At 35.2% G+C, this 143,811-nt stretch overlaps 12 protein-coding genes and 1 long non-coding RNA gene across 25 annotated transcripts; 4 read left to right on the top strand and 9 right to left on the bottom strand.

The window, feature by feature from the left end:
- Nucleotides 1-8,649: 8,649 nt before the first annotated feature.
- Nucleotides 8,650-21,333, bottom strand: LOC141720410 (regulator of telomere elongation helicase 1 homolog). Of its 3 annotated transcripts, XM_074522808.1 has the most exons (23): nt 21,089-21,333; nt 19,435-19,670; nt 17,792-17,940; nt 17,122-17,203; nt 16,883-17,030; nt 16,532-16,688; nt 16,088-16,264; nt 15,823-15,950; nt 15,693-15,738; nt 14,753-14,894; nt 14,524-14,678; nt 14,252-14,343; nt 14,060-14,164; nt 13,890-13,958; nt 13,727-13,813; nt 13,475-13,540; nt 13,249-13,364; nt 12,696-12,753; nt 12,507-12,624; nt 11,771-11,874; nt 11,126-11,674; nt 10,111-10,256; nt 8,650-9,073 (listed from the first exon to the last, which is right to left on the bottom strand). In XM_074522808.1, exons 1-23 carry the CDS (start codon nt 21,188-21,190, stop codon nt 9,016-9,018), a joined length of 3,090 nt encoding a protein of 1,029 aa, XP_074378909.1. In that variant the 5' UTR covers nt 21,191-21,333; the 3' UTR covers nt 8,650-9,015. The 3 variants fall into 3 exon arrangements, with proteins under 3 accessions (XP_074378909.1, XP_074378910.1, XP_074378911.1); XM_074522809.1 differs by lacking the exons at nt 19,435-19,670; nt 21,089-21,333 and having other exon boundaries at nt 17,117-17,203; nt 17,792-17,827; XM_074522810.1 differs by lacking the exons at nt 8,650-9,073; nt 10,111-10,256; nt 11,126-11,674 and adding an exon at nt 12,152-12,221.
- Nucleotides 21,334-29,228: 7,895 nt separating this feature from the next.
- Nucleotides 29,229-29,681, top strand: LOC141719117 (uncharacterized). The gene has a single exon (XM_074521500.1). The coding sequence runs from the start codon at nt 29,229-29,231 to the stop codon at nt 29,679-29,681; it is 453 nt and encodes a 150-aa protein (XP_074377601.1).
- A 26,100-nt stretch (nt 29,682-55,781) lies between these two features.
- On the top strand, nt 55,782-67,524 carry LOC141720408 (coatomer subunit beta'-2). Of its 3 annotated transcripts, none has more exons than XM_074522806.1 (26): nt 55,782-55,968; nt 56,074-56,094; nt 56,200-56,261; nt 57,906-57,960; nt 58,158-58,194; nt 58,302-58,627; nt 58,725-58,856; nt 58,932-59,080; nt 59,659-59,727; nt 60,311-60,461; nt 60,573-60,638; nt 60,969-61,157; nt 61,320-61,460; nt 61,567-61,641; nt 61,762-61,938; nt 62,032-62,123; nt 62,214-62,330; nt 62,777-62,891; nt 63,343-63,414; nt 63,802-63,998; nt 64,072-64,165; nt 65,029-65,135; nt 65,321-65,450; nt 66,251-66,425; nt 66,627-66,688; nt 67,071-67,524. In XM_074522806.1, exons 1-24 carry the CDS (start codon nt 55,966-55,968, stop codon nt 66,410-66,412), a joined length of 2,739 nt encoding a protein of 912 aa, XP_074378907.1. In that variant the 5' UTR covers nt 55,782-55,965; the 3' UTR covers nt 66,413-66,425; nt 66,627-66,688; nt 67,071-67,524. The 3 variants fall into 3 exon arrangements, with proteins under 3 accessions (XP_074378907.1, XP_074378906.1, XP_074378908.1); XM_074522805.1 differs by having other exon boundaries at nt 66,251-66,457; XM_074522807.1 differs by lacking the exons at nt 55,782-55,968; nt 56,074-56,094; nt 56,200-56,261; nt 57,906-57,960 and having other exon boundaries at nt 58,177-58,194; nt 58,302-58,359; nt 58,476-58,627; nt 66,251-66,457.
- An 836-nt stretch (nt 67,525-68,360) lies between these two features.
- Nucleotides 68,361-69,392, bottom strand: LOC141719116 (thionin-like protein 2). Its single transcript, XM_074521499.1, has 2 exons — nt 69,000-69,392; nt 68,361-68,603 (listed from the first exon to the last, which is right to left on the bottom strand). Exons 1-2 carry the CDS (start codon nt 69,313-69,315, stop codon nt 68,521-68,523), a joined length of 399 nt encoding a protein of 132 aa, XP_074377600.1. The 5' UTR covers nt 69,316-69,392; the 3' UTR covers nt 68,361-68,520.
- Nucleotides 69,393-70,226: 834 nt separating this feature from the next.
- On the bottom strand, nt 70,227-71,066 carry LOC141716944 (uncharacterized). The gene is made up of 2 exons (XR_012573452.1): nt 70,718-71,066; nt 70,227-70,541 (listed from the first exon to the last, which is right to left on the bottom strand). It is a non-coding gene; the product is annotated as an uncharacterized LOC141716944 (long non-coding RNA).
- Nucleotides 71,067-72,532: 1,466 nt separating this feature from the next.
- LOC141720407 (protein MLN51 homolog) lies at nt 72,533-80,689 on the top strand. 2 transcript variants are annotated; one of them, XM_074522803.1, is made up of 11 exons: nt 72,533-73,192; nt 74,716-74,818; nt 74,912-75,180; nt 75,274-76,076; nt 76,258-76,366; nt 76,707-76,832; nt 79,130-79,185; nt 79,271-79,316; nt 79,421-79,617; nt 80,172-80,257; nt 80,340-80,689. In XM_074522803.1, exons 1-9 carry the CDS (start codon nt 72,672-72,674, stop codon nt 79,446-79,448), a joined length of 2,061 nt encoding a protein of 686 aa, XP_074378904.1. In that variant the 5' UTR covers nt 72,533-72,671; the 3' UTR covers nt 79,449-79,617; nt 80,172-80,257; nt 80,340-80,689. The 2 variants fall into 2 exon arrangements, with proteins under 2 accessions (XP_074378904.1, XP_074378905.1); XM_074522804.1 differs by lacking the exon at nt 80,172-80,257.
- Nucleotides 80,690-81,204: 515 nt separating this feature from the next.
- LOC141720406 (uncharacterized) lies at nt 81,205-87,166 on the bottom strand. Of its 5 annotated transcripts, none has more exons than XM_074522801.1 (5): nt 87,040-87,166; nt 85,012-85,956; nt 83,643-84,406; nt 82,415-82,471; nt 81,205-81,826 (listed from the first exon to the last, which is right to left on the bottom strand). In XM_074522801.1, exons 2-5 carry the CDS (start codon nt 85,946-85,948, stop codon nt 81,581-81,583), a joined length of 2,004 nt encoding a protein of 667 aa, XP_074378902.1. In that variant the 5' UTR covers nt 85,949-85,956; nt 87,040-87,166; the 3' UTR covers nt 81,205-81,580. The 5 variants fall into 5 exon arrangements, with proteins under 5 accessions (XP_074378902.1, XP_074378900.1, XP_074378901.1 ...); XM_074522799.1 differs by having other exon boundaries at nt 86,842-87,121; XM_074522800.1 differs by having other exon boundaries at nt 86,875-87,121.
- Nucleotides 87,167-91,364: 4,198 nt separating this feature from the next.
- LOC141716943 (uncharacterized) lies at nt 91,365-94,452 on the top strand. The gene is made up of 5 exons (XM_074519094.1): nt 91,365-91,824; nt 92,162-92,866; nt 92,970-93,029; nt 93,605-93,696; nt 94,118-94,452. The coding sequence occupies exons 1-5, from the start codon at nt 91,461-91,463 to the stop codon at nt 94,133-94,135; spliced, it is 1,239 nt and encodes a 412-aa protein (XP_074375195.1). The 5' UTR covers nt 91,365-91,460; the 3' UTR covers nt 94,136-94,452.
- Nucleotides 94,453-95,748: 1,296 nt separating this feature from the next.
- Nucleotides 95,749-98,463, bottom strand: LOC141716942 (uncharacterized). The gene is made up of 3 exons (XM_074519093.1): nt 98,326-98,463; nt 97,453-97,566; nt 95,749-96,626 (listed from the first exon to the last, which is right to left on the bottom strand). The coding sequence occupies exons 1-3, from the start codon at nt 98,333-98,335 to the stop codon at nt 95,917-95,919; spliced, it is 834 nt and encodes a 277-aa protein (XP_074375194.1). The 5' UTR covers nt 98,336-98,463; the 3' UTR covers nt 95,749-95,916.
- Nucleotides 98,464-109,388: 10,925 nt separating this feature from the next.
- LOC141719115 (uncharacterized) lies at nt 109,389-110,039 on the bottom strand. The gene has a single exon (XM_074521498.1). The coding sequence runs from the start codon at nt 110,037-110,039 to the stop codon at nt 109,389-109,391; it is 651 nt and encodes a 216-aa protein (XP_074377599.1).
- Nucleotides 110,040-110,043: 4 nt separating this feature from the next.
- Nucleotides 110,044-111,955, bottom strand: LOC141719114 (uncharacterized). The gene is made up of 5 exons (XM_074521497.1): nt 111,675-111,955; nt 111,157-111,488; nt 110,860-111,044; nt 110,398-110,763; nt 110,044-110,319 (listed from the first exon to the last, which is right to left on the bottom strand). Exons 1-5 carry the CDS (start codon nt 111,953-111,955, stop codon nt 110,044-110,046), a joined length of 1,440 nt encoding a protein of 479 aa, XP_074377598.1.
- A 2,123-nt stretch (nt 111,956-114,078) lies between these two features.
- Nucleotides 114,079-117,528, bottom strand: LOC141716941 (uncharacterized). Its single transcript, XM_074519092.1, has 5 exons — nt 117,161-117,528; nt 115,839-116,540; nt 115,655-115,711; nt 114,659-114,750; nt 114,079-114,373 (listed from the first exon to the last, which is right to left on the bottom strand). The coding sequence occupies exons 1-5, from the start codon at nt 117,522-117,524 to the stop codon at nt 114,356-114,358; spliced, it is 1,233 nt and encodes a 410-aa protein (XP_074375193.1). The 5' UTR covers nt 117,525-117,528; the 3' UTR covers nt 114,079-114,355.
- Nucleotides 117,529-119,947: 2,419 nt separating this feature from the next.
- LOC141720405 (uncharacterized) lies at nt 119,948-123,408 on the bottom strand. 4 transcript variants are annotated; one of them, XM_074522797.1, is made up of 4 exons: nt 122,475-123,402; nt 121,955-122,085; nt 121,568-121,634; nt 119,950-121,476 (listed from the first exon to the last, which is right to left on the bottom strand). In XM_074522797.1, exons 2-4 carry the CDS (start codon nt 121,982-121,984, stop codon nt 120,167-120,169), a joined length of 1,407 nt encoding a protein of 468 aa, XP_074378898.1. In that variant the 5' UTR covers nt 121,985-122,085; nt 122,475-123,402; the 3' UTR covers nt 119,950-120,166. The 4 variants fall into 4 exon arrangements, with proteins under 4 accessions (XP_074378895.1, XP_074378896.1, XP_074378897.1 ...); XM_074522795.1 differs by having other exon boundaries at nt 119,949-121,476; nt 121,568-121,699; nt 121,955-123,406; XM_074522796.1 differs by having other exon boundaries at nt 119,949-121,476; nt 121,568-121,669; nt 121,955-123,405.
- Between the last annotated feature and the right edge of the window lie 20,403 nt (nt 123,409-143,811).

The raw sequence follows: 143,811 nt of genomic DNA, 5'->3' as shown, positions 1-143,811 counted from the left end.
CAGAACAAGGTTCATCTACAGACTTGAGGAGTTAATTCACTGGAAGAAGTTCAAGAAGTTGATCATGCCTCAGTGATATAAATCAAGATCGTGGATTTAATCAAGTGACAGAGATCTCGTCAGAGTATCATTAATTACAAGGATTTAATCTGAAGAAAATCAAAGCGTCAAAGTCAAGACATGAAGAAACATCACGAAATTTAGTCACTCATGAACCAGACAGTACATCGAGTGTCAACATTGAAGTGGTGGAATTGATTCATAATTTTCAGTGATTTTCAGAAGATCTGCAGAAGGATGGGTGCTGTTGAAGACTAGAATTAATTCTCTATTAATTAATTAAGTCATCTAATTTAATTAAGAAAATAAATTATATCTGCGAAGAATAATTTATTTATTAATTGAATTAATTGATTAATTAATTCTGAATTAATTTTAGGAATTTTCAGAATTTAAATTGGATTAAAATATGCATTAAATCAACAAGACAATTGAAAATGAACTAGCATGACAATCAGGATTGTCATACCGATTGTCATGCTAGGCCATTTTCAATAGTCTCACCGAAAGTTACACTAGGAGGATGATTGTCTTGCTAGTTCATTCTGATTGTCATGCTAGTTCATTCTGATTGTCATGCTAGTTCATTCAGATTGTCTTGCTAGTTCAATCCATTGTCCTACCGAAAGTCTTGCCAACTATAGGATTGTCATGCCAATTCAATTCTATTCGGTTGTTGATTAAAAAGAAGCAGAGAAGCAGCAACTCAATCCATCCAGAGAAAAGAAGTCAAGAACATACAGAGAGAAAAAGCAGCCAAATATTTCATCTTATCTGCTAATTCAAAGATCAAATTTCTAGCTTGTAAAGTTAAATCCAATCAACTAGAAATCATTCTCTTGTTCTTGTTTAACAATCTAGCGGATCAAAATCCCTAGAACTTAATCTCAAATCGCGTTTAGCATTTGATTCTAATTATTGCAAAAATAGAAAAAGTTCATGTCGAATTTATTCTAGATTTGTGATAATTGATTTGAGATTAATACCTTGTAATCGATACAGTTGTTGTAACACCTTTCAAGTTTAATAATATTTTTATTTAACTTGAATTTTGTTTCACATTTTTTATTCCGCATTTAATTCGATTATTCGGTGTTGTTTGTATTCAACCCCCCCTTTCTACAAACACATTGGGACCTAATAATTGTGGTGTCAGGCACCTGCTGCACATTACACTTGGAATTGTACTCTAGTAAGATGTGTACAAGTGTACTCCTGGTTGGTGAGTCAAAAGAGGAAGTCAATGCACCACAGTTCATGGACTTTGCAGCTGCAGATCTATTGGACTATGCAATCTCTTCTTCACAATCTCACTTCAGGTTGGTATGAACTAGTATACTGCTCAAGCAATCGTCAAGGACATGGTATGAGACTCTAACAGAAGTTGTAATTTTATATGAACTAGTAGAGTCGTCATAATTATGCAACATAACAATTAGTATCTAAAGTACTTGACAAGTATCGGTCAATGATATGTTGTTAACATTATGTTGCAGATATTTGTAAGTTTTTGACATGAATGAGAATTACTTAGACTTTACCCTAAGTGATCAATGTTTTATCAAAAACTCATTCATATTGAAAAACAAAATCAAACTTCTTTCTACATTAGTGATTTCTTATTTCATGTAAAATCTTTTGAAATCACTATTGTAAATCATTTTCTCTCTATTACCATATATTCTGTGTTACAGGTTCAGTCTCCAATGACTTTCTTTCATTGACAGTCATGAGGTTGAAAACCCACAACGTCTATCCCAGACTGTAAAGACAAACACAAAAACAGAACCAACCAACACTCTCTTACCACAAAATGTAGTATGAATGAGCGTGAGGGAGATAGTGCCTAGTGCACCACACAAGGAAGGTTCTGTAGTCAACCCAGTAGCTCTGTCTCCTACATAGATGAGTAGTATTTAAACTGAGACAACTGCTAGCCCCCATACATCTTCTCAAAAAGATGTAATGGCTGAAAAGGCACAAAAACAGTTACTAGATTCATTCTCTCAAAAGGGTGCGTCTATTGAAATTTGCCTGTCGGCCAAGGTATCCGATGTAGTGTCACCACTTCAAACATAAACAATTCTTGATGCACAAGGATAGGTTACACACACAAAGGATGAGTTGACGGAAACAAGAGTTTCAACCTTTAAGGTCAGATTCGATTGTTCAAGGTTCGTTAGTGGACCAATTGCCTTTACAGGTGTTAGGAGAGGATACTGATCCAAAAGCTATATGTCAGTGGTCAGTGTCTACCTCCCCAGGCTTAAATCCCCTGGATGCATCTGCGGATAGTGGATCTGACATAGGCGCAGATCGGCAACTTGTTGACAATGATTCAGATATTACCTGATGAGTCACAAGGAAATGTCTTCACAGGCATTAGAAGGGAACTTTGATCTTTATGCTAAATTCTTTGGATCATTGTTTACCTTCCCAGAATTCAAATCTGGAACCCTAAAAGGGAAACTAGCAACTTGTAAATTATGACTCAGATTCATCTGACGAGTTTAACAAGGATGGGGATTTGCGAACTCCCATTGCACCACCTGTGACCTCCTTAAGGATGGCTAAGGTGATTTTCCTTGCAGGTACAGCTGGATTATGGAGCTATGAGAGAAGAGTGATACACTTGTGAGAATGAGTGTAAACACGAGTGGAGAGAAAAGTGAAACACATGTGAGGTACACTAAACAGAATCACACACTCACAGTGAGGAAGAAAGAGAAACTACTTGTTATTTCTTTTCCAACCAAGTGAAATATGAGAACTCCTTCAGACGACGGCATACATTCCTTCTTTAAGGGGGAGATAAAAGCTTAAGTAATAGTTTGAAGGATTCCTCAACTAAGGGGGAGAAATAGCAGGGAGTAAGAAAAAGATCCTACTTGTACAGTACACCACACCATTGTTGTTTGTAACTACGGATCCTATTGTACGGGAGAGGTGGTAAACACAAGGTGATTTTCTAAGTAAGGGGAGGAGCTGTTTTCAAAAGGGGAGTACCATTGGCTTTTATCTGCGGATCCTATTGTACGGGAGAGGTGGTAAACGAAGGTGATCTTCTTTAATCAGTTGATTCTCATAGGGGGGGAAGCAAGAGAGATATGGGCTTCTCAACAGGAAATGTGGTTGTACAAATGAAGATGGAACTACTTGAAGATATGTTCAGTCTAGAGGAACATCTACTTAGAATCTGGAAAATGTTAAATCTCATCCAGAACTTTTCTGCTATTTACTTTGCATGTATGTTTATATCTTTTTCTTATTTGTTAGTTGAGTTATCCTCTAGGTATTTGTGTGTTATTGTCTAACAAACAAATAGGGGGAGATTGTAAGTCATATGTCATAGCCTATTTGTATATTCGAGGATTCAACTCAACTCAAATAAGAATGTAATAAGTAAATAGTGGATCGACCGTCAGAGAGATCTCGCAAAGTAATATCTGTCAAAGGATTCAGAACAAGGTTCATCTACAGACTTGAGGAGTTAATTCACTGGAAGAAGTTCAAGAAGTTGATCATGCCTCAGTGATATAAATCAAGATCGTGGATTTAATCAAGTGACAGAGATCTCGTCAGAGTATCATTAATTACAAGGATTTAATCTGAAGAAAATCAAAGCGTCAAAGTCAAGACATGAAGAAACGTCACGGAAGTTAGTCACTCATGAACCAGACAGTACATCGAGTGTCAACATTGAAGTGGTGGAATTGATTCATAATTTTCAGTGATTTTCAGAAGATCTGCAGAAGGATGGGTGCTGTTGAAGACTAGAATTAATTCTCTATTAATTAATTAAGTCATCTAATTTAATTAAGAAAATAAATTATATCTGCGAAGAATAATTTATTTATTAATTGAATTAATTGATTAATTAATTCTGAATTAATTTTAGGAATTTTCAGAATTTAAATTGGATTAAAATCTGCATTAAATCAACAAGACAATTGAAAATGAACTAGCATGACAATCAGGATTGTCATACCGATTGTCATGCTAGGTCATTTTCAATAGTCTCACCGAAAGTTACACTAGGAGGAGGATTGTCTTGCTAGTTCATTCTGATTGTCATGCTAGTTCATTCTGATTGTCATGCTAGTTCATTCAGATTGTCTTGCTAGTTCAATCCATTGTCCTACCGAAAGTCTTGCCAACTATAGGATTGTCATGCCAATTCAATTCTATTCGGTTGTTGATTAAAAAGAAGCAGAGAAGCAGCAACTCAATCCATCCAGAGAAAAGAAGTCAAGAACATACAGAGAGAAAAAGCAGCCAAATATTTCATCTTATCTGCTAATTCAAAGATCAAATTTCTAGCTTGTAAAGTTAAATCCAATCAACTAGAAATCATTCTCTTGTTCTTGTTTAACAATCTAGCGGATCAAAATCCCTAGAACTTAATCTCAAATCGCGTTTAGCATTTGATTCTAATTATTGCAAAAATAGAAAAAGTTCATGTCGAATTTATTCTAGATTTGTGATAATTGATTTGAGATTAATACCTTGTAATCGATACAGTTGTTGTAACACCTTTCAAGTTTAATAATATTTTTATTTAACTTGAATTTTGTTTCACATTTTTTATTCCGCATTTAATTCGATTATTCGGTGCTGTTTGTATTCAACCCCCCCTTTCTACAAACACATTGGGACCTAACAATTGTGGTGTCAGGCACCTGCTGCACATTACACTTGGAATTGTACTCTAGTAAGATGTGTACAAGTGTACTCCTGGTTGGTGAGTCAAAAGAGGAAGTCAATGCACCACAGTTCATGGACTTTGCAGCTGCAGATCTATTGGACTATGCAATCTCTTTATCACAATCTCACTTTAGGTTGGTATGAACTAGTATACTGCTCAAGCAATCGTCAAGGACATGGTATGACACTCTAACAGAAGTTGTAATTTTATATGAACTAGTAGAGTCGTCATAATTATGCAACATAACAATTAGTATCTAAAGTACTTGACAAGTATCGGTCAATGATATGTTGTTAACATTATGTTGCAGATATTTGTAAGCTTTTGACATGAATGAGAATTACTTAGACTTTACCCTAAGTGATCAATGTTTTATCAAAAACTCATTCATATTGAAAAACAAAATCAAACTTCTTTCTACATTAGTGATTTCTTATTTCATGTAAAATCTTTTGAAATCACTATTGTAAATCATTTTCTCTCTATTACCATATATTCTACAGGTTCAGTCTCCAATGACTTTCTTTCATTGACACGGTCCCAACTAGAGTTGGCCAGTTGGGCGGTCCGTGAGGGCCGGGCCGGGTTAAACACGGGTTGAGTTCGTGAAGCATGAACACTGAACCGGCACATAGAATTTACGAACCGGGCCGGGCCGGGCTCGAATAAAGAAAATAAGACTTATAAGCACTGAACTTCGCAAGCTCGCGTGCTTGTGCGAGTCGTGCGGGCCGAATTTGGCTCGCAGCTTTTAACGAATTATGCGGGCTTGAACCGGCCCGGTTCGGGCCGAATAATTCCAGGTTTCCGTACGAGCCGGTCCCGAACGGGCGGTTCAAACCCGCACAATTGCCGGCTCTACTCCCAACTGGAATGTACTCATTATAACTTAACTCCTCCAAAATATTTCTACTGGGGATATTCAAGGGAACTGCAGCAACTCTCGTGCAATCCTAAAATCATCATTCCCTGCAGTGTTGCGCACGAGAGTCATTCTTTTAAGTGAGGGGGAAGATGCAAGCAAGACCTTTGTTATAATAAGCTCAGCCCTCCAACCCAAAAAATTACGAAAGATTACATCTTGAAGTTGGTTAAGAGTTACGTCCTTCATATATTGCTCAGCTGTTAACGTTAAGTGCTGTCCATTGGCCAAGTTTTTGAGGTTACCACAATATAATTTACTCTTATTGCATTATCAATCAGGTTTTTATTCAAGCAAGTTAGGCCAGCTCAAAGCCTTAACAATTCTGGGCAACAAAACCACGTAGAAATCAACTGCCGGAGCATCGTTTCTGTAAAAATGAACGATAACAATTCCGGTCTTACAGGAAACCAAAATTAAAAATTAAAAGAAGAGAGTTACAAAATGTAAACAAATTGTAGTCGAGTATTGATCGGTACAAAAAATATATCTAAGATATCAGAGGCTCTAAAAACTCCGACAAGTATTAACAACCAGCATCAGAAAAAGTGCAAACTTCATTAAGATGCGAAAATAAAAGCAGCTGAAAGGAAAACTTTTGGATACTGCAAACTAAAGTGAGCACAAGGAAGAACTAGTTGCACCAACATATGAAACAAAGTTTCAGCTATTACTATTACTGCTCTCGCTTCTCTTACAGAATGTCGATATAAATCTTGTCAGTGTTAAAATATCCAAAAAATTACTCACTATAGCTTAACTCCAAAATATTTCTACCGGGGATTTTCTAGGGAACTGCAACAACTCTCGCCAACACTAAAATCTCTTTTAGGATCATCCACTCCAGTTTTGCTCACTAAAGTCATTCTTTTAAGTGAAGGGGAAGATGCGAGCAAAAGCTTTGTTAAAAGGAGCTCAGCCTTAGAACCCGAAAAATCATGAATGATTACATTTTGAAGTTGGTTTAGAGTTATGTCCGCACAACCTGGTGATTCCATGTATTGCTCAGCTGTTAACTTTATGTCGATGTAAGGACCCTGCGTAAAAAGAAATTAACATATACATAGCATCATAAGATGAAACCAAGAAAAATTTATCAGTTGGTGCCTCATCTAAGTTCCGGCAAAATATTAAAAATTATTAAGCAATTTAGTACTAACTCTCACCACTTCTATCTCAAGGCGTTCCAAAATGGGCATACTTCTGAGCAAGCAAAAGGCATTTGAAATCACATTTGAATCGTTAAATGTAACATGATATAGTTTCAGTGTTTTTAAGTTCTCCATTATTGAGGTGAGATGATTGTGTAAAGTTAAGCCTGGATCCAAGAACTATATATAAATAAGTTAGAATGCGAGAGACTTAAATGAATTGAAAGAAGCCAAGAAATCTAATTTGGTAAACTTTCACTTTACCGCAAGGCTGAGGGCTTCAACTCCAAATGTTTCCATGCTAGGCATATTGCCAAGAAGCCTCCGTAGGTTGAAGCTTTTCCTTATGTTGTTCCATGGGTTGTAATCCAGAGCATAACAGTTCTCCATCTTCGCACTTCTTTTAATATGGAAGTATTTGATATTTTTACCGTGATTTGTAAGTTGGCTGTCCAGATGTTCGATTCCAGCACAATAATACAATATAAAGTACTGTACTTGAGTCCCAAATGACATATCGGTAGTGAAAACGACATGCTGAAGGAAAATTGCTGTAAGATTACTAAATCCTCTAAATTGAAGGGGTGGATTCAGTTTCCAGTTGAGGAGAACTAAATAAGCTAAATCCGAACAAGAAAAAAAATAAGAGGGCAAATCCTCGACCTCATTCTAAGCTGAATTACGAAGCTCTAAAATCTTAACCCTTTTCTCGGGCAATTGCTTGATCCACAAACAGGGATAGGGAGTGTCACCAAGATGCACATCAGCCGGAATGTACAAAGAAAATTCCAAGATAGGGCCAACATGAGCTAAGAGGATCGAATTGACAACTCCAAGATATCGAGTTTGGGCTGCTTTTTCATTCTTCATAGAGGATGTCAATTGATTCATAAACTGCTCTACGAGAAGTATATTCGGATAGGTTTCCCATATATTCTTCCAAGTTTTCGACAGTATACATGTTCTTGCAGCATCTCTTATTAGCATGCAATCTAGTATATCATCTATTAAGTGTCTCGGCAAATTGCTGATCCTATCCTCAGTACTTTGATTAGCACCAGGGATCATCTTCTCAACTAGATAATTAAACAGGTTATCAACAAGAGTAATAACTGGAACAAAAAATCGACTTTCAGTCCCTATCTTGATTGGTTGTTCACATAGCATAGCTTATGTATAAGCACACAAAATTATATACTCAAAGTCAGTCAGTCAATCAATCAACCGTATCCAGTAAATACCGTAATATTGGGAAGGCACCTGTTAGTAATGGAATAGGGAATTCAAGCAGAAGTTAAAGAGACTCCTGGTAGTCTGGGAAGTGCAGAGCCCCAGAGATTGATGAAGTGTAACTAAATACGGGTGCTATTTCTAGGTCAAAAGACTATTGTTTCATAAAAGTCAAACATCAGAATAGTCAACTATTATGGCCCCATCTCAAAATACATTGACCGCTTAGTAAAATTTTTAATTTTTAATTTTTTTTGTAAATAAAAATTTAAGTTACATATTTTTTTTCAGAAAAAAAAAATTTGAAAATTAAATTTAAACTATGCAGTCAAAACACTTAAAAATGAATGCAGAAAAATCAAGCGACTATTAAAAAGAAACCGATGGAGTAAGTATTTAAAAACGGGAGTCACCAGCTTGTTTGGTTTATCCAACTTTGTTTTAATAATACAGAAACTTTCTGCATAATTAAATACTAAAATTTATAATTTTGGTACATTTTGATTGGTGCGATTGTTGTTGTGCCCATGGGCACACCACAGACAAACCGTATATTTAAAAGTACAATTTCAATATCCGTGTAAAAGTTACAACAAATATTAATCAAACCAATTTTTTGCTCAAGCAGGTTAAACCAGCAAAGCCTCAAACAATTTTGGGCAGCAAAACCAAAATTAAAAAGAAAAAAAGCTGTTACAAACTGTGGTTTGAGTATTCTTTGACAAATAGATCTACGATAGAGGTTCTAAAAACGTCTACAACTACAAGTTACAAGTATATCATACAAAGGGTATGCAGTTAGTTTTCATTTGACAACAAGCCTCAGAAAAACTGCAAAGCTTTATCTAAATGCGAAAGCCATGCCAAAGGGACTTGCACTAGAGTAACCAAATTGAGAAAAATTGCCACCGCATATGTGAAATGTTCCTCCTTTACAATCTCGACATCTACTCGAGATACAGCTCGTACAAATGTTGATATTTTGCAGGGACATATTCCTTGAATCTGCAGTTATGATTAGATTTGAAAATTTAGAACCAATCAAGCTACATTCTCATACGCTCAAGTACTGAAAAGTAGAAACAAGACAATACATTCATAATAGGTAAAAGGGACAAAATAGATTATAAACTTCATGTGATTTTTTTCAGCTCCCAAGTTGGTCAGTCGCAAATAATAAACCCAATCAACTTCATAGCCATATATAATAAATATTTTGCAGTACATGTAAACATAAATAAAAATATAATTTCGAAAAAACAACTACAGTAACAAGGATCACACAAGAACAACAAATGATAAACTTGGGTGCGATGCACCATCTCAAGTAATTGAATGTTCCACTTCCTGCAAAAATTATTGCAGTGAAGGCAGAACAATCTATTGAAAAAGTAACTAATTCCCTATATGCTATATATAAACATATCTGCATGAAATTTTAATTGTTAAGAAATTTTAAATTTCAGCAACCCTTGTGAGTTAAAATTCCAACCATTTATCAGGATACTCCCAGTTATGATGCCTACTAATGTTATTTTTACAAATTGGGAAAAAGGCAATAGTTATTAGAGTAAAAAGTAAGAATAAATTTAGCAGGTATATAAATGACAGGATCCAAGTTTTAGGATGGGAAAGACTCGAGACATATCTATGACCTATACATCCAGGGAGTTACCTGGCTAGGTGGCCCAAATTTTGAAAAGATGGCCACAGAGTTCTTGTCACACAGTAGGCAACTTACTGCAAGATTAAGAGCCTGTCCGGTAACTTAATATTTAAGTTCAAATCAACTTGTTGGGTCAGTTTAAGCTATGACTTAAATGTTAAAACTCACTTACAAGGTGGTGGAAAAAACTTGTAACTTATACATTATCAATTGAGCTTTCCAAACAAATAATATTAAAAGTTATTTCAACTTCCAAGTTAGTAAAATTTGAAGTAAAAAACAATTTTTTTCAAGGCAGATAAGCCCTTATATATGCAAAAAATTACCGTATTTCATTTTTTTTGCATAGATGATGATGGACAACCAACATCCATACCTTTGAAGAAGTGGAAGTCTATCTGGTGCAGAGAATAATTTAGCAATTGATTGCAAACATTGGCTGGCCTTCTCTGCTTTAGACTTCAGTGCCCTCATAAAACCCACAAATTCTTTGTATTCTGTATCAGTAAGCTTCTCTTTGACCTGCAGAGTTTGTGGACTACTTGGCTCAGTTGATCATTCTTAGATTCAAAAAAGGGGCACTTACCTTGACTCTCCAAATATATTAATAGAAAAAAATAAGTTTATTAGATATTGACATATTGTAAACTTTTTATGGGCAAAAAGAAAAAAGATTGCTCAGAAAGATCTGCAAGTGTGCATATAACCAAAATAACACCTTGAAATGAATATGAATTTCACCCAGCGAAGAGAAAAAACATTCAACTCGGCAATAGGAATGTAACTGCGCAAATTGAACTATCAGGCTAGAGCTCCACTAAAAGGTCCAGGCTCTAGCTTAAACTCAAGTTAGAGTGTTAGACCGACCAATATATTTGAAGCTCGAAGCTCGGCTCGAAAAATGTTCGATTAGCTCGAGCTGGATCTGGATCCATTCCCCAGCCTTTTCAATTTTGCCCTCATACCAGTGTTGACGGATATGACATGGGTGTGGGTATTGGATTTGATTCGGATCCTTCATATGAAAGCCGGATACTTTAACTTCAAGCAATCTAGTTCAAAATAATATACAAGGTTTCACAACAACTTGTTTTGGGAGAGAGATGTCTATGAATTACTATGTCCATGTTCTTTTTATGATTTATGCTATAATTTGACATAAACAATTTTTTATATGTTTTTTCAATACGTAGAAGACACCTAATTTACAAATGTAAATACAAAAAAGTAGGCATAATTTCTTATGTGCCAAATCCCCACATCTTGTCCAATTTCGGATCCGTATCCACAAATCCTAAGTTTTTAGAGACCAGAAGCAGAAACACTAGAAGTACGTAGATGTAGAGTAAGTATCTTGTCAGCATTATTACTGATCTACTAAAGTAATTCACCTGGCTGAGAAAAGTAGATCCCTTTTTTTCCTCGTCATCACAAGGTTTAGATCTGGAAACAGCACCGTGGTTGTCGTGACTACTTATCTGCAAATTCCCTTTATTTGCAGTAACTGGTATTGATAAACCATCATGAGCATTATGCATAGTCTCGGAATTCTCCGACCTCTCTTGTTTAACCGAAAAATTGCGTTTTAATGAATAACTGACGGCAGACTGATTTTCCTGGAAGTTATTAGGCTGACAGAGATCCTCAGTTTTTACTAATTTGGTTTTCTTTAAAGAGCACGAAGATAATATTCCTTTCCCTCGTTTATCATTTTGAAATTCATCTTCGGACAAATCAACTACCATATGCTCGCTCTTATCCAAATTTCTCTTGCCAACAACTGAATTTTTTTTCTCAGTCTGCAAAAGATTACTCGAGTATCTCATGGTAGAGATAAAATCCCTGCAGCGATTAGCAGGGGGTATTACCCTGACCTGATCAGGCAAGTTTTGCATCTTCAAATCAGTCAAAGTAGATGACGGCTCAGAGCATGTTGAGCCCTGCAGAAACAATGTGCAAGCCAAGTGAAAATAACTGAAACGAACATAAAAATTGTCCAATTTTAAGAGTGATCAAAACAATTATTTTTTATTTACCATAGGTGCAAGAAAACTGTTGAGAAGTTTGTCCATTGACTTGATGCTATCCTGCCTTTTTATATTCTCTGCGGACTTGATGCTATCCTGCCTTTTTACATTCTCTGCGGAAAGTATAAATATAATTAAGATATAATGAGATACCAAATATTATTTTTTATTAAGTAATTTCTGATTTTCCAAATATTATTTTTTGAATTGGAAATTAAAATAAATATAATGAGATAGGTACTGGTCAGATATGCTTCCAAAATGGGCAAGGAAATATAAGCACAAAGGTACCCCCACACACACAAGAATTCTTCATTTTAAAATTAACAAGATTGGATAACTTTCCAACCCAAAAATTAAAAAAGAACTATGAAGGATCAGGGAATAGACCAGTGGTAGAAAATTGCTCCCTGACCCCGTGCAGCACATGTCAAGAGTTCCGTCTTCCTCATCTTCCAGCCTGCTTAATATCCCTCTCCCCATATAAATATAGTAAAATATAAAGACAGATTCAAATTACTCTTTGCATACCTCCCAATATGCATAAACATTAATATTATCCAGTTCTGGCCAGTAGCCTTTAAATATATCTACTGCAAGTCGGCCATCATTTTATTACTTAATAGTTTTAGCTATTCCTAAACATAAGAACAAAAAGATAACCCCATGATAATGATTATCAGGATCTACAAACATGTTTTTAATAAATATGAGTTTCATAAGAAATACATAACGGAATCAATACCATTAATGGATAGGTAATCTTCAGTATGCGACAGCTGCAACAGTGTAGATTTACGACTTTTGCCATCTCGGAAAAACCGAGTCAATGTGAAAACTACATCTCCAAACTTGGAATAACACTGCACAGATAAAGACACACATGAGCGGAGGCTTCGTTGCACATATCATAGAATAAAATCCAAATCCAAACCTTGATATGAGGCTGTATCCAGACTGATATTTGGGACTGACGATTTGAATGTGTGAACCTGCTTATGGCGCATGGTAAAATGATGAGATGAAAAAAAATAGTAAATGTTAAAGTTATTTAGAATCAAGTACCCACCCAGAATAAGTGCAAACAAAACCACACAGCACCAATAGGCGTTAAAATGTAAGCAACAATGTCTATATTCAATTACTTACAGCAAGCAAAATAACAATCACTGATTATATATGAAAACAGTTGAGGTATAATTTAATCATTTAGTAGAACATCGTATGGTAAGCTAACTCCGGCACTAAACAATATAACTATCAGTTCTTATTCAGCGCTGAAGCCTTAAACCCAGTAAAACTAGACATCTTATTGCACCATTAAGTAAATGATGCTCTAACTGAAAGATATACAAAAAAATGACCCCTATATGTCTTAAGAAACTCAGTAGAGCAATATATATAACTACAATGTAACTAGTTGTATAATCTAACCAACTTTAAGAAGTTGCAATTTCAATAGATATATGGAGTTTCGTATTAAAGACCTTTCATCACAAAAAATGATTGCTCCGTAATCATGGCGATGACGAATGACACGACCAACTGCCTGATTAATAGCACGTGATGCTTGTTGATTATACCATTCTTCTCCAGTCAAAAGCTGTAATTAATAGACATATACTTTCATAAAACATACAAATTTCAAAAGTAACCTATAACTGCTGAAAATCAGATATTATTTCAAAAGATATCAGACTATCTGAGTCCTACCTTACATCCTGTCCTCAGTGGCACTGCCAATGCCTTCTCATCCAAGAATTCACGTTTTAGACGAACCTGTCAAAAGTCATAAAGCTTATACTGTTAAGCAATGCCCCTGACAATATACTACAGCTCAAAATCATAAAGATTTGTCGAAAATGATATTTAATGCATCTCTTCCTAATTCCTATTACATAATAGATCAAATCTGTTGTATACACTGAATTCTTTAAAAATAAGGGGACAATTTCGGAAACGAACCTTAGGATCAGTTAGTGTTGCAAATGGCATACCAAGGACAACAACAGCTCTCCCAGCATGATCAGCAAAGTCCAAACCCTCACTAACCTATTAAATTATATATTATACATGTCAAAAGAATAAACAGTTAAATAAAGAAAGTGCGGTGTTACCAAAAACATACCTTACCACGGCAGACCGCAAAAAAAACTGAACCAGAACATGACGAATCTTTTAATTTAGCCATATAATCCTGCACAAAAAATAGTGTTGCTTAGGTTTAAAGTAAAAACAATGTTGAGATGGTAAGAAATTAATAGAGACTGTATCTCCAATTTACAATATGGTACTCACATCAATTGCTGTAGGAAACAATGAAGCTTGTCTAGGCTCAATAACAGGTAGCTTATGTTTGCAGATTCTTTCCCAGATAGTAGAGTTAGTAGAATTTGGATTATTCTGCAAGATATGGAGCATGATCTGTTACACACTGAAACTGAATGCGAACACATGCCAAAGCTTCGTCAGTTTTGTAAGGTAACTTACAGTATTCTTCCAATACGCAATCAATTTGTCCAAGAGGTAGTAAGACGGAAAGAATATTAGCAGGCCATCGGGCACAATTCGAGCAAAATTAACTGTGAAACGATTTTCAGAAGTCAGTGAAACCATCATCCCCACCAAATACACTACACTAGGTAAAAAAACTAAATATAAAGAGACTTTAAGTTTAAGGTGCCTCGGTTCAGATTAAAATATACTATTAATGATATACATATATGAGGATTACAGATCCTGTAATTAATCAAACTGCCTACCAATCGCATTGCCAAGTTCCAGCTTGTATTCTGGAGAATCACGATTACGATAAGAAGAATTAAACGAAAAACCAGATGGACCCGCAGGAACAACACCAGCCCAAATCTGACTGTCTGATATAACATGTGGGTTCTCCAAACGTATCGGAAAATCTCTACAAAAGGGTAAATAACTATAAGTTATAACGCGAAGTTAATATTAAGTATATCAATGTGTGCAGGTACTTACAACTTCAGTTCTTCAGCAAATGATTCCATAGGAGATAACGTGCCAGATGTCAAAATGATGGATCCCACGCCTAATTTTGAGAACTCTTCCATCGCAATACCCGGATTGAAGCACCACCAACTTAAGGTTCTAGATGGCTTGCCTGCAACACCAGAAACTATGAATATGTTAGTAAATCTTTAGTTTCAATTACACATACCAATCTCTTTAGGGGCTTTATCAGATAAAAGTAATAAAATTAAAATGTAAATCATCTGCAGTGTTTATGAAACAAAATCCGTGTATATTTAAATATAATTATCAATACCAGGTCTAGATAAGAGATGCATTAGTTCAGCATTGATCTAAAGAAAGTAAACTATTTACTCCACATAATAAGGACTTTGTTTGCTGTAAATCAAAAGTACTGGCAAGTTTTTACAGATGAGATATCTAAAATACATCTAAATAGTGGTTATCTAATCCTCTTGTTAAGTTTCAGGATGGAGTTATTTCCTGCAAAACTTTGGACTACAAAAAGAAACCCATCGCACTTGTTTGTTTATCTGGGTATGATATGGACAGCTCATGAAACTGTGATTATATGACAATCAGGTATTCTTTCACATTAGAAATTATCAAGGATAAGATATACACATATCTGAAATATACTATCCCCGTGATGGATATTGACATTATTACTTCAATCTTGCATTAAAATTAAAATAACTCCATGGCATTTGTATACTTGAGTTTGCCAGTGTTTAGTTCTTGACTTCTTGGTTTCAGTTCCACAAGTCACCAACTGCTGGTCAGCAGCATGCTTGAATTATGAATTAACTCCAAGGGCATTCCGCAAATAGTGCATATGGTATTTGTTACAACAGAAAGTAGAAATTGCCATATACTATGATAAAAAAAATTGAATATCATTCTTGTACCATAGGAAAAAAGATATTACCTCCAAAAGTTTCTGAAGCACTAGACTGCACTTCCTGAACATGAACCTGCTTACGCACGACGTTAGAAAAACCATTCTCAAGCAAATAACATGACACGAAGCATTTAACTAAACAATTTTCGAAACTTACACGGTAGTAGTTAGCATGAGCTGTTCCACCGTCTTTAAAGATCAATTTGAGAATGTTACCAATACTCTCTAGCCTACACACAGCTCCCTTTGTCTTGTTCTGGACTCCTTTATCAGTTGTACTTGCATCTGAAGCAAAGAGGGGCTAAAAATTTATTGAAAGCTTAGAAAATAACTTAGAGCACAAATGAAAAAACAAAAGAGCAAATCCACACTAATAACTGAACATGAATAAAATTAGTGAAAGAAAAGTACATAACAGGCACCTTCCTCAAGAAGCAGAGCCGCTTCCTCAATTATATCAACAAGCATGGAGGAAGTCTTATGTGTGACATTTAGATCAGCGAGTAGGTCATAAATATATGGTCCAGGCTTTGTGAACCCCGCTTCTTTGGAATTGATTTCAATTTCAGAAATCCGCTTTTCAAGCTTCAAAAGAAGTGCTGCAATCCATGATAAGGAGTAAAAATTACATTTACTAATGGAACATGAGTTTTTTCTTTAGTAATATAGTATCATGAAGAACCAATCATATATTCACATTCAATAAAGATTCATTGTGTGGAAACCCTCACTCATTCAATGTTATTGTGAAAATTATACTCGAACAAAAGGTAATTTCAAAGAGTAATAACAATAATCTTAGTGAATGCGCGGGATGAGTAAACTTGACAAATTATCTTTCTACTGTATGAAAAGATATTATTTACCTCTGAGAATAGCAAAATTATCTGGATTGCATGACTTGTCATTTGAATTATCCCTCCTCATAACAGAAAGGTCTACACAATTTTTTGCTTCAGAAATGCAAGCTGTCAGAAGCGTTGAAGACAAATCAAACGAGGCAGCATCTGCACATAAACTTTCCTGAAGTATTGTAGGACAAATGAACTAAATAAATAAAACATCAGAACGAAACCAGGTCATGAAACAAAATGCACGTATATCACACACCTAACTCCTACATATGATCTTCACTGTACATGGTAGAATAGTCGAAAAACACCAATTACATGATTTATTGTGGAGAGAAATTACAAATTACATGAATCTCTACTTACCAAGTTGTGAGCTTCATCAAATATGAGGATACTATTGTTCCACTCGATGGTTAAAGATCGTCTGTTTCCGGGATCAATAAGATAATTATAAGGTGCAAATAATATGTCAACAACCTTGTGAAGATCGCGAGACATGTAATACGGGCACCTGAATATCGGTACAAGATTAAAACCTACCGTAAGCACATCTTATGGATAAAATAGTAAATAAATACAAAAAGTAATAGGAAAAACCTTACGCTCCAGAGGTTTTTCCATAGTTGACCAAGTCCTCGATGTCAATAGGCTCTTCTCCCAAATCTGGATTATTTGTCATGAATTCTACAATGCAAAATGTGTAAGCAAAAAACTATATGCAACGAAAACTTTTCAAAAGTATATATATGCTTCTAGTTCCTCTATGCTTTAGTACTTTACTATGTCAAGCGCGAGCGCGCACACACGGCTTTATGCAATGCCAATGAGTAAAAGAACATTAAGTTTCTTTAAAAAAATGTTTGTATCCTTAATATTTAGTTATTACATTGATAATATGTGATAATTACTAAATACAAAGATGTTTAACTTGGCTTCAAAGATTGCCACTAATAAAAACAGAGCAGAAGAAGATGAGTATAATTGCACATAAAAGAATACCTAGATCTGTTGTATAAAATGCTTTCACAACATGTCAGGCTTTTAGTAATCATCTAAAATTTCCAAAGAAATGATAATTATTTATAAATAGCATTACATGTCATGAATTCGAGGAAATCAGGGTCAAAAATCGTGTAAGCTAGATGTCTTCCTTTTATGTAAAAGAAGCAAATAAAGTATAGTACACAGGCCTATTCTCCTACCAATCTATTTCTTACTGGTATCATAGTTAAGGTAAAAGACATCGTCTGCCCATCAACCTAACATATTTACCTGCAACGCGAGGAAAATGGGCACAATATCGTTTCTGACGCTTTTTACAAAGTGCATGGCAAGCATTTGTCTGTGCTCTTCCACGAAGTGAGCTAACTTCTTCATGAATACACAACTGCTCACGAGATCCCAGCACGACCATTTTTGGCCTGCAATTAACTTATTACATGTCACATTATTATACAAGAAATAAAGGAAATGATTCCCACTAAGCAATGACACGTGTTATACAATATCCCTTGTTACAGTCCACACACTTAAGTTGAACACTTACACCAAGTCACTATACTACAAAAATGTTTAATAAACCAAACCTTTCAACAAAAAACTGAGACAGCTACGGGGCCAACAAGTTCACCAAAATTATACATAGAATTTTGGCAAATCACAATGTAGTAGAAGTGAATAGATAGAAAAACAAATTACCGAGAGTAAAAGAAAAACCACAACACAAATCAACATACTGCAAAGGAGCAAGTAAACAAAGCACTGTACTATTAAGAACCTTTGCTAAATTCTTTAAACATCTATATTAGTTATGTTTTAAAATGTTAGAGAGAAAAATTAACACGTTCACAAAATTGGTAATCAAGTTAGTATCCTATGCTCCATATTAAAGCACCCACAGACATGCTGCTAGGACTTCGATACTACACACACACACACACATCTACGCGTAATATTTATTCATAAAGAGTAAAAGAAATTTAGATGTTAATGCAAGTCATGTAAGTAAGGCCCACAACCAAATAATTTAATTTTCTAATTACCCAAGAAGAAGATCTCAACTATAAAGGAAACAGATTACTATTTGTCTCTACAGTAGTATTTCTTTCCCTAGCCAAAACAAGGAAGATAGTGGTTAAAAAACTTGATCCCAAGTCTCTGCCATAGTTTTTCTTTGAACCAAACAAGCAAGATAGAGGTTGGAAAAATCTTGTTTAATATACGCACATGGACACGGAACAATGCACATAAGTAACTAAAAATCAATCACCTACAAAACTGATAACAGTAAGAAGATCAATATTTTACAGGAACTTTTCAGCAAATAACAATATGTAAATCTGGAAGTGAGAATTAGGTAAAATAGTCTACTTCACAAGTTTCCTTGCATTTTTGTAGTTGGAACTTGGAGCTTAGATGTATCTTATAGGAAGGTTTGGTATTTTTGTGGCACTAGATGATGGAAGAGACAAAAAGAAAAAAATAATAGATGGAAAGTAGAAGAGAAACTCAAGAAATCGAACACTAATGTAATCAAGCTTAGAAGATTCAGCAACAGTCTGTTAATAAGGACTGGTCACATTATAAATTATGTTTATGAAAGTTTTAAAAACGCGATTAATAATATATAAAGATTGTTTTAGTTAGGGAGAGGCAGCAAGGATTAGCATTCATACTTGTTTGTTTTATTCTCGTAAAATTTCAAAGTGATCCTCCTTTTACTTCTAGTATGTTAAAGTCAACCCCATTATGTAGAATATGACTTTGCTTATCACTAGTAGAATTTAATTTGAAAAATAGAAGTATCTAAAAGAACAAACAGTGTGTTATGATCTAAAACCTAGGGAACAGTTGTAATTATTAAAATAAGAACGAATGAGCCGATCAATTGAAAAGAATTTGTCAACAGCTCTCACCTGTAATTGCTTCTCTTTAATTCTTTGATCACCTGCCGAAGCTGGCTGTGTGTGCGTGAGGTGTATATTATTGTGGGTAGCTTTGGGGCATCAGACTGTGATGACATATCTTGACTTCTCCTCGAACTCTTACCCGTTGAAAATCCACCTAAACTTTTCCTCCACGCCAATGTAGCGCAAAGGAGGCACAAGGTTTTTCCAGTTCCAGTAGGACTCTCCAACAATGCATTACACCTCTGGATTGTCAAAAGCAAGTGCAGCCATTGTACATAAATATATTATAAACAACAAAAAATGATGAAGAAACAAAGCTTAATAACACGATTATTACTACAGATAACAACAGCAGACTAGTATAATTCAGTATTTATTAAGATTTATGTAGTTAAGTACATAAGACAGATTCAAAATGATTTTTACATACTAATTACAGAAATTGTGTAGAAATACGCACTCAGTATTAATACGCATACAAGACTTGTCTGCCCTACTCATTCTGCCTGCCACTATACATAGTCTTCCATTGTTTATTTACTAAATAAACAAATGCAGAGAGCATCAACATGTTTTATATAACAGACTTACAACGTTTTAGTTCCTAATTAAATCCCTAATTCCAATCACCTCGAGCATCACAAAACTAGCATATGTCTGCCTAATAACAAATTATAAACACGCGATGTCAGATATGTGTCACATATAGTCCTTCTCTATTAACTATTCGAGCTCAATCGCACAATTAAATTTACATATAAATAAAAATGTACATCAAAAGCCACAAAATTAGCATTTTCCTAAAAACAAATTATAAACACACAATGCGTGTGCCACATATACTCCCACTCGTGTTAACTATTCAACCTCAATCGCGCTACTAAACTTACAGAGTAATCAAAATGTACATCAAACACTGCAAAATAATATATCGAATTCGCTAATCCAATCCAAATCCAAGGAATTCCATTACTCAAAGCTACGGAATAATTTTATGAAACAACTTAATTGACTACCTCAACAAGTTAACTAATTACCAAAATGTAAATTACGATTTCAGGCTCCCAATCCGTGCCATTCCTTCGAAACTACGGTATATATTTACGAAACAGCTTAATTGGCTACCGAAACAAGTTCATTAGCTACCGGAACATAAATCACGAAACTAATCTATACTTCCTCTTTACTGACTTTTCAAGCTCAATCACGCTCCTAATTGACACGGTAATGAAAATGTACATCAAACACCGCAAAAAAAAACCGAAACCCCTAATCCAGTCCCAATCGTGCCATTCCTTCGAAACTACGGTACATATTCATGAAACAGCTTAATTTACTACCAAAACAAGTCATAAATCACGAAACTGATCTATACTTCCTATTTACTGACTTTTCAAGCTCAATCACGCTCCTAAATTGACACAGTAATCAAAATGTAAATCAAACACCGCAAAATAAAATCGAAACCGCTAATCCAGTCCCAATCCGTGACATCCCTCCGAAACTACGGTATATATTCACGAAACAGCTCAATTGACTACCGAAACAAGTTAATTGACATAAATTACGAAACTGATACATTTATTTACAGTAACAGAATGATTAAATTAATCGAAAACATCGAAACGAAGATAGGGAGCATATATACACATATACATACATTTTGAAGCGATTCGATGACTTTTTCCATGTAAATAAGCTGGCAATCGTAGGCTTGGAAAGGGAAATCAACATCTAAACCCCTAATTTTGTATGTCGGCATCTGTTTTTGTGTGTATATCTATCAATTTGTGTGTATTGACTTGAATTGAAGTGAACTGTTGTTTTGTTAGGAACAAACCCTAGAAATGGTGAGAAGTGTCTGCGACACGCTTTCGCTTCCCGCCATTTATCTTTCGTGTTCTGAATTTTACCACGTTTGGCTCTCTTGTGTTTTTTTAAATGTTTTTATATTTTCGTTAGAAAATATGTCGAGGCTAACTAACTCTAACTATATTTAGGGATTGGAATCGGGTCGGATCGGGTCGGTTATTGCAGAATCCGTATTCAAACCCGAAAATTTAATTTATATCCGAACTCGACCCGAACCCGAAAAATACCCGAAAATGAATACATGAACCCGATTTATCGGATTTCGGATCAAATTCGAGTATACACGAAACCCGAATTTTTTTTGAATTGGATATTCATACCCGAACCCGAAACTCGAACCCGAAATCTGAAAAATTGTATAATTATTGATATTGCAAGTGCTTGGGATGGAAAACGCGACTTGCGGAGAAGGAGTTTTAACGTGTCATATTCAACCACTCCACCATTATTATATGTATAACTAATATTTAAAAAATCAACTAAATTGATACCCAGTTTTTTAGATTTATTACTAAAAGATGTTTTGTTAACCTTATCACCCATTTAAATGATTGAATAATTATATTTCATTAAACTTTATGATTAGTTAATTTTTAACATAAATATAAAAATATATGTTCTAAAAATTATATAATAATATGTATAATGTATATTATATTATATATATAATATAATATTATAATGTGTAATATATAAAATTCTAATATTATATATATATAAATATAATTAATATATATAATAATTTGGGTTTTTTTTCAGATTCGGATAGAGTTTCGGATTTCCGATCGGGTTTCGGATCGGTATACCTAGTATGCAAATTCAAATTTAACCCGTAAGAGCATCTCCGGCTGTATTAATTATAATTGGTTGGTTAAATTGAACTTGTAGGACAATATGTAAAATTCGTTGAACCTGTAACACATTGTACTTTAGCTATATTTTAAAAATAGTATGTTATTAAAATTTTAAGTTGTTATAAATAGAATATATTACTTCAATATGGTAATAAGTGATTACATTTTTTTTTTACAAATTTGTTACAGGTCTCTAGTGGTTCAACAAATATAGCTAACATCAAGAAGTTGGTTATATTTATAGTATGTATTAATGATTTTTAGCTAAGGATTCAATGTGGTTAGAGATACTCTAATTAATTTTACTTTCAAGCATTTTGAAGGGGAGTAGTTATATCTCTTAGTAAATATAAAATATATATTATTTAAAATTTTCTAAACATATAAGAGATATTGTTTTGGTGGTATTAGCTATAATGATTAACTATATTTAAAAAAACAGCTTTTGTTGTTATTTTCAAATTTCAACTACTATCTTTTAATGAAAAGGATTGTGAATAAATTTCCTAATATAAAATGTATATTACAATAAAAGGTAATATTTTCCAAAATATTTTACTAAAGTTTTTATCATAATATTATGTTGGTATTTTTCTACATAAAATGTATATTACAATAACTATATAGGTAATTAATAAATTTAGTTAACAATGAATTTTTTTTACAATTTTTTATAGGATAAATTAACGTTAACATAACATAAAATTATATATATATAAGTATATTATTATTATTATTGAAAATACCAAATACATAAACACATGTTAGGCTAGGTTTCATTCTCACGTGTATTAAAAATTATAATCAACACCGCAAAAATGATTATTAAAATCATGCAGGCGGAAGAAGAAGAGCATGAAGCAAGAATCAAAATGAGTGATACTTACCTTCATCATCATCAACAACAAGGAGCTGATTCTAGTCCTCGTCATGGTGTTTCTACAATGAATCATCGTGTAATTGATCATAGTAGAGAAAAAGGTCTATATCTTGATTATTTATGTGATACACCTACTTTGACACCCTCCAAACCCGGGTCAGACATTTGGGGTTCACAACACACACACAATATATAAACATGTTTATGAACACAAGCCACAACTTTAATTTCATTACAACGTATCATATTCCAACTGGTTTAACTTACAACTAGATAATAAAACACTCTTACAAACTTTCAAAACTCAAAACTAAAGCATAAAGCTTCTGCTAGATCATCCCATCTCAACCTGGAATCCTAGCTCGCACACTGTTATGGGGATCCTCGCTACCAACAACTTCATTTTTACCTGGAAAAGAACATAAACATATCCGTAAGAGTGAGCTAACTAGTCCAGCAAGTCACAACGACAATACTGAGATTAAACAATGATCAAATGAAATAATTTAAAATGATAAAATTCTTGTTAAGCAATGATTAAAATTGGATATTTACTTTTAATTTTAAAAATTAAGGTTAGGTTGCTGATCAGTCACGCACTAACCCCGAGCAAGGTACACAACTCTGCTCTATATACTGTATCCAAGGCACATATTGGCCTAATATGACCACCAATCTGGGTTGACCAGGAATTTGGTCCACATTTTATAAAACCATCCGATTCTATAATAACAATATGATAAACAATGTAATTCAATACAACAAAATCATAAACAACATGGATAAGACATTTGTCACAAATCATATGTAATTCATGAGTACCATAAATGTATAACAAGGTGTGAAGAATGGCTTCGAGCCTGCAAAAGAATCAGGTAATAGAAGAACAAGGGTTTAATGGTTATACAAGGCACTACGCCATAGATTGCATGTTGCAACCCTTCACGGCGGGGTTGCAAAGAAAAGTGTAATAGTAGCCTTTTAAACAAATGTCTATCGCAACCCCTCCTTTTTGATGTTGCAGTATAGTTACAATGTGTTACCAAAATGACATATATATAACATATATATATATATGTATCAAAAATTATTTAATGGTTATACAAGGCACTACGCCATAGATTGCATGCTGCAACCCTTCATGACGGGGTTGCAAAGAAAAGTGTAATAGTATTCTTTTAAACAAATGTCTATCGCACCCCCTCCTTTTTTATATTGCAGTATAGTTACAATGTGTTACCAACATATATATAAATCAAAGATGATTTTATTTTAATTTAACTAATTAATAATTATTTACATATAAATGAGTTAATAATTGAAATATATATTTTATTTCATTTTTAAAGTTTAATATTAGTGGAGTGATTTATAATATATTGATCAATTGAAAGTTTTATAACTCAACAAGTCATTAGTGGAGTGATTTATAACATATATTGTTGAATTTATTTAGTTTTTTTATAATTAAGTGTTAAAAATAATATTTATTAAAAGAGAAAAAAATTTAATAATTTAAAGTTGAACAAAAAAAAGTGGGGCCGGGTGTTTATTTTGAATAAAACTTGGACCGAGATTTGAACAAAACTAGGTCATATATCTCTTTCTCTATCTCGCTCCTTCCCTCTTTGTATCTGTCTTTCACTTCTCCCTCCGCCTCTCTCTCTATATTTGCCATTGTCGGCCAAGCCATTCAACCTCGATAAAAAACGTAGCCATATTTGTGTTCCTTGGCCACGATTTCATCTATTTTAATCCTCAAATCATCTTTTCTAGTCCTAGATTGGAAAAATCACAAACCCTAGTTCTTTAATCGCTTCGATTCTAAATTAATTGATGATTTTTGGATCGATTGGCGTTTGTTTTATGTTGTAGATGATTTTGTATGTATCATATGTTAAAAGCCCTTTGATTTGAGCTTATTCCTTGAAACCCTAGATCCTAAAGTTCGATTCCAATCGATTTCTATAACAGATAAGCAGAGGTTGCAATAGAATATTTCCATAACAGATAAGCAGGGGTTGCAATAGCGTGTGACGGGGTTGCAAAAAAGTGCTTTCTCAACGGCTAAAATTGCAACCTCAAAAAACTGTTGCAATAACGTTTTTTTGGCCCGTAGCAACGGTTTTTTGGCCTTTAGTGACGGTTTCTCGGGGTTGCATAATCCAATATATGGTGTAGTGAGGATTGGTTTTACGAAGTTACAAGGTATTTTCAGAAAGTATGAGTGTTTGTACGTTAATCAAATCCATTTATGTGACTGGTATATAGTGTATACAGTAAAAACTCTATAAATTAATAATCTCGGGACCGGAGAAATTTATTAATTTAGAGAGTTATTAATTTATCGATAAATTAATAATTATTAATTTAAAGAGTTTTTAACCTATTATAATGTACATAACTCTTAGAATTAACGAACCTTGTGATTCAACGTAATTATCGGGTATTCAACGTAAAATGCATGCAATATTATCGGGTATTCTTTTTCTCAATCAATGTGGATATCAACAATCTAATGAACTACCCAGGTGAAAATGAAGCATGTTCTGAGGTTCAGAGTTTAGAAGATATTGTGGGTACTATCATCGAGGACAATACAAATGATGACGGCGAAGATGATACAGTGTCTTTGTAGCCTGTTACGAGAAAGGAAGCTCTTATGGCGTCGAATACTCTTCACAACTTTATGATACAATACAAAAATACAACACCTGAGTTATTGGATGCAATAAGAAAAGTTAGAGATGAGCTCCAAATAGACTTGAACTTTAAAATAAAATATATAACTATTGAATCATATTTCAATAAGGTGTAATATATTTTTTAGTTCCTATGAATTATTAATTTATGATTTTCTTGGGACTGAAAACTATAAAGGGATTTCCCGAAAAATTATTATCTTATTATTTTATCGAGTTTTTCAACTTTTTACATTGGCCCCAGTCGGGACCAGACAAATTTATTATTTTAGAGAGTTTATTAATTTAACGAGTATTAATTTAAAAAGTTTATACTGTATGTATTTGTGGAGTAGTATCGTATGTATGTGGTTCAGTATCTGAGAATCCAACAATCAATGGTTCACAACGAATAAGGCTTACAGATCAAGTAACAAATGATATGACCATGGTTTAGGGTTAAGCAATTCAAAGCACCTGCAATATAAAAAATGAACAATTCGGAATACTTAACGACATATCACAAGAAGGCTCATGAATATTTGTCTTATCTCGATTGACTTCCACTTTACTGGCACTTGTCTACCGATTCTATTCACTGACCACTTGCTTTCATATTCTACGCCTCGCTTCCTCTGCTAGACATCACAAGTATCTATCAATACTCATTCTCATCTTATTCTAATCGTCATATAGACGTTACAAACTTATATCTACCATTCGTTTCACCCAAATCCGACATACAGATTGAAAGTTATGACAAAAATCGTTAAACAATGAACACATAGGCATATTGTACTTCAATAAGATCACACATAACACGTAGCACATAAGGTATTCGATAAAAATAATTTTTTCAAAGAAAGTTTGGGATTAAAAATAATTTTTCTGGTATTTAATATGAATATGAATTTTTAAATGTTTTTAAAAATTAAAACGGGCAAAAGAATCATTTTATAATTAAAAAACAAGGTTCGAATACCCGAATTCAAATTTAAAATCATTTAATAATAATTATTGAGCCTTCAACATAATTTTAAAAAATATTTTAAAGTTCAAAACTATTTTTTATAATTTGTAAATCAAAAGAAAATAATTAAATCTAATTAAATAATCAATTAAAATTAATTAACAACTAATTGAATTAATTAATCAAATAATATTTAAATTAATTGACCAATTAAATAATTAATTATTAACTAAAATTAATTAATTAAATAATTCAAATTTATTTTTAAATTAAAAATGATTTTTGGAATTAAAATAAATATTTTTTGAATTTTTAAATATTAAAAACAATTTTCTGAAATTAAAATAAATAGAAAATACAATTTTTAAAAGATTTTAAAATAGGAATCCTAAATTTGTAAACTCTGGAAACCACAGGGACCAAACTGTTTCGTTTTCAAAACTATAGGTACTAAACTGTAATTTTACAGTTTCTTCGCCGAAAAAAGTAGGGGTTCGCCGGAGTTCTCAACTCTGGTACCCTGAGGCCACCACAAGCTCCAGATATTATCTACAATTCACCAGGACCCTATTCGTGCAATCAAATCCAACAAATAACCCCTAAGTTGGCCGGAATAACTCAAAGAAAACTCGCAGGCCGACGAGTTTTTCTTTTTTTATGTCAGCCCGATTCTGGTACTGTTTGTTCATCAAACCAACACCAATCGATTCCTTTTTACAAGATCTTTATAATGGTATCGGTCAATTTTACTAATAACCTCTAGATCAAAAACCCCCAAATTCAATTAAGAACATTCAAATCAAATATCAAGCCTAATTTTAATTTCAGAGAATGAAACTCAATTGAACATATTATCGTACTCCAAATCACTATTATGACATACCAAGATGATTAGGATTCAATTATCTATAACATGCAAGCATCAAATCACACAAACAATATCAAAATAAAAAATTCATAATTTAATCCAATTTAATTAGAAAATAAATAAATATATAGCAATTTACCGATTGATTCTGCAGGTGTATAGGTTATGGAACTTGATTTTATACTTCAAGACCTTCGTTTTGGTTACTCACACGCCAAAATTCGAGTTCGCTAACGTCTTCGATTCTTGTTTTTATTACGAAGAAAACTATGAATTTTACTATTTTCTCCAGATAATTATATAACTTTACTGATTAATTGTGTTTATCTGTACAAAATAAGATACTTTATTGGCTATTTATATTTATGGAATATTAGTACCACGTTGGTTCATATCGGATATAAAAATAGAATACTTAATCGTTAAGTATTAATAAAATAATCCAATTCGGTACCGGTTTTATGATAATTATCAAAACGTGATTTTTACAATACAGTCTTAATCTCAACGCTTTCGTTACACGAATTACGAGAAGATAATATAATAGTTTAATTAAAATATTTTATTTCTCGAAAAGACGGGTTCTATCGGTTTACCGAAACGAAAAGAGTATCGTAAAATTTCACCAGAGAATCGTATAGGTAAAACCGTACTCCGGATCGAAAAAGTCAAAACATGGAAAATTATCAAAATAATCAAATTAGGCAAGAAAGTAGTTTTTCTGAGACTTTCGGGTAGTAAAAACGTAAAATCGTTGAAGTTGAACGGTTCCCGATTATTCAAAATACTGAATATTTAGTTTGAAAAATAATTAATTATATATATGATTTATTTATTAAATTATATAAGACCGTATAAATTACTAGCAACAAATTAAAATAATCTATATTTTATTTTAGACATATAAAAATTAAAATTCACAAACTCTATCACATATAAACACCAAACACATATACCAATTAACACATAATTCCCCAAAAATTCATATACTAATCACATAATATTTATTTATTGACAAAAATAATTACACATTATATCTCGTATATTACACCTACATATACAGTAGCACGGTTATGTCGAAGAATTCAGATGCGTAGATCAATATTTTTACGCATTGAAGAAGCAATTACAGCTCACGATAATTATTTTACTTAAAGAACTGATGTTATGGGAGTTTGTGTACTGTCATCACTCCAAAAAGTCACAACTGCACTTAAGATGCTTGCATACGGAACGACAACCGACGTTGTGGATGATTACGTTCGAATTGGTGAGAGCACAGTAATAGATAATTTAAAATGATTTGTTAAAGCAATAGTTGAATTTTTTTTTAGCCGAATATTTAAGACGACCAAATGATGAAGATGTGGCTAGGTTGTTAGCATATACTGAACAAAGTGGCTTTCCCGAAATATCAGATAATATTGACTGTATACACTGAAAGTGAATGAATTGTCCAACTGCTTGGCAATGTATGCATACAGGTGATGTTCATGAACCAACTATTATATTATAATCAATAACTTCAAAAGACGTGCATATTTGACAGTCTTTTTTTGAATTACCAGGATCATTAAATGATATTAATGTACTAGATCGATCTCATCTATCTGAAGATTTGGCGGAAGGTCATGGACCTGAAGTTAGGTATACTGTCAATGGACATTAATATAACATGAGATATTATCTTGCTGATGGTATATATCCTTCTTGGCCAATCTTTGTCAAAACAATTTCAAAACCTTTGGGTAACAAAAAGAAATACTTTGCAAATGTACAAAAATCTGGTAGAAAAGACGTTAAGAGGACATTTGGAGTTTTGCAATTTCGATTTGCAATGATTCGTGGATCATCACAATTTTGGGATGTGAGCACAATAAAATATATTATGGCAGCCTGCATAATATTACATAACATGATCATTGAAGATGAAAGAGGAATAAATACGAAGAAAGAAAATTTTGATACAAATAGTGAACCGGCTGTTACCCGGATGCCGCGTCATCAAAGTACCCTTGCAGAATTTTTACAAATGCACCAGCAGGTTCGAGATAAACAAGCTCATGTTCAATTGCAAAATGGTCTTGTAGAGCATCTTTGGCAGATTCATGATGGTGGTATGAGTTAATTAATTGTTCTTACGTGATTTCCTTTTGTGATTGTTCGTACAATTTTCTTTCAGATTTGTATGTAATTTTATTTCGTGATTGTTAGCTACTTTCTTTTTAAAATTGTCTATGTAATTTACTTTAAAATGATAAAGAACATTGATTAATAAAATAAGCAAATTAACGTATACAATAGTAGCACATTGAAGTCAAATACATAAACAAAAATATTACGCATTTCTCAACATCCTAACTTTGAGAGCATCATAATATATAACTTATCCAGTAGCATCTTACTAGTGCCCATTGCCATGATGGATGCTTCATAAATCTGTCTTTCTCGCTCTTCTTTCTGCCTTTCTTGCTCCTCCTTTGCTAAACGGAGCTGCAACTCCTCCTTTTGTAACTCCATAATTTCCCTATGTAGTTGTAAGCTCATTTGAAGTGACACTTCTAGAAGAAGTAATAGCCACCACATCTTTTTGCATTGCTTTATAAACCCAACCCTTTCTCATCATCTGCTACCTTTGCAACTCTCCATAAATGCTGCATATCGAACATATAGTGTCATTTACGACATGTCTTTTGTACAAAAATTTCTTTAAACACGGGATTATGTCATATACAGCCATAAAAATATTTTAATTTTGATGATCCACCTATTTCCCAACATTTTTTATCGCACATCTTGTTTTACATCTCCCTAACATTTACTTAGTATCAAAATCCCTAACATTTACTTCAGATTCCTGTTTTGATATGCCCAAGACTTGTCATCCAAAAATAATTCAATAGTTTCTTTTGAAAATAATAATTTTTTTTCTTTGATAATCATCAAAATGAGTGAGTGTCTGGCCACTAACCCGATAAAGGAATTGATAAAATTTATGAAGTTTTTTGACAAAATAGATAGAGCCTGTTTTATCGGTTAACTGTTGCTTAAAATTAAAATCAACAAAATACATAACTCGGTAGTTTTATATTGCTATTAAGTGTTGAATATATTAGTCCAATATTTTTTTTATTTGAAATCATAACCTTTTTCCGCACATTTATATTGAAACCATTTTCAAATATGCAAATTGAACCATCTTCTAACAATAATTTCGTGCTTGTTATTCCCAGTGGACTAACAATGAGATTTACAGAAGGGGGGTTGAATGTAAATCTCAAAACTTTTTCAAGTTTTGAGCAATTTTAAAGGCTTTGTGTTCAAGATAAACAAGTGTGTGAATTGCTTTAAGCTAATACAGACAGATATATATTCAAGCACTAATGTAAAGAACACAACAGACCTTAAAAACTTTTCTGGTGGATTGTTGTTCCACCAGAGATGGTATTTCAGAAAATCTGTGATTCAAGATGTTGATCACAGCTGCATCCTAGTACAAACTAGATAATTTTTCTCTCAAGATTTTTCTAAACAGCACTGGAAATTTTTTTATCTAATTACTAGCTGCTACTTGGTTTATATATCACCAAGTGTACAAGTGAAGACAAAGATAAAAATACAATAATAAAATAAGTTCTCCACTTGTTTCTTCTCCATATCACTCAAGTACTTTGTTGACTATTGCCTCTTTGTACTAGAGTAGAACGGCTGCTTTTTCTGATGTTCCTGAAATTAGGCTTCCACATTTCAGTTATCTCTGTCAACCCATGTGCCTCTGTCTGCTGTTACAACTACCACTTATCAACTGCTATTTAACAGAACATCCGTTGAAGCCTTCATCCGTTGATGGCTTTATCTGTTGATGTGTTAGCAGTTGAAGCTCTATCCGTTGAAGCTTTAGAGACATCCGTTGAAGCTTTGTTTCTCATCCGTTGAAGGTCTTTAAGACATCCGTTGATACCACTTCATTTATACAAAATTACAAGGCATGAAATATTTACAATTGGCCTTCCTATTTGCATATCTTCTAGTAGTCAACATGACTTATATTTTCTCTCAACTTCTAAGAATTATATCTTAAATACAGAGACTGAAATGTGCTACAACACTAGACTTATTTCTAAGTAAAGCTGCACCATCAACGGATAGCCAAGGTGGTCTTATCCGTTGAGGCTGCAAACACTAAACTTCTACTTAAGTGTTTTGTTAAACATATCATCAAACTAATGCACATATATTCCTAACAATCTCCCCCTATTTATGTCTATAAGAATTGTAGACATAAATTCAGGGTTAACTTGATGATAACAAAACACTTAACAAATATATGAATTGAAACTAAGTAGAAATTTAAAAGTGCTGCAAAAGTGTATGTACTAGGAGGTAATTGAAGATTTACAGAATTTCCAAGGGTGCTCCTTTAGTCTGAGCAAATCATCTTTTTCTTCTTTGTTCCCTTGTTTTCTTTCCTAGCCCTTTGTCATTTTCCTCAATTTGGAGTTGGAGTTGTCTGTAGAATTCAGCTTCATCTTCATCACTGATATCCAACTTAGATTGCATTTCCTTGAGAGTTTCATTGCTGGCAATCTTGAGTTGGTCTTCAAGTCTGAAAAATCTTCTGACTCCTTTATCATCTCTAAATTCCATCAACCAATGAGGTGATTTGTGGATTGTAATTCCCCTTTCTTGAATGAGTAAAGTTCTGGGCAAAGTATTGGGCTCCCTCCAAGTTTTCCTTATGTTCGCAATCTTGTTGAGAATTTCAGTCTTGGCAGTCCTGGTAAAGCCAGAATCCTTTTGTATGACTGAAAAGACTCTGATCAAGGTAGAGTAGCCTTCATTCAGAATCCTGTAGAGAGGCCATGTTCTTTCCCCAGCTCCTTTGTATCTGAACACCAATCTCTCTGGTAGCTGTCTGTAGGCAGCTATTCCCCTTACATCCTCCAGCTCATCCAGATAGAGTTCAATGTCTGAAATATCTTTTATGTCACAGATGTGAACATAATCATCTTTAGAAATGGGTGGCTTAGGCTTAGGTTTTTGTTTTTAAGTGAATTTCTTAGAGGTTAGGGGAGGTGTAGATTTGGATTTTCTTTTCTGTTTCTTTGGTAGTGGAAGAGTGGTTAAAAAGGTAGGCAATTTGATGGTGTCCCAATCAATAGGTTCCTCTTTTTGGATGATTAGTTCACCATGTATGTTTATAGTGGGATCAGCAACACAAGGTTCAGGTATGGAAGGTAGTGGTTTAGATATTGATTTAGTTTCTTCAGTGTTATCTTCACTCCTTCTATGTGCCTTGGCCTTTCTTCTGTTTCCGTTCTGCCATTCCTCTCTTTCCTCCATACTCTCACCAAATATACTCCCAAAAACCTCATCTAGGTTTGCAATCTTGTCTTCACCCCTGACTTCAATTCCTTTCTCTCCTTCAACTTGACTTGACTTTAGCTGTTGTTCAAGCTTTGCTTGTGCTCTTTTGTCAGCCTTGAGTTTTTCAGCTTCTTTCTTCAACCTTTTGGTTTCTTCCCTCTTGGCCTTTGGAAATTTGGGATGTCCTTGCATCACACAGATACTCTTTCCCTCTCTAAAGATAATGGCCATTTTCATTCTTTCAACTATGTCCTTGATCTCCTTGTACTTTATGATGTTAGTACCCAAAACTTTGTCTTCATCAGGCTTTGGAAGAGGAAAGTCCACTTCTTTCATCTGAGCAAAGTCTAGGGGGTTCTTTGTGGAGTCCTTGCTGGATCTAGTGTTGGGCTTGAGAACCATAGGTTTTAGATTCTTGAAAGAAGTCTCTCCAACCTTATTCCTCCTTTCTGGCTTGTGCTCCATAATGATTGGTTCAATCTTTGTGCTATGTTTCACAGATATTGATTTATCTTGTGTTGAGCCAAACACTTGTTGCACCCTTTCATCAATTCTCCTCCTTTGCTCTTTCACTTGAATTTCAGCTGCTGCTAGCTGGATTAGGTCAATTCCATCAGGCTTTCCTTTGATTTGCATAATTGGAGAAGTAGTGATGGCAGGAACTAGCACTTTAGATATCTGGATTTTTGTAGATGGCTCTCCTTCCCCTTCCCTTTTTCTCTCCCCCTTTTTGTTATCATCAAGGAGAGGGGTCAAGCCTTGTGCCTTTGCCAGCTGCATAAGTAGACTTGTTTGAGATTGTTGGTTGTGAAGAATGCTGGCCACAGAATTTTCAATAACTTGGACTCTGTCTTCTAACTTAGCCAACCTCTTTTCAGTATTTGAATCCTTTTTCAATCTCAACAATAAGTCCTTCATTGTACCATAGGGCATGACTGAATCCAATTTTTCAGAATTGTAGGATTTCAAGTCAGCAATATCCTTCTTGAGTTCATCCACACTCAGATTCTGTCTTACTTGCTGCAACTTCATGAGATGCAGTGAGTCCAGGTGAGCTGTAAGGATTGCCTTGGTACCAGCATGTGAAGTTTTCTGAATGGCTTGTTGGATAGTACTGATTTGTTTGACTAAGGAGACATTGAATTGCCCTGATGTAGACTCCTTTGTCAAGGCCCATTCAGGTAAATTTGGAATAGAACTAGGGCCTTCATCTCCCCCTAAGTTCATGCTTCCATCAAAAGAAACAGAGTCATCATCATCAGAATTTACTCCAAATTCCTCAGATGACTCACCAGCTGTGGAAGGCATCTTGTTAATAGCAGCTTTATCCCTTTGAAGAGATTCTGTGGTATGTACTAGATGTAGTGTCTTTTCTGCCTCCTCATTGCCATGAGCAGCCAACAACTGATAGGCTGACACAGGATGAGTAAAAGTGTCAGCATCCAAGGAAATGTTATCAATTACAGCTTTGTAATGTTGCTGAAATTGTCTTTCCTTTTCAGCATCATCCACAATCATTGACTCACTAGCAATGGCTGGATCCACCCTTATATCTGTTGTACCTGCCTTTCTCTCTTTTTCTCTATATTTTTGCATCAGGGGCTCCCCCTGGCTCACACTCCTCACTTCCTCACCTTCACCTACTAAGGTGGTACTCCTCTCACTTACTTTTGCCATGCTGGAAGAAATAACATGCATATTTGAGCTCTCAATCTCTCCTTTTGCCTGGGTGAAACCCAGCCTCTCACTCAAATTGTCACTCCCTTCCCTCAGTCCTAAAAGTGATTGTACAGTAATCATGTCTTCTACACTTGGAATTGTTTCAGTTGAGTGTGTAGAGACTATCAACGGATATGGAATAGCCGTTGAAGGTGACACTGATGGTATCAACGGATAACTGCTGTTAAGCTTATCCATTGAAGAACAACCACTTGTCAACGAATGAGTGATATCCGTTGAAGAAGGAAAAGAAGTAGAAATTGAAAGTGATATAACTGTTGAATCTGTGTGGATTGATTTGAGTTTTGGTGACACAGATCCTTCAATTACATCTGAAAGAATTTGCGGGTGATCCAAAAAATCATCTAAAAGATGATGATCACCTGTATTTGAGTGGGGCTCCTCCCTGAGTTGTAAAGAGGGAGAATCAGGAATTGATGGGAATAACATATCCACATCCAGAGATGGTGATGAAGTGTGTGGTGATTGATGTGTGTGAATTGTGAGAGAATGGGGCTGTGACTCCACATTTGTTGGAGCCACATCAAACTGAGTTTGAGAAGGCATAGATACAGATGGATGTATCTGTGCAGTGTGTGCACCCTGTGTAGAAGATTGGGTTCTAGCCCTCTTTCTTCTAATAAAAGCTTTTGTTGGCGAGTGTTTGGCTTCAGTGTCCCTCCCTCGTTTGTTCTGTGTTCCTGGTTGGGAACTATTTTCAATAGTTACATCCTTTTGGGAGGATGCAGCTAGGGATATGCTAGAGACCTTTTCAACCACCACAGCTTTTTGAGAAACTGTGGCTTGGCTAGCTTGGGAAGCACTTATCTCTCCTTCCTTATCCTGGGGGTTTCTTTGATGTTCACCCCTCCCCTCACCACTCACACCCTGTTCACTCCCCTCAGGGTTAAGGGTAGGTGTTACAACTGTTGTCTTTTGAGAAACAACAGAGGTGGTTTTCTTTGTCTTTGATTTTGAAATTTTAGTTTTGGTGACCTTGGTAGGAATCTGTTGGGGCATTGTCACAGATTCCATGGGCACACTAGAAGATAAAGACATAGAGGGGTTGGAAGAAGTAGGAGTTGTAGAAACAATTACCTCATTTACCTGAGGTGCATCCATGATTGGTAAATATACCAATGGTACACTACTGTTGAGATCCATTCTCAATAAATCTGCAAGAACTCTTTTCTCTTGTGTCCAGCACTTGAGTTTATTATTCTCATTGGTTATGACCAAACCTTCAGCAACATGGTTAGCCAATAACATAAAGAATCTAGCATAATAGATGTTATTAGGTCTATTAGCTTTGTTACCTAATCTAGTACCCAATTCTAGCATAACATAATTGCTAAAGTTAAAATACCTATCAGAAACAAGCATATAGAGCATATTAACAAGAGATGAAGTTATGGCATCAAAATTACTAATTTTCCCAGAGAAAACCTTGATAAAGGCATCCCCAAGAAAACTCCATTCTTTCCTAAGGCCTTTTCTTTTAATACTCCCTAAACTAGCAGAGTTAAGAGAATAACCTATGGAATCTAACATGCTGGATACATCATTATCAGTGTGTGGTGTCATGGCATTGTTCTCAGGCAATTTAAAACATGCTAGTAAATCATCACAGTTAACACAATGATTTTTACCTTTGAGAGTGAAAGAGATGGTCATATCTATGGAGTTGAACTCAGCAGTTGTCCAAATCTCCTCAACTACTTCACAGTAAATCGTTGGGGCTTCCAGCATTGCATAGCTAAGTTTACAGTTTTTGATGAAGTCCATCATTTTGTGATAATCTGAGTGGTCTTCATTCTTTGCTACCAAAGCTATGAAATTGTTCTTCTCATAGATGAACCCAGATTGAGATATAATTTTTACTACAGGTGTCATTGTTGTAAGTAGAAGTTGCAGAGAATAACTTGAAGGATTTGCAGAGAGAAAATGGTAAAAGCTTTGAAATTTCAAGAAAGCGTAAAGTAAAAATGAAAAATCAGAAGGGCTTATATACTTTCTCAAATTAAAAGGTATAAATAAAAGATTAAACAATAAATATATGTTAGTGAATTTCAGCCGTTTAAGAATAAACTGTAAGTATTCTAAAAACTACCTTTAAAACAAATACATACAGCTGTATGTATGAGTATCAACGGTTAAGAAAATAGAATCAACGGCTGTGAAACACCTGAATCGACTGATGTGACATTTCAACGGATAAAGTAAATTGTCATCCGTTGAAAAGTACTACAGTTTTATCCGTTGACGGATAAAAATTCCAGAAATGTATATGTCTTTCAACGGATAATAAACATCCGTTGATGGAACAATTTTGACTTTCAACGGATAGGAGATATCCGTTGATGGAATAATCTGTGTTAAGAAGTCAAATTTGTTCTAGCAATTAATGCATTTCAGGCTTCAAATCAAATTGCAATTAGGACATAAATTTTATGAGTAATTAAGCATACCTAGCTCACTTACCAATCTTGTGAATGTTGATTCATCAAGTGGCTTGGTAAATATGTCTACAATTTGTTGTTCACTTGGAACAAAATGTAGTTCCACTGTACCATTCATGACATGCTCTCTGATGAAGTGGTACTTGATATCAATGTGCTTGGTCTTTGAGTGCTGCACAGGATTCTCTGTTATGGCTATGGCACTTGTGTTGTCACAAAAGATAGGAATTCTATCAACATGAAGTCCATAATCAAGGAGTTGATTCCTCATCCATAACACTTGAGAGCAGCAACTTCCAACAGCAATGTATTCAGCCTCAACTGTAGAAGTAGAGACTGAATTTTGCTTTTTGCTAAACCATGATACAAGCTTGTTTCCCAGGAATTGGCAGGAGTCTGTTGTACTTTTCCTGTCTATTTTGCAACCTGCATAGTCTGCATCTGAATAACCAATTAGATCAAAGCCAAATTCTCTAGGATACCAAATACCTAAATTTGGTGTACCCTTGAGATATCTGAAAATCCTCTTGATAGCAATTAAGTGAGACTCCCTAGGATCAGCTTGAAATCTAGCACACATACATGTAGCAAACATTATATCTGGTCTACTGGCAGTTAAATATAAAAGTGAACCAACCATGCCTCTATAACTTGTAATGTCCACAGACCTTTCAGTCTTATTCAACTCAAGTTTGGTGGCAGTGGTCATGGGAGTTTTTGCAGATGAACATTCCATTAAGTCAAACCTTTTTAGAAGATCATGAATATATTTAGTTTGACTAATGAAAATTCCATCACTAACTTGTTTAACTTGTAAACCAAGAAAATAGGTTAGTTCTCCCATCAGGCTCATTTCATACTTACTTTGCATTAGCTTAGCAAACTTTTTGCAAAGTTTATTATCTTTAGAACCAAATATTATGTCATCTACATAAATTTGAACAAGTATACTAGAGCCATTAACATTCCTAAAGAAGAGAGTTTTATCAACAGTACCTCTAGTGAAGTGATTCTCCAAAAGGAATTTTGATAGGGTTTCATACCAGGCTCTAGGTGCTTGCTTCAGTCCATAGAGTGCTTTCAACAGATAATACACATAGTCTGGAAAATTTGGATCTTCAAACCCTGGAGGTTGACTTACATAGACTTCTTCCTTCAATTTCCCATTTAGAAATGCACTCTTGACATCCATTTGATAGACTTTGAAATTGGCATGGGCTGCATAGGCTAGAAAAATTCTGATGGCTTCAAGTCTTGCAACAGGAGCATATGTTTCATCAAAATCTATTCCTTCTTGTTGAGAATAGCCTTTAGCAACCAATCTGGCTTTATTCCTTATGACAATGCCATTTTCATCCATCTTATTTCTGAATACCCATTTTGTGTCAATAGGACTCTTGTTCTTTGGTTTGGGTACCAGCTTCCAAACTTTATTTCTCTCAAATTGGTTCAGCTCTTCCTGCATAGCTAATATCCAATCTGGATCCAATAAAGCTTCTTCCACTTTCTTAGGTTCCTCCTGAGATAGAAAACTACTATACAGACATTCATCTTGAGTAGCTTTTCTTGTTTGCACTTTAGATGATGCATCACCAATGATCAGTTCAAAGGGATGATTCTTGGTCCATTTCCTTTGAGGTGGAAGATTTGCTCTAGATGAGGTGGCCTCAGTATTGTCATGATATGAGACAGAGTGTTGATTAGTTGAAACTCCCCCTGAGTTGTTGGTTCTTTGCAGGGAATTTGGAGTTCTATCAACTGATGATGTAAATCGATTATCCGTTGATGAACTATGATCAACGGATGCTTCATTTTGTACTTCAACGGATGATGCACTATGTCTTTCAACGGATACTGCATTGCCTCTATCAACGGATGCAGAATTTTGTGCATTATCCAAGGGCATATTTTGAATCCCTTTTGAAGTGTCATCTCCATCAATCTCCTCTTCATTATCATCACAATATATCTCAATGTTGTCAAATTCGAGTCTCTCATGGTGTCCCTCATCTGTTAGTCCATTAATCTTTTTATCATCAAACACAACATGCACAGATTCCGTAACAATGTTGGTTCTTAGATTGTAGACCCTATAAGATTTTCCAGCTGAGTAACCAACAAATATCCCTTCATCAGCCTTTGCATCAAACTTTCCTTTATGGTCAGATTGATTCCTCAGTATAAAGCATTTACATCCAAAGACATGAAGAAAGTTTAGAGTTGGTTTTCTTCTCTTGAACAACTGATAAGGAGTCATGCCTTTAGCTTGATTGATCAAAGAAATATTTTGAGTGTAGCAGGCACAATTAACAGCTTCAACCCAGAAATATGTGGGTAACTTTGATTCTTCAAGCATTGTTCTGGCAGCCTCAATCAAAGATCTGTTCTTTCTTTCAACTACCCCATTTTGCTGAGGTGTTCTTGGAGCTGAGAACTCATGCATGATTCCATTTTCTTCACAGAACAGCCTTATTGACAAATTCTTGAACTCGGTTCCATTGTCACTCCTGATATTCCTAACCTTCAAGTCAGGATGATTATTGACTTGCCTGATGTGATTGATAATGATTTCACTTGCTTCATCCTTTGATCCAAGAAAATAGACCCATGAAAACTTTGAGAAATCATCTACAATCACTAAGCAATATCTTTTTCTTGCAATTGACAATACATTGACTGGTCCAAACAAATCCATATGCAGCAGCTGTAATGGTTCATCAATTGTTGTTTCAAGCTTCTTTTGGAATGATGCTTTCCTTTGTTTGCCTTTCTGACAAGCATCACACAAACCATCTCTTGAGAATTCAACAAGAGGAATTCCTCTGACTAAGTCCTTTTTGACTAGATCATTCATTATCTTGAAATTCAAATGGGATAGCTTCTTGTGCCATAACCAACTTTCAACTGGACTCGCTTTGCTGAAGAGACAAGTAATAGATTCTGCATCTGTAGAGTTGAAGTCAGCTAAGTACACATTCCCTTTTCTAACTCCAGTTAGAACCACTTTGTTGTCTTTCTTGCCGGTGACAACACAGGCTTCTGAATTGAAGGAAATTGTATTCCCTCTATCACATAGTTGACTGATACTCAGTAAGTTGTGCTTGAGACCATCAACTAATGCAACTTCATCAATGATGACATTCCTTGTTGAAATCAAGCCATATCCCATAGTAAACCCTTTGTTGTCATCTCCAAAGGTTATGCTAGGGCCAGCTCTCTCCTTAAACTCAGTGAGCAGGGAGAAATCTCCTGTCATGTGTCTTGAACAGCCACTGTCCAAGTACCATAGATTTCTTCTTTTTCCCTGCACACCATAAAATCAATCAAGTTGATTTTGGTACCCAAGTTTCCTTGGGTCCATTCTTGTTAGCCTTTCTCCTAGACTTCATTCCTTCCTGCATCTTTAGACTTAGGTAACTTTGAGTCAAACTTGATCTTAGATGTAGTTGGTTGAGGTGTAGGGTTAGTCACAGAATCATTTAGCACATTTGGAATTTGATAAGACATGGATTGTGCAAGCATGTTATTCCATATTGGCATATTGTATGGCATTTGAGGTATACTAAATGCAGCAAGATAAGGATTGTTAAAATATGACATGTTTGCAAAATGTGCATAAGGATTCTGTTGAGACATAACAGGCATAGCATGCAGAGGTGATGCAGACATATTAGACATGGAAGAGGGTACAGGTATGGGAGTTTTCTTAATAGATTTGCAATTAGCAGATAGATGATTAACACTACTACAATGCACACAGCTTTTTCTAGGAGCATACTTGTCAGGTGTGTAATTGTTATGTTTGTTAACCCCTACCTTCCCATTTCTATTAGATTTTCTTTTAGTTTCCTTTTTATCCTCAACCACTTTGAGCCTATTCTTTAACTGTTCTAAGGTCATGTGTCATATATTCACCTTACTGAATTCTTTGGATGTGCTTGCTTCTCCTTTGACAAAGTTCTTGGAAGTTGAACCAAACTTTTTGTTGAGTTTCTTTAGATTTTCACTTTTAGAAACATCTGCCTGTTTTAATTGAGGAACCTTCAACGGATGCTCCTTTTCTTCCTTCAACAGATAACTTTCATCATCCGTTGATTCCACATCCGTTGACAGCCCATCAATTAATTCCAGTTTCTTTTTATTTTTATCCCAGGCAGTCTCAGAGAATGATTCAATTCCTTGGACCTTGGAAATTTGAGCACTAACATCCCTAGATGTCTTCCAGGCTTTAATCACCTCTTGCTCTCTCTCTAATTGATTGGAAAGTATTTCTACTTTCTTAACAGATTCAGCTAGTTCATTTTCAACAGATATACAATGTAGCTTAGTTTTCTCTAGATCAATCAACTTATCTTCTAACACAACATTTCTATTACTTAAAAACAGATTGTTCTCTTTAATCCTACTATTTTCTTTAGCAAGAGATTTAAGAGACACACGCAAATGATACAATTCAGTAGACATGTCATTAAAAGCATCATTGCACTCTTCTTTAGTAAGTTGTGTTAAATCAGTAGTGATTACCTGGTTGCTTGATGAACTAACTTCATTTTCCTCAGAATCAGCCATGAGAGCCAAGTTGACATATTCCACATCTTCATGCTCTTCTTCTCCATCAGCTGCCCAGTCTTTTTCTTGAGTAATGAAAGCCCTCTCCTTTTGCTTGAGTAGATCAAAATATTTCTTTTTGTAATCTACTTGGTCAAATTTCTTCTTTTCAGAAGTTGGCTTTCTGCACTCACTTGTAAAGTGTCCACTTATACCACAATTGAAACACTTGAACTTGGATTTGTCCACCATGTTCTTATGAGGTTTAGTGGCTCTAGTGTTTTTCCTAAATTTCATCTTTGCAAATCTCCTGGACAGAAATGCAAGATGCTCATCAATACCATCAGAGTCATCTTGGCTGGAGTTGTCTTCATTTTCAGCAACTTGCTCCTTACCCTTGCTTGATTCTGATTTGCTTGTGTCATCTTTGGAGTTTGATGTAGATCTCACAGTTTCTTGTCTGCATTCTTTCTCGTTTTCAGCTACCAAGGCAACTGAACCTCCTTTCTTTCTTCCCTTCTCCAATACCTCATCCTGTTCCAGCTCTAGTTCATAAGTCTTCAAGATTCCATATAATCTTTCAAGAGTGAAGTCCTTATAATCTTGAGAGTTTCTCAAGGAGACAGTCATGGGTTTCCATTCCTTTGGCAAGGATCTTAAAAATTTAAGATTTGAATCCTTCACCTGGTACACTCTACCATACAGCTTCAGTCCATTCAACAGCTTTTGGAATCTATTGAATGTGTCATTTAAAGATTCATTTTCTTCAAAATGAAAATACTCATACTGTTGAATGAGAAGCTGCATTTTGTTTTCTTTTACTTGTTCTGTACCTTCACACAGTAGCTGAACTGTGTCCCAAACCTCTTTGGCAGTTGTGCAATTTATCACATTATCAAATATATCCTTGTCAAGACCATTAAACAAAATGTTCATAGCCTTCTTATCCTTGTGGACTTCTTCTGTGTCTTCCATTGTCCATTCTGCTCTAGGTTTTGGAATGGATTGACCAACAGTAATTGTGGCCGTAGCAACTGTGGCTACTTTGTGGGGAATGTGAGGACCATTCTCAATGCAGTTTACATAACCTTCATCTTGGGAGAGTAGATGAAGGTGCATTTTCACCTTCCAATGGTGATAACTGTCTTTGTCAAGAACTGGGATTTTTACTCCAATATCCTTCTTACTCATCTTTGTTAGTTTCCAAGACCTTTAAACTCTTTGTGTGTCAAGAGCTTGCTCTGATACCAATTGTTATTCCTAGTGGACTAACAATGAGATTTACAGAAGGGGGGTTGAATGTAAATCTCAAAACTTTTTCAAGTTTTGAGCAGTTTTAAAGGCTTTGTGTTCAAGATAAACAAGTGTGTGAATTGCTTTAAGCTAATACAGACAGATATATATTCAAGCACTAATGTAAAGAACACAACAGACCTTAAAAACTTTTCTGGTGGATTGTTGTTCCACCAGAGATGGTATTTCAGAAAATCTGTGATTCAAGATGTTGATCACAGCTGCATCCTAGTACAAACTAGATAATTTTTCTCTCAAGATTTTTCTAAACAGCACTGGAAAAATTCTTATCTAATTACTAGCTGCTACTTGGTTTATATATCACCAAGTGTACAAGTGAAGACAAAGATAAAAATACAATAATAAAATAAGTTTTCCACTTGTTTCTTCTCCATATCACTCAAGTACTTTGTTGACTATTGCCTCTTTGTACTAGAGTAGAACGGCTGCTTTTTCTGATGTTCCTGAAATTAGGCTTCCACATTTCAGTTATCTCTGTCAACCCATGTGCCTCTGTCTGCTGTTACAACTACCACTTATGAACTGCTATTTAACAGAACATCCGTTGAAGCCTTCATCCGTTGATGGCTTTATCCATTGATGTGTTAGCAGTTGAAGCTCTATCCGTTGAAGCTTTAGAGACATCCGTTGAAGCTTTGTTTCTCATCCGTTGAAGGTCTTTAAGACATCCGTTGATACCACTTCATTTATACAAAATTACAAGGCATGAAATATTTATAATTGGCCTTCCTATTTGCATATCTTCTAGTAGTCAACATGACTTATATTTTCTCTCAACTTCTAAGAATTATATCTTAAATACAGAGACTGAAATGTGCTACAACACTAGACTTATTTCTAAGTAAAGCTGCACCATCAACGGATAGCCAAGGTGGTCTTATCCATTGAGGTTGCAAACACTAAACTTCTACTTAAGTGTTTTGTTAAACATATCATCAAACTAATGCACATATATTCCTAACAGTGCTCCACATATTCAGTTGAACAAATGGAATAAAACTAATTATACCCGGATAATAGGTTTATATATGAGCGGAATTGTTTTTAAATATTTTAAAAGGATTTATGAATATTTTAATACCTGTTTGATAGGGAAGAAAATAAGGCCTGGGTATGTAATTAATATTGCATTAATCGTATCAGAATTGGGCCAACAGCTAGGCCCTTTTGAGAAGGCCCAAAACCCTGAATATTAATTAATTTCGTAATTAATTAATAAGGGATAAATCAGCTGATAAGATGAGTCCTAATGGAGAAATAAATCCTTGTAGATTGACCTCCAAAGAGCCTAGTGGGATAAGGAATCAGCTTCCTACCTCTTAGGACTCCAAAGTCCATTCTAATTCTGAGACTTGCCCACCAAGTCTCCTAACCCAAGTCCAATTCAAGGACTCCCAACATCTATATAAGGGGCCTCACCCCACAGATCAGAACTACGTTTTATGACTTGATCAGTGGCAATCAGCAAGGTACGTAGGCATCTTGTTAAGGCAAATTGAGTCACGAAACACAGAAGCAGTCAAATCGAGTCTCGAAGCTCACGTTCCTTAGTAATAAATACAGCAATTATTAACCTTAGTTTTTAATCCATAATATTTGGCGCCGTCTGTGGGAAAGCACAACAACAACCATGGCGAGAACACGGAGAACAACCAGGGCCATTGAAGGAGGAACACCCACGGGGACAACCCAAATGATTTCCTCAACCATGGAGATACCTCCTCATTCAACCTATGCAACTACTCAAGAGGAAGCCCAGGTAGGGGCAACTGAACCTCAGCCACAAGGGACGAATTCCCAACTTCAACAGCTACATACACCTGTGAATTCTCGACCCGTCGGGTATGAGTATTCAACTATTGTGACTACTAACCCCCCATATGGGATGCCCCTTTACCCCGAGGTTGGAGGGAGTGGACATGCTGGACGGGGTGGAGCCCGAGGGCGATCACCTCCCTACATACGTGGATTGGATCCTATCCCCGAGGATCAGGAATTCTCTGGTCCTTACACTGAGAGAGACTCTGAGTCTTCCGAGGATGAAGTGGCCCCAAGAAGGAGGCGTGCTGGAAAAGAGCCGATGGTTGATAATAACCAACGTCCTAGGAGCACCCAAGGGATGAATCCCCAAGAAGTGCAGGAAAGGATCAGGGATCACGAGGGTGAAATTCAAAGGCTAAAGCATGACTTGGAGGCGCACTAGACCTCCAGACCCCACTACCCCAGAGGGGGAGGAATCTTCCTCCTATCATCGACCTGGATGGTCCAATACAGAGAAGGGCTATTGTCCCAAGAGCTGATCCAAGCAATCTTCTTCCCCTTGGAGATCCTGATGATCCTACTCCGCTTTTCACTGAAGAAATAATGAATGCCCATATCTCAAGGAAGTTCAAGATGTCAACCATCAAAGCCTATGATGCCACGGGAGATCCCGCTAATCATGTTAGGATATTCTCTAATGCACTGCTGTTGCAGCCCGTGAATAATGCTATTAAGTGTCGGCCCTTTCCTCAAACCCTGTCGGGTATGGCTCAAAGGTGGTATAGTCGTTTGCCCCCAAACTCTATTGGGTCCTTCAGAGAATTAAGTCAGGTTTTTATTAAGCAGTTCATCAGCGGGAGAGTACATGAGAAAAGTTCAGCATCCCTCATGAGCATTGTGCAGGGAGCAAAGGAATCCTTGAGAGACTACCTGAATCGTTTCACAAAGGAAGCTTTAAAAGTCTCGGACCTTGATGACAAGGTGGCCATGATAGCACTGCAACAGGGTACTAGGGATGAGTTCTTCAAGATGTTCTTGGCCAAACGCCCCCTGAAAGCATGTTGCAACTCCAAGATAGGGCAGGGAAGTATATTAATGTGGAAGAAAGCTTGAGGAAGACAGTAGTGAGCAACGAGCCCACTGGAGGCAAGAAGTGGAAAACTGATCTGGAATATATCGCTAAGGACAAGTATCCTAGAACTGAGCAAAACCCTGATTCAACCCCTAAGAAGGGAGGACCTGGGCAAAAGTTCACTGAATATGCTAAGCTGAATGCTCCTAGAAGCCAAATCCTGATGGAGATTGAGAAATATCAAGATATTCGTTGGCCTAAACCCTTGAAGGCTGATCCTGCCAAGCTAGATAAGAGCAAATATTGTAGATTTCATAAGGATGTCAGCCATGACACCTATGAGTGTAGGCAACTGAAAGATGAAATAGAATTCCTTATTCGAAAGGGGAGATTGAACAAGTACACTGGGGAAGGAAGAGATAGGAATAACAATGGAAGAAAGAACTTTGAAGATTGTATGAGGGACCAAGACGATCAGGGGCGAAATCCCCAACCTAGAGGACCGGTGATAAACACAATCTTTGGAGGACCAACTGCTGCTGGATTATCCCGGAACTCCAGAAAAGCATACACTAGAGAAGTTATGCACATCGTTGGAGAAGCCCCGAAGAGGACCAAGACAGGAGTAACAATGGCTTTTGATGATTCTGACCTAGAGGGTGTGAAATTTCCTCATGACGACCCGTTGGTCATAACACATGTGATGGGAAACAACCCGGTTAAGAGGGTCCTTGTGGATAACGGTACTTCAGTGGATATTTTGCTTCATGACACCTTTTTAAGGATGGGTTATAACGACTCTCAATTGACCCCAACCGACATGCCGATATACGGATTTGTGGGAGTAGAGTGCCCCGTGGAAGGGATAATCAAGTTGCCAACAACCATAGGTCAGGAACCAAGGCAAGCAACACAGATGTTGGACTTCGTGGTGGTAAAGGCTAGTTCAACTTACAACGCTATCATGGGAAGAACGGGGATACATGCCTTTAAGGAAGTTCCTTCTTCCTACCATTCAATAATGAAGTTTCCCACCCGAAATGGGATTGGAGAAGACAGAGGAGATCAAAAAATGGCTAGAAGTTGTTATGTGGCCTCGCTGAGGGCATATGGAGTTGGGGGGCAGGTTCTGCCTATTGAAGATCTGGATATCCGAGAGAATGATGAGAAAAGAGGAAAGGCAGCAGAAAACTTGGTTTCGATTCCTTTAGCCCCCGAGGATCCTGAGAAGGTGACTTTTATTGGAGCCACACTCGAAGAGCCCCTTAGAGGGAAGTTGGTGAAATTTTTGCAAGAAAATAGTGACGTGTTTGCATGGTCAGCAGTTGATATGCCAGGCTTAGACCCGGAACTGATTACTCACAAGCTGAATGTGGACCCAAATCGGAAGACAGTGAAGCAAAAGAAAAGAAGTTTTACTCCAGAGAAACAGGAAGCTATAAAACAGGAAGTAGAGAAGCTCTTAGAGGCTGGTTTCATTGAGGAGATTCAATTTCCGGAATGGTTAGCAAACCTTGTAATGGTGAAGAAGGTCAATGGAAAATGGAGGATGTGTGTAGACTTCACTGATCTAAATGATGCATGCCCTAAGGACTGTTTCCCGTTGCCAAGGATAGATACTTTGATAGATTCCACAGCTGGGCATGAGATGCTGAGCTTCATGGATGGATTTAGTGGATATAATCAGATCAAGATGCGTAAGGATGACATCCCAAAGGTATCATTCACCACTGGATTTGGTGTTTATTGTTATCTTGTTATGGCGTTTGGTCTTAAGAATGCAGGATCCACCTACCAGAGGTTGGTGAATAAGATTTTTAAGGATCTTATTGGTAAGACTATGGAAGTCTATGTTGATGGCATACTAGTCAAGAGTCTAGTAAATACTGATCATATACCCCATTTGAGGGAAGCTTTCGAGGTCCTGAGGTACCAAAAGATGATGTTAAATCCTACGAAGTGTGCTTTCGGAGTAGGGTCTGAAATTTTTTTGGGATTGATGGTCTCCAAGAGAGAAATCGAGGCCAATCTCGATAAAATAAAGGCAATCCTGGACATTGAGCCACCAAAAACTATTAAAGATGTTCAAAAGCTCACTGGAAGGGTTGCTGCGTTGGGACGATTCATCTCCAAGTCTGGAGACAAGTGTTTGTCATTCTTCAAGTCCTTAAAAAAGGTTGAGGATTTTGTGTGGAGTGAGGAAAGCCAGAAGGAATTTGAGGAATTAAAGAAATATATGGCTCATGCCCCGTTGCTGCCAAGCCAACTTTGAATGAAGTTTTATACTTATACCTGGCCGTTTCAGAAAGTTCCTGTTGGTTAAGGGGGAAGTGAAAATCCAGAAACCTGTATACTATGTCAGCAAAATTCTGCATGGAGTTGAGTTGAATTATTCAACTATTGAGAAGTTTGCTTTAGCCTTGGTAATGGCTTCAAGAAAACTGTGTCCTTACTTCCAGTCTCATAAGATTGAGGTGTTAACAAATCAGCCCCTGAGAAATATCATTCATAGTCCTAAAGCTAGTGGGAGGTTGATCAAGTGGGCAATAGAGCTGGGAGAATTCGACATTAAGTATAAGCCACGAACGACAATAAAAACCCAGGAATTGGCTGACTTCATGGTGGAAAGTACCATACCCAACCAAGAACTCGAGGGCAGGAGGATACCATACCTCAAGACAAGGAAAATGACGATAAGGAGAAAGAGTATTGGGTTCTCTATTTTGATGGAGCATCAAAAACAAATTCAAGTGGAGCAGGTTTGGTTTTACAAAGCCCTGATGGGTTCTTAATTGAGTATGTCATGAAGTTAGACTTCCCAACCACAAACAATGAGGCAGAATATGAAGCTCTGATAGCTGGTCTTGGCTTAGCAGGGACACTTAGAGTCAAGAACTTAAAAGTCCGTGGAGACTCGAAGCTGGTCATATCCCAGGTAAAGAGACAGTTTGAGGCAAGGGATGATACGATGGCTAAGTATGTCCGCCTAGTAAGGGCTGTGATGACCCAATTCGATGAATGCCATGTTGAGCAAATTCCAAGGGAAGAAAATGCTAAGGCAGATACATTATCAAAGTTTGCTTCATTTGAGATAGAATAAAGTTCTGGAAGTGTATACTTCCGTGTTTTGAAAATGCGGAGCATTGATGTTAAGCTTGTAGCTCCTATAGGCCTGGGGACGTCATGATTAAATCCCATTAAGGCTCACATTCAAACCGGTTGGTTGCCAAATGATGCTACTGAAACACGGAAGTTGGTTGTTCGAGCACTAAAGTACTCTTTGATAGATGGGATTCTGTATAAAAGATCTTTTGTGGTTCCTTACTTAAGGTGTCTCAGGCCCGATGAGGCACGCTTGGCTCTTGAACAAGTACATGAAGGTATATGTGGGAAACGCTTGGGGGGTAGAGCGATAGCTCATAAGATAACCCGTTTAGGCTTCTATTGGCCGGAAATGATGGTCGATGCCAAAGAGTATGTGAAGAAGTGTGATCGCTGCCAGAAGCATGCACCTTTCGTCAGACAACCCCCCGAGATGTTGACCTCCATCAACTCACCCATCCCTTTCGCTATGTGGGGGATGGATATACTTGGGCATTTCCCCATGGCCACGACACAAAGGAAGTTCCTGATTGTAGCCATTGATTATTTTACCAAGTGGATTGAAGCCAAGCCTTTGGCCACAATCACAACTAAGCAGGTGGCACAATTCCTGTGGGAAAATATCATGTGCCGATATGGAATTCCCCGCATCCTAGTTACCGACAATGGAACACAGTTCAACAATGAGGAATTCAAGAAGTATTGCGAGGATAATGAAATTGAGTTACGATTCACCTCTGTGGCTCACCCGCAATCCAATGGGCAAGCGGAAGTGGCGAATCGAATAATCCTGGATGGACTGAAGAAGAGGATCGAGAAGTCGAGGAATAACTTGGTGGATGAGATACTCCCAATACTATAGGCCTATAGAACTACCTGTAGAGTCACGACTGGAGCAACTCCCTTCATGTTAGCATATGGGGCAGAAGCAGTTGTTCCTGTAGAGATATCACATTCCTCCCCCGGGATTCAAGCTTTCAATGCTGAGGAAAATGAGGAAGGGCAAAGGTTAGCCCTGGATCTAATTGATGAAGTGCGAGATAAGGCCCATACGAAGATAGTGGAATACCAGAAAAAAACTTCGTTCTACTACAACCTAAGGGTTAAAGAAAGGTTCTTCAAAGAGGGTGACTTAGTCTTGAGGAAGGTGGAACCTTCTGGTGTAGGGCAGAAAGGGAAACTTGCCCCAAATTGGGAAGGGCCGTACAAGGTCAAGAGTGTTCAAGGTAGAGGAACCTACAAGCTTGAGACTATCGATGGTTTTGAAGTCCCGAGAACTTGGCATGCACAAAACCTGAAGGTTTACTATGTGTAAGGCGATTGAGTACGATTCTCACTTGTCAAGATGACAAGAAGGTTGAAAAGCACCTTGAAGCTTTGCTTGCTTAGGATTTATATGTTTTAGTTTAGTAAGACTTGTATAAGGGATGAATCCCAAACAATTTTTGAAGTTCGGAAAGTTTTCAAAATATGTTTAAGTTTTTGTGGCATGGCAAGTAAACTAAGTGCGTGAAATGCAAGCATAAAGTTCGATAAATAGAAAAGGATCAAATAAATAGTACAAAGTTTAATAAACAAAGTCTCGAAAATAAAATAAATAAGCCACGCAGGGCTGGAAAAGCTCTAAGGAGCAGTGGAACCATTGGAATCCACGTCATCATCGCCTCCGCTCTCACTAAGAGTCTCTGTCGTATCGTCCGCAGCTGGCCTCGAAGATGACTCGGGAGGAGGAAGAAGCGGGTCCTGAGGAGTACGATCTGAGACTACTACTCGGGTACGAAACCTCTGCAACAAAGCCTCGTCATCAGGGCAGACATAATCCGCCGGGTTAATATCAGGACATGCCTCGTCCACGGTCTCAAGGGCCGTGTCCTAGCCAGTCCTAAAAAACCCGGGGAACACTGAGTCGTCCCTCACTCTCATGGACTGGGTAAACTCCTCCGAGTCCAAACAGACATCAATCACTTTGTCCTTCTCCGCCCTTAACGTCACCAGCTCAACGTTGGACTCTCCGAGCTCTTCCTCCTTGCGCTTGAACCTCCTCTCTAGAGCAACATACTTCTTCTGCTGCCTCCTGAGGGCATTGTCGGCTTTGTCAGAAGCCCTCTTCCAGGATTCAGCTTGCCTCACAACGCCTTGGAAGTAGGCGTTAGACTGAAATGAAACAATAAACAAAGGTGTAAGGCAAGTGAATGCTACAAGTAAGAAAGAAAAATTTCAAGAAAAGGTCATACTGAGGCCAGAGACTGAGCTCCCATGAGCTTTATCCTCTCCGGGTCGGGGGTAGCCACCATATCAGTAAAGTCCTTAGAGGTTACGCCGTGGTAGGACCAATCCCAAGCATGCTTCGTGGATCCAACCACGGTATCCCATCGGCGAAATCCCCAGAGAAGTTGAAAAGCGCCCGTAGCAGCGGAGGCAGGAGCAACAACAATGATAGGGGCACTAGGGGCTTCAGCTCCCTCAGTTGGAACCTCCACCATGGGCTCTTTGTGCTTCCGTAGGAAGCTAGGCTCTGTAGCCTTTCCTCGAGTATCTAGGCCCGCAAGACGAGCCTTCTTCATCCTGGCAGTCTCCTCAACGAGGGACACGTTATCCTCATTGATCTCCTTAGCAGCTGCAAGACAGGAAAAAAAACAAGATAAGTGATGTTAATAATGCATGAAACAAGATAAAAATGAGAAGGGAAGAAAAATACCCTGTTGAGAAACAGTGGAAAGCCCCACTTGGATGAGGGAGAACTCCTCTAAAAGAGTTCAGCTAATAGTGGCACCATCGTCCCTTGTAAGCTCATCATAAATGATAGTTTCCTCGGGAGTTAGGTGAATGAATTTGAGGCTACCATCACTAACCTTCCCCGAAGGAAGATCTGAAAAGGGTGCCCCAATCGCCATTCTCCCACCTTAACCCGACAAAACTACTCCTCTAATTTTGGTTATTGTCGGGAATGAAGGCGCTGTTAAACATATGCTTACACTTGGGCATTTGTTTAACATAGACCCAACCACAAATACTGGAAGAGCTGTTATAACACTGAAAAATCTTCCTAAAAACAACTACAGATAGGGGAAAACCTCCCCGAAGATAACAAACCATAAAACATAAGATGTTCCTCCAAGCGTTGGAAGGAAGCTGACATGGTTTATTTGTAGATCAGCTAGAAGGTGAGGAATAAAGGGGTGAAAAGGAAACCTAAGCCCAACATCAAGGGCATCTGTGTAAACAAAAAGAGTATCGGGTTTCCAGTGGCAAGTACGGTCGCCACCAGAAACAGGAACTAACCTAAGGGGTGGATGAACATTATAACGAGCATTTAACTTATCATAATCTATGTTGTGCCAAGTGTTGCAATGATCAAAATAATCAAGATGTGCAGTGGAGGGATATTCGTCCCCCTAGTATTAATCATATCTATTAAAGACATGTAGGAAGAGCGGATTTCGACACCCTTACCTCGTTTTGAAGCCGAGGCTATCTTGGCCGCTCTCTCGGAATTCTTATCAGCCATTGATAGAGCTTGAAAGACCTTGAAAACTTGGGAAGAAGGCCGGAAAATCTCTAGAGAGAGAGGAGTTTTGAAGGCTGGAAATAGAAGGGTAGAAAGAAGGAAACTTTTGGAGAGAAGAGGTGAAAAATGTGAAAGTGAAGTATCAGACTTCACCTCACTTCCCCTCCCCTTTTATAGCCATTATTATCCTTTAAATGGGCCTGAAAAAAGCCCATTAGGCCCAAATTTGGAATATTCTAGAGAATCTAGAGAATTATGGAGAGGGAATATATATATAAAATGATATATAAAATGAATATAGAAGAATTAAGGGAACTCTAGAACATTCTGGAAAAACCCAGAAAAATCTGGATTTTGGGATGTAAAAGGAGGCCCAGCCCAAATCTTATTGGGCCTAGAAATAAAGCAAGCCCAGTTCACGACCCAAGCTTAAACTTTTAAGAGAAAATAAAAAAAGAAAGAGGGGTGGAAGAGAAGCCCAGTTAAAAGCAATGGGCCCAAGCTAAACCCCAATACAAGGTTCAATAAATCCAGCCCAGGTTTAGGGCAAAGATCAGCCCATTAAGAGGAAAGCCCAGAAAAGGGCCCAATTAATTGGAGAATAAGTGCCCAAATACAAAACCCAGATAAGCCCAGAAAAATGGGCCCAAGATATTGTTTATTTCAAAAATAAAAACATGAAAATCCTGATCCCATTCGATCAGAATTAAAATTCAATTTCTAGTCGAAAGGACAAGGTCAAAAATACCTTCGACCAGGACTTGAAAGAGGGTTAAATCGACCAGAATCAGGTCATATTCGACCAAAAACAATGTATAAATCCTGATCGAAGGACGTGAGGTCAAAATAATTTCGACCAGGGCTTAAAAGAATGGCGAATTCGGTCAAGACGAGGAATTCTGACCGAAAATCCTGATCGAAAATTTCCTACTCGAAAAAAAAATGTATATATATAAAAATCCTGGCCGAAATTCGACCAAGATTCCTGCTCGAAAGAATCCTCCTTGAAATCCTGTCGACCATAGCACAATAGAGGCTAATTCGACTAGGATCCTGGTCGAACCAAGTGTAAAAAAAAAGAAAAAGAAAAAAGAAAAAGAAGGAAAAAAAATCCAGAAAATTAAAGGAAATTCCTTAAAATATTTTCTGAAAAATGTAAATATTTTCAGAAAATAAGGAATAAATCCAGAATTAAAGGAAAAATTCCCTAAAATATTTTCTGAAAATGTAAATATTTTCAGAAAATAAGGAATAAACCCTGAAAATTAAGGAAAAATCCCAGAATTAAGGGAGAAATTCCTGGAAATTAAGGAAAAATCCCAGAATTAAGGGAAAAATTTCTGGAAATTAAGGAAAAATCCTATAATTAAGGGAAAAATTCCTGGAAATTAAGGAAAAATCCCATAATTAAGGGAAAATCCAGAAAATTAAGGAAAATCTCAGAATTAAGGGGAAAATTCCTGAAAATTATGATAATTCCTAAATAATAGGGATAAAAGTAAATGGTTGTAAAAGTATAGGTCGCTCCACACTTTACGCAAAAAACGATACCCTGTAAGGGAACAAATGAACTTAACTTCTGCGAAACCTAGTCACTGTTTTCCAACAGTTGGGGGGCAAATGATAGGGAAGAAAATAAGGTCTGGGTATGTAATTAATGTTGCATTAATCGTACAGAATTGGGCCAACAGCTAGGCCCATTTGAGAAGGCCCAAAATCCTGAATATTAATTAATTTCATAATTAATTAATAAGGGATAAGTCAGCTGATAAGATGAGTCCTAATGGAGAAATAAATCCTTGTAGATTGGCCTCCAAGAAACCTAGTGGGATAAAGAATCAGCTTCCTACCTCTTAGGACTCCAAAATCCATTCTAATTCTGAGACTTGTCCACCAAGTCTCCTAACCCAAGTCCAATTCAAAGACTCCCAACATCTGTATAAGGGGTCTCACCCCACATATCAGAACTACGTTTTTTGACTTGATCATTGACAATCAGTAAGGTACGTAGGCATCTTGTTAAGGCAGACCGAGTCACGAAACACAAGAGCAGTCAAATCGAGCCTCGAAACTCACGTTCCTTAGTAATAAATACAGCAATTATTAACCTTAATTTTTAATCCATAACACTGTTCTTCTTACCTTTTCCAATTTTTACAAATTTATAGTCGAAATTTTAATTTTTTTCTTTGTTTAGTTTAGTCTTCCAAAATCATTATATCGATTCATATTTAATCCCAGACACAATATCTTTTAAACCGAAGTTCGATTTTTTTTAAAAAAAATTGAATAAAATCTTATTCAAAAGATTACAAACGACAAAATATAAAACTGATAAATTTTCGGTGCAAAACAAATATTTAAAAATTAATCACTCGAACTCCATTTAAATTTTCAATATTTTTAGAGAATTGATAAATAAACCCCAAAAATTTATACTTAAATTGTAATTATCTTGTAAATCATACAACTACCCTTATTCAAGACAAATTCAATGACTTCTATTATTAAAAATTATGAATAAATGTGTAATGAAAATATTTATTTATTTTTAAATTAAATTGTAAAAAGACGAGTTTATTTATCAATTGAGGGAGATTTAGATTAATGAGTGAGAAATAGATATAGATCAATTGCCACATTTAAATTTATAATACAAATGACAAGATATAAAATTGATAAATTTTCGGTAAGAAACAAATTATTAAAGATTAATTACTTGAAGGTTAAAAAATCAAAATACCCCTAATTTGAGAGTCAAATGCTCAAAATACTTACTGACTAGAGATTCAGTCCAAAATGTCAACGGAACGCGCATCTGGATGATTAGATATTCGAATTTTTAAAAATTATTAAAGAGTACGCATGTCCAACATGAGCATTCACTTTTATTTTCTGGTGAATGCGCATGTTGAACATGCTTATTCCATTGGAAAACAAAAATGAATACGCATGTTCAACATGCGTATTCTTTTTTAATTTTTATAAACTCGAATACCATTCCTTAAATGGGTATTTTGTGAGTATTTTGGGCGATACTCGCGTATGTGGTATTGTGGGAGGTTGAAGTCCAAAAATGATATATTTTGTGTATTTTTTCTCAGTCGAACTTCATTAAATTTTCAAAATATTTGAGAGAAAAATACTCTTAAATATGTACTCAGGGATTTATATGATTGAAAAATAAATTTTTAGTAATACAATTTATTTTTTTAAATTTAAAACCTGTAATTACAATTCACATGCAAACTTAAAAATTTCTTTGTGGTACTTAGCATTAAGGCCAATTTTTAAATTGCAAAGAATAAAATTCCAAACAAATGAAAAATATAAGTACACAACCAAACAAGTGGCCCACACAACACACTAACACAGAAAACGTAAGACAGTCCGGTCGCTCTCGCACTTCACGTACAGTGTTATGTGTTCTGTTCCGCTCCTCTCTATGTAGCAGCGATACATACATAAATACATACATACATACATACATAAACTCTGAAAATTAAATTCGTGCTTTTAATTAGAATCTGCAACTTTAATCTCTCAACTCAGTGTCATCAAAATGGTCAGTTCATATTTTTTTAATTAACCAGTTCTCTTTTTTTTTTCTTGTTTACTATTTTATCATACTTCTAACTATATTTGTTTGTTGTTGGTTTTTTATTAACAGCCTCTCAGACTTGAAATTAAGGTATTTGAGTATGAATTTGATATATTAAAATTGTTTTTGATTATGGGAGAGTTTGTTTATTATTGTGAGCAATGATGTTGAGTTTTTGTTGTTGTGGTGATTCAGAGAAAGCTTGCTAATAGGTCAGACAGGGTTAAATCTGTCGATTTGCATCCGACTGAGCCATGGTTAGTAATTCACTACTTTTTCGTTTTCGTTGTAAATGCGTGTGGTTTTTACATTGTGATTGTTGGAATTTAGTTGTGTTTATGGAGTTATACGGGAAGGTTGGATATTAGTGGCAATGCCGGAATGTTTATGGGGGTAAATAGGGATGGGATCGAAGTTTTCGATGATGTTTGGTCGATGCAGGAATGATAATTACTTTACTAAAAAATACAAAACCTTGTGTCCATTAGTTAATTAAGAATTAAGATTTTTTAGTAGAAATGTAGATTATTAGTACAAATATTTTTTTTATGCAAATAATTATATACCGAACTTGATTAAGAATCTCAATGTTTAGTTTTAAATTTTAATTTATTAATTTTAATTATATAGTAGAAATGTAGATCGAAGGCAACCATTGTGTTGTATTAATAATTCTCACTGAACTTTTAACTGGGCATTGGCATGCGATAAGTAAAATTTTGTGAAACACACCACAAAACAAGACAACACGTTACATACCTTCGCATATGGATAATAAATCGATAAACAACCTAAATTGTAGTTCAAGAAGATGAGTTTATATATAAATATCATGGACAAACCCAGTTGCAAATTGCAACTGAAGAAATGAATCGCATATGTATACACATCCACATTACATGTGGTGACATAGGGAAAGTTAATTATCGGTGTTGAAATTTTGATGATAGGGATCGAGAAAGAATAAAATCTCAGATTGTGGCAAAAGGAAAAAGAGGGAGAGAGATGCAGTGAATGAAGTGACGGGACATATATATGAATCTCGGTGTTAAGTTGGGTTTCAGATAAACAGCAAGTTGGTATCAGATTCTTATTCCAAGTGTTTAAAAACTAATCTAAACACTAGTACTTGGTTAATGAATTCCCATTCCTGTCAACCCCTCTCAAATCATCCCAACAAAACGCCCTCATAGTCTTTAAGCTCTAGTTAAAGAAAAGAATTGAGAAATCGAGCAACTAGACCATGTTTTGAACTACTTTGGAACATAACACAATAAAGGAAAGAGTCTTCTTTTACTACTTTATATACACACCATAAGAATGCATAAGAAAAAAGGTAGGCGGGTCGCATCGGGTGCAGCAGCACATGTGAGTAAATCGACACCACCATGCTATGTACAAACACTCGTAAGAAAAATTCAGAGGCATGGGTTGTTACTCATCACATATATGTTTGCTATGTGTAGCACACCACGGAGATGTATGTTGCATGTTGCACATCATGGAGAAACATCTCACCTCGTGCCATTTACGAACTGCCCTAATATTTCACAAACTATATGCATCCTGAACATGCACATTAAAAGAAAAAGAAAATTATTTGAGGTATAGGTATTACAAATGTGTATTTAGTTATTATGCATTCTTTACATGAGTATCAGCAGAGTTTTATTTATTAGTTTTTTTCTGGGTAGGACTGTAGGAGTCCAATGTGTTAAAAGGGCCCACCTCTTTAAAAATGTGGTATTTTGGGCAAAGTTTTCTAGATTGCGGAAAAAGGGCCAATACCGAAACAATAACGACAGCTAGTTAAAGATGAGATATGTTTATGTAAAGAGTTAGAAAACAGCTAATGCTGTTTGGTTTACTTACATCCTGTGTGTTCACTGTTGGCGTAACAGGATCCTAACAAGTTTATACACGGGTACCGTTTGCATATGGAACTATCAATCTCAGGTATGGGGTGAATTATTTATGGTAGCTACCAAGAGTTTATGCCAAATATGGAGCAAACACGGTTTTTTTCTTCGAACTTTTTTTAGTTCAATGTCTTTCAGATGTTTGAACAGCAATTATATGTTGTGTATTTAAGTCCTTGCACATTAGTAGATTATTAGTGTTATAGAAAATAAACCCTCATTTTTCTGTTGCAGACATTGGCAAAATCTTTTGAAGTGACGGATTTACCAGGTGCATAATTTGCAAGTGCAATATATGACAATATCCGCATTCCTTCTCGATCTGCATTCCATCTCATATGACCAATGACAATAACAGCTACTCATTTATCTCTGCAGTTAGGTCGGCTAAATTCATACCACGCAAGCAATGGGTTGTTGCTGGAGCAGATGACATGTATATCCGTGTATACAATTATAATACCATGGATAAAGTTAAAGTCTTTGAGGCACACACAGATTACATCAGGTGTGTGGCTGTTCATCCTACTCTTCCTTGTGTACTTTCTTCAGCGGATGACATGCTTATAAAGCTGTGGGACTGGGAGAAGGGCTGGATTTGTACTCAAATTTTTGAGGGTCATTCCCATTATGTCATGCAAGTGACAATTAATCCGAAGGACACCAATACTTTTGCCAGTGCATCCCTTGATCGTACTATAAAGGTATTGTAATGACTTTATGTTATGACATTATCATTTACCAAATATAAATATCTTTGATAAGCTGACTTTCAAATGTCGATGATGTCTTCTTGCGTAGATATGGAATCTTGGTTCTCCTGATCCAAACTTCACATTAGATGCTCATCTGAAAGGTGTCAACTGTGTTGATTATTTCACTGGTGGTGATAAACCTTACCTTATCACTGGATCTGATGATCACACTGCCAAGGTTTTCTCCCACCCCTCTTTTTCCTATATTAAAGTGTGTAATGTGGAAGTTCGTGACTGAACTCCTATTAAACAGGTATGGGATTACCAGACCAAAAGTTGTGTCCAGACTCTAGAAGGCCACGCACACAATATTTCCGCAGTATGTTTTCATCCTGAACTTCCGATTATAATAACCGGTTCTGAGGATGGTACTGTCCGTATATGGCATTCAACAACATATAGGTAAGTGCATTCATAATAAATTTGTTATCATTTATCTGTCTGGGATTGAGATGAAACTTGGTTATGGGAGATAACATGGAAGTGTTTTCTGGACTTCATGTACTTTTGCGTTTTGATGCAGCTATGTATCATTCATATGCTCTCTGCAAAATAATAACGTGTGACTGATGAGCATGACAGACAATCCATGACAGACACCACACCGTGAGGAATAAAAAAAGAAGTTAAAATGTATAGGCACCTGCCATGTAATGTATTTTGACCAGTACTTTTGAGTATGCAAGGTTTTTTATGATATAAGTGCGCGCGCGTGTGTGTACTATGTTGTAATATGTATGTATATATTTTTAGTTCCCTGATTCTTTGGTTACAAGCATTAGAAATTAGAGTTGAACGATTTGAGCTTCACTATAGATATATTTTATTCACCTACTTGTTCTATAGTTATAGCGATGTCAACTTTCTAGTTTTTCCTACAACATGAAGGATGGTGTTCTCATCTCTATTTCGATTTTTCTGGCTAGAAGGTTTCTATAAGTAATATAATCATCCATTTATGATGAAATTCTCTCTTTCAGGCTTGAGAATACCCTAAACTATGGCCTTGAAAGAGTTTGGGCTATTGGATACATGAAAGGTTCTAGAAGGTCAGTAGAATTTCACACCTATATGCTCAGATATTTTACTGGTGTGTAGTATGAAGTAGTGGCTTCTATAATCCGGGTATCTAGCATATTTGTTAAAACACTATCATTTAGCTATACCAGTTCTTTATTTGGTAGCAGGTCATAGTGTTATATGTATAAGACCAACCGAGGCATTGGTAACCCCTAAAATATATTTCAGAAACTCTTAGAGGACCATTTACTGGCCAGGGCCATATAGGTCTATATCTCTACGTGATCCTGATGACAACATGGTTTTTTTTGAACCTATGTATGTTAAGAGAACTAAATAAGTGGGAGAATGTAGAATAATCTTACAATTGTGCATGATGTCTGTTGCACAGCTTTAAAATATGTGGGTGGAGACGTGGTAGCTAAAAATGTCGCAACTCCACAAAACCGTATAAGAAGCTTGTGACAGTATTTTCATTTTTAATAGTTTGTTCGAAGGGAACTTAAGTATTCTGTTGTTAAAGTAGTATGTTAGAATTTTAAGTATCTTGGTTTTTTAGCGACTTGGTGCTCATTCTCCTGCAAAATATTGTCTTTTTTGCTGTGCTTTCAGGGTTATAATTGGGTATGACGAAGGAACCATCATGGTTAAAATTGGCCGAGAGGAACCCGTTGCTAGTATGGACAACAGTGGAAAAGTAATATGGGCTAAGCATAATGAAATTCAAACTGTTAATATTAGAAATGTGGGAGCGGATTATGAGGTTTGCTTTGCTCGGCATCTTTTCTTCGTTTTATGGGTTCAACTCACAAAAAATGGTTATTTTAAATCAGCTTGTATTTAATATTTTTGTACTGTTTACTTGGTTTGTTAGGGTACTGATGGAGAAAGATTGCAGTTGGCAGTTAGAGAGTTGGGTACCTGTGATCTTTACCCACAAGTGAGTTAGCATTCATCTAATAGGATACTTTCTTTAAATTTTTAATTTGATTACCAAGTTGTTTTTTCCCTTGTATTTCTTTGAATACAATGTGTGGCTAAATGAACTGAGAACTTCTCAAGGCATCTAAAGAATGTCACTTTTAATTTTCCAGAGCTTCTTTTCAACTTAATTTGCTCAATGTCATTTCATATCGCAAATGGAAAGGGATGAATCTAATTTCTATCGTTAGTATAGCACATATATTGACAACATGACAAATGCTAATAGTATGTTCCAGTACCCTCAAATTGTGCTCCAATTCAATGACTTGAATCGTCTGTTACCCAGAGTTTGAAGCATAACCCCAGTGGAAGATTTGTTGTGGTTTGCGGAGATGGTGAATATATCATATATACAGCACTGGCCTGGCGAAACAGATCATTTGGTTCTGCCCTGGAGATTGTTTGGTCTACTGATGGAGAATATGCTGCCAGGGAAAGTACGACGAAAATTAAAATCTTCAGTAAAAATTTTCAGGTTTGCAATTTAGTCAATTTATTTACATTTTATCTTGAACTGTTTTGTTTTAAACTAGTGAATGATTTCGTCATTAAAAATCTATGATCGTGTATATGAAAGAGTTTTTCGTATATCACATAATTGTGAGATTGTAATTACGACGAGGTATATTTTTTTCAGGAAAGGAAGAGCATCCGTCCAACATTTTCTGCGGAGCATATATATGGGGGGGCCTTACTGGCAATGTGCTCAAATGATTTTATTTGCTTTTATGACTGGGCTGAATGCAGGTTGATACGACGTATCGATGTCACTGTCAAAGTAAGCAATGGCTACTTTTCAAACATCTCTGTTTTTTCATAGTGGTTATGATAATCAATCTGGGCTGCTCTGATTTATTTCCTGTTCTGAAATGAACCTTTGCAAGAATCTCTACTGGGCAGAAAGTGGGGACCTAGTGGCTATTTCCAGTGATGCATCATTCTACATTTTGAAGTACAACGTGAGGATCATCATTTATCTTCCTGCTAGTTTCAACTTGTATCAGATTTTGTCTACCCCTTCATTTTATCTTATCTTGTTACATAAGTATGATAGGTCTACTCTATTCTAAAATTTGCAGCGTGATGTAGTTTATGCACATCTAGAGAGTGGAAAATCAGCAGACGAACAAGGGGTAGAAGATGCATTTGAGCTTCTGTATGAGATAAATGAACGGGTCAGAACTGGAATTTGGGTTGGAGATTGTTTCATATACAATAACTCCTCGTGGAGGCTTAATTACTGTGTTGGTGGTGAGGTAGGGCATAAAATAAGCTTGAAATTTTACTGATTATATATCTCTTTTATGTAAAAAAATCATATGAAAACCCCATTGAAATTTAATTTACAGGTAACAACAATGTTTCATCTGGATCGACCCATGTACTTGTTAGGCTATCTTGCCAGTCAAAGCAGGGTGTATCTTATCGACAAAGAGTTCAAGTGAGTTTTGACAGCTATGCTGTAAGCATCGACTGCTATCTTTTTCTGTATAATATTTGCTAACCAGCCACTTTTCAAAAACCTATGCAGTGTGATCGGTTACACCTTGCTTCTCAGCTTGATTGAGTACAAGACACTTGTGATGCGTGATGACCTGGAACGAGCAAATCAGATTTTATCCTCTATCCCAAGGGATCAGCTTAATAGGTATATTTTGTGTGAACTTTTGAACAGTGTGATTAGAGTGTATATTTGTTGTAATAATAGACTGGACAAGTGTGCCTGCCCCGCTAAGAAGACATTTTTCCTCATAGAGTTGCATTTTCGAATTTGAAGTGAATCAAAGGTGCTAAATTTTGTATTCCCAGGAAGTACGAGAACAAATGATAATATTTGTTTGTTTGTGTGTAATAGTATCTGAATGGTATATATTTAGGGAGAGTTGAACTTCATGATTAAAACAACACAATGTACTCTTTTCTTTTATTCTGGTATCGTCAAAGTTAGATCTCCAACTCTTAGTTTTATTTTTCTTTTATTCTTTCCAACATGGTATTTCTGGTGTAACTGTTATTCACAAGTGGTTTGAGTGGACTTCTTTCTTTTTTCCTAAAGAATCACTTAAAGTTTATGAAATGCAATTTCCTGTTTAGCGTGGCTCGTTTCCTGGAATCACGTGGGATGATAGAAGATGCTCTAATTGTTGCCACAGACCCCGACTACAGGTTTGAGCTAGCTATACAGCTCGGAAAGCTAGAGATTGCTCAGGTAATGTTGTCAAGTGTAAGCTCAGAATTTATATACTACTAGCTAATAACCAGTGCAATGCACGAGTTTCTTTTAATATTTATAAATTTTCTTTATGTTATAATTATTTTATTGTATAATCGCCTTTCTTAATAATTATTTTAATTTTAATTTAATATAAGTTTCATTAGTGACATGTATTGTTTAGAATTAATAATATATATTCTTAATTTTGATATGTTGTTGACGGGATTCGAACCTTAGGTTTTTAATAGAGTAATAGAATATTCTCTAGAATTAGATCTAATGGTTCTCATTTATTTATTGAAAATCTAACGGTCATTATTCTTTTGATGGTTAACCAAAGTACCAAACAACAAACAACTATACCATATTTGCTTAATGAATTGGTCATGTTATGAACTTGTGTGAATACTTTTGATTACCAATTTATGTCGTCTGCACTCTGCAGGAAATTGCTGGTGTAGCACAGAGTGAGTCTAAGTGGAAGCAGTTGGGTGCATTAGCTATGTCCACTGGAATGGTATATCCTAATTTTTCAACTTGGGGGTGCTTTATTTTAGTTAAATTTTGGAGTGGATACTATGTATATCTAAGATGGAGTGCATTTGCTACTCTCAGTAGGTTGTTTATTTGTTTTCTCATTTTTTTTCATTCACTTGATTGAAAGTAACCAAGCCTCCTATATGGTCTTACGAGATCCTTACCTTGTTTTTTCTTGTTCTCAGAACCACCCTGCACAAGCGACTTCACTGTTATATGACCTTTTTCTTTTGTTATTTCTTTTGTTAATAACAAAAGAATGACGTCTAAAAATTTTCTGTTCAATTATAGATTTGTCTCACTAACTCTAGCTGTGTACTCTATCTATCATTCCATATATTGACACTTGCCATTTCAATTGCTACAGTTGGAGATGGCTGAGGAGTGTTTAAAGCATGCAAAGGACTTCAGTGGATTGTTACTACTGTACTCTTCTTTAGGAGATGCTGAGGAAATCTTAAAACTTGCATCACTTGCTAAAGAACACGGGAGAAACAATGTTGCGTTCCTTTGTCTATTTATGTTGGGTAAAGTTGAAGAGTGCCTGCAACTGTTAATTGACAGGTAGGCATAAATGATCCATGATATACATTGTGCTCTTGTGAGACTGCTCATCTTGGACGTATTCTCTTTGCAGCAACCGAATACCAGAGGCTGCTTTAATGGCAAGATCTTATTTACCAAGCAAGGTTTCAGAAATAGTTGCACTTTGGAGGAAAGATCTCAATAAGGTTTCTTTCCATATCTTGTCTATATCCATACTCACTTCTTGATCAAACTTTTTCCAGATCGATCATGGATGCAAGTGTTGCTCCATGAGCGAGTAAATAAGTGGTCTCTTTCTGAACCTATGTCTAGAGCTTTCGGGGAACTGGCTGATGTACCTGTATTGGTGTTTCGTGCCTGCCTGCATGCAGAGTGATAGATCTGAATTCTATATTTATTATATTTTTTTCACTATGCGCGTTTTGGTAAAAGTCCAAAAACAAGAAACAGAAGGGAAGTTTATACATGTGCTGCAGGAGTATCGTTAACAAAATTACCACTAGTCTGAACATATACCTTGCTGTATCACTTTTTACTTTGTATAGTATGGACCTAAATCAGTCTTCAATACTCCCTCTTAAAATTAAATGGTTGGTATTTGGTATGCGAAACTAGGCATGTGAAATAAGTATCTTGCACAATATTTTTGGTATACTTTTTCTCTTTTGTATAACAGACATATCCTCAAATGTTTATTAAAAGTGAAAACCAAAAACATTATATACAAAGTATTGCTGCAAGCCTAATGTTGCATACAAGCCTGATCCAAACACACCTGCATCATTCGCCTGGTAATGCTTTTAAAAAAAACTTGCATTGGCAAGATCTCTGTACTTTGTCTTGTTTGTGGGTGCTGCTCACATTAAAGCATGGGGTGCACCTAAATAAATATGCTTTTAATATAATTGGCAAAAATATCAAAATAATATATTTTTTTTGATATATTAAGCAGCATGTCTTGCAACGTCTATTTTTTGTATGCCCCTTGTATTTGAGTCTATGCTGCAAAAAGAATTGTGATTTTGACCTGCTAAGCTGTAAACATCAGGTTAACCAGAAAGCTGCAGAGTCTTTGGCTGATCCTGAGGAGTATCCCAACCTATTTGAGGACTGGCAAGTTGCACTTGGTGTTGAATCAAAAGTTGCAGAGACAAGGTATAGCCCATTCTCCCTTGCTTTATTGCTGATGATTGAAGTACCACCTCTTTCAATTTGTTATTGCTATATTTTTTACATGCTTCTCTGTTTGATAAATATATTAACAGTATTAAAAAGCCAAATATTTGTTATTATGACAATCGAATGAGGCATACATGTGCATTAACCTAATTGGTTTGCAGAAGTAATTATCCTCCAGCAGCAGAGTATTTGAATCTCAGCAACAGATCCAATGCCAATCTTGTGGAAGCTTTTAGAAACATGCAAATGGACGAAGAGCAATCACTTGAGAATGGAGGCTCGGATTATGAGGTATACTGAAGATGCACACTTATAATTATATCTTGTGTGTCTCTCATATCAGGGTCCAGGGAATGTTAATGTACCAAATCTCTCAATGCTGTGCATCTAGCTCATGTTTTGGACCTACTATGGTTGGTTTATATATATCCTTGGGCATGAAGTCTGGCCAAAACTTAGATTGCTTCATTCGTCCCCTTAGTCTCATATAGTTTAAGTGAATCATTTTCATACTTCATGTAAAAAAATGTTCAAACTGTCTAGGTGCTTGGCTGAAATTATAGAGACGCTAAGAGGGATCATGTACCACTGCTGTTGTGCCCCTTACTAGTGTTTCTCAGGCCCCAGTTGTGAATTTTAAAGGCCGGCTCAAGGTTGATTGTAACTATTAGGAAGAGATCAATGCTTTTATTGTTAATTATTATCAATATTTTGCTTTCATGTACTTTAGCTGTTCCCAGAAGATTTTGTTTACGAATTACTACTTAGAGCTTTGAATCATAAAATCTCACGTGGGAGCAGTAGGGTAGGAAAATCAACTGCTTTGAGTCTTGTTACAAATTCTTTTTCCATGTGTTGTATTGAAATTTAATTCAGAATGATAGGCCAAACTTGGAATGCCACGCCATTTGATGGTCCTTGATGAAGGATAAATTTAATTTTGGAACAAAATGGGGTGGAGAATGGTCTGTCATTTTCTCACGTTATACTTGAAACCAAGTAGCTTTCTTTGTTTCATTGTTTTTCATTTCGATTCCTGATAGTTTCTTCAGTTCAAGGTTATTACTGAAGCCTGTTTTTTTGCTTATAAGGTTGACCAGCTCACAGAACAGAACGGAAAGAGGCAAGAAGATATGCAAGAGGGTCAAGATGTGGCTGCTGTGGTGGATGCTGACTCTACAGATAGCACAGTACTTGTCAATGGTAATGAAGCTGATGAAGAGTGGGATACGACAGGAAATCCGTCATCCTAAAGCAATTTGTCAGGCTAGTGTGACAACCCTTTCTAGTTTTTGCTGGTAAACATTATGTCTCTTGGATCTTAACACTGACTGACATTTCTACATCCCATTGCTATAAGCAGCGTATTATCCATTACTTCCCTACCATTAAATGATAAAAAAACTTCGGTTGAGATGTTTCACTATTGTCTAACTCTGGTTTCTCTCGCTTATAACGGTTCCACAGTGCTTCTACCGCTAGCTTCAGTCAAGGCAGGTGGTTCCTGCTGTAGTACATATATTCACAAGGTGAGATTGTATTTCGTCAAAATAAGCTGATATTATCACCGACTCCCTGTACTTGCTCAGCAATATGAATAATATATTCCTTTATGTATTATCTGTATGAAATGACTTATGTTATAAGAACTTTTGGGGGTCCCATGAACCTTGTAATGAATATATTGGGTTAATATATCATATATATCTTCTGCTTCTCCACTGGATCTTTGGATACGGGTTAAGCTGTACTTGTTTTGTAATATCCGGCTTACCGTCAAACTTTGGTTTTAGGAATGTAGTCCTTGTTTTCTTCTTTACCAGTTTCTAGTAGTCTTGTAACATTTCTTAACTTGCCTTATGTTTCTTCAGTTATAAAGCTTAACCATCATCATGTATGTCATTTATACAGGTTTCTCCGAGTATAGCCAAAAATGCTGTGGGATGACTTGTTATTTTCAGTAGAGTGGTTTGCAGCACGTCGGATTTTGTCAGAGTAGCATATACTATAGAGTACTTTCAACACTAGTCATCAGTTAACTTGTATTATATAATGTAGAGTCAGTTTGTAGGAATGTGTTTTATCGCTGCTATCATCATCTTTGGATAGGTGAAGCACGCCTGTGGCCAGTATTACCTATAGGAATGTTAAAATTGCATTATATGCTAGTCGGTTGTTTGATTATATGTACCGAGGTAAGCAGAAAGTTGTGCTTTTCCTGTATTAATTTCTTTTGTTACATAGTGAAGATTGGAAATATTGTAGGTGTTTACACAATTTACGTCATTCAATGCTGAAAAGGAAACGGAATAGATTATGTTAAGAATCTTTGTTTATTTGCTATACATGCTCTTTTATCAATAAAGACTTTATTTCTAAAATTTGGTTCTTGCTTCATACTCTGAAAACAAAGTTTACTCATCTTCTACTTATGTGTCAGCTTAGGACCTTATCCCGATCATGCTGTCGGAATCTTGTACACTACTCTTTGGACAAACATGACAGTGAATGTTGCAATCTGGGTAAAATGGTTCAATGTTCGCAAACAGGATTACACTGTAATCTTCTCGTGAAGTTCTTGGGTCCATCTGGTTAACTGCAGGTGAGCATTTTCTCCCAGCTATCCATAAACTATAATTAGAGCGGGCAATTTGGCACACGACACGTGAACACGACACGAAAAATACGGATATGAGTTTTAATTTTTGGTACACGAAACACGAATGTACACGAACACGAAATTACACGATAGATTTAGTGTCGGATATGGATTTCAATTTAGGTACACGAAAGTACACGAAATTACACAAGATAAATATATTTATAAATTAATATATATAACACATCACATATGGGTACACGAAATCATTTCGGGTCGGATATGAGTTTCATGTTTACGTACACGAAATTACACGACACGAAAGTACACGACCCGATTGTCCGCTCTAACTATAATGCTGTTTTAATCTTTTAGCAATTCACGGGTGGTCGCATGGAGCTACAAAATTATTATTCTTTACTGTTATCACATTATTAGATTCTCTACTTTAATATTCAAAAGCAATAAAGAAGTGTTAAAGATATTCCCATCCTCATTCAATTGTTAATATTTTGATGGGGCCAGTAGTAGTAGTGAAAATACCCTATTTGGTACATTCAATTAGGAAAATGTTAACGATCTATTGAGACGGGGGAGTATACCAACCATTTGTTTGTTTGATCGATATAATTGATTACGGATAAATCTAAATCTGAGAGACATGAACATCACATAGACTAGATGAAACATTGAAGCGTAGAATAATGTGAATTGAATAGAGAACAAGTTCTAGTATAGAAGAGTGAAGCCCCCGGAAATAGATCAAGGAGATGATGCATTTGATGAGTAGGTGTTGTCGCACTTCTGAGAGCAAGATCCAACGCATTTTTCCATATTATCTCCATCTGATAACACATCAACATTCAAAACAAGTTATAGCATGTAATGAGGGCCTAGTTTTAGTAATATGCAGGCAGGGCAACTGCGCGGTGAACAAAAACAGGCGTTGAGAACACGAGGTTAGCCATTCCGATGAACAAAAACAGGCGTTGAGAACACGAGGTTAGCCATTCCGATGAACAAAAACAGGCGTTGAGAACACGAGGTTAACCATTCCGATATGCAAAAATAGCTATGTGCCTATGTAGGTAAAGTGATAACTAATGACAATAAATACTACTCCGTCCCCTTCAATTCTTTAGACCGGGGGACGGGGGCTTGACACGCACTTTAATGCTCTTATTAAATATATGAATATTGTGACTGCATAATCATTGGCAACGACAAGAACATAAACTTACTGGGATTTTTGTTGGTGCTGATGTTAGAGCACGAGGAGGCGCAACCGAGCTTACAGAAGGCGTAGTTCTGATTAGCGTTACTAACACGATCATCGTTGCGTTGGACAGTAACCGAAGTACTGTAACCTGGAAGAATGCAGTTTTTGAAGCACTGAGTAGTGCAGGAACAAAGAGTCTGAGAGGGCTCAATTATGCAAAACACATAGCATTTTATGTAACAGTCCTTGAATGAACCCGGATCGGCTTGTCCCGGAACTAGCAGAGCAGCTGCCACTACCATTGCTACAACCATTGATCTAAATTTCATTCCCTCCATTGATCTGTACTCAATTCGAGCTTCAAATAAGTATTTGAATTGTTTTGAACTCCAGTGTAATGTATACAGTTGGAAGCTAGAGGAATGCTTATATAGAAAGAATGTAGGTTCATTGTGATCTATTTATGATGGACGCGGGGCGCTGATCCACAACAATCAATTGTTGGCAAACCATCTTTCCGCGAAATTTTTTATGGATAGACAGAACCCTGTAACTAAAAAATTAAGCGCAAACAAACTGATGTGGCCTCCGCATTCACATCAATTTATCTTGTTTAACTTATGTGCGATTTTTTTTTTTGCGAACGGATGGTTCTGGCAATCGCTTGTCAGGGACCAGGACTCACGTATGATTGTAAAAATCACATGCAGCTATTGTTTTGTCTCATCCAGGCTAGCCAGTTGGCTTTTCACGGGTCAAGTTAGACAATATTAGCAGTAGTAGTAATTTATAACAAATTAACAAATGCTATCAACAAGGGGGGAAGAGGATGACAGGAAGCAGCTAGTTGTTTCTGACTGGCTTCTTCAGTTCTGTTTACAACAATCAGATATATTAGGATAAAGTCTATATGTTGGCTGTCACACTTCCTCAGTTTTCTTGTTTGAAGTGATGACTTGCTGAATCTTATCCAACTATTTTAAAAAATCGGATGATTTATCGACGATTTATCGGAAACCGGTAAAATCGGATAAATATTTTTGACCGATTTATTGACGATTTTTTAAAAAGGCCGATTTTTATAACAGAGGTTTTTAACATCTAAGTAACTCGTTCAAGTAGCGCTCGGTTAAATTTGATTTCGCCAGTATTTGGTTTTCGAGTACTAATTAACTGATTTTCACGGCACTTTCAAATAATTTTTCACATGCTATACAGGACTAGAATTTAGATTTTTGCGAACTTGATATGACCTCTCAACATCATTTTTTTTTAATTTTCAATTTCATAACAGTCAATTACATGCATTCAAGATGGATTGAAGTGCAAGATTCCACCAAGCATCTATATTACATTTTTTTTAATAGTCGTTTGCAAGAATTTAAATACTCACGGTCACGTGATTTTCCACCAACTTTGAACCTCCGGGAAAGTGTGAGCTTGTGACATGATCTCTGCCACAAGCGTGCTTTCCGATTTGTGTATCAGGACTTTTTCACCATTCAGTTCTTGTTTCCACAGTTCTCAAAGCAAGATTCTGTACACACTTGTAACTTAGTAACATCTGTAAGATAAAGAACTGATCATCATCATAAAAATATATCCTATATATAATTAGCACATGGTAATGAAGTTAACATGTTTGGTCGTCATAATTTCATGCATTGCACGGGTTATCAGCTAGTAAATATTATAGACGGTAAGAAGTAGATCCAAAACAAAATAAACACAAACACATGCCTGCAGCAAACTCGATGCATGTCAAATTAGCACAATCAAATGCGCAGCTGAAGAGGGCGCGATTTTGACAGTGTTTAAGGCATCGCGCAACACATAGAGGACGTCTGAGAAGACATCGAAGAGTGCACTTAACTGAACATGTTGCCGGAGAATTCTGACTGCAATTGACAGCAACAGCCAAGTTCAGAACAATCAAGAAGAACATCACCATTTTCATAACTATGAATCTATTTACTGCAGCCATATGCATCCATACAGACATGTAATACTTGTACTCTTTCACAGTTTCTGATCTGCAAATAAGTTAAGACAGTATGCCTTTAGGTCCACTAAACCTAACTAAAGCAGTAGCACATATTAGTCAATTGAGTGGTGGACAGGCAGGTGCAGATCAGATACTGCTAAAGGCCTTGATCGAATCGAACATGTTGAGATTTTAGAGTGACGGTTTCTTAACAAGAGGTATGCGGGAACATGTTTCTCTAAAATCAAATTTAATGGTTTTCAATTATTATAATTTTTTGAAAATTTATGATATAATATGAACTCGATAAATATAATTGCTAAACAGCTAAATGCCGAGGTTGCAAGAGAACCGGTAATTTAATGTGATAACATGAAATTAGAAAACCTGAGTTCCTAAATAATTTAATTTACTGATTAGAATTTCTTTGCCATGATTTTATGATTAGTTAAGTGTGTGGTAGATTGATATATTACAATAGCATCTCCAATGGTGTTGGCAAAAATGGTTGGCTAAAATGATATAAAATAGTAATTATGTAAAATTTATCGAACATGTTAGCCCATTTACTCCCGTTGAGTTGAATATAATGATTGACTATATTTTAAAAAATAGTACATTTTTATCATTTTAAGTAATTATAATATAATGCATAATTTCGATATGTTAAGTAGATTATGTTAGTTCCGGGGCCGATGCCGGTTATATTATAATTATTTTTCTTAAAAATATTTTGAAATAGCTTAATTTGAATAATATATATTAATTCAATATTTTTGTTACATACTAATGAGAATAGAATAAAATATAAACATAAAAACTTAAAAAATGATATTACACAAAGTACAAATAATGATTATCAACTTTTTATTAAATACAAAAAATATAATAATTAATATTTGTGTAACTAAAATTATTTTTGAATAAGATAATATTACTGAAGAAAATTAAACTATTAAAAATTATTAATTTAAGAATATAAAAATGAGAAAGAAAGAGAATGAGAAACGGTAAGAGAGAGAATTAGTGAAGATAATAAATGAAAGAGAGAAAAAAAGATTTAAGGTAAATTAAATGAGGAAGGAATTGTTAGTGGGAGATGACATCGGTAAAATTAATAAGAATTTGACACATAAGATTTGATGATGTAGGCACTTAACTGTACTTTATTTATTTTAGTATAATGTAGATTTAACTACAGGTTTATACATGTTCCATAAATATAGCCAATATATGGATGTTGACTAAAATTTTAGCTAACAGGAATGAGTGGATTAATTTTTTACACAATCTTTATAATATTTATATATAATATCTTTGACACATTTTTAGCTAAGGAAAAAATTCAAAATTAACTGAGTTCGATAAAATGTAATTAATAATTTAAAATGTAGGAAAAAATCCAACATGACCCGTGTACTCATTTATTTCTCAAAAGTCTGCAGATCTCGATCCAGTTAAAATTAAAGGATTTTTCAAAGCCCGATTTAAAATCGGCCCAATAGACTTTTGTGCGTATAAAATAGGTAACGTCAACATATTAATTTTATTTTCTTTTTTATTTATGATAATGGAGATATATCTATATATAATTCTCTCGTGTTCCTAATCCAGAACTAAACCATCTAGGGTTCTTCTCTCTGATCAATTAATTTAAAGCTTTAACTTCACTTTCTCGCTCTAGAAACTAGGGTTTGTTATTATAGCTTGATGGCGAGTGTTGTTGAAGATGAATTGGAGTACGAGAGTGATCCGGAGGACTCTAAGATGTCGTTGATTGCTCGTCGGAGAGAAGCGAGTGACGATGAGGACGAAGAAGATGGGAGAGATTTGGGAGAGATCGGAGAGAGAGTGGAGAGAGATGGGAGAGATTTGAGAGAGAGGGAGAGAGATGGGAGAGAGATGAGAGAGAGAGTGGAGAGAGTGTCGGAGAGTGAATCTGAAGGTGCTGTGGAGGAGTATGATGATGAGAGTGATGAGTTTGATGAAGAGGAGGTGGAGAGAGATGAGGAGGTGGAAGTGGAGGAGAGAGAGAGTGAGGTCAAGGTTGTTGGAGGTGTGGAAGACGGCGGTGAGGAGTTTTCGGGGGAGAAAGGGGAGGAGGTTGTTGGTGAGGAGAAGATTGAGAAGAAGGAGAATGAGCCGTTTGCTGTGCCGACTGCTGGTGCTTTTTATATGCATGATGATCGGTTTCGTGATGGGTCTGGTGGTCGTGGTGGCGGTCGACATAGGTATTGTTTAGGAATTTAGTTGTGAATTGTGATGATATATAGGGTTTTGTTAAATGTATGTATATAGAATTTGATGCATGCTTTTGTTTTTATGGTGATATTGCTATAGCTGGATTTAGGTATACATTTAGTAACTAAATGTTTATATTTAGTGAAAATTGTTTAGGATACGTTTGATCTTTTGTTTTAGAAGTCCTGCAGGAATAGTAATAATAACCTAGATTCGGTTTAATTGCCTTATCTATATGGAGACTGTTGACTAACACAAAGTAGTAGGTGTCTATGAATAATGGGATTTCAACCTAGTTCATGGGAATGAGATTCTTATGCAATTTTCGGTTGTGACGTCGATTCTATTGGATTCTTCTTGTTAATTACCCTATTTTTATGGAGATTGTTGACTAACATAAACTCATAGGTGCTGGCTGGACGGGGTTTCAATCTGGTTAACGGGATAGAGATTCTTATACAATTTTGTGTTGAAATTTCATTTCCATTAACTAGGTTGAATACCATGATTTAAACAGTTTTTTTAGTATATATTGAACAACGACTTTTTTGCCTTGTATATAAACTGACACCATTTTTACCTCGTTTAATGACTAAGAAACATAATGGTAGCTGATATTTAACAATTTTTATAAGAGGTGGACCTTTAGACCAAATGTGGTGGACTTAGACTTGGGAATACAATAGATTCTTAGGTGCCCTAATTTGTAAATACGACTAGCTTATTTAATGTTTGGAGCGGAGAACTTTAATTTCCATATAAAGTATAAAATGGAGAATTCAGTGCACGGCGAATCGAGATGTGGACTCTCATTAATATGTTTCCTGATATATTTACATACAGTATGGTAGATGGTAGTAGCTGCCTATGTTAATGTAACCAATTAGAATTTTTATAGTAGTTCCATTAAAACTTGGGATCAAGGCATTAGATAGTTGTAATTTTTGTTTATTCTCAACTGTTTGTTACTCCCTCGGTCCCACTGGATTCTTTACATTACTTTTTGGCACGTTTTTCAATACTCGTTTAAAGTATAATTCCATTATATTTTTAAATTTTTTTTTCTGAATAAAAGTTTTATGTTTAAACTTTTATTCAATTTTTTTTTAAAACATTATGAAACTATACTTTATAGAAGTCTCGAAATACATGCAAATAGTGAACGTAAACATCACAGTGGGACGGAGGGAGTATCTAATAGGGTTTTAATTTTGTATTCTCAACTGTTTATTATCTAATAGGGTTGCTTTAAGCTTTGACTCTTTCCTTCAGACTGTAACTTTGAAACAACCAAGGAAATTATTTATTATTTAGTTAATTCCTTGGTATTTTGCATCTATTACATTTGAGGATGTCGTAGCGGATTCCTATCTTTGATTTACCTATAATTATTTTATGCAAAGGCTTTTGTGTCAGAATGTTGGTGATGTTATGCAATATAGTTGTATTCAAGTTGTTTTACATATAATGTTACTGCTGGTCTGGATTTTGATTTGTTTCACATGTTTGTTAGGCGGAACCTTGGTGGAAGAAATTTGTGGGAATCAAAGGATGATAGAAAATGGGGACATGACAAGTTCGAGGAGATGAGTACTCAAGAAAGGCACTATGGAGAGGTGAGTGGTGGTGTTGTCTTCCTTCTTAACATATGTTTAGAGATTAGAAGATTTGTATTACAATGTTCTAAGATACTCTGTGTATTTTCACAGGGCAGAAAGGCATCTAGAGGGCGTAATCGTGGCCGTGGAAAAATCCAAGGAGAAGAACGTGGCTATGCACGAGGTAGCAGGCCTAAAACTTTTAACAATAGCAATCAGAACAATGCGCCCAACAACCAGAACAGTCGGCTGCAGAGCAATTCCCCCAAGAATGTGAACAGTGCACCCAAGAACCCGAACAATGTGCCTAAGGGTGTGAGAGGTAGAGGCCCTAGAAGATATCAATCTTATTGGAATGAGGTTCCAATACAAAATAAACAGTGAGTAGAAATGTTTGAACATTTTTCATTTCATTTGTGATTCATTGTCCATTGAGATATTATTATAACTTGTGTTTTTTTCTAACTTAATAGACATGGGAAGTCAGTGGAAAGAGGTCACTATGCTACTTCTGCAAAAGTATCAGAACGCCCATTGACTGTAGAATCTGACCAAATTTCAGCCAAAAGACATTTGTCCTCCAGCCTAAATTCTGCCTCTCCTCCATTTTATCCCTCAGCTTCATCGAAGAAAGAAAACAGTGCGGCACAGAAAAGGGATGGTCCAGCTGCACCACTCCACCAGAACCTGCAGTCATCTGTTACAGATGAGAGCTTTTCCAGGTCTGCAGAGAAGAATTTAGCTGATGTTGTTGGTATGAACAAGCTCTACATTAACAATCCAGCCCCCACACACACCGGGAAGCCATTCACTAGCTCACAATTGCAGGTCCCGGTATCCTCATGGACTAATTCTTCACAATATCCTCATTCAAGAGTTCAAGGCCGAGTTCAAACTCCTATGGAGAAGATGGCTTATCAGTCAACTCCTCAAAATCAAGTTAACAGAGTCTCTAATTCATCTCAACATCGTACTGGCTCGCAAGCTCCTACTCAAACACGCCAGGGTTCCATTCAAACTTCTGGGCGTCAGTTAGGACAGAGGAACCAAGCTTCCTTGTCACCAGATTCAGCTCTCGCAACTAATTCATTTGAATTTAGAGAAACCAAATTTCCTCAGGAATCAACGAAATCAAATATTGGTAAAGGAAAGAGTGTTGAAGGTAACGGAAGGGGCTCTTTTTCCTACGGTGGGGCTCAGGTTATTGGAGGTTCTGGAGGTTTGGCCAGCAGCCATGGAGATGGTAACTTTTCTGGAATGCCGACTTTCTTACCAGGTTGTACTGCTTCTGAAATAAAGTTTTTGATTATTTGTTAGTAGAATGGAGTCAGCAATAGTACTTGTCTTGGTAGACATATCATTCTAAACTAAATTTAGTAATCCCTAGATTCTTTTATATATACTAGTGCTTAATATGTTTTACTAAACTCTCTTATCTTTTTGGGAATGAATTGCAGTTATGCAATTCGGTGGTCAACATCCTGGTGGAATTGGGGTTCCTGCTGTTGGTATGGCATTTCCGGGATATGTGAATAATCCCGGGTCCGGGAATTCTGAGATGACATGGTATTTTTACAAGCAGAGTTAGACACTTATGTTTAAATTTGTAGATGTAACTACTATGTTAAGAATCAAACAGATAGTTGATTTTGCCATTGCTACATCTTCTTATTTAATATTTGGTCAGATGAGTCGTGAAATTGCATTAAATTAATCATATCATGCAAGTCAAAGCAAATTATGAATCTGAAATTTATCTTATCAGTTCATGAAAATTATTAGCTTCCCCACAGCTAATTATTACTTTTATCATCATTCACATTCAATTTTGATGTTCTATATCTCACTCTCTGGGTTCATAATTATTTATGGAGCAGTTTCTTATATTATTATTCGTGACATGCAGGCTTCCAGTTTTGGCAGGGCCTGCAGGAGCTTTAGGCGCATCATATAATTCCCCCTATCTTTCTGTTGATGGTACCTATCATTCTCGTCCTTCTGGCCAAGTATCTTCTCTGGCTGGTGCTTCAAGGTTGGTAGAGTGTTTAATTTTTAACTGTGTAATCTTAAAATTTCCATACTACTTGCTTTTCTTTTTTATAATTAAAAAATTGTGATCTATGTGCACAATTGGTTGGAAAACAAGTAAACAAGCAATGTAGATAGAATCTAGTTAACTGGTGAGTAGAGAATAAACAGCAAAGAACGAACCTTATGAACCTGAGTTGGTATCTAAGGGTAGGAATACATTTAGCAGGAGCACAGTTCCTACTTCCTTGTGTCACCTAAATATGCCCTCTGTTCTTAAACACTCATTACTGTGATTTGTTTTTACTTTTTTTGTCTTCTCTGCTGGAAAGCAGGGGTGCGGCTCTACCCCCACGTACTGCGCACTAGATAGATACGTTCCGGTGCGGGGGTGCGCGGCGGTGCGGCTGCATACGTACGGGGTGCGCCACCCGGCGTGTCCCCATATTTTACTGACTCGATTCGCTGGGGGTGCGGGAAGGGGATGCGGGAAGGGCAGAGACAGTAATTTTTTTTGTTGACTTACACTTACCGGAGCCTTAATTTGAGGTTTGAGATGATTGAAGTTTAAGAGGAGAAATAATTGAGCTCTAACACCGCCGTCTCTTCACCGTCGAATCTGTTCTCTTCATCTTCGTCTTGTTCGAGTCAATACGTGTCAATTGATTTGGGCCTTTGTGGTAGTCTGTGTGTATGTATATATGGGCTGTGTGTATCGTGTATGTATATATGGGCCGGGTTTCTGTTGTTTGACTGTTTGAAAGTTAATATGACTTGGCCTGATGGGGTAATTGACTACTTGAATTATTTTATTTTATTTTACTTTTTTTAATACTTGTTTCTTTATTTACTTACTGTTGTTATCATTAGTTATTTGTTATGTGCCAGAGAGTATATAAAAAATTTACAAATTTATATTTATTTTAGTGCTTTGTTTATTTAATATGCAACTCTTGAATTATATAATATATACCAATAAAATATAATATTATATAAAAATATATTTTAATATTTTAATATTTGCCGTATCCCGCCGCACCCGAATCCCCATATTTTAAATTTGCCGAATTTCCGTATCCCTGCACCGCGTATCCCCGCACCCGCACCCATGCTTCCTAGCTTCTCTGAAGTCTGATACACCGTGCTTATGTAGTTTCCTTTCCGGTAAGCCCCTGCTTTCAAATTGAGTACCACAGTACCACAGTACCACTGCACCAATGTTGTAGAAATTGCATTAAGTGTGAGGCGGCGGAAGCGATGGTACCAACTTGATGTTAACATTAGTTGGTTATAATGGGTATTGTATGAATTAATCAATCAAAAGGAGGTGTTTGATAGGAAATACTTTTGAAGAGGTGAGCTTTAAGAATAAAGTCTATTGTATGGATATGGACCGAAAGCATTTGTGAAAAAGCTTTTGAGGTTTGAGAGATGAGGGTCTGACTTAAAGGTGTTGCCCTTCCGCCTTCACGGAGATGTCTGCAATTATTTGTGAAAAAAGATGCCTTGATAAATTAAGATTTAGAAAAATTACCGCTCTCTTCAGTTTTAGTGGGAAATTTTATTATAAGTCGGTTATCTGTTTTTGGATAAATTTGTAGATAACAGAAGTAAGATATCAGCTGTTAAAATGATATGGAAGAAAGCCGGAAAGAGTATAACAATTTATGATTAGGGTTTTATCCCCCTTTGGTTTTGCGGGCTTGACCTATTTGAATATTTAACAAATCATCTTATTTTAAACAGAGTTGAACAGTTTAATGTAGCAATTTTAATAACAAAAAGATATTAGAAAAACTTTTTATTGAATAATTGTCTAATCACTTAACTGATAAACTATATAGTATTTAATACACATTCTAGTACTCTGAGGCTTTGGTCCGTTTTGCATATTCTTATAACATTATTGAGTACTATGTGAATATTGTATTGAAGAGGGTTAGTGCCAAATTTAATTCTACATTGAAGTTTTGTTTGTTTCTGGCCCAAAATTTAATTGAGTTTGATAATGTTAACATATGAGGAATAATATCCAGAAAATCTTATTTTAATGGTGTGGAATTGTGGATCCTATTTACTTTTAAGGGTATCATTTGTGTTGTGTCGTCCAGCAAATGGCGAGTTTATAATTTGTGCCAGATTTTAGAAAAAGTTAATGTAGTCCACTTATACTTTGTATATCACAGCTAGACTTCATTGGACCAGAATTTGATCAATAATCTTTTTTTTGTTACAATGTCAATTTGTTCTGGATCATCTCTGATCACTCTGTATAATTTTTTTTTCAATATTATTCTGCAGCAAAGAAAACAATGTGAACAAGACTTCTAATGGTTTGATTCCTTCTGAGAAACAAGGTATCAATAAATTTAGATCCATCGTAAATTGTCAATGGGATTGCCTTTAAGTAGTATGATTATCTTATTATTCATTCCTCTGCAGAGATTGTAACTGACGAGTTTGGTCCAAGACAAAACAAACCTCGAAGGCAAGTCATTCTTGTTGCATTTCCTACCTAGATTTTAGCTATTTCCAGTATACATTTTCCCTTTCTGGTTATCTAATTTGGCATTGCCACTTGATATTCTACAGATATACAGAGATGAAGTTTGACCAGTGAAGGACATGAGTAGTTTGAAGGTGGAAGCTTTTCAAATGGTCACAATTAACTATTGCTTCTGTTCCTGTTGTGGATGGTGGTACTGTGTGTTCCAGGCCTTCGTTCTGGCCCTTTGTGATTCAGCATCTCTGGATTACTTTGGGCTGCTTTACTTCTCATGATAACATAGGTAATTACAGAAAAGGGCGTCAAATGATGTTTTTTCCTTTCTGGCATTATTTTAATTATGCTTGACAGTTGACACAAAGAATCTACATTTAGGTTGCAATTTTTTTTTTTAAAATGTTTTCTGATCTTGTACACTAATAGGCTTTCTTTGTGTGGGCTGTTTCTGTTTCACAAACACTCTGTCTTGTGCTTAAGGTATTATACAAATTTTAGATTGTTACAGACAAAAGTTTGTTTCAAGTAGTAGTGTACGAAGTACAACAATTTGGTATTTGGACTGTTGGTATTTAGGTATGATGTGAACTACTTATGTATGTCAGTATTGTAGTCTGAGCCTGCTGTTATATTTGGACCCTATGAACAGCCCAGTAATTTTTCGGAATGGGGGATGCCCGCTGAAAACAAATTTTTATATATTGTTGCATTAATTTTTTAGTTTGTGATGGATGCATTTTTAAACTTATAAGGAACCCCAGATGGACCTAAAGTCTCACTTATCTTGGGTGTTTATCCAGAAATCTTTGATATTAATAATTTTCTGATATATGTTTGTAGTATGTATATATACCTGCTCATGCTGTGGTCACCCGAGAGAAAACAATAGCAGTTTGACGGGTGGCAGTTCTTTATTCAAATATGCGGTAGGGAAATGCGTCTGAAATCTTTATTCTTGTAACATACCAGGTGTTGTCGAAAACTTTTGACACTTGCTATAAATTTCAGGTTTCTTGTGGCTTGGTTTTTCTATTATTGAAGTTTGTCAAACTCAGTACTGGCTTCTTCAATTACTAAATGGAAAGCATGGCAAAGGGAAACTCTATATTGTGCAGCAGCTGGTTCTTTTAGGGATATTTAAAGTTTTTATTTATTTTTTATTTTTTCGGTAGAAGTGGCACATGGATTAAATTTAGTTGGTTTACTTTTCCGTTTGGTTCTATATTCAGTACCCAAATAGTTTGGAGTTGGTGCATTTCTTGCGAATCCTTTCTCTATATATATCTTGAATGTTTGTAGAGGTATGTTATTTAAAACGAATATGTTGGACGTTTAATAAGTTGTGTAATTTTCTTTCAGTTGCTGTTCCGAGTATTTTATTATTTTCTATTATTCTGGCTACATTAAGCAAGGCATCTTGTGTCTGATGTTTCTGGTTATAGTTTTCCCGGTTTATAGCTAAACGCTTTGGTATGACCTTGAGCTTATAAGCTTAGACCTTCAACTCTGTTCATATTTTCTGCAGCATAATATTTGCCTCTTGGGTGTTCAAACCTGCTTAATATACTACAGCATAATTGACTATACTTTTTAGTCAGTTTAATCAGGAATGTCACATTATAACCAACTTGTATTTTTTTCAGGGCTTGTTTTAAAAAAATCCAGCTAGTCTGGAGCTTAATGAACATGCATCTCTCGTTTTCTTGAAAGAGTGTAATTGTTAAAAAAATGTTGAGTGTAGTTGATTTAATTAATAATGTTTTATCATTTTAATTTCTTATACAGTGTAAAAATAATATCAAGTCAACAAAAGATTGGTGAAGTTGTAATAATTTCTTGAAGTCTACACCCTTGTGCCTCAGAAGATTATTTATATGTTTCAGCACTCACATTTTGGATGGTACAAATCTTATTTGATCAAAGATCTATCTCGGTTGGTGTTTGTGAAAATTGGATCTATGAAATATAAAGTCCAACACAGTATCAGAAACTTCAGACTGATAGAGGCAGATTATTTGACGCTCATGAAAAGTATATGTACAGAGAAAGAAAATGTTCATCTCATTTGCTGCAATCCACGCTACAAGAAGTAGCCAGAACTATTGAGCAGTCTGAAATATCGGGATACGCGATTTTGGGAAAAATACCAACTGGGTAGCTGGTAGAGATGCCTTGGGATTTTGGGTTGATGTAGCTTATAAATTTCTAGCCTAAAAAGAATGAAGTATAAATGTGGCTGAATGCTGATGTTACTTTATTCTCAAGGTCTTGAACAGAACTTGTGCTAGCATCTTGTACATGTGCTTCTTCAAGTACATCTTCTCTACCTTCTGTCTTCCTCTGATTCCCATCTCCTGCCTTGCAGAGGGATTTCGAAGCAGATACTGAAGATTTTTGGAGAGAATGCGAGACCCACGACGCCCCAGAGGATGAAGCAGACCAGTTAAATTGTGTTCAACGATCTCCTTTGTGCCTCCAGCATCTGTACCAAGCACCTGCATAAAGGGCGAATGTGAATCACAGCTTGTTATTCTTATACTTTTCACAGCTCCTTTATTAGTTCTTTAATTATTTGGCATAGTAAAAAGTCTCTAGAGTCTGATGATTAACAAATTAATAATTTTTTTCATTGTTAAATAGTTCATAACCTCGCTTCGGCGTTTACCACAGAATGAAGGAAAACGAGTACTAGCTTTTAGGACCATACTACTTCTTACTAACAAATATATTATATAACAATGCTGATATATAACCTTCTCTCAGTTGCAATATTGAGTTGGAACATTAATTCAGAAACATGCTCATGCTGTAGACAAGTGACAGCAACCTCCTCAATCTCATTATACCATTGTTAAGACTTGCAAAAGGCAGCAAGTATAAATGTGAACATATATACATTGAGATTGAAGTTTAAAATTATATATGAAAAACAGGTGGTACCATCATTTTCAAAAACCTAACGCTTGCATAATCTAATACAAGCCAATGACATTCATAAAATATAGACCAACTAAAAACTAGGACATGGATGAATCATATCAAAAATTAATAAAAGAATAAAAGAAAAGGAAACACGTATATACCGGAAGACCAAATGCCATAGCCTCAATTGTCACTCTTCCAAATGTCTCTCCTAGTCCCTGTATGCAGATTAAAAACTATTTAGATTTAAATGAAATATACACGAGTCATTAGATGAAACAGAAAACAAGGCTGAAATAAATTACATAGATTAGAAAAAGGATAGGAATTTCAGGTCAATAATGACTACAGAAAAATTTCCAAGCAATATTTGAAAAGTATAACCTTAATATTTTTATTTTCAACTTGGCTGTGTCACTCAACATCAGTGCCTACGTTTTAACTTGGGAATTAAGTTACCAACATGTTCAGACTTTGTGCCATTTGAAGGGGAAGACTGCCATATCATTTGCAGATGCCCGTACAGTTCGGTATATATAAGTTGAAATATGTCTCAAGCCAAGCACAACTTAAACAACCAAGTAACAGAACCCCTTTCGTCATTTCCCCACAACCTACTCTCGAGTGATTAGCCAGCTAATATAGAATCAAATTAGCATGTGACTGAAGCCCCCCTCTCCTGCAAGTACTCTCTGCACATCTGTGATAGGCTAATCATAATATCTCCCTACAGATAGCTCTTAAAGTTTTCTTTACATTTCAAGCTCTTTATGAACCTACACTAGTTCTTGCACCCAATGTGTCCATAGCTTTGAGGCCTGGTTAGAGTGAAAGGTCAGTAATCAATTTGGGTCCCAAGGACTTACTACTATTAACCGGATGTGTTAAAATTATCTCTTAACAGTGAGGAATAAACTGAAGCGAAAAGCTCTAAATAATTAGCACGAGAAAATATTGAACACCACATTATGAAGTTATGTAACAAACTTCAACAACAGATGCTGTAAATGTTAACCTGTAGCAATGTACTTCACAGGGAAATCTTCTTAGTATGAGTCGTCATGTATGAAGATATAATTTCCAAATAAATTGATACTTGATAATGGAATTATACTTCACTAGCTCTGTTATAGAAATCGGCCGATTTTTCAAAAATCGCCGATAAATCGCTCAAAAATCGGTCAAAAATATTTGTCCGATTTGACCGATTTCCGATAAATCGCTGATAAATCATCCGATTTTTTAAAAATCGTCCGATAAATCGCAAATCGGTGCCTCAACCGAATAAGTCCAATTTCCGAAATTTGTAACACTCTTCACTAGCCAAAAGCATCTGCGCTAATAGCAATTAAAAGATTTGTACAGTTTAAAATTCTAAAAGAAATTCACCTGAGAATTTATAACATATACATCTGCAGCTGCATAAAGAGAGGCAACACGTGTAGTTGCTGAAGTCCAGAGTACTGATTTTGCTAAGTTTGGTTGATGAGATAAAAATTTGAGTATTGCTTTCACATACCGCACTTTATTGCTCTTAGATCCAACTGAACCAATCAGGATCTTCAGATTCACTCCCTTCTTTTGTACACTGTCAGAAAACAGTTTCCTCGTATTGGCAGTATTGCCCCCACGATAGGTATCAGAGTCATTCACCGACTGATAATATTCATCCTTCTCAGCTAAACCATCATAAGAAACATCGTTAAGGAATGGTTTTTGTTCAATCATGTAACGTGCTGATTCAAGAAGCAAGAAATGGCCTTTTCCAGGATTAATACTGCTTAATGACATTACAAGCATATCATCATCAGTCAATCCCATCTCTTCTCTGACTGACTTTCGCATTATCTGTCTTCTATCTAGCATATTCTCCATGCTAAAAGCTGGAGTATTTAGTGAACAAGGAATTCCTGCTACAAAAGCCAGCTCATCATTAACAGAAAGGGTAACTAGTGCAGGCCGCAAAATCAACTTAATATTTTCTTCTTCACACCAAGCAAGCCATTGCTTAGACTGCAATTTGGAAAGAAAAATCAGCATTCTCACACGGCCAAGTACACTTTTTGAACGATCAAAGTACTCACGCCTGTTTTCCATTATCCACCAAACAATTTGCCGTGAAGCAGAAGCAGGGGAATGGTCAAGATATTTCTCTGAATCCACAATCAAAAGAGTGGTCACTAAAATATAAATTGATATCAACAATGAATAAAGAAGCGTTATGCTATGCAATACATTAATCAAATTGAGAGACAGTACTAGGACAGGTAAGAAAAAAACAAACCAGGTTCTACATAAATTATCAACTAAAATGTATATAATTTTAATAATAAATACCAGTCCACAATTTCATCTGGAGCATACTTATAGACTTCCCTTCTCCGCATGTGCATCCAGCTCATAAAAAACTTTTATTGTAATAATAATAAGTTTTTTGATATTACTTGGCTCATAATTTCTGTTTGCATCAAATTTTTGGAGATTAAAAGTATTCAGGCGATTTTATGCCAAGATCAAAGAGTTACTCAAAAAGCTTCAAAGATCGACGCGGCTTTACACCTAATTATAGAACAGGGCAAGAACTCCACATGCTCTTTTTTAGAAAAGAGATCCAGATATTATAATAAATTACAATTTGAATGGCATGTGTTGTTAGCTATTGGGTAATAAATTATATGAGATAATTTCACAGAAGAAGTACAATCTTGGAATGAATCTTTCATAAAAGTTCATGGATAAACTATGGCAAAAAACTTACCTATCCATGATGCACAGACTGCCGATCCTGCAACGACGAGATCTGCCTTCAGCGCTTTTCTGAAGCTAATTTTTTCTTTATCCTCTACAATTTTAATCCGTCTTTTAGCAAGCTCAGGCATCAAACCACCCTTTTTGCTAAGAACTACAGCAGAAACTGTTGCGCCACAGCTAAGAAGCTCGGTTGCCAATTCCAACATTGAAAGAGGAGCTCCAGTCATAGAAAGCTCATGAAATATCAAAACAAACTTCTTGGACCAAACAAGACGTTGAAATTCACTCCTCCTGTCACAGGTTCCTGACCGCTTTTCAGGACTCCACTCTAAAATACTATCTTCTAAAGAGCCAAAGGGACCAACAAGAAGCCCGTAAGACGAGTTGCTCAAAGGAATGTCTTCCTCCTGCACTTCTTGCACCTCCTGCGCCTCTTTATTATCATTTTCTGTATGCAGAGGTGCCACTTTCTTCCCAAGAGCCCCCCTACGTGAATTACGTCTAGGTCTCTTGCTCCTCTTCTTCAAAAGCACAGTTGGATGAGATGAGGCATCTTTCTCCTTCTTTGTCAAAACCACGTCCATCTTTACTGCATTAGCATTATTTCTACCAATCTCAGATTTTGCTAACAAAGTATATTCATCTACAATCAGGCCTCGGCGATGAACATGTTCAGATTCAAGATCTTCATCACTATTCAAACTCACATTACCAAAAATCCCTTCCTCGTTGTCCCCATGAGCCCACCTTGACTGGACATAAAATCCACCATAAGCCCAAAGTGTAATCAAAAGCAGCCACAGCACAATCCGATTGCTCCGAAACCAGTTAGTACCAAAGGCACTATTAGTCCGACCTTCCTTTCCTGGTGTTCGGCTAGAGCTAATTTTCCGAAACGAAGGAGAATTTTTAGGACTTGATCTTCCTGATAATGAAGACTTCATCTGTTTCCCTAGATTTCAAGTAAATCACTCAAATTCACATCCTCCATGACAACCACAAACAACATTATACTTACCTAACCTATGTTATAAAAAATCAATATATACTCCAAAAATCATCCAATAGAACACTCGAATGCACTTAAATGCTTTTTGTATACATTCAAAATCTACAAGATAACGAAACCATGTGCACGCTAAAAACAGTAAATTCACAGTTGACTATCACTAATTCGGAAAGTTCACTATTACTAACAACTTATCTAATAAAAGCTATAGATTCTCAATCAGAATTATCGAATCTAATAAAACCTATAGATTCTCAATCAGGATCATAAATACAGCTCAATTTAACGAATAATTACACCGAAGATTCACAACCAGAGTTATCAAATCTAACAAAACCTATAGATTCTCAATCCGGATTATAAACACGGTTCAATTTAACGAATAATTACACCCTAGATTCTCAACCAGAATTATCGAATCAAACAAAACCTATAGATTCTCAATCCGGATTATAAACACGACTCAATTTAACGAATAATCACACCGTAGATTCTCAACCAGAATTATCGAATCTAACAAAACCTATAGATTCTCAATCAGGATCATAAACACGGCTCAATTTAACGAATAATTACACCGAGATAGAACAAGAGCAAATTGAACTGAATGTCGCGTAATTCAAGAAATCAGATTCATTCAAGTACCGAAACAATCAAATTTCACATAATTCAATCCAATACAGAGCTATAGGAGAACATTATGTAATCAATTAAACTGAAGCATAAGTATTGAATTGTTTATAGTCATTATTCAACAGATTATCATCGAAATGCTTCGAAAAATCGAAAGAGCAACTACGAGACTGAAATTAAACTATAGTGTAGTACAATTGATAAGTTGAGTAGCGATTGATATTGTACAAGTGTATCGATTCTTTGTACTTGTTTAGTTAGATCGCCATAGGTAAGATGATGCTAGTTGCAGTAAGATGAGAGAGAGAGGTGGGATGAGAGAGAGAGAGAGGGAAAGAGAGAGATAGCGCGAGAAATATTAGAGAGAGAGAGAGAGAGAGAGCTGTAACTAACAAGTCGACGGAGAGGATTTGACAGAGAGCGGAGAGAGAACACGAGCCGTGTTCAGCTGGTTTTAACTATTTTCATTTTTGGCGGGGTAAAATAGCTAATTCATGATTAGTGTTAACTTCCCTTGTTTTCCTGTATTATACAAGTCCCACGGGCTACTTAGTGGCGGTTTGGGAAATCTTAAAATAAGTAACTTATGACTTAAAATGATTAAGTGCGAAATAAGTGATAAGTTGATAAATACTTATAAGTTCTATAAGTGTTTGGATAAATTTACTTATAAGTCAGAAGTTTTTTTACTTAAATAAATTAAAACAAATAATTATTAACTACAATTATCTTAGTTCATGAATCTTAAATTAGAAAATATTTAAAAATTTATATTTTAAAATCAAAACTTTAGAAAAAAGTGAAAAAATGAAAATAAGTTGGAAAAAAATACGTCACTGCCAACTTTCAACTTATCAGCTTATAAGTTGTAAATTCAGCTTATAAGTTGGGTCGACAAACACTCGTCGATAAGTTGTTACGGGCTCATAAGTGGCTTATAAGTAAGTTGCCAAACAGGCCCTTAATTATAACTAGCTTAAATCCCGTATGCACTGATTGCACAAATTTTTTTTAATATTATATAATTTTTTAAAAACTTTTTGAATTCAATTTTAAATTTTGTTCATTTAAAATTTTAAATGATATGACTTCATAATAATTATATTAGTAAACGTATATGTTCATAACTTTATAGAACATTTAAACTTTTATTTAAAGTGATAGCATTGGTAAGGAGGGAAATGTTATTATAACGGAATTATTATTTTATTGAGGGTAAAAATATAATGTCTTCGTTATGTTGGTACCTTAAAAAATATTATTTTAGCATGTTGATTACTTAATTGATTAAAAGATATTTGAAAAAGACAATATTATTGATTGAACGATATAGTTTTATTGATAATTCTATGTGTATTTTAAAAAAATAATATTTATGTTTTAATTAAAATTTATATAGGATACGAATTATACTTAATCTAATATTAATTTGATTTATCTCGGATCGGTGGTTTATATTATTTTATTTCAGCCTGATGCTCAATACACCGACAAAATCAAACTAATTACTTTTAGTTTAATTTTAATTTTTTTAAGTGTGGATCAATAAGATAATTTTGTTTTAGACTGAATAATTAGTATCTATTATTTATTTATTTTTGGTCGAATTGTATTTTTATTTTAGTTTTTTGTTAATCTTAGTCAATTGTATAATATATTTTTTTTATCCTGAATAAATAAAATATATTATTTTGTTTATCCAAGTTCAGTTGTATAATTTTTTTAGGAGGACTTTTAGTATTATTATTTTATGTTAACCCGATTCACATGACATATCAACTAAATCTTTATAATTATATTTAGTTTGCTTATTAATTTAGCCTGAAGTAACAAATTAGAGTAATATAGAATTAAAATATAAATTGGTAAAAGAAGTTGAATTTAATATAAATTATAATGATATAGAGTTCGATATAAAATATAATTGAAATTGGTAAAATAATAGAGGAAGTTGACTTCAATATCAAGGATAATTAGAATTGATCCACCCAATAATTGGAATTGAAATAATTAAATAAGTAATTTCACCAAGTAACGACCGACCGACTACCAAACTTTTAATGTTTCGTTTATTATAATATAGTATATATTAGGTCACATGACCTTAATATTTAATAAAAAAATTGATTAAATAATGTTCTAGTAATGTCTTTTTTTTGAAGAACAATAGATTTAATTCAATAATAAAAAACCATACGGCATCTACATAAATGATCGAGTTGAACAAACATAAAATGGATCAAATCGCTGGTCTTCGTGCAGAGACCACCAAGCGATATGTTGAAGAAGATATATTTACATATACCTGTTTTATTACAATCCCAACGCGTTTGAGCTATCAACCATAAATGTAACCCAGTATAAACCATCATCACTAAATCAGATCCAGCACTCACAATAAATTAGAGAAACAAACACACTCTCACCAAGGAGAGAAAAATAAACCGGAAATATAAATAAAAAATTCAGATCTGAAAAAATTAAACTTAAAAAGAGATAATCATTTTTGCCTCAATTCAGCCTCAAATCCAATATATTTCGCTTGAATTTAAGATAAAAGAAAATCCAAACTCTGACAATTAGATCTAAAAACAAACTAAACAGATAAAAATTATTCTCTGAAAAGAAAGATTATCAACAAATTTGGGGCTTTCCACCGGATAAACTGACGGAAGCCCGTTAAAAGGATGATAATTTTTGAGATAAGGTAGGTTTTCAGAGTAGGCTAGGGTTTTGAGTTAATCTCTTAGTAATGCCTTATATCAATAGGACAATTTTTTCGAATCTTATTTTTAAGGCATCTTTATCATTGTCCCAACTTGTATTTTATAATAAATTATTATCAATACTCTATTTATCTATTTTTATTATTATAAATATATATAATAGAGCAACTAGGTGATTAGTTGAGACAATCTATTCATTTGAAATTATCGAATTACCCCTCATTTATATATATAAATAAGTATCAAGTTTAATATCATATATTAATGACGTCTAGCGCATTAATTATTAATAAAAAATATATTTATTACAACTTCATTATTATATATTAACAACTGAGATTATTAATCACAATACAAGTTTATATCAAATTAACTATCATATTACTCATTTTTTTATATTTAACATTCAAATACACTACATATATATAACACATTTATACATATATTAAAAATAATAATAATGTATTTATATTTAAAGTACGGTTGTTATGCAGGACTACTAAAACCATAATTACTAAGTAGTATCAAAATAATATTTACATTTTATACTTTGATGCACTGATATACCTTCTTCATTTTAAAATAAACAGACTTACACATAACGTGTTAACAACTTCAATTAGCTTACTCTCATAATTAATGGAAAAGACAACTAGACATCTACTATCATGAGTACTACAACACACGAAATTAAGACAACTAAGACAAATAAATTCAATTTCTTCTTAATTGATTAAAATGAATTTAGCAGTTACCATAAATATTGCAAACCCAACATAAAAAATTTAGATAACTTACACAAGTTAAATTGATTTCTACTCAATCCATCAACACGAATAAATATTCATTCTCAATAGCAGCAATTGTAAAATTCAAAATTCAAAATACTTCTAAGTACATTTTTTACGAATATTATCTATGAGTTATTTGATACAAAATTAGATGAAAGTTCATTTTAGAACAAAATATAACATATATTTCACACATGTTACATAAACATAGTTTATTAAAATAATGAAAGGAAATTTTAATAATAAAATATTAAATTTGTAATGAAAATAAGTTACATGGAGATGAAGTTAGTTTCCTATGTTCTAAGTTTCTAGAATATGATTTTTTATACTTCTTCCATCTCGATTTTATTATCCACTATTATTTTTTGTCCTCGTCCAAAAAAAATTGTCAATATTATACAAATGTGATAAATAAGAGGTGAATAAAAGGAAAAACTAAAGTGAATATTTTTATCATGTTTCAATATTGTGGTAATAAGTAATTTATTTTCCTTGATTGAATAAAATATGAATTTTGATTGATGGATAATAATTAATTGACCGTATGGTATTTTTTTCTTTCTCTCTTTTACTTCTGCACCTTAAATTACTTATTGGTAAGTAATTTATTTAAAAAGAGTAAAAAAACTTTGAAAAAACCAAATTTTAAATTTTAAAAAGGTGATAAGCTATTCAGTCCCTCTATTATCTTACCCACATACAGGAACTATCATAACTAACTTTAGTATATCACGAATTTATATTTAATTTATATTTATATAGGTTTTGTAAGTTGTAACTATCAAATTGTGATTATTAATTGTTATCAGTGTTATAAAAAGTGGGAATCAGACTTAGTCTAGTCGATGGAGGCACCGTCTAGTGATTAATCAGGTAATTCATAATTAATCAGAATGATTAAGCGGTCACTAATGAGGATTAGTTTAATATTATTTTTATATATAATAATAATATATGTAATTATTTTATTATTTTGATTGTACGAATGCAATTATTATACATATAAATATAAAATAAATTTAAAATATGTAATATTTTTAAAGTAAATATAATTTTTAATATCTAACTTATGAATTGAGTCTCATTTAAAATGAAAAAAATATGAAATTTTATTATTTAACCATTTTAATAGGTATTGTGGATGCGAGAATAATATTTTTTACAATTTGCCCACCACATTTTCAAGGAAACGGATCGAGGCAAAATGAGGCCGGTCTATAAAAAGAGAGGAATAATGATCAGTAGTCGTTGAGCTTCAACCCTAATTTACTCAACCCTAATTCACTTATCGGACATGTCAAGGTTTATTAATTTGGTAGAAACATTTGATTTCACAACTTTATCATTCGAGACCTACGGTGAAAAAATAGATGATTTGCTCAAGAGATTCCCAAAGTTCGAGAAGGATGATAATTATCGAACAGTTTTACCTAGCAAGTTTTTAAAAACTGCTGATGATTATGTCTCCATCAAATTTTGTACTCTCGGGAGATATCCAGTATATGGTATTTACAATAGCAGGGACCTGGATTTAGTTGGTGTTTGTGTACATGGAGATGTCATGTATGCTCTTGATGATTTTGATTTGCATCCCTCTTTTGTTCCTGATCTTAAAGTTCACAAACTGTGTTTAGGGATTCAATACAGTCCTCTGGCAAGTAAGTATAGTAGCCGCTTAAGTTATTATGTTCGGTTTTTATAGTGGCGCACGTTAAGAATCCGTGTTTAATGAGTTGACGTCAAGAATCCTGAGTGCTCAAAATTTTATTGGTAAATATTTTTGTGCAGTTAGAGGGTTCATTATTATTAATAAGCTCTTTACAAATAAAATTTTGAGAACTTGTTTCTTAGCACACACTAAATTCATACATAACATTGAAATATTAGTATAAACGTGAGAATTTGAAATGACAGCTCGAATCTTATTATTTGGAATCCATCATCATTTGAAATGAAATACATGTTTAATGGTTTTAATTTCGTTTGTACTTGCAGCACGAGAAACTGTAAGCTACACGAAGAATTGTATGTGTTCTGCTATCAGCACGTTAAGCCTGGGGTTCACGCCACAAAAGAAGAATGAATGGTGCGAAGCTATTGTTCTAGTTTCCGGATTGACAACTCAAGCTGTGAGGTTTAGTGAGATGAAATATTTTGCTCAAAAAGGAATTGGATTCGGATATAAGGGTAGATATACGCTCCCTGTTCGTGAAATAGCTGTGCAGAATAGATGGAACAAACTTTCCAGGGCCATGAGGGACGGGGAATACCCCTATGTTTTCAGCCATTATAGTGATATTGGGACATACAACGCGGGATGCGTGACTGAACTTGGTGCAAGAGATACAGTGTCACTGATCAATGATAAAGGCAAAACAAGAAGACAAAAATTTAGGAGAAGACTTGATAGATGGAATGGTCCCCTGGAGAATGGAATCAGGAAACGCGAGGAAGAGTGTAAAAAGCGGATGATTTTGGAAAAACAGGAACGAATTGCCAAGATAAACAGTTCAGTTGTGGGGAGTATGCATGGTTTTTGGTATGGATCAGTGCGTAATCTAAAATATGAGGCTGCTTCTCTATCTTCAACACATCCTCTAGATCGTCTCAGGGTGGGGTTGCAAGTCCAGACAAATCTTTCATCTACTCGTCTGGTGGTTAAAAGCATTTGGAATGGTGGTCTCCTGGCATTTTCCCGAGGTAATGTAGAAATTGTAGAAAGGTTTGCACCAGAGAGTACCATATCAAGTTCTACACCAATAAAATGATTACTGTAAAATATTGCCCTTGGTTTGTGTTGTAGGAACAAGCATGATGGTGGAGAATAGGGCCTTTTGGTTAAGAAGGTCAAGTCCCAATCCATGTATGTTTCTTTCTAATTCGTAGTTCAAACATAGTCCGTACACAGTTTGCTGTCAACGTAGGCTTTTGATATCAGAATTATCACTTAATTTAGACTTGATGTTTGACTAGTTACAAAATAACACACCCAATGCATCCTACTTGTCCGAGGGTCTGGGAGGGTAACCTGTAGGAAGACTTTACCTTACCAATTACACGTAAAAGTCTAGGTATTGGCATTGCTTAAACAATGACCACGGATGGAATAAGGGGCTATGAGGTGGCCATGACCCCCCTAATACTTCATATACCTTATACAATTCTCAATTAACTATATTAATCAAAGTCTTAGAAATCATAATATCAAATGATTACTTCTAGTTAAATAGGAGAAAAGCCCTAAACTTGACCAACAAGTTAATTTTATACTGCGCTCTGCATCAGAATATACATCAAATGTTCTGAAGAGATAAAAAATTGTAGCATTCAAAATGAGGAGACCGGATGTTTTATATCAGGTAGGCTGTGACGTTGTGGATATGCTGAATAATTATCTTTCCCTTCACTTTTCACTATATAGAGATTGGTTCCTTGCAGCATTACGAGCATCTGTGCAGAGGGCAGTTGTTGACTGCACAGGCCTAGTGTTTACTGCAGCAGCATCCAGTCTGTGTGCAAAGCGTCACAAGGTATATTAATTTACACTTCTTGACTGTAAACACATTCTCTGCCAATGTGAGATTTTCAGAGTATTGAAATGGACACTGTTGAAATATTGATTGCATTATCTCTCTTTGACAAATTCAAGTTGCAGTCCGATAATAATAGTATAAGTAACACCGGTCTTTTCGTGTAGTATAAAATTATATTATTAGCTTCACTAGTCGTGATTATAGCTTATCATATACTATTTCCCTGAAACTATATTTTAGGTCTCAACCTCCGCGAAGGATCTCTGCTTTGAAAGTGTTAAAATTATGAAATTATGTAAAACCTTGTTTTCTTCTTCTTTGTTTGTTGTCTAGTATATCTGTTTTCTTTAGGTTGTTTGGGAAAAATTTTCTCAAGTTACTAGTCTTTGAAACCAATCTCTTTGTTGGATTTTTTCAGAATGATTGCTCGGCATAGTAATGCAAACGCAGGAGATCCTGGAATGTCGAATTTCTAAATAGAACCTTTCGGCACAAGGATTTTAGAGGTGTCTTCAAAGGACTTTGCCCCAAATTTACATAACAGAGTTTTATCAGCCAGATGGTTTTGTATAACTTGTCCGTTTAGTAGTTTCCTTGAGCAGATGATTCTGTAAAAACTCAAATACATCTTATAACAGCAGTAATGTTTTTGTAGCCTTATAGTTAATTGAATTTTCTAGGATGTGCTCCGGGGCACACAGTAAGGTACGAGATGACATTTTCTGATTAGTCTGTGCATCATTAATAATGATGGATCTCCTGCCTTTACAAAAAGTCTCACCAGTAAAAACATACCTATTCATAAAAAATATCTAGATTTTAGTATTTAGAGTGTCTCCATAAGTATACAGGAGAAAGACCGATAGTTAATTCGCTAATAATTGAATGCCGTCTCACATTACTTTGGACTTGGGAGCAGTATTTAGAGTTTAAGTTGTTACGAAGAACATAATCAAATAAAAGAAAATTGTGGATCGTAAATTCTTTTAATAAACATTTACTAAACAACTTTAATAGTAGTAAAACTATATTTGGAACAACACATTATTCATTTATTTTAAATGAAAAGTACTTTAACCGTTCAGGGCAGAGATGCTCGAAAACAACATAAATAAAAATTTAATCCAACAAATAATTTTATGATATTCGAAAAACAAAGAAAAATGTGATTCATAGTCGCATAATATCATCAAATTACAAGAAGACAGGATTTGCTCCGAGTCTTGTATATATTACCAACGGCGTGAAATGACACGGATAATTTGAACCGCAATACACCGCACCACATTTATATCTTGTAGTGCAGTTTATTCGGTTTTAGAATTCCGTGGTGCGGTTGCGGTTTGAGAATTTAAGAAAATCATATGCGCGCTTTGATCGGTGATTTTAGTAAAAAACCGCACTGCTCTCACCGCGATCACCCCTCACGTTTGTATCTTTATAGTTTCTCCAAGACTAATACTATTATTAGTAAAAAACCGCACCGCCCTCGCCGCGATCACCCCCTCACATTTATATCTTTATAGTTTCTCCAAGACTAATACTATTATCAGCGGAGATATGTTATTCAAATAAATAACCTCTCATGCATCTATAATATAACCAAATGTTTCTGTACTGAGCCTAATTCTTGTTCTCATCTCCGGCTACATACCAAGATACACCTTCAGGTGTATCATAATTGCAAAGGCTCATAAAGCTCATTCCTTCAGCATTTGCCTGACTACATTGTAATTTCATATTAGGAATTACACCCCTGAACAATGAACATGTATGAGAAGCAACATTCGGCTATATTTCTCAAGAGCTGCAGTGAATAGAACTTGGAGCTCACCGATTCTAACTATACTATGCATTTAAATGTACGTTTAACTAAACATTGTGCAATTTGCCTCAGAATCAAGTCCCCACACATACTATACTATACCATACTATACGTTTAAATGTACGTTTAACTAAACATTGTGCAATTTAAATGTACGTTTAACTTAAACGAGAGGCATAGAAGTGTAGCAACAGTCAGGCATTTGAAACAGGAACCTACTTATAAAAAAGTTTAAAAATAATAAAATTGACAACCAACAATTAAAAAAAGGTTCTGAAACAGCTTGTTTGATTGGAGATGTTTCGAAAGAGACTTGACCGAGTCTTCAGCCATGGGTACACGATTTATTGACGAGGATTTAACCAAGATGTTTGTCCAGGGAGAATTTTGCCTTACTGACTGCCAGCTGCTTCAGCTTCCATGGTTTTGGTTTCGGACTCAGAGTCTGAGGAGTCGGACCAGTCAGTGGAAGAGGAGTCAAAAAAGTCGAATCTGGGGACAATATATCGTTTAAGTGGTTCATATTCGATGCTGGGGTCGTAGCAAAAGAGCTGTTCATCTTTGGTTCCAGGAAGGTTTTTGTCTTTATCAGCTCTGCCTTTTGCCATGGTTTCCAAACATGTTTCCCAGTTATATTCTGTTTCAGTTTCCGATTCGCAATTGGAAGCGGAACTAATCATGACTTCTCTACTAATGGAATAATATTTGCGACCCTTAGATTTCATATCCTCCTTGGTATCAGAGTAAAGCATCAAATTGGAATTGGCAAGCGTGTCTGGGGAGTCTAAGTAGAAGAATTGTTTAAGTACTTCGTAATCGAACCCGCGCTTGTACTTAAATGGCTGTTCCTCTTTGCCTTCAGCAAGAATTTTTTCTTTCCGAGCCTGAACTTCTTCTTCTGTCATGGTTTCAGTTTCGATTTCAGAGTCTGAGCCTGTCGAGTCAGTGGCAGAGTCGTCGTAATAGGCAAATCTGGGGACAGCACATTGTCTGAGTGCTTCATGCTTGATTGTGGGATCATAGCACCAGCGTTGTTTCTTTTCGGTCTGAGCAATATTTTTGCTCGAATCAGGTATGTGTTTGTCTTCTGTCTGACTAGTACCTGCAACAAGCAGACTGATTAACAAACAACAAAAATATGAAGTTCATAACCAAGAAAAGATTCACAATGATCTACATTATTACTGATAGCTTTAGAGATATAATACGAACGTAAAATTTTATTATAATCAACTTTAAATTTGTAATATGTCTGAACTTATGTAGAAAATCAATATAAGCTAAATAGCGAAAATGCCGGGATATATATAATATAATAATAATAATAATAAATATATGAGAAAAGTTTTATGAAGACCACTTTTTTACACTTTTTTATCGGAGACCTTGGAGACCACATATGTTCTGCAATTAAAATACTATAAAATATATTATTTTGTGAAGTATGTTCTACGAGTATCACTGATTCATTAAAATTATTGAAGATCATTTAAGTTTAATAAGTAGAATGTGTATGTTCTGCAAGCTAAACAAATGTTCTGCAAACTTAACATATTTTGCAGAATAAAGTATTTTTGTAATGTTTTACATGCAGTACATATATGATATTCAAGATTTTGAATAAAATAAAGATATTTGTAGAGCATGATTCACAAATAATATATTATGTTTTGCAATGTTTTTATGCAATATTTAACTTGCAGACTGGTCTCCAAGGTCTCCAAAAAAAGTGGTCTCCATAGAACTTAACCCATAAATATATATATATATATATATATATATATATATATATATATATATATTCTAAAATCAACCTATAACAGTATATATACTTCTGTAGAAAATTTGATGACACCCAGATTCAAAGTAAGAACATTATCAAAAAAATTAATTCAAATGACTTATAAATATATGAAATTGAAATTTACATAAATGTCGCAGGGAGTGATTTAGTGTCGCGAAGCACCATATCGAGATCTCATCCTGGAAATTCAATTGCCCTCGCCCAACCATTCTAGGTAGAGACTTGCATGTTCTCCTCACTAAAAAGTAAAAACAATAATTTAGTTTCGAATTTTGTTAAAAATTAACAAATCTTATTTAGGACGAGCAACCTATATACATACAATAATCACAGAAACAAAGATCAGCTAATCACACATCAAGAAATGTTACTTGAACATGAACCACCTATGTATCGGCGGAACTAGAAATTTTTCAAGAAAGAAATGTTAATAGACTAAATTAATAGTTCTTTCCATCTTAAAACTAAGGGTTTGTCTAAATTCTATCAATTTGGACCCACATTAAACACTAAATTCTATCAATTTGGAGTGTTTTTATTGGCGGAATTGATATAAATGCAGGGGATTCATCAATATTTATGATTAAAAAATCAATTAAATTTTGACACATAGTTTCTTATCGTGTGCAGCACAAAATCCGTAAAACTAGTACAGTAGTACATAAGAGTTTACCATCCCTCATATTTACCCAGCTAAAACTTGGCTTAAAGAATTAAAAAAAAATAGGCACCTACCCGTCTCATGGTTACAAATTTCAGATATCGAAACGATTTAGTTGATGTATCGATTTACGATTTATCGGATGATTTTTAAAAGTCAAATTGTTTATTACTCGATTAAATCATACAAATATTTTTGACCAATTTTTAAACAATATATTCATGATTTTTTAAAAATCGGCCGATTTCTGTAATCATGCCTAGTCTGCATCACTAATTAAAAAACAAATTAACCCATAAAACTCTAGTTGCAAAACAAAGTGAGACGGAGACATACTCATATACATGGAGAGCCTTCCCTCTTAAACCGCTGCAAAACCCTCGAAATTAATAGCTTCTTGATGTCTTTCTCTCTGATCGTATTTTATACATTTGGTCTTCTACCCAAATCCCCACGACCCCGTCGTGGGCCGAATCTAACTTTTAAATGGACCTGGATGTATATTGGGCCTGTTTGGCTAGGCTTATAAGCCACTTATGGCTTATAAGCCCTTAACAGCTTATCGACGAGTGTTTGTCGACCCAACTTATAAGCTGAATTTACAACTTATAAGCTGATAAGTTGAAAGTTGGCAGTGACGTACTTTTTTCCAACTTATTTTCATTTTTTCACTTTTTTCTAAAGTTTTGATTTTAAAATATAAATTTTAAAATATTTTATAATTTAAGATTCATGAACTAAGATAATTATATTTAATAATTATTTGTTTTAATTCATTTAAGTAAAAAAAATTCTGACTTATAAGTAAATTTATCCAAACACTTATAGAACTTATAAGTATTTATCAACTTATCACTTATTTCGCACTTAATCATTTTAAGTCATAAGTTACTTATTTTAAGATTTCCCAAACGGGCACATTATCTTCTTTTTTTATGGTATGTAACCCGCAGCCGCTATCCTGTGTACTGGGTAAATCTTACGGGGCTCATGCAATAGCCTGCAAACCACGTGAACTAGGTAAACTGTTATGTTTTTAATTTTATGTATAGAAAAATGAAAAAATAGTGAGTAGAAAATTTGTGTTTAAATATAATAACAATAATAGTTATAAATTACCAAAAATACTAATATTTTTAATTTTTTTTATAATTTTACTATCTTATATATACTCAATCAAACATATTCATAAAGTACCTAATTTTTAAGTGATCAAATATTTATTGATTAATCAGTTTTTTTAATATTATAAACTAGGTAAATAAATCGCGCTTCGCGGTTAAGAAAATATATTTTAAAAAGTGGTGAATACATATAATATAATAAAAGTATAATACGAAAGATTTTATTTAAAAAATCAATGATGAAAGTTAAATTTTTAAAAAAAAATCTTTTTACTTACAATTTAAATAAATTATTATTATTTATTTTGGTAAAGTAAATTATTTAACATACTTATTTTAATTGAATTGGCGTTCACTTAAAATTTGGAATGCATGGCCAGAATAAATTATGTACCTTATATGAGGAAATAAAAAGGATCCACGTAAGTTTTTTATTTAAATAATAATATCCTTAATTCACGTATATTTAATATTGCGCAAGGGAGGGGCAAATTTTTTAAAATATTACTTTCAAAATTTTTCCGCTATCAAGTTTTTTCCACAATATTAGCATGTCACATAAAAGATCATGAATTCAACATTAACTGCAATTATTCACCGATCTATATGACATGTAGCATATGAGGCACTTGATTATAGGCTTATAGTTATAAACTTGGGTGACGTGGAAGTAGGTGACTTATGTTAGGAAATGCATCCAGCCTACTCTGACACAGCTGGAAGTATGTGCTCCCTGCTTCTGCTTTCATGTAAAGTACGATGTCAATGCTCACATCTAAATAGAAAAGTCTAAAATAACGTGCAAAATATTCAGTTTTTATCATTCGGACGTCAGGAGTAATCACAACCATAATGACTTAGCAACCCTAAAACCAAACTATCTGAAAATATTACAGTCTAGAAGTCCACAAATTTTTGACTTACTAATTTCTTGAAAAAAGAATTACATCAACCTTGAGATCTCGTTTCTTTATCCAAATATTTCAAGTACCTCATTATCTCTGAGATCCACGACAGGTAGCGTATGCTTTCTGTTGTAAGATGTCTCCAAAACCTGGACAAATTATCGATGGCATCTTCCTCCAAAAATGGGCATATTGGTCCTCTTAATCCTAACCATGTATGCTGCATCAGATCATAAATTTTATGTCCTAACAAATTATTATGCGATTTGAATAATGCAGCGATGATATAATGAGCAATATGATGCAAAGAGATTAACAGAAAAGAGAAATGCAAACATTACCTTGTAGGAGGGTTGGCCCCAGCCAAGATAGAATAATGAACCAAAGTTAGTGGCATATTGACATCAAAAACCCCTAACTAAAGAACTTATTGGGAAGTTAACAAAAAAAAAGTGTTACTTTGACCTGTTATCAGTGAGGCTCTTTGTTCTCGGATAATCACCTGCAATGAGGTTGTATAAGCATAAAAATTATGGTTTCAGGTAAAGATTAAAAGTAAAAAGGTACCTGTAAAAGAGCATAAAAACCTGGCTATTGGCAATTTTTTTTACATATTCTAGGTTGTATGTGGGTTGTGCCACATCTTCATTGCTTAACCACTACTTGTGGCATTCTAGTAAGCCAACATAGTCACAAAGACAATGATAAGCCCTTCATTATTGTCAAATAAAGTGACAATTTTATAGAGTGGTGGCTTACAATTCTACATATGAAAAATTACCTGGAAAGATGTCATTGGTCAAGGTAAAGAGGTGCAAACCGGTGACCATGATAGCCGGAGTATTCCAGGCATGTCATCAATCTGTAACTCTGTAAGGGTGATATAAAATATCTTTTAACTTCTGTTTAAGACTTTTTATCATGCCCAGGTAAGCAACCTAAACTAAAACGGATTGAGTCGTTGACAATCAGCATATAACCCATAGAAAGTGAAACAATTGTTTTGTGTGGCGAACAATAACTTAATAGAATATAAATAACCAAATGACATGCAAGCTTAAACAAAAAAAAAGAAGAGAAATCTTCCGAGTCAAAACCACAACCATTGTTATACTTCAATACAACTTAGATCGACACATAAAAAACATATTCAAGTTAATTAATTATAAGGAAGTTCATACTACAAAATCTTCAGCAAAATAAGCCATACAAATGATACAAAACATTTACCTCTATATAACGTAAAGGGCACTATAATTCAGTTCTTCGTCAACCTCTCTTCTCCTCTTTAACAATGTAATTCAGTTTTTCCTCAACCTCTCTTTTCCTCTTTAACAGTAAAACACCCCCAAAATTCGAGGGGTTTGACAGCAAGGCCGGAGAAAATGTAAAACTGAATAAAGTGTACGCGGCCCTTATTTTCGATGGTTTGTCTTAAAGCACAATACAATATGTCCCAGATTACTGTTCTGAATCATTTACTAAAAGTGATGTGCATAGAGATACTGTATAATTAACAAATATCTAAAAATAGAGAAAGATACAAATAACTACAAACATTAATTTATGTTGTATATACATTAGAAAATGTTAATCTGAATAAAAAATGAGCAGAAACAACCTGATTGAACAGGATTTTGCCAGACGAAGTGAATAGTTTCCTCCTGCGGCCCATATTTTGTAGATGCCTGAACAGACATAAAACTATAAGTAGGTCGACAGATTTGGCAGACGAAAAGGATTGGGTTTGCCGACTGTTAATTACCATTGCAGTAATTGTCCTGCAGTTATCAATAGACACTAAGGAAAACAGAGAATTGGATGAGAGCATAGATTCCTTACAAAATTGTTTGAACCAATTCTAGACCTGCCACGTAAGCCGCCGGGATTTTACTTTATATAGATATGTAGATAGTCACTAATCAATCACTTCACAAAAGGTGGAGAGCGGCACAAAAAACCGAAGTGCATGTGGTATGTGTTTGTTTAAATCTGATGCCTAAAATATGTAGGCCATGTTTGTTTCATGGGATTATAATCCCGGAATAATAATCCGGGGATAACTAATCTCATCAAAATTAGTCCTATGGATTAAATAATTTTATCCTAAGTTTGTTTGAAAGGATTAAGTGTAAATTGGAATATAATCCTTTAAAACTTTATTCTATGTTTGTTTTGTGGGATAGTACTTGGGATTGGAATATAGTCCTTTAAATTTTCCAATCCTATGTTTGTTTCATATGGGATAACAATGAGGGGGACTATAATTTTTTTTAAAATGACTTGTAGCAGGGGATAAAACAATACCTCCTCCTACCAAGCATTAGATAAGATTATAATTCTATCCTCTACTCCAACAAAACAAACATGGGATAGGATAATTTAAAGGATTATAATCCTTGGATAACCCTTCACTATTTTTTTATAAAACAAACATGGGATTGGAAAATTTAAAGGACTATAATCTTATCCCCTACTTAATACCATTAAACAAACATGGCCGTAGTGTTAATTGCTAAACTTAATCTGGCTCTGTAGCTGTTAAATTTGATTGTTAAACCGTTTTTAAAGGTATGAGTTTGCATCTGGAGAAAGTTACATCATCCAAGTGAACTCGGTAGAGCATTATAGAAACGGTTTATCTAGTGTGTGCCCATATGCACATGCTAAAAAAGTATGACCGACGGGTGTTATAGAAACGGTTTTTCTAGTGCGTGATTGATTGTTATAGCAATTCTTGGCTATCAAGAAGTATATATTAGGTAGACATCACTGAAAAACAGTTTGATTTTCACTCTTACTGCTTGAGTAAGATAACTCTGCTAGCTTATATTGATATGTTGAAAATTTTGGTTGGGCTGCTGCTAGGGCTGTCAGGTGCTCTTTCTTCTATATTCCTGCTATTCTTTGAAGTGCAGATGAGAAGGCATTGTAGGTAAAATTTGATGCAAACTGTAGAATTGAATCATTTCTTTCCTTGCCATCTGAATTAACTAAATCAATATTAAACACGATCGGTAATTACACATAAGAGTTGTTATCTTCCCACTATGAAAGTGTTTGTTGTAACTTATTAGCTCCAAAATGTAAGGTCTACTCTCTCAGAAGAAGTATCCATTATTTGTAATTTTTGTGGAAATATATGCTCTTATCTTTACAAAATAAGCTTAAGCTGGATGACAATTTTTTTGTTATTATTTGGGAAATGAATGCTTGTGTTCAAACAATATGCTAAAACAAACTTCCTTAATAGCATACATCTGAAAAGTTTAATTTTATATCAAGATCATGGTGACTTTTTAAATTTTTTGTTGCATTCACAATCCATGTGAAGAAATATTTTTTCTGGGTTAAAGTGTTCTTCATAAATGATTTGAAACAATGCAATTACTGTTAAACCTCTTTAAAGTAATAGGATTGGAACCGAGAAATATCATTTATAGCTTCTCCAAGACTAATGCTATTATCAGTGGAGATATGTTATTCAAATAAATAACCTTTCATACCTCTATAATATAACCAAATGTTTCTGTATAGAGCCTAATTCTTGTTCTTATCTCCAGCTACATACCAAGATACACCTTCAGGTGGCTGGTCATAAGTATGTGATTGTAATATGTAATTACAACAAGTGTACATCGCCTACATGATTTTTACATGGAGCAGTTGATCTTACATTGGTTTCATCAGCTGCCATTGCGAAGGACTTGGAGAGTATTTGCCTGACTACACTATTGAACCAAACAGGAAAGGTGAGGTCATCAAATTGCAGTGTAAGCAATGGCTTGCATGGTGCGAAGAAGAAAATATTAGGTTGATTTTGCATGTTGTTGTTCAATAGCTTGTCTTAGAACAACAGATTAACGTGATAGCAGGTTGCAGATTTGAGACTAATAGAGTAATAGTACATACCCGGTTTGTATCACTAATCACTAATAAAAAAAACATTCCTCAAACAATGTATAATTTTAAAATTATTCTAATAACTATTGAAACTTGAAATATCAGAATTCTGAATTGCTTAAAAGGTCCAACTCAAAATTAATAATATTTGTCGTGTTTGTACCAACCATGTAGCTAGAGACACCTCAAAAATTTTAAACATAGTAGTGAACCAATCACAACAATCTATATTCTCATGACTTACTGAATAATCATTTTCCTAGGTGTTTAGGAACTCTGAACACTTATGGGAATAGCATGTTACGGCCCAGGAGAACAGATGAGAGCAGCATACAGGAGCCGGAATAGGAAGGCAGTGCAGAGGAATAGGAAGGCAGTGCAGGGAAGACGGAATAGGAAGGCGGTGCAGAGGAGGCGGAATAGGAAGGCAGTGCATAATAGAAAGGCAGTGCAGAGAAGGCGGAATAGGAAGGCAGTGCAGAGAAGGCGGAATAGGAAGGCAGTGCAGAGAAGGCGGAATAGGAAGGCAGTGCAGAGGAGGCGGAATAGGAAGGCAGTGCAGAGAATGCAGAATAGGAAAACAGTGCAGAGGCGAAAGCAGAGTAGGAACGCAGTCCGGAGGCGGAAGCAGAATAGAAACGCAGTCCGGAGGCGGAATAGGAACGCAGCACACAAGAGGCGGAATAGGAAGGCAATGCAGGGGCAGAACAGGAACGCAACATACATGAGGCGGAATAGGAAGGCAGTGCAGAGGAGGCGGAATAGGAAGGCAGTGCAGAGTAGGAAGACAGTGCAGAGGCGAAAGCAGAGTAGGAACGCAATCCCGAGGCGGAAGCAGAATAGGAACGTCGTCCAAAGACGGAGGCAGATGCAGATGAGGAACCCAGTCCAGAGGCGGAGCTAGGAGAGGCACGCGGTCCGGAGCCAGAAGAGGGCATATTATTCCTCCTAAGAATAGAAATACCAGTAACAAACAAATCCTTGTTGTTAACCCACCAATACCACTGTGCGACAACAGTAGGTGGTAAATTATATGATTCCAAAATAGATCCATCAGCCCCTTCATCAAGCAATTTACCAATACCATCCATCCAATCAGAGAGTGCGGCAGGAATGACAAAACAAGCAAATGCTCGTTGTAGGCATGTGCAGTGTCTATAATCCTCGATATTGCTTTTAGATATTAAGAACATAGACTCGATATCCGACCGCAACTCCTCCAAAAAAAAGTTATGTATTCTACAGAGATCAAAACAAAACCATCAATAGATGCAACACTAGAAATGGGGAAGCAAACAAACAAATTAAAATCAGATACAAAACATTACCAAATTTTAGAGGCCTCTTCTTGGCAATCTCATAAACGAGAACATCACAACAACCCAAACCACTACTTTTCAAATAACCTAACATCTTATCGATCCTCTGCCCTTTCTCCAACACAATAAAACGTTCCCCAACTTTGACACCGAGCATAGCCAAGTTAACTTTATCGATCAAAGGATAAACAGCTTTATCATCACAATAACAGCAAAGAAAAATCACTTTGTCTCTTATTCCACTAAGAATTTCACCATCTATCAATGTTCTTTTCACATCATTAAAAATAGGGTCATTCTCAAAATACTTATAATATTACTAATAACATCCTTATAACTAATCTTACAAAGTGAATTAAGATTAAACTCAGCAGCAATTTTGATACCAAAGAGTTTACGAATACCTCCCTCGTAAACCGAGACCAGAGCATCTTCATGAGTGCCTTTGACTTCATCAACAACATTTTCCTCTACTGCTTTAGTAGCTGCAGCAACAGCCTCCTTAGCCTCTCTGATCCTTCTCAGAAGCTTTTGCCTCTTCTTTTTGTTGTATCGTCCACCACTGGCAAATCGAGAGAAACCATTCGGTAGTTTAGAGAAAATATTAATCTTATGAATAAACCTCCTCATTTGCTAGATCTAGGTTTCTAAGTTTTAAGACTGCCAAGGGAAATGCAAGTGAAAACATGTACATATTTATAGGCAAAATTAAAACCTAAACCTGGAAGAATTGGGCTTTTTTTGGGACTTCTTTCAATACGTTTTTGGGGCTTTCAGTAAAATTAGAGTATTTACCCTTGGGATGAAATGCAAATCAAAAAAGAATTACTGAAACAAAATAACAGAAAATCATTTGGCCCAATACTGACACGCCAAAACAACTAGTGGGCTTATTTGGGCCCAAACTTATCCGGACCAAGAAAAAAGAGGCGCATTTGGGCTTACCTGTACACTCAGATCCAAAAAGAAGACTCGTCAGATCTCAATCGGTGTAACATAACAGCGGCTTAGTTTCACCATCGAAGAACAAAACTATGAAGAAAAAAAATACACAAAGAAAATGAAAATTAAATAAAAAGATGAGCTTTTGTTAAAATTCATACAGATCTATAACTTAAACATTGATTAAACAAAAACATAAATTAAATTAAGAAAAAGAGGGACAGAAACAACCAAATACCCAGATCTGAACCAATTACAAGAACCATTGCTAGAGAGAGAGGGAGAGCGAGAGAGATATTAATACACGTAAAATACAAATTCATAGATCTGCAATTCAAACAATAATTAAACACAAGGACGGAAGTAAACTACGGGGGGCGGGAGAGAGAGAGAGAGAGAGAGATGAAACCAATAATCAAGATTTGAGCTTTTTTGTTGAATCGCATATATAATCTTGTCCGACTACTACATGTGTACTTGATTTCAACAAAAGGAGGACAACACGAACACATGAAGTAGTAGGGAAGATATACGATTAAGGATATACACACCACCAAGCTAATTGTATTACATATATATACATAACTGTATATATCTATCAGAGAAGATGGATACGAGAGAGATCGATACCAAAGCTAATTGTGTTATAAGGTTCATATGGAGAGACATCGATACGAGAGAAAGAGAGAGAGAGGCGCATAATATATATCGAAAAAAACAAGAATTGATGTATAACTGAAGAACAAGAGCAATTGCCGAGATTGTATAAAGGAGAGAGAGAGAGAGAGAGAGAGAGAGAGAGAGAGAGAGAGAGTTCTGGTTGAAGGAGATAAAGAAGAGAGGCTTGGTTGTGGTTTATAGAGAGAGAGTGAGAGATGAGGGAATGGTTTAGAGAGAAGACAGAGAAGTATGAGAGAGGCGCAAATGAAGAGATTCAACGCAGAGAGAGAGAGAGAGAGGAGCGTCTAAGATATATATCGCGGCTAAAGATAAAACCATAGCTCTATAGTTGTACAGTCCACACCTTTTCCTTAAATTAAGCTGACCCAAATCTAATTTTAAGTTCATTTTCTTAAATTACCCCTTTCGAATTACTATTTAGCCGGCCCTCGAACTTTCAACACACCCCTATTTCGGGATTTCTTTTTTGAATAGTATTTCTTAAAAGTGTCAATTTCAAAAACAAATTATTCTTTTATTTCGAATTATTAATAAATTTTGTAAAAAAATTACCCTATATGCTTTTTCAGTTTTTATTGGAACTCTCCGCCATTTATTTACTAGTATTTCGATAAAAATTGTGCAATGCACCAAAATAAATAATTTGAAATGTTTTTTACAGACATCATTTCTCTATCGAGAGACTTAAAAGTTCAGTTAATTATTTTTTATAAATTCGATCTAATTTCTCAAGGGACATTCATATTTATAAATTGTGTTTGTTTTAAGATGTTTAAAAAGTTGAGAGTGCAGTTATTATTCGACATTGTTGGAATCTATGCGAGATAAATTCTAATTTTAATTTTTTATTTTGTTTTGTTAATAGGAAAATCAAATAAAATTCTTATATTCTAAACTTTCAACTTTATTTATTTATTTTACGGCAGGTGAAACTCATGAAATATTTGTTCAATCTTAAAGATGAGTTGTTTAAAAGTTCGTGAATAATAATTATATATTGTTATGAATTATAATTCGCGACCTATTCATAAATATATATTTTAAAATATTTTTTCTTAACAAATTGATATATTACCAAAAAATTAGCTCCTTGAGCTTGAATTTGAGTTTGAAATTTTTTTGACGAGTTTAAATATGAACATACAGGGAAGTCGACTTTATCCACCTCATTGAGAGCATATCCAAGGCTCTAAAATTCTTGGCTAAAATGTTTAGCCCACAACTGAACCTTGAAAAATACTAGGGACTTTTTGTCTGTGCTACGCGTGTTCCAAATTTTTTCAATTTTGAATTTTTTTCTCGAAATTTGTAATTTTTATAACATAAACGGTTATCTTCTAAATTTATTTAATTTATATATTACAGTTATTTAAGTTCCGTTTATTTTGAAATATAAAATTGATATTATAGTTTAACGTTAAATCTCAGTATTTTATTTTAGTTTTGTTTCTCTCACATTTTAACCAATTAAAAGTCTTTTAACTCATATTTTAACATTTCTCTTTTACGTTTTTAGTAGTCAATATTTTAATAATTTGTACAACAAAACTGAGTAAATATTTTTTTTGATTAAATATTTTTTAAAAAAATCTTGTAAATATTACATAACATACAATTTATTGCAATATTTTATTTTAAAATCAAAATAATACAAAAACTCACTTATATTAAAACGTAATATATAACACTATTTTGTAAAATTATTTTTGAAAAATTATAAAAAAGGAGAAAATATCAAAAGAATTATAAAAGCCAAACAACCGAAATAAGTTGACTTTGGGATATGTTAAACTCCTGTCTTAAAAGAATCCCACATAAAATCAAAGTCATGTCTTAAAAGAAGCCCAGATAAGAAAACTACCGTGAATTTGGGATTCTCAACTTCTTCAAGCAAAAAGTAACTTCTTTTCACGAAGGAGACAGCACTCTCGGTAGAATCAAACTCTTTCTCTACAATGGAGGTAGGAATCGATTAGTTTGTGAGTTGGATATATAGCAAAAAAAATCTGAATGTGTGGAGCGTTTAAGACAATCGACTGTATTTTTAATAAAGATATACACTATCTTTATAGTTAAAGTGATAGGCTACTAATTAGTCCATGAAAATCTCAATCAATAGATATCTATTAGAGTTGTATGGTGATCCTTAACAGTTTACACTAATATTAGCATGGAAAAAAAGATTGTGTTAAAATAGAAGATCAATTAGTAACATAAACGTGATATTAAACAAATATTTAAATATGAGTTAATTATTTGATAAATATTGTTGTTATCCCAAAATCTTCTCTGATTATCATAATGTCTCCTTATCAATATAAAACATATCACATCTAATTATATTGAGAATTTGATATGCATAAAAAAGTACTATTCGAGAATCTGCCTTTTACTTCGCATATGAGCATCAATAACCAATATGACCTGATGTAATTCTAATTTAATAACAAATAATTTCTCAAACTACCAATTATAATAAAATGATGAGTAACTTAGTCATGATTGTAAATGTGCCATACAAATAACTAATATGATACATTCTCATCATTTATGCTCGGTAGATTGTAAAATACTTCTTCATAGGCTATATTTGATGTAATATTTGTGGTGGTACCATCATCACGGTCGATGAGAATGTGGAGACCTTCCAGTCTTGTAACTCTTGAGATGGCAACGTAGACATGGTCATGAGAAAACACTGCTCTGGGAAGGTATAGACCAACTGTGTCAAGTGATTGGCCCTGGCTCTTATTAATTGTCATTGCATAACAAATCTGGAGTGGGAACTGAATTCTTTTAAACTCAAAAGGCCAGCTCGTATCTGTTGGAATCATCTCTATCCTCAGGATCAAATGTTTTGACCCAACATGGGACCAACATAATATTTCACACTCAATATTATTCTTCTTGCAGGATGTCACAATCATTCGCGTGTCGTTACACAATCCCATAATTTGGTTTAAATTTCTCATAAGCATGACAACGACGCCAACCTTGATGTTTAACTCGTGCTTAGGAATGCAAGGCATATCTAATGAGTTCAGGTACTCTACTGGAAATGCTGATATGAAATCATTATCTTCATCACCAGCATCGTCAATTGAATCCTGACTAAGATATGTGTGTAGAGTTCCAGGAATTTTCCCAAGAATGCTGTTATTGATGTCGTCCACCATAACATTAGTTGGTGTTAGGATAACACTTGATCTTAGATAAGAATGTGAAGACATATTTTTTTAGAAAATCCGGGTAAGTAATTTCGAAAATACTTTCTATAGGAATTTGCGTGGTATGAACAACATATTGATCTGGAATCTTTATTAGCATGTCACCAGTGTCTGCATCAAGACTAAAGTTCTCAACTTTACCATCGCCAACTAAAAGCTGCCATTTACTGAAATCCGCTATAACCTTATTCTCCATTTCTGTATTTCCTGCATGAAGCCGCATATTTTGCTTAAGTAAAAATACTTGGCAAAATTCTCAAATCTTTGATTTATTGAGGGTGGAACATACTACTTCAGCTCTGGATACCTTTGGGATCACGGGTAAAATCTGCCTATAATCTCCGCCAAAAACTACTGGGATACCACCAAATGGCTTCTTTGCCCTCCTTTTGCCAATAGCAGACATTATATCCCTCAAAGAACGGTCAACAGATTCATAGGGAAGACGATGTTGCATTGGCGCTTCATCCCAAATGATCAAATAAGTTTGTTGGATTAATTCTGCAATATCGGTTCCATGTCTGATTCCGGTTGTACTGTCATGATCAAGTTTCAAAGGAATATGGAATCTTGAATGCGTAGTTCTACCACCAGGCAACAATACGGCTGCTATTCCACATGAGGCAATAGGAAGCACAATCTTTCCTTCTGAACGAAGGTGACAACATAATGTCTACCACAAAAATGTCTTTCTGCATCCTCCACTTCCATATACAAAGAAAACACCACCTACCTTATTATAAACATTTTATATGATAGTATCGTAAACGTTCTTCTGTTCAGGGTTGAGCATTCCATGATTCTTTTCATGCAAAATTTTCAGTTCTTCTTTATCATATGAAGTTTCTTCTTGGAGTAGTCTGTTAACAGCATTGCTAAAAACTTCACTTGGAAATGGCATTGTCGCGTAGTCCTTCAAACTCTTCCCGATGTTATTAAACAATTTTTCAATTTCTGCGGGCAAAAATATATATGAAGTGTTATGTTAATTTAAAAGTATACTACATATAATATATAAAACAGAAGTATGTTAATTATTCAGGTAGTATGATAATGAGATATAAACCTGCAAGTGCATAATTCTTCAAATCTTCGTCTGATAGGTATAGATGAGGATCATTAAGCATATGTCGCCTGATGATGAGAATATCGTCTGACATACATTGCCAATTAGCTTCCCAAAGTCTAAGTGGATCTGAAATAGGACTATATGCCAAAATATTGACAAACATTGCACGTAACTGTGGAGGCAATGATGTATGGGAGTTCTTGACAATTACTTCATGCCATTGGTTATCATTTTGTAGAAGACCAAGGGCCGCACATGCTTCCTTGAATGTTTCGTGGATGTGTCCATTAACAGTTTTAAGATCTTCAAAAGACCTGGAACCTTTCTTCCTAAGTAACAACATGCGGAGATATAATAGTTCACCACTTGATGAATGCACTTCAAAGAGTCTCCCAATAAGATCTCCTCTTTTCCTTTCTTTCCAGATACCAGGTCGAGGATGTCAAGTAAATTTATTTGGAAATTCAGAATAACTATAATTCCTCACATTTGGGAAAGTCTGATCTGCATCAAACCATGCTTCTAACTTGGTTTTTTTTGATATTGCCTTGTCGCAAACATCCTCCAAGACATCTCCAGCCTTAAACGAAACATGCTTCTCGCCTGGTAAATGTATCGGTAACCTCTCTACCGATGGCCAACTGGAATGAATGTCAAAAGCAAATATCCTCCAAGATGCTTCTGACGCGCAAACATATCTCCCATCCAAATAATGTTTTACCTCATCAATCGGACCTTTTGGTGCTTTTTTTGGGATTGTTGCAGAAGTACCTGTACGTGTTTTCCTCAAACACATTGTTGTCGTGTCATGACCCTTTAGACAGTATTTGAAAAAGTACTTTAATGATCTTGAATTATTGCAAATCTCCAGATTCATGTGACATTGAAAATGCATCAAAAGATCGCGATTGAATGGGACAACAAATCGATTATCAAGATTGACCCCCTTTTGTTAATGGTAATTCCAGTCTTCCTTCTTTTATATATGGGGAATCCATACTCATCAAAAAATGTATGAGAATTATACATGTAACAAAACATATTTAAAATTGTAAAACATCTGGTAATAAAACTGGAGGTATTAACAAAGTAAAGTATTTATAATTTAATGATCTTAATGAAAATACCGCTTAGAAACATATTTTATACAGTTGTCTTTGACCCTGCATGGAGATTTAGTATAATCAGGACCACATGATCCGTGGATCATATAATTGCTCACAACATTATATCCAACTGGATCAATTTCTGGATCGGGAATTTCAGCTGATACCATTTTATCAATTTGCTCAGTTGTTTTAGGTCTATCGTCGGGGTGCTGCCAAATTAATATATGAGCGTGAGGCAATCCACGCTTCTGAAATTTGCTCAGTTTGTTTTAGGTCTATGCATCACTATGAAAATTATATGATTCCTTATTTCCTGCATTCACTTCACCGATCAAATTGACATAAAATTATATTTTTACGCGCTCATCGTGTGCCAGCATAACCTCGATAAGAAAACCTGCAAACAAATAAAGTGAGATAGAGACGTACTCATATGCATGGAGCTTTCACTCTTAAACCGTGTTTACTACAAAACCCTCGAAACTAGTAGCCTGATCTTCAGGGTCTGTTGTTTTTTCTCTGGTCGCCACTTATACATTTGGGCTTCTAACAAAATCACCAAGGCCCAAGCATGTTTTAAGCCTAGCCCACATAACTCCCTCTTTAGCCATTTTATTGCGGGCCGAATCTAACTCGTTAATGGACCCGGGTTAGTCGGCAAACGTTCAAGAAAGCCCAAGCCCGTGGAATCTCAGTCTACATCTCAGTCATTTTCCAGTGTCCACTACAACATACAATTAAATCTTTTTAAAGTAATAAGATCGAAACTAAAAAAATATATTATTTTAACGAGTTTATTATTTTATCGAAAGTATAAATATACTGTGCTTATTATATTTGGACCAGAGAAAAATATTATTTTATCGAAATTATTACTTTATCAAATATTATTTTATCGAGGTTTAATTGTACACTACACATTTTAAAGGAAAGATTGGAGATTAATTGAAGTGACTTTATAAGCTCGGTTTGGAGTTGCTCGTTACAAAAAATATAGCTGAAAAAGTATTGTCGTAAATAACATATATTTGTTTCATAATTTTTTTGACATGTAAATATTTCGATGCAAAAAAATAAAAATAATAATGTTTTTGGCAAGATTTAATTATGAAATCAGCATATGCTTACCGCAAAAACTGAAATATAGTTTTTTCTAAAAGCATGGATGAATTTATTTTCTCTGACAACAGTTTTTAGGTAAAAACACTTTTTCCGAAAAATAGCTTTTGGATTTTACCAAAAATTTTTAATTGATTCTCAGCGAAAAGTTGCTCTTACTGTTAGCATACCATACACACCCTTAATTTACTTTAAATCTTAAAGTTCCATTAAATGTATATATGAATCTTTAAAATAAAATACGTATTTTTAATCATTAAAGTATGTAACGGCTGTTACATTCCGACACTTTTTCCGTCCAAAATAATCAGAAATAATATATCCGTTTTTTCGTTCAAGGGCAAGGGAGTAATTTCATTGTCTTTATACCGTTACAAAACTTAATTGGCTCGCCGGAGAAAATTTAACCAGTAACTATGATTAAACAATTTAGAGGACAGGTAATTAAAATGGAGCTATATAGTAGACTTCATGTTACTGCACTATGTTGCAAACATTTGATTTTTCTATTTTCTGCCGCGTTATGTTTCTTACTGTCATTCAAGTTGAATGACAATTTTCTCTTTTTAGTATGATGAATTTATTTATATTTCGTGGACAGCTCATCAAACACTAACTCTTAGCACGTGCGCATGTGCACGTGAACAGACACCAGAAAAATCCAAAAAGAAAACATATGCAAATATTTTCAAACAAGCAGACCTTAGAAATAGATTTCAGTTATGTATAGCTCGACATGTTTATCTCATATGACTTGCTTATAAGGAAATGAACATCAATCTCACACAATGTTTTCGGATCCGCCACTAAGATCTCCATTTTCCTTACTGTGACTGCACTAGCCGATAGAACTATGATGAGTAAACTCGGGCCAAAGTCCTTTACAGACACCTCTAAAATCCTTGTGTTGAAGGATCTCTTAAGAAAATTCAATATTCCAGGATATCCAGAGTTCAGCGTTTGCATTACTATGCCGAGCAATCACTCTGAAAAATCGAACAAATATTGGTTACAAAACTTCAGCAAATTTTCAAGATTCCTCCCTAATCCAATTGCACAAATGGTCTAGGTTCTGCAGAAAGTGTCTCAGTAATTTAATTTTCTAAAATTTAGTTATATGAGTCGATCTAGGGCACAAACAACAAAGATAACAAGGTTTTACATGATTTCGTAATGCAATATATATCTCAACAATGTCCATTTCAATACTTTGAAAAATCTCATAATTGGCATAAAATGTGTTTACAGTCAAGAAGTGTGAATCAATATACCTTGTGACGCTTTGCACACAGACTGGATGCTGCTGCAGTAAACACAAGGCCTGTGCAGTCGACAACTGCCCTCTGCATAGATGCTCGTAATGCTGCAAGGAACATATCTTTATATAGCGAAAAGTGAAAGGAAAGATAACTATTCAGAATATCGGCTCTGTCCCTTTTTTAGCACATTTGTGCGTTCAATTTCCAAAAGTAACACACTTGTTCAATCTTTTTCAAAAATGACACAGAACGCCACTTCAAATAGGGTTCCACAAGATCACAGCCTTCCTGATATAAAACTGATTTATATCACGATGCAGAATGAAGTATAAATTAACTTGTTGGTAAGGTTTAGGGTATTTCTCCTATTTATTTAGAAGTAATCTTTTATCATTATAAGACCTTGATTGATATATTTGATTGAGCATTGTTTCTCTTTCTTGTAATGGATTTTGATCCACAAACAAATTCCTCTCTATCGGAAAATCCTATTTATTGTTCATTGTCATTATTCATTAGTACACAATGTTCATCAAGACTCTGGTCACACAAAAAAACAATGGCCAAAATAGAAGAAGTTCTTGATGATAACCGCTGCTCTAGCATTAACGACAAACTTTAGAGCACACTTCCTAAGGGCTATGGTTAGTGACTTGGTTCAATGGGGTGGGGAAAAAATTGAAAAGGAACCTATTAGACGCCATGAGAATAATAACTTATGTTTAGCATTTCTTTGTTGTTGAAGATATTTGCCAACAATTACTGTCTTTAATCGATTAAGTAGAGATAGATGTAGAGGATGGGTCTAAGATTTTGAATAGTTGAGATCAAGGAGAAACTACAATATCTTAGGGGGGACGTCGACAAGTAGGGATACATTGGGTGTGTTTAGTCTGTACCTCGTCAAACATCAATTCCAACACAAGTGATAATTCTGATATAAAAAGCTTATGTAGATATCAAACTGTATAACTAATATGTTTAAACTGCGAATTAAAAGAAACTTACATGGATTGGGACTTGACCTTAACCAAAAGCGCCTGTTGTCCACCATCATGTTTGTTCCTACAACATAAACCAGAAGATTAAATTTAAACACTTACAACAGGGAATATTTAGACCAGTCATATTCACTCAGTCACCAGTCTGATAATGCCAAATGTCCCACAAGTTCCCTGTTATCCTTACTTACCTCGAAAAAATGCCAGGAGACCACCATTCCAAATGTTTTCAACCACCAGAAGGGTAGATGAAAGATTTGCCTGGACTTGCAACACCACCCTGAGACGATCTAGAGGATGTGTTGGAGATCTTGGTAACCATTTTGCAGAACCAACTTCATATTTCAGATTACCCGCTGATCCATACCAAAAACCATGCATAATTCCTAAACGTTCCTCTTTTTCCAAAATCAACCGCCTCTTGATCTCTTCCTCGCGCTTCCTGGTTCCATTCTCCAGGGGACCATTCCATTTATCAAGTCTTCTCCTGAATTTTAGTCTTCTTGTTTTGTCTTTGTCATTGATCAGTGATACTTTATGTCTTGCAACAAATCCGGTCACACATCCGACGGTGTATGTCCCATGATCACTATAGTGGCTGAACACATAGGGGTATTCCCCTTCCCTCATGGCCCTGGAAAGTTTGTTCCATCTATTCTGCATGGCTCTATCTCGAGCAGAGAGTAAATATCTACCGGAATATCGAAATCCATTTCCAATTCCTTTTTGAACATGATATTTCATCACACTAAACCTCACAGCTTGAGTTGTAAATCCTGCAAGTAGAACAATAGCTTCACACCATTCATTCTTCTTTTGTGGCGTGAACCCCAGGCTTAATGTGCTAATAGCAGAACACATACAATTCTTTCTGTAGCTTAAAATTTCTCGTGCTGCAAGGACAAAGGAGATTAAAATCATTTTAGTGATAGTAAAATGATACTATCACATAATTATCTATGACAACATCGCATAATTATGTTGTATAACGCCGTTCATGGCATAGTGATAGTAAATACAAGCGGGCTTTGAAATTCAGAATTGTTGTTATTAAAAATGTAAATTGCAAAGACATCGCTGAACTTTATCCATTTTAGCATTTTGGTGGCCGGAGTTAAAAATTTACAATATGTTAATCCAGATATTACTTTTATTTTTCGAAAAGGTGTCTAAGGAAAGACCTTGTAAATTTGAAACTTCAGCCACCTAAATGCTGCTATGCTACACGGGATTTTAAGTAAAACTGTAATTTACTCTAAAAATGCTACGCGTGATTTAAGTTCGGTAACATAATATGAATTTAGTGTGTGCTAAGAAACGAGTTTTCAAAATTTTATTGATGGAGAGCTTATTGATAATAATGAACCCCTACGTGCACAAAAATATTCAACAATAAAATTTTGACAGTTCATCAAGCACAGATTAATCTTGACGTCAACTCATTAAACACGGATTCTTAACGTGCGCCACTATAAAAACCGAACATAATAACTTAAGCGGCTACTATACTTACTTGCCAGAGGACTGTATTGAATCCCTAAACACAGTTTGTGAACTTTAAGATCAGGAACAAAAGAGGGATGCAAATCGAAATCATCAAGAGCATACATGACATCTCCATGCACACAAACACCAACTAAATCCAAGTCCCTGCTATTATAAATACCATATATTGGATATCTCCCGAGAGTACAAAATTTGATGGAGACATAATCATCGGCAGTTTTTAAAAACTTGCTAGGTAAAACTGTTCGATAATTATCATTCTTCTCGAATTTTGGGAATCTCTTGAGCAAATGATCTATTTTTTCACCGTAAGTATCGAATGATAAAGTTGTGAAATCAAATGTTTCTACCAAATCAATAAACCTTGACATGTCCGATAAGTGAATTAGGGTACAGGATACCTAACCCTACAAAACTCTTACATAAATATCATTAATAGAATAAATAGAGATTATGTTAAAAAAAATTATTTCTATCGATACATTTCCCTTATTTATAAATATAGTCAATTTTGTTGAACCTAAGAAATTTGTATAAAAGAAAAAAAATTATTTATTACCATATTGAAATAATATATTGTATTTATAATAATATAAATTTTAATAACATACTATTTTTAAAATATAACTAACCAATATAGTCAACACCATCGAAGTAAATGTCATACAAGTTCAACAAATTTTACAAATTATCTTATTTTTCTAATTTAGCCAACCAATTATAACTAATTGAAGATACTCTTACATTTTCCTCACCTTATAGTTTCACCCGCGATCTATATTTTTAAAAAAAAATATATTAGAATCTCATATCATAAATTTATATTATTTATTATACTAATATTAATTGATGTGAATTTATAATATCATAAAATATAATTTAGATATTAAAAAAAATAATTTAAGAATTTAATCTATCGAATCTCATTATTGTTTTGTTTTATTTTCATAACCTCTATAATTACTATCTAACTTTTATACAATTATAATTTATTATATAAATTACAAGTTAAAATCTATAACTTTTATTATTTGAAGTTTAGGTAACATAGGAAAAATATTAAGATAATAATTTATTGTTTATCAAGTTCGGTAATATTCGAACCGAGCATAAAATGTTCGCGAACAAATTGAACCGAACACGAACATTTTATGTATTTTTTAAAAAAAATAAATAAATATTACTTTAAGTTAAAATTATATCAAACTATTAATTAAATATCTTTTCACCAATAAAATATTTATTTGAAATAATTATAAAATATAATTCATATATGTTATTAATAATACTTATATTATTTATACATATAATATTATAAACATACCATATTTTTCGAACCGATCTCGAGCTTAACGAACGAACCGAACTCGAGTCGAACACATTAAAAGTTCGGTTTGGTTCATTAAAAATATCGGACGAGAAACATTGTTCGAACTCGAGTTCCATAAGCTTATAAGACGAGCTTATCGAACTCGAATTTGAACGAATCAGACGAGTTTAACGAACAGCTCGGTTCGTGTCCTTTTAGTAATAACCATTATGAATTTTAATGCCCCATTGTACTGGCTCGTGTGTTTAAGTTAAGGCCAGATATTATTTTCAGGACTACGTCGCTCATAAACTCAAAGTATTTCTATGGCGATTTTGTAGGAATAACATCTCATTTCGTAATCTTCTGAGAAAAAAGGAGGTCACTATAAAACATGGAATAAGCTTCTTCAAACATCCATGAGCTTTTCCTCTGGCTCTAGCTAAACAAACTCTTACACTACCTGAACTTCATCCACTACCTCTGCCACTTGGACATTCTGCATTTCTTGTGCCGCTTCAATCAACTGAGGCTGCCTCTGATGAGATGCCTTTGTCCTTGCCTCTCCATTTAACCTTTGACATGAGCTCCCCAAGGCCTTGCTCCCGAGTTTTTATAAGGGAAGAAAGCAAGTGATTACGAGGTAAAGTAGTTTCATCCCATATTTGGAGTGAAAGTTTTGGAACGTAAGTATGTCAAATTTCCATTCATTACCACTTGCTTTCGTTTCTTTTAAAAATGCGGGAGCACAACTACGAGAGAAAATGAAAGTACTTTATTTACCTTACACTTTTTTCTTCCTTTTTTAAAACTCGGGAGCAAGGGGCAAGTCCGCTTCAAGAACATTCTTTGCATAAAAACCCCCTCAAAAAACTTCTTCCTAGGCCAATAACAGTCTTGCCAAATTACACTATCTAAAATCCTGATCACCTTCACCATAGTTAATGAGTGAGTAATTACCCAGAAATTTGCAGTTACCTTTTATTTACATATTATTATTCATCACAGCAGTCTCAGTAAGGACAGTAATGTTTTCACCACCACTCAAGATATAGACATTCACATTGACATTGACAAAGCACATTAACTTAGAGGCAATTCCAGATTGAGACTAACAGTATATACCTGCTCTGTATCACAAATTATAAAAAAAGAAAATCTAAAACAATGTCTAATTTTATTATCATTCTAGTAACTAGAAGATAAGCCTGAAAAACCTAAATGGAGTACTAGCTTTGTCCTATTGAATTTCAACTTCAAAAAAAGGATCTTAAGATTTGTACTTACTAAAAGGAACTTTCTTATGTCGCATTTTATTCATAATATAATTCAAATTGCTAAATTTATCGCCAATCACAAAAATCTATATTCCTGTTATTTATTCAGACAGTCAAATTCAGAAACTTTAACCAATGAAAATGACATATCAGACACATACTAATAAGTAATCTAACACATTCAAGCAAGGAAATCATACAGTTCAAAAAACATTCAAATTCATCCCAACTTAATAAAAATTTAAAAACCACTTCAAAACCAAAAATCTCATAAAACCTCAAAAACCATCAGTCGATCAAATTCACCAACTTTAAAACTTCAAAAAGCCCAAGAATCCAAAAGGGTACCTCTGACATAACACCAATCATAAGGCTTAAGCACAACAGTATTAGCATAAGTAAAGCTAGAAATTAATTAAGAATAATTCTACTTGCAACATGATATAATGCCAATCACAAGGCTTAAGCACATAGCTGCATCAGCAGTAGTCCCAGCAGAACGCAGCAGAGCAGAAGAACGAAGCAGAACCGCAGAAGTACAAGAACGCACTCTACAACCACTAGATGCATTCACTCCAGAATAAGCAAGTCCACAACGGGCATAGGCAGAGGAATATCTCCCAATCTGATCATATTGCAGCTGCACAGCAGAACCACTGGAAGAACAACGCACTCCATAAACAGAATAAGCAAGTCCACAACGGGCATAAGCAGAGGAATATCTCCCAATCTGATCATATTGCAGCTGCACAGCAGAACCACTGGAAGAACGCACTCCATAAGCAGTAGAAGCATTCACTCCAGAAGCAAGTCCAAAGCTGGAAAAGGCACGAAGTCCACAACCAGAATAAGCAAGGGAATTGCTTCCAATGTGATCATACTGCAGCCGCACAGCAGAACTGGAGGAAAAACGCACTCCATAACCGGTAAAAGCATTCACTCCAGAATAAGCAAGTCCACAACCCGAAAAAGAACCAAGTCCACAAACAGAATAAGCAGGGGAATTGCTCCCAGTTTGATCATACTGCAGCTGCACATCAAAACCAGTAGAAGAACGCACTCCATAATCAGTAGAAGCATTCACTCCAAAATAAGCAAATCGACCATTAGAAAGAGAACGAAGTCCACAACTAGAATAAGATGAGGAATAGCTCCTAGTCTGAACATAATTGTACGGTGAATTCCGACAAATAATTTGAATGGCTCTTTTGTCAGCAACTAATTCCGCAGTCGATTTCCACTCCAACCACTGAGCACTAACATCTTCTGGTAAAGCATAAGAATCCAATATAGTTCCACTAGAAGAACGCACTCCATAATCAGTAGAAGCATTCACTCCAAAATAAGCAAATCGACCATTAGAAAGAGAACGAAGTCCGCAACTAGAATAAGATGAGGAATAGCTCCTAGTCTGAACATAATTGTACGGTGAATTCCGGCGAATAATTTGAATGGCTCTTTCGTCAGCAACTAATTCCGCAGTCGATTTCCACTCCAACCACTGAGCACTAACATCTTCTGGTAAAGCATAAGAATCCAATATAGTTCCCTCATCAGCTTCACTTAGCAAGAGTGCAATTCCTTCTTTCCAATCCAAAAGAACACAAGGAATAATGAAGAAACAAAATGCCCGCTGAAAGCATATGCCGTGGCTATGATCTTTAATATTTGACTTCGTAATAAGATGTAGATATTGAATATCTAAACATAGCTCTTCCAAAGAAAATGTAACAGCCTCTACATTACAATATCAGCATAACTATCAATAACTACAAAAAATCAACAACACTAATAAAAAACCAAAAACAAATCAAAGAACATAACATACCATAATCCAACAGTTTTTTCTCCGCATAATCATACCAAAGTACGCTATTCAAATCCAACCCAGCACTCTTCAAGTAAACAAGCACATCATCAACCCTTGACCCTTTCCCCAAGACAATAAAAGAAACTCCAACTTTAACAGCAACCATTGACATGTCAACTTTATCAATAAGGAGATAAACTACTTGTTTTCCACAGAAATATCTAACAAAAAGTAATTCATCACTTAACTTACCACTCGAAAAACAAGTTCTCCTCAAATAACTAATTATTTCATCCATATCAAAACACATTGTAATTTCTTCAATTTTCTCCTTATATAGATTACCGGAAAGCGACTCTACATCAACATTGGCACCAACTTTAACATTATAAAGCTCAAATATACCTTCCTGTTTCTGTTTCTGTGCTGCCCCATCACCAGCTTGAGCACTTCTCTCCCTAGCTTCCCTAGCTTCTCTAGCTTCTCTCTGCTTTCGTAGCAACTGCTGCCTCTTTTTCTTGTTGTAACGACCTCCACTGGCAAAACGAGATAATAAATCAGGTAGTTTTGAGAAGATTTTCAGCTTTGAAATAATGCCCCTCATGGCTGCTTGGATCTAGGTTTTTACAAGAGAAATGAAAGTGAAATGCACCACATATTTATAGGCAAAATTTAAACCTAGAAGAATTGGGCTTTTTTTGGGACTTCTTTCAAACCGTTTTCGGGGCTTTTTCGTAAAACAAGAGTAATCAAACATTACAAAGAATCAATTAACTGTAGAGTTGAAATGCAAGATAAAGAAAAAATTACTGAAACAAAATAACAACAGAAAATCATTAAGCCCGATACAAACACGCCCAAACAAGTAGTGGGCTTATTTGGGCCCAAACTAATCCGAACCAAAAAGAGGCATATTTGGGCTTACCTGTGCACTCAGATCCAAAAAGAAGACTCTTCAGATCTCAAAAGTTGTAACATAACAGCAGCTTGAAATCACCATTGGAGAACAAAAGTATAGAGAAATAAATAAAAAATCAAAATCAAAATCAAATAAAAATAAAAATATGAACTTTTGTTAAAATTCATACAGATATTTAACTGAAACACTAATAAAACAAAAAACATAAATTAATTAAGAAAAAAGAGGGACAGAAACAACAAAATACCAAGATCTGATCCATGTACAAGAACAATTGCTACAGAGAGAGAGGGGAGAGAGAGAGAGATGGAGAGAGAGAGAGAGATTAATAAAAATAAAACACAAATTCATAGATCTGCAACTCAAACAATAATTAAACACAAGGACGGAAGTAAACTACAGGGAGAGAGGGAGAGAGATGAAACCAATAATCAAGATCTGAGCTTTTTTGTTGAATCGCACATATAATCTTGTCCGACTACTACATGTGTTCTTGATTTCAACAAAAAGAGGACAACAAGAATACATGAAGTAGTAGGGAAGATATACGAATAAGGATATACACACCACCAAGCTAATTGTATACATATATATATATATCAATAATTGTATACATATCAGAGAAGATACAGGAGGCCATGAATTGCTTAGAGAGGTTCATACAGAGGTAGATCGATACTAAACAGAAGAGATACAGAGATTTGAGTCCTGTTTGAAGAGATTCAAGAGTTCATGAATTTGTTATAAGGTTCATATGGAGAGAGATCGATACGAGAGAGAGAGGGAAAGGGAGAGAGAGAGAGAGAGAGAGAGAGAGAAGAGATGTTTGGTTGAGTGGTTTAGAGAGAGAGAGAGTTGAGTTCTGGTCGACGGAGATAAAGAAGAGAGGTGAGGTTTAGTTGTGTGGTGGAGAGAGAGAGAGAGAGAGAGAGAGAGATGGGAGAGGAGGCGCAAATGAAGAGTTAGATAAAAACCCTAGCCCTGTAGCTGTACAGTGCACACCTTTTCCTTAAATTAAGCTGAACCAAATCTAATTTTAAGTTCATTTTCTTAAATTACCCTTTCGGATTACTATTTAGCCAGGCCTCGAAGTTTAGACACATCCTATTTCGGGATTTCTTTTTAATTATATTTATTATTTCTTTTAAGGTAGATATCAGAAACAAATTATTCTTTCTTTTGAGTTATAAATAAAACTTGTAAATAAAAAATATAAGCTTTTTCAATCTTTTCTTTTTGCTAGGTAGTTCATTTTCTGCTACACATCGTAAAATTTGTCACATGCTAAAATACGATTTTTCTTACCTATGAGTTAGTACTACTTGAATTGAATTAAATCTTTTAATTATTTGAGACAATTTGGGAATATTAAAAAAAGAATTCGATAAGTTATAAAACTCGCTCAAGAATGTTTAATACCCAAACTCTCACGTACTGATTTTGATTTCTTTAAAATGAGTTGTCGAAAGTTTGTGTAAAATATTCGTGCATTGTTTGTGAATCATAATTCGCGAGATATTCATGAACGTATTCTTAAATTGTTTTTTCTTAATGAAGCAATATATAAATTAGAAAATTGACTCCATAAAAGTTTGAATTTAAATTTGAGTTTGGAAATTTTTTAACGAAGTTAAATATGAACATGCAAGAATGTGACTCGATCCAACTCATATACTGACGTGACCGTCCGTTCCACACTTATTTGTTATCGTCTTGTAATTTGCATAACTTGTCTATACAATATGTGACTTTGTAGATATGCAATTTAAATTTCTAACTTTATGTTTGTTGACTATATTTTCAATCGATAAATCATCTTGGCGGTCCATCAAACAGTCACTTACTGCAACTTCTTCAAAATATACTGAGTTATTGGCCCTTAATGAAGTAAGTCGAGAATGTGTATGGCTACGATCTCTTGTTCATCATATCCGAGAGGCATGTGATCTATCGATCAGTAAAGAAAGTCCATATGAATTTTCTATAATCTTTCGCGTCATTGTTGAACCCGGATGACCCAAACGATATAATGAATTTAGCATGGTTCGATAATTTCTTGTTTATCACCATATATGACTCAACTGGATTTATAAAGGTGTAATACAATTCAGATTTATGTGAAAGAAACTTTTCCATTAATTTCTTTACCCTTGAAACAACTGATGTAATATACGAAAATTCTTCATCATTTTCATTTGAATATGATAACCATTTTTACGTATATTTTTAAAACTCAAAAGATTTCTTTTTGATCTGAAAGAAAATATTGCATCATCGATAGTTAATTGTGTACCATTAGGTAACACTATGTTAGCTCTTCCGGAACCCTCAATAAGATCTGATGCACCAGATATGGTGTTAACATTAGCTAGCATTAGATGCGAAAAATATTTTTGATTTTTCAGTATTGTGTGTGTTGTTGCACTTAGGGGTGAACACGGGTTGGGTCGGTCGGGTTTTAGATAAAAAAATGACTCAACCCAATATAGTCGGTTTGTAAAAAAATCAACCTATTATCTCGAAAATATTTGTCAAACCCAACCCTATTATTTATATGTCAGGTAGGGTCGGGTTGGTTGGGTTTATTATCCTGTCAAAATTTAAATTCAAAACAGAAGTACAATAAATCTTATCAAGTCAATATAACATAAGTTCAACAGAATATTAAATAAAACAGTGTCAATCCACAAATCCATCATCCATGTTCCATGCCATGGCAGAATATTACATCAATAAGTTCTTAGAGCAAAAATTAGTTCAGATTTCTAATAGCATTAACAGGCAACAACAGTTTCATAGTTCTAAGCAACATTATAACATAGTTTCATTCATCAATAATGTTAATGGTTGCCTTGATTTTGTCATTTAATGTAGCAGGGTCTTTTTCCTTGTCCATGTTACCTGTAAATTGAAAAAATAAAATACATAAGCAAAGGAAAAAAGATCATGTTAAATCATATTTATTAAATGTGTTTACCTTCTTCCATAAACGCGTAAGAATGAATATCATCTAAAAAATCTTTACATTTTATCCCATCATGACGCCCCTTCAACCAACTCTGCGTGCACACTAGCACATCCAACATCTTTGGACTCAAAGAACTTCGAAAAGGGTCCAATATTCGACCACTTGTACTAAAGGCAGATTCAGATGCCACAGTTGATACCGGAACAGCAAGGACGTCTCTAGCAATCAAAGATAAAATTTTATACATGTTCGCATTATCTTTCCACCAAAGTAATATATCAAACGAGGACGTCATTGGATTGATAGGTTCTTCAGTTAAATATTTATCTACATCAGTTTTACTCTCAGCCGTATCCAGTTGCTGCTGCTGCATATAATTTTCTAACAATCGCCTCCTACGAGTTTCTTTCGGTGCACCAGACTTTCGCAGAGAATCAGTTCCAGCATCCTGCTGGATATTAAAATGTGAAATCATGTCTAATTTAGCAATACTACTTGCATCATGTAAAGCAAACAGAGAATTTTGCACATTAAACCCTAAATTCCCTTCAAGAAAATAAAAAAAACACCAAAAAATGAAGACATATACAACAACACACAGAGACAAATACTTCATCACAAATGAAAAATAAATAAACAACATACCTTAATCCTACAGAATTATGAATTTGTACCAGTTCTGTCCGATAATTCTTATTTATACCAGAATGTAACAACTGATCTGATTAAATCTCAATAATTACAAAATTACAGAAATAAGGCAGAACAACACATGTTGTAAGCAAGCACAAAATATCAGTTTTTAACACATTACTGACAGGGTAAAAAGAAGTGAGGTAGATTACTAACCTTACTGTTAGAATCATCGAATCCGACGTTGTAGCAGGTGTACAAGCGTTGCAGAATTGACTCAACCTTGACAACAATCCTTGCAACCATTTCAGAATCATACACAGATTCAAAGCAATATCGCCACCAAGGATGGACCATTGCCACACATTTACCCTCCTTCTTACAAAACCAGCAGCGACATCATTGGCTGATGCATTGTCCATGGTAACTGTAAACACCTTTTATATCCCCCACTCAAGCAAACAAGACTCGATCAATTTACCAATCGTATCACCTTTATGATTTGCAACTTGACAGAAGTTGATAATCCCTTTCTATAAACTCCAGTTGGCATCAATGTAATGTGCGGTAATGCACATATAAGAAATATGAGTTCGGGTTGTCCAACAATCAGTTGTTAAGCATATTTTCTGACCAGGAGATGTCAACTCCGCCTTTAGTTTAGCTCTCTCCTTAGAAAATAAGTGGCAAACGTCCCGCGCAACAGTAATTCGACTTGGGACAACAAACTTAGGTTGTAACTCATTAATGAGTTCCTTGAAACCTTCACCCTCGACAACTCTGAACGCCTGTTCATCTTTCACCACAAACTTTGCCAAGGCGTTGTGACATCGAATTTTATTAAATATCATTGCCAACAAGTTCGACCCACCATCAACTGTTTTATGAAAGCTCAACACCTTCTGCCTTTTATCAGCTGCTCTATAAGGATTCTTCTTGCATTTTTTCAAATGACCCCATAGGTTACTCGTTCCAACTCGTCTACTATGACACGCGTAGTCTGCACCACAGTAATTACAAGTGCACCTAGGGTCAGCCGGATCTCCACCTATAATTTTAGTAAAATGATCCCATATATCCGAGGTTCGAGTAGGCTTTTTCTTGGAAATACGTACTTCATCATCAACTTCTTTTTTAGACGACTTAAGTTCGCTAGGAGCAACATCATCTTGGATAATCGGTGGTTCATTGTTTGCGGCTGGTTGGTCAGTGTTTGGGACTGTTTGGACAATATTTGGGGATGTTGTGTTAGTGACTGGGGTCGGGGCTGTTGAATCAGTGTTGGGATCAGTAATTGGGGAATTTGTGATGGTAGTGGTATTTGGGAAGTAGTTTTCCATAGCCTAGTTCCTGAAATCTGAATCAAAACCGTAATCGAGTTACATAAACAATGTAAAAGGCAGAACTTACTGCTTAGAACACATATCTTAGACACAAACAATAAAATGATACAAGAAATAATCAAGTCATACAAGAAATCTAAATATCATATAAATAAAATCTAAACATCATATAAGTCTCTAAAATCTAAATTTCTAAAGAACTGTCTAATTAAAGTCTACACATATAAAGGATGATACATGAAATAAAATGAAACTGAAAAAAGTTATAATCTAAAGCAAGAAATTATAAAGACAAAGGTTTACTTACAAATATTAGAGCTGAGACGGAGAGAAGATAGAGGAAGTCGGTTACCCGGCTATGTTATTTTGTTAAAGTGGAAAGAGTGAGGGACTAGTCGAGGACTCGAGTGTAAAACCTAGGTTAAATTTTTAATGGGCTGGACTGATAGTATTAGTAAATGGGTTGGGCTGATACCTGATGGTTAGGGATGTATTTAATAGAATTGGGTTGGGTTGGGTTGGGTTGGGTTGGGTAAGGGTTAAAATTTGCAAAACCCTGACCCAACCCAACTTAATTGGGTTTTTTAAAAATTGACCCGTTCAATTTTCGGTTTGAAATGGGTCGGTTTATTCGGCTCGAAAAAGGGTTGGGTTGGTTTGGGTTTTGCGGGTCGGTCCGGTTTCGTTCACCCCTAGTTGCATTATCCGCTAAGTAAAGTGACTCATCATCTTTTGTAGCACATGAAGTGAGGCTGATGGCAATATTTCTTAACTAGTAACGAGCTTTAATTCCAAACTCCCTTACGGTCACCTTTTGCTTGTTTCTTGTTCCTGCTTCCGCTACTTCTCCCTTCGGTAGATATCACTTTGCGAAACTCTAAAATCACTATACAAAACTATCGTGCTGATAACGTGTTATATATATAATATAACGATAGAACTTGAGAAAAGCTGTATAATAATAGAGAGTGAGATCACCATCTTTTTATTCATTGAGATCACCATCTTTTTATAAGCACATGTTTACAAGATTTATAAAGGCTGAAACTTTGTAAGTTACAAGGTAGTGAAAGGCCAAAGGTTTGTACAATAATGATAGAAAGATGAAAGGCCAAAGGTTTGTACAATAATGATAGAAAGATGAAAGGCCAAGAGTCATACACTTAATGTATATAACAGAAACAGTAAAATTTGAGATATAAGAAATAGAATTTAAATTAAGCGTGGAACCGATGATATGCGTGGTGATTTTAGATGATCGATTTAGCGGATTAATCGGTTTATAACCGATGATATAATGGTTACCAGATATTATTAATATCACTGGGGGAAAGATCCTGCATACATAGCCTGTGAATTATCATGTATTAATTAAGTAATTAGAAATAGTAACACTCTGACAATAATGACAAAAATCGGGTCCACTTGAATAACAAGTGCAAAAAAAAATTAAGGGTCTTTTAACAACAATTTTGAGGAATAAACAATAAAAAGACACTAACTTGTACTTTGTATTGAATTAAAAATACTAGTAAATAATGACAATTTCGGTGGAGTTTAAGCAGTAAAAAATATATAATTAATAATCTAAAAAAAATGGAACAAACCACATACCTCGGTTTATTAAGTTAGTCGGCCTGAAAGCACGAACCTCATTTCGATTTCGATTCAAATTATATTAAAATTGGATTGATTTTTAATGTATTAGCTGTTCAACGCGAATCATGTTCACTCCTAATATTTTACTCATTTGCGTTTTACTTTCTTATTCTTAAAATGTTTGTTTTGTTTCATTTTTTTTTGTTTAAAATGCTCTTAATTTTGAATGAAAATTAAGAAATGACAAATGACTTGTAAACAGTAAAATGTAATTAAAACTGAATTGGTTTTCATGTTTGAAAATATTTGTTTCAAAAGAAAAAGAAGGTAAATGTAAAGTTCTGTTTTCAAATTACCATTTTGTTATTATACTCGGAGAAGTAAATCAGAGCACTCTAGTCTTTGATTTTAACTGTGAGTCGTTGGTGTTGAATATATCTTCTGTTAACAGACTCCAATTCCAATTGATCACACACAACATAGTTGATTAAAGCATATAGACGGTATAGAGTCAAGCCATGCCTCTAAGTTTATATAGACTGTCAAAATCCATAGGTCCCGGCGTCCAGTTAAATTAATTTATTTTCAATTTTAACTTCATGTTCCCGGGATTTAAAAATAAATAAAATAATTTAACTTTTATTCATAATCATGTTCTCAATTTTAAAAAAATGAAAATAAGTGATAAAAAATATATATTTTACATATTTTCATTTCAAAACTTTCATTTCAAAAATAAAATAAAAGTATTTTACTTTATTGTCGTCTACTTTTGTCTATTATAAAAACTTGGGAGCTCATCAGATTTGAAATGATCTTCACAAACACTGCACGGGGCACACTTAGTCCTACGTAAATACTAGGGATGAGCATGGTTCGATTTGGTGCGGTTTCGACCGAAAAGCAAATCGTGACCAAATTGATTCGGTTTCTAAATTTAAAAACCAAAATCAAACGGAACATCATTGGTGTGGTTTCAGTTTTTAGTTATGGTTTCGGTTTGAGATGGTATGGTTTCGATTTTAAAACCAAACAAAATTAAATATTCCTAGTACGCACAAGTTTTTGTTAATAATATATATAACTTTTCATTCATGAACTTAGTCCAGGTTTCAGTCCTCACTGATGTGAAAATCCAAAAAAGTTTACTCATTAAACACCCATGTATACATGACCCTCTATATGAATAATTTACAAAACATTACAAATGATCTGAATTAAAGTAGACATTACAAATGATGTGAACCATACACTACACCATAGACTCTAAAATTTATATTAAGCAAGGTTCCAATTACTTTTCTCTTATTACACACACATTAGCACATGAACATACATTTTTCATGTAACCTGAATGAAAAACAAGAACATATTAAAAGGAAAATCAAAAAACATACCATGGATATTACAAAATCTCTCACTTTAACTTTCATCTCCTAATAGACCTGAAACCAAGGTAAAAGTTCCAACAATATTAAAAGCAGTCTAACTTTCTACTACCTTTGCTTCATCTTAATGCATCAGAATTGTAACAATAGGGTATAACACACTTCCAAAGAATGTACGCCAGACATGTATCAGAATCAACAACTGAAAACAGAAGAGCAAAACTAATAGTTACCAGATCCGAGAAGCACACAAATACAGCTTCATTGACTGCGGGAAATGACCTCCGCGCAATGAAGTACTTAACAAGATAGTGAAACAATCGAGAAAGCCACAAGACCACGACTTTATAGTTTGTCCATCTATTCACAAGCTCTCTCAGCATAAACTCATCATGCTTCTCTCGCAAAGAAGGATGTACATGGATCAGAAGCGAACGCATTAAAATTAGCTATAAAAAGAAAGACCAAAATGTTACCTCCCGGTTAATTATTGGCCATCAGAGTCGTAAAAAATGCTCAACAAACACAAAGGTGTGATCCTTTAAACATAAAAGGTGGTCTACAGGGCAAGGCCATATAATACAGTTGAAGAATTCCAGTATTGGTGAATGGGAGAATAAGAAATTCATTCAAAAGGAACGTCCCCAAGTTTACTTTCACCTCCATGAAGAGGTGCCTATGTAACCCGACTAAGATATGGGCGCCGAACAAGAGACCAATTAAAAATTAAAAAAATCAAGACCAGGCACCTAAAAGCAAAAAAAAAGAACATTAACAACCACAGAAAATAAGAATGAATGTTAGGAATATATGTGCATTAGTTTGATGATATGTTTAACAAAACACTTAAGTAGAAATCTAGTGTTTGTAGCCTCAATGGATAAGACCATTTTGGCTATCCGTTGATGGTGTAGCTTTACTTAGAAATAAGTCTAGTGTTGTAGCACATTTCAGTCTCTGAATTTGAGATATAATTCTTAAATGTTGAGGGAAATTATAAGTCATGTTGACTACTAGAGGATATGCAGATAGGAAGGCCAATTGTAAATATTTCATGCCTTGTAATTTTGTATAAATGAAATGGTGTCAACGGATAACTTAAAGACCTTCAACGGATGAGAAACAAAGCTTCAACGGATGTCTCTAAAGCTTCAACGGATAACATCCTTCAACGGATGAGTGCATCAACGGATAGAGCTTCAACTGCTAACACATCAACGGATAAAGCCATCAACAGATGAAGGCTTCAACGGATGTTCTGTTAAATAGCAGTTGACAAGTGGTAGTTGTACCTACAAACAGAGGCACATGGGTTGACAGAGACAACTGAGATGTGGTAGCCTATTTCAGGAACATCAGAAAAAGCAGCCGTTCTACTCTAGTATAAAGAGGCAATAGTCAACAATACACTGGAGTAAAATGGAGAAGAAACAAGTGGAGAACTTATTTTATTATTGTACTTTTTATCTTTGTCTTCACTTGTAAACTTGGTAATATATAAACCAAGTAGCAACTAGTAATTAGATAAAAAAAATTCCAGAGCTGTTTAGAAAAATCTTGAGAGAAAAATTATCTAGTTTGTACTAGGACGCAGCTGTGATCAACTTCTTGAATCACAGATTTTCTGAAATACCATCTCTGGTGGAACAACAATCCACCAGAAAAATTTTTAAGGTCTGTTGTGTTATTTACATTAGTGTTTGAATATATATCTGTCTGTATTAGCTTAAAGCAATTCATACACTTGTTTGTCTTAAACACATAGCCTTTGAAACTGCTCAAAACTAGAAAAAGTTTTGAGATTTACATTCAACCCCTCTTCTGTAAATCTCATTGTTAGTCCACTAGGAATAACAATTGGTATCAGAGCAAGCTCTTGACACACAAAGAGTTTAAAGATCTTGGAAACTAACAAAGATGAGTAAGAAGGATATTGGAGTAAAAATCCCAGTTCTTGACAAAGACAGTTATCACCATTGGAAGGTGAAAATGCACCTTCATCTACTCTCCCAAGATGAAGGTTATGTAAACTGCATTGAGAATGGTCCTCACATTCCCCACAAAGTAGCCACAGTTGCTACAGCCACAATTGCTGTTGGTCAATCCATTCCAAAACCTAGAGCAGAATGGACAATGGAAGACACAGAAGAAGTCCACAAGGATAAGAAGGCTATGAACATTTTGTTTAATGGTCTTGACAAGGATATGTTTGATAATGTGATAAATTGCACAACTGCCAAAGAGGTTTGGGACACAGTTCAGCTACTGTGTGAAGGTACAGAACAAGTAAAAGAAAATAAAATACAGCTTCTCATTCAACAGTATGAGTATTTTCATTTTGAAGAAAATGAATCTTTAAATGACACATTCAATAGATTCCAAAAGCTGTTGAATGGACTGAAGCTGTATGGTAGAGTGTACCAGGTGAAGGATTCAAATCTTAAATTTTTAAGATCCTTGCCAAAGGAATGGAAACCCATGACTGTCTCCTTGAGAAACTCTCAAGATTATAAGGACTTCACTCTTGAAAGATTATATGGAATCTTGAAGACTTATGAACTAGAGCTGGAACAGGATGAGGTATTGGAGAAGGGAAGAAAGAAAGGAGGTTCAGTTGCCTTGGTAGCTGAAAATGAGAAAGAATGCAGACAAGAAACTGTGAGATCTACATCAAACTCCAAAGATGGCACAAGCAAATCAGAATCAAGCAAGGGTAAGGAGCAAGTTGCTGAGAATGAAGACAACTCCAGCCAAGATGACTCTGATGGTATTGATGAGCATCTTGCATTTCTGTCCAGGAGATTTGCAAAGATGAAATTTAGGAAAAACACTAGAGCCACTAAACCTCATAAGAACATGGTGGACAAATCCAAGTTCAAGTGTTACAATTGTGGTACAAGTGGACACTTTGCAAGTGAGTGCAGAAAGCCAACTTCTGAAAAGAAGAAAATTTGACCAAGTAGATTACAAAAAGAAATATTTTGATCTGCTCAAGCAAAAGGAGAGGGCTTTCGTTACTCAAGAAAAAGACTGGGCAGCTGATGGAGAAGAGGAGGATGAAAATGTGGAATATGTCAACTTGGCTCTCATGGCTGATTCTGAGGAAAATGAAGTTAGTTCATCAAGCAACCAGGTAATCACTACTGATTTAACACAGCTTACTAAAGAAGAGTGCAATGATGCTTTTAATGACATGTCTACTGAACTGTATCATTTGCGTGTGTCTCTTAAATCTCTTGCTAAAGAAAATAGTAGGATTAAAGAGAACAATTTGTTTTTAAGTGATAGAAATGCTGTGTTAGAAGATAAGTTGACTGACCTAGAGAAAACTAAGCTACATTGTATATCTGTTGAAAATGAACTAGCTGAATCTGTTAAGAAAGTAGAAATACTTTCTAATCAATTAGAGAGAGAGCAAGAGGTGATTAAAGCCTGGAAGACATCTAGGGATGTTAGTGCTCAAATTGCCAAGGTCCAAGGAATTGAATCATTCTGTGAGACTGCCTGGAATAAAAACAAAAAGAAACTGGAATTAATTGATGGACTGTCAACGGATGTGGAATCAACGGATGATGAAAATTATCCGTTGAAAGAAGAAAATGAGCATCCGTTGAAGGTTCCTCAATTAAAACAGGCAGATGTTTCTAAAAGTGAAAATCTAAAGAAACTCAACAAAAAGTTTGGTTCAACTTCCAAGAACTTTGTCAAAGAAGAAGCAAACACATCCAAAGATTTCAGTAAGGTGAATATAGGACACATGACCTTAGAACAGTTAAAGAATAGGCTCAAAGTGGTTGAGGATAAAAAGGAAACTAAAAGGAAATCTAATAGAAATGGGAAGGTAGGGGTTAACAAACATAACAATTACACACCTGATAAGTATGCTCCTAGAAAAAGCTGTGTGCATTGTAGTAGTGTTAATCATCTATCTGCTAATTGCAAATCTATTAAGAAAACTCCCATACCTGTGCCCTCTTCCATGCCTAATATGTCTGCATCACCTCTGCATGCTATGCCTGTTATGTCTCATCAGAATCCTTATGCACATTTTGCAAACATGCCATATTTTAACAATCCTTATCTTGCTGCATTTAGTATGCCTCAAATGCCATACAATATGCCAATATGGAATAACATGCTTGCACAATCCATGCCTTATCAAATTCCAAATGTGTTAAATGATTCTGTGACTAACCCTACACCTCAACCAACTACATCTAAGATCAAGGTTGACTCAAAGTTACCTAAGTCTAAAGATGCAGGAGGAATGAAGTCTAGGAGAAAGGCTAACAAGAATGGACCCAAGGAAACTTGGGTACCAAAATCAACTTGATTGATTTTATGGTGTGCAGGGAAAAAGAAGAAATCTATGGTACTTGGACAGTGGCTGTTCAAGACACATGACAGGAGATTTCTCCCTGCTCACAGAGTTTAAGGAGAGAGCTGGCCCTAGCATAACCTTTGGAGATGACAACAAAGGGTTTACTATGGGATATGGCTTGATTTCAACAAGGAATGTCATAATTGATGAAGTTGCACTAGTTGATGGTCTCAAGCACAACTTACTGAGCATCAGTCAACTATGTGATAGAGGGAATACAATTTCCTTCAATTCAGAAGCCTGTGTTATCACCAGTAAGAAAGACAACAAAGTGGTTCTAACTGGAGTTAGAAAAGGAAATATGTACTTAGCTGACTTCAACTCTACAGATGCAGAATCTATTACTTGTCTCTTCAGCAAAGCAAGTTCAGTTGAAAGTTGGCTATGGCACAAGAAGCTATCCCATTTGAATTTCAAGACAATGAATGATCTAGTCAAAAAGGACTTAGTCAGAGGAATTCCTCTTGTTGAATTCTCAAGGGATGGTTTGTGTGATGCTTGTCAGAAAGGCAAACAAAGGAAAACATCATTCAAAAAGAAGCTTGAAACAACAATTGATGAACCATTACAGCTGCTATATATGGATTTGTTTGGGCCAGTCAATGTATTGTCAATTGCAAGAAAAAGATATTGCTTGGTGATTGTAGATGATTTCTCAAAGTTTTCATGGGTCTATTTTCTTGGATCAAAGGATGAAGTAAGTGAAATTATTATCAATCACATCAGGCAAGTCAATAATCATCCTGACTTGAAGGTTAGGAATATCAGGAGTGATAATGGAACTGAGTTCAAGAATTTGACAATGAGGTTGTTCTGTGAAGAAAATGGAATCATGCATGAGTTCTCAGCTCCAAGAACACCTCAGCAAAATGGGGTAGTTGAAAGAAAGAACAGATCTTTAATTGAGGCTGCCAGAACAATGCTTGAAGAATCAAAGTTACCAACATATTTCTGGGCTGAAGCTGTTAATTGTGCCTGCTACACTCAGAATATTTCTTTGATCAATCAAGCTAAAGGCATGACTCCTTATCAGTTGTTCAAGAGAAGAAAACCAACTCTAAACTTTCTTCATGTCTTTGGATGTAAATGCTTTATACTGAGAAATCAATCTGACCATAAAAGGAAGTTTGATGCAAAGGCTGATGAAGGGATATTTATTGGTTACTCAGCTGGAAAATCTTATAGGGTCTACAATCTAAGAACCAACATTGTTATGGAATCTGTGCATGTTGTGTTTGATGATAAAAAGATTGATGGACTAACAGATGAGGGACACCATGAAAGACTCAAATTTGACAACATTGAGATATATTGTGATGATAGTGAAGAGGAGATTGATGGAAATGACACTTCAAAAGAGATTCAAGATATGCCCTTGGATAATGCACAAAATACTGCATCCGTTGAAAGTCAGAATTCTGCATCCGTTGAAAGAGGCAATGCAGTATCCGTTGAAAGACGTAATGCATCATCCGTTGAAGTACATAATGAAGCATCCGTTGATCATAGTTCATCAACGGATAATCGATTTACATCATCAGTTGATAGAACTCCAAGTTCCCTGCAAAGGACCAACAACTCAGGGGGAGTTTCAACTGATCAACACTCTGTCTCACATCACGACAATACTGAGGCCACCTCATCTAGAGCACATCTTCCACCTCAAAGGAAATGGACCAAGAATCATCCCTTTGAACTGATCATTGGTGATGCATCATCTAAAGTGCAAACAAGAAGAGCTACTCAAAATGAATGTCTGTATAGTAGTTTTCTATCTCAGGAGGAACCTAAGAAAGTGGAAGAAGCCTTAATGGATCCAGATTGGATATTAGCTATGCAGGAAGAGCTGAACCAATTTGAGAGAAACAAAGTTTGGAAGCTGGTACCCAAGCCAAAGAACAAGAATTCCATTGACATAAAATGGGTATTCAGAAACAAGATGGATGAAAATGTCGTTGTCATAAGGAATAAAGCCAGATTGGTTGCTAAAGGCTATTCTCAACAAGAGGGAATAGATTTTGATGAAACATTTGCTCCAGTTGCAAGACTTGAAGCCATCAGAATCTTTCTAGCCTATGCAGCTAATGCCAAATTCAAAGTCTATCAGATGGATGTCAAGAGTGCATTTCTAAATGGGGAATTGGAGGAAGAAGTTTATGTAAGCCAACCTCCAGGTTTTGAAGATCAAAATTTTCCAGACCATGTGTAATATCTGTTGAAAGCACTCTATGGACTAAAGCAAGCACCTAGAGCCTGGTATGAGACTTTGTCAAAGTTCCTTCTAGATAATCATTTCACAAGAGGTACTGTTGACAAAACTCTCTTCTTTAGAAATGTTAATGGCTCTAAGATACTTGTACAAATTTATGTAGATGATATTATATTTGGATCTACAGATGATAAGCTTTGTAAAAGGTTTGCTAAATTAATGCAAAGTAAATATGAAATGAGCATGATGGGAGAGCTAACTTACTTTCTTGGGTTACAAGTTAAACAAGTTAGTGGTGGAATTTTCATTAGTCGAACTAAATATATTTATGATCTTTTAAAGAAGTTTGACTTAATGGATTGTTCACCTGCAAAAACTCCCATGGCCACTGCCACTAAGCTTGAATTAAACAAGGCTGAAAAATCTGTGGATATTACAAGTTATAGAGGCATGATTGGCTCACTTTTATATTTAACTGCTAGTAGACTTGATATAATATTTTCTACATGTCTCTGTGCTAGATTTCAAGCTGACCCTAAAGAATCTCACTTAGTGGCTATTAAAAGAATTTTCAGATATCTCAAGGGGACTCCAAATCTAGGAATTTGGCACCCTAGAGAGTCTGGTTTTGATCTAATTGGCTACTCAGATGCAGATTATGCAGGTTGCAAAATAGACAGGAAAAGCACAACAGGCACCTATCAATTTCTAGGGAACAAGCTTGTATCATGGTTCAGCAAGAAGCAGAATTCTGTTTCCACATCAACAGCTGAAGCTGAGTACATTGCAGCTGGTAGTTGCTGTGCACAAATACTATGGATGAGGAACCAGTTATTTGACTATGGTATGACTGTTGACAAAATTCCAATATTTTGTGACAACACAAGTGTCATTGCCATTACTGAAAATCCAGTGCAGCACTCAAGAACCAAGCACATTGATATCAAGTACCACTTCATTAGGGAACATGTGATGAAAGGTACAGTGGAACTTCATTTTGTTCCAAGTGAACAACAAATTGCAGACATATTTACCAAGCCACTTGATGAATCAACATTCACAAGATTGGTAAGTGAGCTAGGTATGCTTAATTACTCTTTAAATTCATGTCCTTATTGCAATTTGATTTGAAGCCTGAAATGTATTAGCTGCTAGAACAAATTTGATTTTTAACACAGATTATTCCATCAACGGATATTCCCTATCCGTTGAAAGTCAAAATTGTTCTGTCAACGGATGTTCATTATCCGTTGAAAGACATATACGTTTCTGGAATTTTTTTTTATCCGTCAACGGATAAAACTGAAGTGCTCTTCAACGGATGACAGTTTACTTTATCCGTTGAAATATCACATCAGTCGATTCAGGTGTTTCACAGCCGTTGATTCTATTGTCTTAACCGTTGATACTCATACATACAGCTGTATGTACATGTTTTAAAGGTAGTTTTTAGAATACTTACAGTTTATTCTTAAACGGTTGAAATTCACTTACATATATTTATTGTTTAATCTTTTATTTATGCTTTTTAATTTGAGAAAGTATATAAGCCCTTCTGATTTTTCATTTTTACTTTACGCTTTCTTGAAATTTCAAAGCTTTTACCATTTTCTCTCTGCAAAACCTTCAAGTTATTCTCTGCAATTTCTACTCACAACAATGGCACCAGTAGTAAAGATTATGTCTCAATCTGGGTTCATCTATGAGAAGAACAATTTCATAGCTTTGGTAGAAAAGAATGAAACCCACTCCGATTATCACAAAATGATGGACTTCATCAAAAATTGTAAACTTAGCTATGCAATGCTGGAAGCCCCAACGATTTACTGTGAAGTAGTTGAGGAGCTTTGGACAACTGCTGAGTTCAACTCAATAGATATGACTATCTCCTTCACCCTCAAAGGTAAAAATCACTGTGTTAACTGTGATGATTTACTAGCATGTTTTAAATTACCTGAGAACAATGCCATGACACCACACACTGATAATGATGTATCCAGCATGTTAGATTCCATAGGTTATTCTCTTAACTCTGCTAGTTTAGGGAGTATTAAAAGAAAAGGCCTTAGGAAAGAATGGAGTTTTCTTGGGGATGCCTTTATCAAGGTTTTCTCTGGGAAAATTAGCAATTTTGATGCCATAACTTCATCTCTTGTTAATATGCTCTATATGCTTGTTTCGGATAGGTATTTTAATTTTAGCAACTATGTTATGCTAGAATTGGGTACTAGATTAGGTAACAAAGCTAATAGATCTAATAACATCTATTATGCTAGATTCTTTATGTTATTGGCTAACCATGTTGCTGAAGGTTTGGTCATAACCAATGAGAATAATAAACTCAAGTGCTGGGCACAAGAGAAAAGAGTTCTTGCAGATTTATTGAGAATGGATCTCAACAGCAGTGTGCCATTGGTATATTTACCAATCATGAATGCACCTCAGGTAAGTGAGGTAATTGCTTCTACAACTCCTACTTCTTCCAACCCCTCTCTTTCTTTATCTTCTAGTGTGGCCATGGAATCTGTGACAATGCCCCAACAGATTCCTACCAAGGTCACCAAAACTAAACTTTCAAAATCAAAGACAAAGAAAACTACCTCTGTTGTTTCTCAAAAGACAACAGTTGTAACATCTACCATTAACCCTGAGGGGAGTGAACAGGGTGTGAGTGGTGAGGGGAGGGGTGAACATCAAAGAAACCCCCAGGATAAGGAAGGAGAGATAAGTGCTTCCCAAGCTAGCCAAGCCACAGTTTCTCAAAAAGCTGTGGTGGTTGAAAGGGTTACTAGCATATCCCTAGCTGCATCCTCCCAAAAGGATGTAACTATTGAAAATAGTTCCCAACAAGGAACACAGAACAAACGAGGGAGGGACACTAAAGCCAAACACTCACCAACAAAAGCCTTTATTAGAAGAAAGAGAGCAAGAACCCAATCTTCTACACAGGGTGCACACACTGCACAGATACATCCATCTGTATCTATGCCTTCTCAAACTCAGTTTGATGTGGCTCCAACAAATATGGAGTCACAGCCCCATTCTCTCACAATTAACACACATCAATCACCACACACTTCATCACCATCTCTAGATGTGGATATGTTATTCCCATCAATTCCTGATTCTCCCTCTTTATAACTCAGGGAGGAGCCCCACTCAAATACAGGTGATCATCATCTTTTAGATGATTTGTTGGATCACCCGCAAATTCTTTCAGATGTAATTGAAGGATCTGTGTCACCAAAACTCATATCAATCTACACAGATTCAACAGTTATATCACTTTCAATTTCTACTTCTTTTCCTTCTTCAACGGATATCACTCATCCATTGACAAGTGGTTGTTCTTCAACGGATAAGCTTAACAGCAGTTATCCGTTGATACCATCAGTTTCACCTTCAACGGCTATTCCTCATCCGTTGATAGTCTCTACACACACAACTGAAACAATTCCAAGTGTAGAAGACTTGATTACTGTACAATCACTTCTAGGACTGAGGGAAGGGAGTGACAATTTGAGTGAGAGACTGGGTTGCTCCCAGGCAAAAGGAGAGATTGAGAGCTCAAACATGCATGCTATTTTTTCCAGCATGGCAAAAGTAAGTGAGAGGAGTACCACCTTAGTAGGTGAAGGTGAGAGAGTGAGTTGTGTGAGCCAGGGGGAGCCCCTGATGCAAGAACATAGAGAAAATGAGAGAAAGGCAGGTACAGCAGATATAAGGATGGATCCAGCCATTGCTAGTGAGTCAATGATTGTGAATGATGCTGAAAAGGAAAGACAATTTCAGCAACATTACAAAGCTGTTATTGATAACATTTCCTTGGATGCTGACACTTTTACTCATCCTGTTTCAGCCTATCAATTATTGGCTGCACAGGGCAATGTGAAGGCAGAAAAGACACTACATCTAGTACATACATCAGCATCTCTTCAAAGGGATAAAGCTGCTATTAACAAGATGCCTTCAACAGCTGGTGAGTCATTTGAAGAATTTGGAGTAAATTCTGATGATGATGACTTTGTTTCTTTCTGATGGAAGCATGAACTTAGGGGGAGATGAAGGGCCTAGTTCTATTCCAAATCTACCTGAATGGGCCTTAACAAAGGAGTCTACAACAGGGCAATTCAATGTCTCCTTAGTCAAACAAATCAGTACTATCAAACAGGCCATTCAGAAAACTTCTCATGCTGGTACAAAGGCTATCCTTACAGCTCACTTGGACTCACTGCATCTCATGAAGTTGCAGCAAGTAAGACAGAATCTGAGTGTGGATGAACTCAGAAAGGATATTGCTGACTTGAAATCCTACAATTCTGAAAAATTGGATTCAGTCATGCCCTATGGTACAATGCAGGACATTTTGTTGAGATTGAAAAAGGAATTACATACTGAAAAGAGGCTGGCCAAATTGGAAGACAGAGTTCAAGTTATTGAAGATTTTGTGGCCACCATTCTTCACAACCAACAATCTCAAACAACTCTACTTATGCAGCTGGCAAAAGCACAGGGCTTGACCCCTCTCCTTGATGATAACAAAAAGGGGGAGAGTAAAAGGGAAGGGGAAGGAGAGCCATCTACAAAAATCCAAATATCTAAAGTGCTAGTTCCTGCCATCACTACTTCTCCAATCATTCAAATCAAAGGAAAGCCTGATGGAATTGATTTAATCCAGCTAGCAGCAGCTGAAATTCAAGTGAAAGAGCAAAGGAGGAGAATTGATGAAAGGATGCAACAGTTGTTTGGCTCTACACAAGATAAATCAATATCTATGAAACATAGCACAAAGGTTGAACCAATCAATGTGGAGCACAAGCCAGAAAGGAGAAATAAGGTTGGAGAGACTTCTTTCAAGAATCTAAAACCTATGGTTCTCAAGCCCAACACTAGATCCAGCAAGGACTCCACAAAGAACCCTCTAGACTTTGCTCAAATGGAAGAAGTGGACTTTCCTCTTCCAAAGCCTGATGAAGACAAAGTTTTGGGTGCTAGCATCATAAACACAAGGAGACCATGGATGAGGCAGTAAGGAGAAAACATGGCTATTATCTTTAGAGAGGGAAAGAGTATATGTGTGATGCAAGGACATCCCAAATTCTCAATAGCCAAGAGGGAAGAAACCAAAAGGTTAAAGAAAGAAGCTGAAAAACTCAAGGCTGACAAAGAGCACAAGCAAAGGCTTGAACAAAAGCTAAGTCAAGTCTAGTTGAAAAATGAGAAAGGAATTGAAGTCAGGGGTGAAGACAAGATTGCAAACTTAGATGAGGTTTTTGGGAGTATATTTGGTGAAAGTATGGAGGAAAAAGAGGAATGGCAGAAGGGAAACAGAAGAAAGGCCAAGGCACATAGAAAGGAGTGAAGACAACACTGGAAGAAACTAAATCTCTACCTTCCATACCTGAACCCTTTGTTGCTGATCCCACTATAAACATCCATGGTGAACCAATCATCCCAAAGAGGAACCTATTGATTGGGACACCATCAATTTGCCTACTTTTTTAACCACTCTTCCACTACCAAAGAAATAGAAAAGAAAATCCAAATCTAACCCTCCCCTAAACTCTAAGAAATTCACTCAAAAACATTAACCTAACCCTAAGCCACCCATTTCTAAAGATGATTATGTTAACATCTGTGACATAAAAGAAATTTCAGACATTGAACTCTATCTGGATGAGCTGGAGGATGTAAGGGGAATTGCTGCTTACAGACAGCTACCAGAGAGATTGGTGTTCAGATACAAAAGGATGTTAGGTCACACACACTGTAGAGGGGGTGAATACAGTGTATAGTACACTCAAATCGAACAGAAAACAAACTTTATTGAAACAATAAACTCTGTTACAATATGGAACTGTTACCTCTCAGTGATGAACAAATATCACGAGAGCTGCTAGGGTTATATAGAATAATAACTTCGATAATGATAACACTTATAGTGTAAACCCTATGCCTGTGTTTATATATCTACACAGTTCAAGATAATCGCTAATTGATATGGACTATAATTCTATTTCCTAAAATATATCAATCAGATATCTTATATTCCAAGTATTCCATTCTTCACGGATTCCTTCTTCATGCATATCTCTTTCTTATGTTTTATCTCTATCTTCTTTCCTTTAATCAGCTACTGTCCTTATCTGATTGTCCTTCAGCACTTAAGTTCTGATATCTATCTTCTGATGATTATCTCCTGATAATATAAGTACTGATATCCTTAAGTCCTGACTACCAGTATAAGTACTGATCAACAGTTAAGTACTGATCTATCCTGTTTCACACAAGATCTGAAAGCTAAACCTAAGACATATTAGCCATGACATTATCAAATATATCTAACCATCTCCCCCCAACTTGTAAATTAACAAAATATACAAGTTAAACAGATATTTGATGATGTCAAAAACAATTAAGTACAAATGCATGAGAAATAGACTAGATAACTACAACTTACAGTCCTTAAAATTTTACCAATTTCAACTTCTGATAACAACTTCAATCTGCATAAATATCAGAATTTAAGTAGTTGTAGATCTTCGACTTGGCTTCATCATCTTTCTGATCTCTCTGATGTCAGGAGTTGGTTCTGAGATAGTTCTTCAACAAACATTTCTCAGCATATCTTAGTTCATCAATCATTCTCCTTTTAACACCTTTAAGCTCTGCAGTATCTTCACCAGTTTGAAAGATTGCAGCTCGGAGATCATTAATCTTTGCTTTCCTTAACTCCTGGTCTAGTCTTATGACATAAGCTTTGTCAGATTCAAGATTAATTCAAGTCCCTTAATACCAAGATACGTTTCTGATCTGTGCAGT

This window comes from Apium graveolens, chromosome 4 (genome assembly GCF_009905375.1).
Source record: "Apium graveolens cultivar Ventura chromosome 4, ASM990537v1, whole genome shotgun sequence".
NCBI classification, from domain to species: domain Eukaryota; kingdom Viridiplantae; phylum Streptophyta; class Magnoliopsida; order Apiales; family Apiaceae; genus Apium; species Apium graveolens.
The sequence above is the reverse complement of the archived record's forward strand: the minus strand, read 5'-3'. Positions and strand labels throughout refer to the sequence as shown.

Coding starts and splice junctions, on each gene's coding strand:
- LOC141720410 (XM_074522808.1), bottom strand. CDS start 21,190: ATGCCGACATACAAAATTAGGGGTTTAGATGTTGATTTCCCTTTCCAA. Junction 12,625..12,695: donor GGATACAGCCTCATATCAAG/GTTTGGATTTGG, acceptor TTATCTGTGCAG/TGTTATTCCAAGTTTGGAGA. Junction 10,257..11,125: donor GATCTACTTTTCTCAGCCAG/GTGAATTACTTT, acceptor CAAACTCTGCAG/GTCAAAGAGAAGCTTACTGA.
- LOC141720406 (XM_074522801.1), bottom strand. CDS start 85,948: ATGAAGTCTTCATTATCAGGAAGATCAAGTCCTAAAAATTCTCCTTCG. Junction 84,407..85,011: donor AGTCTGTGCATCATGGATAG/GTAAGTTTTTTG, acceptor TTGTGGATTCAG/AGAAATATCTTGACCATTCC. Junction 81,827..82,414: donor CTATGGCATTTGGTCTTCCG/GTATATACGTGT, acceptor CCCTTTATGCAG/GTGCTTGGTACAGATGCTGG.
- LOC141719116 (XM_074521499.1), bottom strand. CDS start 69,315: ATGGAGGGAATGAAATTTAGATCAATGGTTGTAGCAATGGTAGTGGCA. Junction 68,604..68,999: donor CAGCACCAACAAAAATCCCA/GTAAGTTTATGT, acceptor ATGTGTTATCAG/ATGGAGATAATATGGAAAAA.
- LOC141716942 (XM_074519093.1), bottom strand. Junction 96,627..97,452: donor TCACTCCCTGCGACATTTAT/GTAAATTTCAAT, acceptor TGCTTGTTGCAG/GTACTAGTCAGACAGAAGAC.
- LOC141719115 (XM_074521498.1), bottom strand. CDS start 110,039: ATGGTGGACGACATCAATAACAGCATTCTTGGGAAAATTCCTGGAACT.
- LOC141720408 (XM_074522806.1), top strand. Junction 57,961..58,157: donor TATGGAACTATCAATCTCAG/GTATGGGGTGAA, acceptor TTTCTGTTGCAG/ACATTGGCAAAATCTTTTGA. Junction 60,462..60,572: donor ATGTGGGAGCGGATTATGAG/GTTTGCTTTGCT, acceptor TTGGTTTGTTAG/GGTACTGATGGAGAAAGATT.
- LOC141716941 (XM_074519092.1), bottom strand. CDS start 117,524: ATGTCAAGGTTTATTGATTTGGTAGAAACATTTGATTTCACAACTTTA. Junction 116,541..117,160: donor TCAATACAGTCCTCTGGCAA/GTAAGTATAGTA, acceptor TTGTCCTTGCAG/CACGAGAAATTTTAAGCTAC. Junction 115,712..115,838: donor TCTCCTGGCATTTTTTCGAG/GTAAGTAAGGAT, acceptor TTTATGTTGTAG/GAACAAACATGATGGTGGAC.
- LOC141719117 (XM_074521500.1), top strand. CDS start 29,229: ATGAGATATTATCTTGCTGATGGTATATATCCTTCTTGGCCAATCTTT.
- LOC141720405 (XM_074522794.1), bottom strand. CDS start 122,153: ATGAGGGGCATTATTTCAAAGCTGAAAATCTTCTCAAAACTACCTGAT. Junction 121,477..121,567: donor GAAAAAACTGTTGGATTATG/GTATGTTATGTT, acceptor ATTGTAATGTAG/AGGCTGTTACATTTTCTTTG.
- LOC141716943 (XM_074519094.1), top strand. CDS start 91,461: ATGTCAAGGTTTATTAATTTGGTAGAAACATTTGATTTCACAACTTTA. Junction 92,867..92,969: donor TCTCCTGGCATTTTCCCGAG/GTAATGTAGAAA, acceptor TTTGTGTTGTAG/GAACAAGCATGATGGTGGAG. Junction 93,030..93,604: donor AAGGTCAAGTCCCAATCCAT/GTATGTTTCTTT, acceptor GGTTCCTTGCAG/CATTACGAGCATCTGTGCAG.
- LOC141719114 (XM_074521497.1), bottom strand. CDS start 111,955: ATGTGTTTGAGGAAAACACGTACAGGTACTTCTGCAACAATCCCAAAA. Junction 111,489..111,674: donor AAAACCAAGTTAGAAGCATG/GTTTGATGCAGA, acceptor GTTGTTACTTAG/GAAGAAAGGTTCCAGGTCTT. Junction 110,320..110,397: donor TTTTACCCGTGATCCCAAAG/GTATCCAGAGCT, acceptor TTTTTACTTAAG/CAAAATATGCGGCTTCATGC.
- LOC141720407 (XM_074522804.1), top strand. CDS start 72,672: ATGGCGAGTGTTGTTGAAGATGAATTGGAGTACGAGAGTGATCCGGAG. Junction 76,367..76,706: donor GGGAATTCTGAGATGACATG/GTATTTTTACAA, acceptor CGTGACATGCAG/GCTTCCAGTTTTGGCAGGGC. Junction 79,186..79,270: donor GATTCCTTCTGAGAAACAAG/GTATCAATAAAT, acceptor ATTCCTCTGCAG/AGATTGTAACTGACGAGTTT.